Consider the following 142,724-nt stretch of genomic DNA (forward strand, 5'->3'; position numbering starts at 1 on the left):
GGTTTTAAAAGAAGCTAAGCCCCGATAAGGTACCTAGAGCGTTCCTTGGGAGAGGCAGTTGGCTACACGGAGAACTCCGTGCCAAGGTAACGTTATTCATGTAAGGGACCAGTGTGTAGCTAGAGTGTATATTTACTTAGTAGAAATCACAAGGAGGTAGGCTGCGTGTTCGCTGCAAACGGGGACCTGATGGCACAGGCCTTGCCTTCCCATTTTGAATACTCAATTCATGCTGCCTTGAAACTACCTAAATAACAGTTTTAGGACTGGTCTTTGTCACTGTAGGCAGGGCTCTGGGAAGGGCACGAGTGTTCTCTACATCAACAGGGTGCTTTCATAGCCTGGGTGGGAGCTCCTCCTGAGACGCTCTAGAGCTAAAAGGAAACTTGACGTGAGTCCTTTCCTCAAGGTAAAGCCTCGAATAGCCTGCCGAATCGGAAGATTGGAGCAGAGTGCTTGAAGCATTAGCTTTAGGTCTGTTTTCTTTTAAGGTTAGTAAGGTTTCAAGACACCGAGGACCTCGCGTGGGCACCCAATTCCCTGCAAGAACACCTAGTAGCAGCAGGCTGCACTAGGCTGCTAAGAAATATCCAGGCCTGAAAACATTTCCCAGTCACTCTGTGTATGCTGAGTGTAGGGCAACACACTGCACTCTTCCTTGGGAGATCTAGGTGTCCTCAGCACTCCAACAGCTCCAGGAAATCTGTTCTCTCACGTCCTACATGTCATGCAAATCTGCCTCATAGCCTTAGGCTGAGCGGCACTAAGGAACGAAAATTGCTTCGCATTCCTTGTACAGAGTCATATCTTACGACCCCATACTTACAGGAGAAAGTCGGCTTGCGTTCTGTCCTTAACCACAGCACAGATGTTCCTCTTACACTGCAGGGTTTTAGAAGAAGCTAAGCCCCGATAGCGTACTTAGAGCGTTCCTTGGAAGAGGCAGTTGGCTACACGGAGAACTCCGTGTCAAGGTAACGTTATTCAGGGAAGGGACCAGTGTGTAGCTACAGTGTATATTTACTTGGAGAAATCACCAGGAGGTAGGCTGCGTGTTCGCTGGAAACGGGGACCTGATGGCACAGGCCTTGCTTTCCCATTTTGAAAGCTCCATTCATGCTGCCTTGAAACTACCTAAAAAACAGTTTTAGGACGGGTCTCTAGTCGCTGTAGGCAGGGCTCTGGGAAGGGAACAAGTGTTCTCTACATCAACAGGGTGCTTTCATAGCCTGGGTGGGAGCTCCTCCTGAGACGCTCTAGAGCTAAAAGGAAACTTGACGTGAGTCCTTTCCTCAAGGTAAAGCCTCGAATAGCCTGCCGAAGCGGAAGCTTGGAGCAGAGTCCTTGAAGCATTAGCTTTAGGTGTGTTTTCTTTTAAGGTTGGTAAGCTTTCAGGACACCGAGGACCTCGCGTAGGCACCCTATTCCCTGCAAGAACACCTAGTACCGGCAGGCTGCACTAGGCTGCTAAGAAACATCCAGGCCCGGAAACCTTTCCCAGTCACTCTGTGTATGCTGAATGTAGGGCAACACACTGCACTCTTCCTTGGGAGAGCTGGATTTCCTCTGCACTCCAACATCTCCAGGAAATCTGTTCTCTCCCGTCCTACATGTCATGCAAATCTGCCTCATAGCCCTAGGCTGAGCGGCACTGAGAAACCAAAACTGCTTTGCATTCCTCATACAGAGTCATACCTTAAGACCCCATACTTACAGGAGAAAGTCGGCTTTCATTCCTGCCTTAACCACAGCACAGTTGTTCCTCTTACACTGCAGGGTTTTAAAAGAAGCTAAGCCCCGATAAGGTACCTAGAGCGTTCCTTGGGAGAGGCAGTTGGCTACACGGAGAACTCCGTGCCAAGGTAACGTTATTCATGTAAGGGACCAGTGTGTAGCTAGAGTGTATATTTACTTAGTAGAAATCACAAGGAGGTAGGCTGCGTGTTCGCTGCAAACGGGGACCTGATGGCACAGGCCTTGCCTTCCCATTTTGAATACTCAATTCATGCTGCCTTGAAACTACCTAAATAACAGTTTTAGGACTGGTCTTTGTCACTGTAGGCAGGGCTCTGGGAAGGGAACGAGTGTTCTCTACATCAACAGGGTGCTTTCATAGCCTGGGAAGGAGCTCCTCCTGAGACGCTCTAGAGTTAAAAGGAAACTTGACGTGAGTCCTTTCCTCAAGGTAAAGCCTCGAATAGCCTGCCGAAGCGGAAGCTTGGAGCAGAGTCCTTGAAGCATTAGCTTTAGGTCTGTTTTCTTTTAAGGTTGGTAAGCTTTCAGGACACCGAGGACCTCGCGTAGGCACCCTATTCCCTGCAAGAACACCTAGTACCGGCAGGCTGCACTAGGCTGCTAAGAAACATCCAGGCCCGGAAACCTTTCCCAGTCACTCTGTGTATGCTGAGTGTAGGGCAACACACTGCACTCTTCCTTGGGAGAGCTGGATTTCCTCTGCACTCCAACATCTCCAGGAAATCTGTTCTCTCACGTCCTACATGTCATGCAAATCTGCCTCATAGCCCTAGGCTGAGCGGCACTGAGAAACCAAAACTGCTTTGCATTCCTCGTACAGAGTCATACCTTAAGACCCCATACTTACAGGAGAAAGTCGGCTTTCGTTCCTGCCTTAACCACAGCACAGTTGTTCCTCTTACACTGCAGGGTTTTAAAAGAAGCTAAGCCCCGATAAGGTACCTAGAGCGTTCCTTGGGAGAGGCAGTTGGCTACACGGAGAACTCCGTGCCAAGGTAACGTTATTCATGTAAGGGACCAGTGTGTAGCTAGAGTGTATATTTACTTAGTAGAAATCACAAGGAGGTAGGCTGCGTGTTCGCTGCAAACGGGGACCTGATGGCACAGGCCTTGCCTTCCCATTTTGAATACTCAATTCATGCTGCCTTGAAACTACCTAAATAACAGTTTTAGGACTGGTCTTTGTCACTGTAGGCAGGGCTCTGGGAAGGGAACGAGTGTTCTCTACATCAACAGGGTGCTTCCATAGCCTGGGAGGGAGCTCCTCCTGAGACGCTCTAGAGTTAAAAGGAAACTTGACGTGAGTCCTTTCCTCAAGGTAAAGCCTCGAATAGCCTGCCGAAGCGGAAGCTTGGAGCAGAGTCCTTGAAGCATTAGCTTTAGGTCTGTTTTCTTTTAAGGTTAGTAAGCTTTCAAGACACCGAGGACCTCGCGTAGGCACCCTATTCCCTGCAAGAACACCTAGTACCGGCAGGCTGCACTAGGCTGCTAAGAAACATCCAGGCCCGGAAACCTTTCCCAGTCACTCTGTGTATGCTGAGTGTAGAGCAACACACTGCACTCTTCCTTGGGAGAGCTGGATTTCCTCTGCACTCCAACATCTCCAGGAAATCTGTTCTCTCCCGTCCTACATGTCATGCAAATCTGCCTCATAGCCCTAGGCTGAGCGGCACTGAGAAACCAAAACTGCTTTGCATTCCTCATACAGAGTCATACCTTAAGACCCCATACTTACAGGAGAAAGTCGGCTTTCATTCCTGCCTTAACCACAGCACAGTTGTTCCTCTTACACTGCAGGGTTTTAAAAGAAGCTAAGCCCCGATAAGGTACCTAGAGCGTTCCTTGGGAGAGGCAGTTGGCTACACGGAGAACTCCGTGCCAAGGTAACGTTATTCATGTAAGGGACCAGTGTGTAGCTAGAGTGTATATTTACTTAGTAGAAATCACAAGGAGGTAGGCTGCGTGTTCGCTGCAAACGGGGACCTGATGGCACAGGCCTTGCCTTCCCATTTTGAATACTCAATTCATGCTGCCTTGAAACTACCTAAATAACAGTTTTAGGACTGGTCTTTGTCACTGTAGGCAGGGCTCTGGGAAGGGCACGAGTGTTCTCTACATCAACAGGGTGCTTTCATAGCCTGGGTGGGAGCTCCTCCTGAGACGCTCTAGAGCTAAAAGGAAACTTGACGTGAGTCCTTTCCTCAAGGTAAAGCCTCGAATAGCCTGCCGAATCGGAAGATTGGAGCAGAGTGCTTGAAGCATTAGCTTTAGGTCTGTTTTCTTTTAAGGTTAGTAAGGTTTCAAGACACCGAGGACCTCGCGTGGGCACCCAATTCCCTGCAAGAACACCTAGTAGCAGCAGGCTGCACTAGGCTGCTAAGAAATATCCAGGCCTGAAAACATTTCCCAGTCACTCTGTGTATGCTGAGTGTAGGGCAACACACTGCACTCTTCCTTGGGAGATCTAGGTGTCCTCAGCACTCCAACAGCTCCAGGAAATCTGTTCTCTCACGTCCTACATGTCATGCAAATCTGCCTCATAGCCTTAGGCTGAGCGGCACTAAGGAACGAAAATTGCTTCGCATTCCTTGTACAGAGTCATATCTTACGACCCCATACTTACAGGAGAAAGTCGGCTTGCGTTCTGTCCTTAACCACAGCACAGATGTTCCTCTTACACTGCAGGGTTTTAGAAGAAGCTAAGCCCCGATAGCGTACTTAGAGCGTTCCTTGGAAGAGGCAGTTGGCTACACGGAGAACTCCGTGTCAAGGTAACGTTATTCAGGGAAGGGACCAGTGTGTAGCTACAGTGTATATTTACTTGGAGAAATCACCAGGAGGTAGGCTGCGTGTTCGCTGGAAACGGGGACCTGATGGCACAGGCCTTGCTTTCCCATTTTGAAAGCTCCATTCATGCTGCCTTGAAACTACCTAAAAAACAGTTTTAGGACGGGTCTCTAGTCGCTGTAGGCAGGGCTCTGGGAAGGGAACAAGTGTTCTCTACATCAACAGGGTGCTTTCATAGCCTGGGTGGGAGCTCCTCCTGAGACGCTCTAGAGCTAAAAGGAAACTTGACGTGAGTCCTTTCCTCAAGGTAAAGCCTCGAATAGCCTGCCGAAGCGGAAGCTTGGAGCAGAGTCCTTGAAGCATTAGCTTTAGGTGTGTTTTCTTTTAAGGTTGGTAAGCTTTCAGGACACCGAGGACCTCGCGTAGGCACCCTATTCCCTGCAAGAACACCTAGTACCGGCAGGCTGCACTAGGCTGCTAAGAAACATCCAGGCCCGGAAACCTTTCCCAGTCACTCTGTGTATGCTGAATGTAGGGCAACACACTGCACTCTTCCTTGGGAGAGCTGGATTTCCTCTGCACTCCAACATCTCCAGGAAATCTGTTCTCTCCCGTCCTACATGTCATGCAAATCTGCCTCATAGCCCTAGGCTGAGCGGCACTGAGAAACCAAAACTGCTTTGCATTCCTCATACAGAGTCATACCTTAAGACCCCATACTTACAGGAGAAAGTCGGCTTTCATTCCTGCCTTAACCACAGCACAGTTGTTCCTCTTACACTGCAGGGTTTTAAAAGAAGCTAAGCCCCGATAAGGTACCTAGAGCGTTCCTTGGGAGAGGCAGTTGGCTACACGGAGAACTCCGTGCCAAGGTAACGGTTATTCATGTAAGGGACCAGTGTGTAGCTAGAGTGTATATTTACTTAGTAGAAATCACAAGGAGGTAGGCTGCGTGTTCGCTGCAAACGGGGACCTGATGGCACAGGCCTTGCCTTCCCATTTTGAATACTCAATTCATGCTGCCTTGAAACTACCTAAATAACAGTTTTAGGACTGGTCTTTGTCACTGTAGGCAGGGCTCTGGGAAGGGAACGAGTGTTCTCTACATCAACAGGGTGCTTCCATAGCCTGGGAGGGAGCTCCTCCTGAGACGCTCTAGAGTTAAAAGGAAACTTGACGTGAGTCCTTTCCTCAAGGTAAAGCCTCGAATAGCCTGCCGAAGCGGAAGCTTGGAGCAGAGTCCTTGAAGCATTAGCTTTAGGTCTGTTTTCTTTTAAGGTTAGTAAGCTTTCAAGACACCGAGGACCTCGCGTAGGCACCCTATTCCCTGCAAGAACACCTAGTACCGGCAGGCTGCACTAGGCTGCTAAGAAACATCCAGGCCCGGAAACCTTTCCCAGTCACTCTGTGTATGCTGAGTGTAGAGCAACACACTGCACTCTTCCTTGGGAGAGCTGGATTTCCTCTGCACTCCAACATCTCCAGGAAATCTGTTCTCTCCCGTCCTACATGTCATGCAAATCTGCCTCATAGCCCTAGGCTGAGCGGCACTGAGAAACCAAAACTGCTTTGCATTCCTCATACAGAGTCATACCTTAAGACCCCATACTTACAGGAGAAAGTCGGCTTTCATTCCTGCCTTAACCACAGCACAGATGTTCCTCTTACACTGCAGGGTTTTAAAAGAAGCTAAGCCCCGATAAGGTACCTAGAGCGTTCCTTGGGAGAGGCAGTTGGCTACACGGAGAACTCCGTGCCAAGAAAACTTTATTCAGGGAAGGGACCAGTGTGTAGCTAGAGTGTATATATACTTAGTAGAAATCTCAAGGAGGTAGGCTGCGTGTTCGCCGGGAAAGGGGACCTAGTGGCCCAGGCCTTGCCTTCCCATTTTGAATGCTCCATTTATGCTGCTTTAGGACGGGTCTCTAGTCACTGTAGGCAGGGCATTGGGAAGTGCACGAGTGTTCTCTACATCAACAGGGTGCTTTCATAGCCTGGGAGGGAGCTCCTCCTGAGACGCTCTAGAGCTAAAAGGAAACTTGACGTGAGTCCTTTCCTCAAGGTAAAGCCTCGAATAGCCTGCCGAAGCGGAAGATTGGAGCAGAGTGCTTGAAGCATTAGCTTTAGGTCTGTTTTCTTTTAAGGTTAGTAAGGTTTCAAGACACCGAGGACCTCGCGTGGGCACCCAATTCCCTGCAAGAACACCTAGTAGCAGCAGGCTCCACTAGGCTGCTAAGAAATATCCAGGCCTGAAAACATTTCCCAGTCACTCTGTGTATGCTGAGTGTAGGGCAACACACTGCACTCTTCCTTGGGAGATCTAGGTGTCCTCAGCACTCCAACAGCTCCAGGAAATCTGTTCTCTCACGTCCTACATGTCATGCAAATCTGCCTCATAGCCTTAGGCTGAGCGGCACTAAGGAACGAAAATTGCTTCGCATTCCTTGTACAGAGTCATATCTTACGACCCCATACTTACAGGAGAAAGTCGGCTTGCGTTCTGTCCTTAACCACAGCACAGATGTTCCTCTTACACTGCAGGGTTTTAGAAGAAGCTAAGCCCCGATAGCGTACTTAGAGCGTTCCTTGGAAGAGGCAGTTGGCTACACGGAGAACTCCGTGTCAAGGTAACGTTATTCAGGGAAGGGACCAGTGTGTAGCTACAGTGTATATTTACTTGGAGAAATCACCAGGAGGTAGGCTGCGTGTTCGCTGGAAACGGGGACCTGATGGCACAGGCCTTGCTTTCCATTTTGAAAGCTCCATTCATGCTGCCTTGAAACTACCTAAAAAACAGTTTTAGGACGGGTCTCTAGTCGCTGTAGGCAGGGCTCTGGGAAGGGAACAAGTGTTCTCTACATCAACAGGGTGCTTTCATAGCCTGGGTGGGAGCTCCTCCTGAGACGCTCTAGAGCTAAAAGGAAACTTGACGTGAGTCCTTTCCTCAAGGTAAAGCCTCGAATAGCCTGCCGAAGCGGAAGCTTGGAGCAGAGTCCTTGAAGCATTAGCTTTAGGTCTGTTTTCTTTTAAGGTTGGTAAGCTTTCAGGACACCGAGGACCTCGCGTAGGCACCGTATTCCCTGCAAGAACACCTAGTTCCGGCAGGCTCCACAAGGCTGCTAAGAAACATCCAGGCCCGGAAACCTTTCCCAGTCACTCTGTGTATGCTGAGTGTAGAACAACACACTGCACTCTTCCTTGGGAGACCTACGTTTCCTCAGCACTCCAACATCTCCAGGAAATCTGTTCTCTCACGTCCTACATGTCATGCAATTCTGCCACATAGCCCTAGGCTGAGCGGCACTGAGAAACCAAAACTGCTTTGCATTCCTCGTACAGAGTCATACCTTAAGACCCCATACTTACAGGAGAAAGTCGGCTTTCATTCCTGCCTTAACCACAGCACAGTTGTTCCTCTTACACTGCAGGGTTTTAAAAGAAGCTAAGCCCCGATAAGGTACCTAGAGCGTTCCTTGGGAGAGGCAGTTGGCTACACGGAGAACTCCGTGCCAAGGTAACGTTATTCATGTAAGGGACCAGTGTGTAGCTAGAGTGTATATTTACTTAGTAGAAATCACAAGGAGGTAGGCTGCGTGTTCGCTGCAAACGGGGACCTGATGGCACAGGCCTTGCCTTCCCATTTTGAATACTCAATTCATGCTGCCTTGAAACTACCTAAATAACAGTTTTAGGACTGGTCTTTGTCACTGTAGGCAGGGCTCTGGGAAGGGCACGAGTGTTCTCTACATCAACAGGGTGCTTTCATAGCCTGGGTGGGAGCTCCTCCTGAGACGCTCTAGAGCTAAAAGGAAACTTGACGTGAGTCCTTTCCTCAAGGTAAAGCCTCGAATAGCCTGCCGAAGCGGAAGATTGGAGCAGAGTGCTTGAAGCATTAGCTTTAGGTCTGTTTTCTTTTAAGGTTAGTAAGGTTTCAAGACACCGAGGACCTCGCGTGGGCACCCAATTCCCTGCAAGAACACCTAGTAGCAGCAGGCTCCACTAGGCTGCTAAGAAATATCCAGGCCTGAAAACATTTCCCAGTCACTCTGTGTATGCTGAGTGTAGGGCAACACACTGCACTCTTCCTTGGGAGATCTAGGTGTCCTCAGCACTCCAACAGCTCCAGGAAATCTGTTCTCTCACGTCCTACATGTCATGCAAATCTGCCTCATAGCCTTAGGCTGAGCGGCACTAAGGAACGAAAATTGCTTCGCATTCCTTGTACAGAGTCATATCTTACGACCCCATACTTACAGGAGAAAGTCGGCTTGCGTTCTGTCCTTAACCACAGCACAGATGTTCCTCTTACACTGCAGGGTTTTAGAAGAAGCTAAGCCCCGATAGCGTACTTAGAGCGTTCCTTGGAAGAGGCAGTTGGTTACACGGAGAACTCCGTGTCAAGGTAACGTTATTCAGGGAAGGGACCAGTGTGTAGCTACAGTGTATATTTACTTGGAGAAATCACCAGGAGGTAGGCTGCGTGTTCGCTGGAAACGGGGACCTGATGGCACAGGCCTTGCTTTCCCATTTTGAAAGCTCCATTCATGCTGCCTTGAAACTACCTAAAAAACAGTTTTAGGACGGGTCTCTAGTCGCTGTAGGCAGGGCTCTGGGAAGGGAACAAGTGTTCTCTACATCAACAGGGTGCTTTCATAGCCTGGGTGGGAGCTCCTCCTGAGACGCTCTAGAGCTAAAAGGAAACTTGACGTGAGTCCTTTCCTCAAGGTAAAGCCTCGAATAGCCTGCCGAAGCGGAAGCTTGGAGCAGAGTCCTTGAAGCATTAGCTTTAGGTGTGTTTTCTTTTAAGGTTGGTAAGCTTTCAGGACACCGAGGACCTCGCGTAGGCACCCTATTCCCTGCAAGAACACCTAGTACCGGCAGGCTGCACTAGGCTGCTAAGAAACATCCAGGCCCGGAAACCTTTCCCAGTCACTCTGTGTATGCTGAATGTAGGGCAACACACTGCACTCTTCCTTGGGAGAGCTGGATTTCCTCTGCACTCCAACATCTCCAGGAAATCTCTTCTCTCCCGTCCTACATGTCATGCAAATCTGCCTCATAGCCCTAGGCTGAGGGGCACTGAGAAACCAAAACTGCTTTGCATTCCTCGTACAGAGTCATACCTTAAGACCCCATACTTACAGGAGAAAGTCGGCTTTCATTCCTGCCTTAACCACAGCACAGTTGTTCCTCTTACACTGCAGGGTTTTAAAAGAAGCTAAGCCCCGATAAGGTACCTAGAGCGTTCCTTGGGAGAGGCAGTTGGCTACACGGAGAACTCCGTGCCAAGGTAACGTTATTCATGTAAGGGACCAGTGTGTAGCTAGAGTGTATATTTACTTAGTAGAAATCACAAGGAGGTAGGCTGCGTGTTCGCTGCAAACGGGGACCTGATGGCACAGGCCTTGCCTTCCCATTTTGAATACTCAATTCATGCTGCCTTGAAACTACCTAAATAACAGTTTTAGGACTGGTCTTTGTCACTGTAGGCAGGGCTCTGGGAAGGGAACGAGTGTTCTCTACATCAACAGGGTGCTTCCATAGCCTGGGAGGGAGCTCCTCCTGAGACGCTCTAGAGTTAAAAGGAAACTTGACGTGAGTCCTTTCCTCAAGGTAAAGCCTCGAATAGCCTGCCGAAGCGGAAGCTTGGAGCAGAGTCCTTGAAGCATTAGCTTTAGGTCTGTTTTCTTTTAAGGTTAGTAAGCTTTCAAGACACCGAGGACCTCGCGTAGGCACCCTATTCCCTGCAAGAACACCTAGTACCGGCAGGCTGCACTAGGCTGCTAAGAAACATCCAGGCCCGGAAACCTTTCCCAGTCACTCTGTGTATGCTGAGTGTAGAGCAACACACTGCACTCTTCCTTGGGAGAGCTGGATTTCCTCTGCACTCCAACATCTCCAGGAAATCTGTTCTCTCCCGTCCTACATGTCATGCAAATCTGCCTCATAGCCCTAGGCTGAGCGGCACTGAGAAACCAAAACTGCTTTGCATTCCTCATACAGAGTCATACCTTAAGACCCCATACTTACAGGAGAAAGTCGGCTTTCATTCCTGCCTTAACCACAGCACAGTTGTTCCTCTTACACTGCAGGGTTTTAAAAGAAGCTAAGCCCCGATAAGGTACCTAGAGCGTTCCTTGGGAGAGGCAGTTGGCTACACGGAGAACTCCGTGCCAAGGTAACGTTATTCATGTAAGGGACCAGTGTGTAGCTAGAGTGTATATTTACTTAGTAGAAATCACAAGGAGGTAGGCTGCGTGTTCGCTGCAAACGGGGACCTGATGGCACAGGCCTTGCCTTCCCATTTTGAATACTCAATTCATGCTGCCTTGAAACTACCTAAATAACAGTTTTAGGACTGGTCTTTGTCACTGTAGGCAGGGCTCTGGGAAGGGCACGAGTGTTCTCTACATCAACAGGGTGCTTTCATAGCCTGGGTGGGAGCTCCTCCTGAGACGCTCTAGAGCTAAAAGGAAACTTGACGTGAGTCCTTTCCTCAAGGTAAAGCCTCGAATAGCCTGCCGAATCGGAAGATTGGAGCAGAGTGCTTGAAGCATTAGCTTTAGGTCTGTTTTCTTTTAAGGTTAGTAAGGTTTCAAGACACCGAGGACCTCGCGTGGGCACCCAATTCCCTGCAAGAACACCTAGTAGCAGCAGGCTGCACTAGGCTGCTAAGAAATATCCAGGCCTGAAAACATTTCCCAGTCACTCTGTGTATGCTGAGTGTAGGGCAACACACTGCACTCTTCCTTGGGAGATCTAGGTGTCCTCAGCACTCCAACAGCTCCAGGAAATCTGTTCTCTCACGTCCTACATGTCATGCAAATCTGCCTCATAGCCTTAGGCTGAGCGGCACTAAGGAACGAAAATTGCTTCGCATTCCTTGTACAGAGTCATATCTTACGACCCCATACTTACAGGAGAAAGTCGGCTTGCGTTCTGTCCTTAACCACAGCACAGATGTTCCTCTTACACTGCAGGGTTTTAGAAGAAGCTAAGCCCCGATAGCGTACTTAGAGCGTTCCTTGGAAGAGGCAGTTGGCTACACGGAGAACTCCGTGTCAAGGTAACGTTATTCAGGGAAGGGACCAGTGTGTAGCTACAGTGTATATTTACTTGGAGAAATCACCAGGAGGTAGGCTGCGTGTTCGCTGGAAACGGGGACCTGATGGCACAGGCCTTGCTTTCCCATTTTGAAAGCTCCATTCATGCTGCCTTGAAACTACCTAAAAAACAGTTTTAGGACGGGTCTCTAGTCGCTGTAGGCAGGGCTCTGGGAAGGGAACAAGTGTTCTCTACATCAACAGGGTGCTTTCATAGCCTGGGTGGGAGCTCCTCCTGAGACGCTCTAGAGCTAAAAGGAAACTTGACGTGAGTCCTTTCCTCAAGGTAAAGCCTCGAATAGCCTGCCGAAGCGGAAGCTTGGAGCAGAGTCCTTGAAGCATTAGCTTTAGGTGTGTTTTCTTTTAAGGTTGGTAAGCTTTCAGGACACCGAGGACCTCGCGTAGGCACCCTATTCCCTGCAAGAACACCTAGTACCGGCAGGCTGCACTAGGCTGCTAAGAAACATCCAGGCCCGGAAACCTTTCCCAGTCACTCTGTGTATGCTGAATGTAGGGCAACACACTGCACTCTTCCTTGGGAGAGCTGGATTTCCTCTGCACTCCAACATCTCCAGGAAATCTGTTCTCTCCCGTCCTACATGTCATGCAAATCTGCCTCATAGCCCTAGGCTGAGCGGCACTGAGAAACCAAAACTGCTTTGCATTCCTCATACAGAGTCATACCTTAAGACCCCATACTTACAGGAGAAAGTCGGCTTTCATTCCTGCCTTAACCACAGCACAGTTGTTCCTCTTACACTGCAGGGTTTTAAAAGAAGCTAAGCCCCGATAAGGTACCTAGAGCGTTCCTTGGGAGAGGCAGTTGGCTACACGGAGAACTCCGTGCCAAGGTAACGTTATTCATGTAAGGGACCAGTGTGTAGCTAGAGTGTATATTTACTTAGTAGAAATCACAAGGAGGTAGGCTGCGTGTTCGCTGCAAACGGGGACCTGATGGCACAGGCCTTGCCTTCCCATTTTGAATACTCAATTCATGCTGCCTTGAAACTACCTAAATAACAGTTTTAGGACTGGTCTTTGTCACTGTAGGCAGGGCTCTGGGAAGGGAACGAGTGTTCTCTACATCAACAGGGTGCTTTCATAGCCTGGGAAGGAGCTCCTCCTGAGACGCTCTAGAGTTAAAAGGAAACTTGACGTGAGTCCTTTCCTCAAGGTAAAGCCTCGAATAGCCTGCCGAAGCGGAAGCTTGGAGCAGAGTCCTTGAAGCATTAGCTTTAGGTCTGTTTTCTTTTAAGGTTGGTAAGCTTTCAGGACACCGAGGACCTCGCGTAGGCACCCTATTCCCTGCAAGAACACCTAGTACCGGCAGGCTGCACTAGGCTGCTAAGAAACATCCAGGCCCGGAAACCTTTCCCAGTCACTCTGTGTATGCTGAGTGTAGGGCAACACACTGCACTCTTCCTTGGGAGAGCTGGATTTCCTCTGCACTCCAACATCTCCAGGAAATCTGTTCTCTCACGTCCTACATGTCATGCAAATCTGCCTCATAGCCCTAGGCTGAGCGGCACTGAGAAACCAAAACTGCTTTGCATTCCTCGTACAGAGTCATACCTTAAGACCCCATACTTACAGGAGAAAGTCGGCTTTCGTTCCTGCCTTAACCACAGCACAGTTGTTCCTCTTACACTGCAGGGTTTTAAAAGAAGCTAAGCCCCGATAAGGTACCTAGAGCGTTCCTTGGGAGAGGCAGTTGGCTACACGGAGAACTCCGTGCCAAGGTAACGTTATTCATGTAAGGGACCAGTGTGTAGCTAGAGTGTATATTTACTTAGTAGAAATCACAAGGAGGTAGGCTGCGTGTTCGCTGCAAACGGGGACCTGATGGCACAGGCCTTGCCTTCCCATTTTGAATACTCAATTCATGCTGCCTTGAAACTACCTAAATAACAGTTTTAGGACTGGTCTTTGTCACTGTAGGCAGGGCTCTGGGAAGGGAACGAGTGTTCTCTACATCAACAGGGTGCTTCCATAGCCTGGGAGGGAGCTCCTCCTGAGACGCTCTAGAGTTAAAAGGAAACTTGACGTGAGTCCTTTCCTCAAGGTAAAGCCTCGAATAGCCTGCCGAAGCGGAAGCTTGGAGCAGAGTCCTTGAAGCATTAGCTTTAGGTCTGTTTTCTTTTAAGGTTAGTAAGCTTTCAAGACACCGAGGACCTCGCGTAGGCACCCTATTCCCTGCAAGAACACCTAGTACCGGCAGGCTGCACTAGGCTGCTAAGAAACATCCAGGCCCGGAAACCTTTCCCAGTCACTCTGTGTATGCTGAGTGTAGAGCAACACACTGCACTCTTCCTTGGGAGAGCTGGATTTCCTCTGCACTCCAACATCTCCAGGAAATCTGTTCTCTCCCGTCCTACATGTCATGCAAATCTGCCTCATAGCCCTAGGCTGAGCGGCACTGAGAAACCAAAACTGCTTTGCATTCCTCATACAGAGTCATACCTTAAGACCCCATACTTACAGGAGAAAGTCGGCTTTCATTCCTGCCTTAACCACAGCACAGTTGTTCCTCTTACACTGCAGGGTTTTAAAAGAAGCTAAGCCCCGATAAGGTACCTAGAGCGTTCCTTGGGAGAGGCAGTTGGCTACACGGAGAACTCCGTGCCAAGGTAACGTTATTCATGTAAGGGACCAGTGTGTAGCTAGAGTGTATATTTACTTAGTAGAAATCACAAGGAGGTAGGCTGCGTGTTCGCTGCAAACGGGGACCTGATGGCACAGGCCTTGCCTTCCCATTTTGAATACTCAATTCATGCTGCCTTGAAACTACCTAAATAACAGTTTTAGGACTGGTCTTTGTCACTGTAGGCAGGGCTCTGGGAAGGGCACGAGTGTTCTCTACATCAACAGGGTGCTTTCATAGCCTGGGTGGGAGCTCCTCCTGAGACGCTCTAGAGCTAAAAGGAAACTTGACGTGAGTCCTTTCCTCAAGGTAAAGCCTCGAATAGCCTGCCGAATCGGAAGATTGGAGCAGAGTGCTTGAAGCATTAGCTTTAGGTCTGTTTTCTTTTAAGGTTAGTAAGGTTTCAAGACACCGAGGACCTCGCGTGGGCACCCAATTCCCTGCAAGAACACCTAGTAGCAGCAGGCTGCACTAGGCTGCTAAGAAATATCCAGGCCTGAAAACATTTCCCAGTCACTCTGTGTATGCTGAGTGTAGGGCAACACACTGCACTCTTCCTTGGGAGATCTAGGTGTCCTCAGCACTCCAACAGCTCCAGGAAATCTGTTCTCTCACGTCCTACATGTCATGCAAATCTGCCTCATAGCCTTAGGCTGAGCGGCACTAAGGAACGAAAATTGCTTCGCATTCCTTGTACAGAGTCATATCTTACGACCCCATACTTACAGGAGAAAGTCGGCTTGCGTTCTGTCCTTAACCACAGCACAGATGTTCCTCTTACACTGCAGGGTTTTAGAAGAAGCTAAGCCCCGATAGCGTACTTAGAGCGTTCCTTGGAAGAGGCAGTTGGCTACACGGAGAACTCCGTGTCAAGGTAACGTTATTCAGGGAAGGGACCAGTGTGTAGCTACAGTGTATATTTACTTGGAGAAATCACCAGGAGGTAGGCTGCGTGTTCGCTGGAAACGGGGACCTGATGGCACAGGCCTTGCTTTCCCATTTTGAAAGCTCCATTCATGCTGCCTTGAAACTACCTAAAAAACAGTTTTAGGACGGGTCTCTAGTCGCTGTAGGCAGGGCTCTGGGAAGGGAACAAGTGTTCTCTACATCAACAGGGTGCTTTCATAGCCTGGGTGGGAGCTCCTCCTGAGACGCTCTAGAGCTAAAAGGAAACTTGACGTGAGTCCTTTCCTCAAGGTAAAGCCTCGAATAGCCTGCCGAAGCGGAAGCTTGGAGCAGAGTCCTTGAAGCATTAGCTTTAGGTGTGTTTTCTTTTAAGGTTGGTAAGCTTTCAGGACACCGAGGACCTCGCGTAGGCACCCTATTCCCTGCAAGAACACCTAGTACCGGCAGGCTGCACTAGGCTGCTAAGAAACATCCAGGCCCGGAAACCTTTCCCAGTCACTCTGTGTATGCTGAATGTAGGGCAACACACTGCACTCTTCCTTGGGAGAGCTGGATTTCCTCTGCACTCCAACATCTCCAGGAAATCTGTTCTCTCCCGTCCTACATGTCATGCAAATCTGCCTCATAGCCCTAGGCTGAGCGGCACTGAGAAACCAAAACTGCTTTGCATTCCTCATACAGAGTCATACCTTAAGACCCCATACTTACAGGAGAAAGTCGGCTTTCATTCCTGCCTTAACCACAGCACAGTTGTTCCTCTTACACTGCAGGGTTTTAAAAGAAGCTAAGCCCCGATAAGGTACCTAGAGCGTTCCTTGGGAGAGGCAGTTGGCTACACGGAGAACTCCGTGCCAAGGTAACGGTTATTCATGTAAGGGACCAGTGTGTAGCTAGAGTGTATATTTACTTAGTAGAAATCACAAGGAGGTAGGCTGCGTGTTCGCTGCAAACGGGGACCTGATGGCACAGGCCTTGCCTTCCCATTTTGAATACTCAATTCATGCTGCCTTGAAACTACCTAAATAACAGTTTTAGGACTGGTCTTTGTCACTGTAGGCAGGGCTCTGGGAAGGGAACGAGTGTTCTCTACATCAACAGGGTGCTTTCATAGCCTGGGAAGGAGCTCCTCCTGAGACGCTCTAGAGCTAAAAGGAAACTTGACGTGAGTCCTTTCCTCAAGGTAAAGCCTCGAATAGCCTGCCGAAGCGGAAGCTTGGAGCAGAGTCCTTGAAGCATTAGCTTTAGGTCTGTTTTCTTTTAAGGTTGGTAAGCTTTCAGGACACCGAGGACCTCGCGTAGGCACCCTATTCCCTGCAAGAACACCTAGTACCGGCAGGCTGCACTAGGCTGCTAAGAAACATCCAGGCCCGGAAACCTTTCCCAGTCACTCTGTGTATGCTGAGTGTAGGGCAACACACTGCACTCTTCCTTGGGAGAGCTGGATTTCCTCTGCACTCCAACATCTCCAGGAAATCTGTTCTCTCACGTCCTACATGTCATGCAAATCTGCCTCATAGCCCTAGGCTGAGCGGCACTGAGAAACCAAAACTGCTTTGCATTCCTCGTACAGAGTCATACCTTAAGACCCCATACTTACAGGAGAAAGTCGGCTTTCGTTCCTGCCTTAACTACAGCACAGTTGTTCCTCTTACACTGCAGGGTTTTAAAAGAAGCTAAGCCCCGATAAGGTACCTAGAGCGTTCCTTGGGAGAGGCAGTTGTCTACACGGAGAACTCCGTGCCAAGAAAACTTTATTCAGGGAAGGGACCAGTGTGTAGCTAGAGTGTATATTTACTTAGTAGAAATCACAAGGAGGTAGGCTGCGTGTTCGCTGCAAACGGGGACCTGATGGCACAGGCCTTGCCTTCCCATTTTGAATACTCAATTCATGCTGCCTTGAAACGACCTAAATAACAGTTTTAGGACTGGTCTCTTGTCACTGTAGGCAGGGCTTTGGGAAGGGCACGAGTGTTCTCTACATCAACAGGGTGCTTCCATAGCCTGGGAGGGAGCTCCTCCTGAGACGCTCTAGAGTTAAAAGGAAACTTGACGTGAGTCCTTTCCTCAAGGTAAAGCCTCGAATAGCCTGCCGAAGCGGAAGCTTGGAGCAGAGTCCTTGAAGCATTAGCTTTAGGTCTGTTTTCTTTTAAGGTTAGTAAGCTTTCAAGACACCGAGGACCTCGCGTAGGCACCCTATTCCCTGCAAGAACACCTAGTACCGGCAGGCTGCACTAGGCTGCTAAGAAACATCCAGGCCCGGAAACCTTTCCCAGTCACTCTGTGTATGCTGAGTGTAGGGCAACACACTGCACTCTTCCTTGGGAGAGCTGGATTTCCTCTGCACTCCAACATCTCCAGGAAATCTGTTCTCTCACGTCCTACATGTCATGCAAATCTGCCTCATAGCCCTAGGCTGAGCGGCACTGAGAAACCAAAACTGCTTTGCATTCCTCGTACAGAGTCATACCTTAAGACCCCATACTTACAGGAGAAAGTCGGCTTTCATTCCTGCCTTAACCACAGCACAGATGTTCCTCTTACACTGCAGGGTTTTAAAAGAAGCTAAGCCCCGATAAGGTACCTAGAGCGTTCCTTGGGAGAGGCAGTTGGCTACACGGAGAACTCCGTGCCAAGAAAACTTTATTCAGGGAAGGGACCAGTGTGTAGCTAGAGTGTATATATACTTAGTAGAAATCTCAAGGAGGTAGGCTGCGTGTTCGCCGGGAAAGGGGACCTAGTGGCCCAGGCCTTGCCTTCCCATTTTGAATGCTCCATTTATGCTGCTTTAGGACGGGACTCTAGTCACTGTAGGCAGGGCATTGGGAAGTGCACGAGTGTTCTCTACATCAACAGGGTGCTTTCATAGCCTGGGAGGGAGCTCCTCCTGAGACGCTCTAGAGCTAAAAGGAAACTTGACGTGAGTCCTTTCCTCAAGGTAAAGCCTCGAATAGCCTGCCGAAGCGGAAGATTGGAGCAGAGTGCTTGAAGCATTAGCTTTAGGTCTGTTTTCTTTTAAGGTTAGTAAGCTTTCAAGACACCGAGGACCTCGCGTGGGCACCCTATTCCCTGCAAGAACACCTAGTTCCGGCAGGCTCCACAAGGCTGCTAAGAAACATCCAGGCCCGGAAACCTTTCCCAGTCACTCTGTGTATGCTGAGTGTAGAACAACACACTGCACTCTTCCTTGGGAGACCTACGTTTCCTCAGCACTCCAACATCTCCAGGAAATCTGTTCTCTCACGTCCTACATGTCATGCAATTCTGCCACATAGCCCTAGGCTGAGCGGCACTGAGAAACCAAAACTGCTTTGCATTCCTCGTACAGAGTCATACCTTAAGACCCCATACTTACAGGAGAAAGTCGGCTTTCATTCCTGCCTTAACCACAGCACAGTTGTTCCTCTTACACTGCAGGGTTTTAAAAGAAGCTAAGCCCCGATAAGGTACCTAGAGCGTTCCTTGGGAGAGGCAGTTGGCTACACGGAGAACTCCGTGCCAAGGTAACGTTATTCATGTAAGGGACCAGTGTGTAGCTAGAGTGTATATTTACTTAGTAGAAATCACAAGGAGGTAGGCTGCGTGTTCGCTGCAAACGGGGACCTGATGGCACAGGCCTTGCCTTCCCATTTTGAATACTCAATTCATGCTGCCTTGAAACTACCTAAATAACAGTTTTAGGACTGGTCTTTGTCACTGTAGGCAGGGCTCTGGGAAGGGCACGAGTGTTCTCTACATCAACAGGGTGCTTTCATAGCCTGGGTGGGAGCTCCTCCTGAGACGCTCTAGAGCTAAAAGGAAACTTGACGTGAGTCCTTTCCTCAAGGTAAAGCCTCGAATAGCCTGCCGAAGCGGAAGATTGGAGCAGAGTGCTTGAAGCATTAGCTTTAGGTCTGTTTTCTTTTAAGGTTAGTAAGGTTTCAAGACACCGAGGACCTCGCGTGGGCACCCAATTCCCTGCAAGAACACCTAGTAGCAGCAGGCTCCACTAGGCTGCTAAGAAATATCCAGGCCTGAAAACATTTCCCAGTCACTCTGTGTATGCTGAGTGTAGGGCAACACACTGCACTCTTCCTTGGGAGATCTAGGTGTCCTCAGCACTCCAACAGCTCCAGGAAATCTGTTCTCTCACGTCCTACATGTCATGCAAATCTGCCTCATAGCCTTAGGCTGAGCGGCACTAAGGAACGAAAATTGCTTCGCATTCCTTGTACAGAGTCATATCTTACGACCCCATACTTACAGGAGAAAGTCGGCTTGCGTTCTGTCCTTAACCACAGCACAGATGTTCCTCTTACACTGCAGGGTTTTAGAAGAAGCTAAGCCCCGATAGCGTACTTAGAGCGTTCCTTGGAAGAGGCAGTTGGTTACACGGAGAACTCCGTGTCAAGGTAACGTTATTCAGGGAAGGGACCAGTGTGTAGCTACAGTGTATATTTACTTGGAGAAATCACCAGGAGGTAGGCTGCGTGTTCGCTGGAAACGGGGACCTGATGGCACAGGCCTTGCTTTCCCATTTTGAAAGCTCCATTCATGCTGCCTTGAAACTACCTAAAAAACAGTTTTAGGACGGGTCTCTAGTCGCTGTAGGCAGGGCTCTGGGAAGGGAACAAGTGTTCTCTACATCAACAGGGTGCTTTCATAGCCTGGGTGGGAGCTCCTCCTGAGACGCTCTAGAGCTAAAAGGAAACTTGACGTGAGTCCTTTCCTCAAGGTAAAGCCTCGAATAGCCTGCCGAAGCGGAAGCTTGGAGCAGAGTCCTTGAAGCATTAGCTTTAGGTGTGTTTTCTTTTAAGGTTGGTAAGCTTTCAGGACACCGAGGACCTCGCGTAGGCACCCTATTCCCTGCAAGAACACCTAGTACCGGCAGGCTGCACTAGGCTGCTAAGAAACATCCAGGCCCGGAAACCTTTCCCAGTCACTCTGTGTATGCTGAATGTAGGGCAACACACTGCACTCTTCCTTGGGAGAGCTGGATTTCCTCTGCACTCCAACATCTCCAGGAAATCTGTTCTCTCCCGTCCTACATGTCATGCAAATCTGCCTCATAGCCCTAGGCTGAGCGGCACTGAGAAACCAAAACTGCTTTGCATTCCTCATACAGAGTCATACCTTAAGACCCCATACTTACAGGAGAAAGTCGGCTTTCATTCCTGCCTTAACCACAGCACAGTTGTTCCTCTTACACTGCAGGGTTTTAAAAGAAGCTAAGCCCCGATAAGGTACCTAGAGCGTTCCTTGGGAGAGGCAGTTGGCTACACGGAGAACTCCGTGCCAAGGTAACGTTATTCATGTAAGGGACCAGTGTGTAGCTAGAGTGTATATTTACTTAGTAGAAATCACAAGGAGGTAGGCTGCGTGTTCGCTGCAAACGGGGACCTGATGGCACAGGCCTTGCCTTCCCATTTTGAATACTCAATTCATGCTGCCTTGAAACTACCTAAATAACAGTTTTAGGACTGGTCTTTGTCACTGTAGGCAGGGCTCTGGGAAGGGAACGAGTGTTCTCTACATCAACAGGGTGCTTCCATAGCCTGGGAGGGAGCTCCTCCTGAGACGCTCTAGAGTTAAAAGGAAACTTGACGTGAGTCCTTTCCTCAAGGTAAAGCCTCGAATAGCCTGCCGAAGCGGAAGCTTGGAGCAGAGTCCTTGAAGCATTAGCTTTAGGTCTGTTTTCTTTTAAGGTTAGTAAGCTTTCAAGACACCGAGGACCTCGCGTAGGCACCCTATTCCCTGCAAGAACACCTAGTACCGGCAGGCTGCACTAGGCTGCTAAGAAACATCCAGGCCCGGAAACCTTTCCCAGTCACTCTGTGTATGCTGAGTGTAGAGCAACACACTGCACTCTTCCTTGGGAGAGCTGGATTTCCTCTGCACTCCAACATCTCCAGGAAATCTGTTCTCTCACGTCCTACATGTCATGCAAATCTGCCTCATAGCCCTAGGCTGAGCGGCACTGAGAAACCAAAACTGCTTTGCATTCCTCGTACAGAGTCATACCTTAAGACCCCATACTTACAGGAGAAAGTCGGCTTTCATTCCTGCCTTAACCACAGCACAGATGTTCCTCTTACACTGCAGGGTTTTAAAAGAAGCTAAGCCCCGATAAGGTACCTAGAGCGTTCCTTGGGAGAGGCAGTTGGCTACACGGAGAACTCCGTGCCAAGAAAACTTTATTCAGGGAAGGGACCAGTGTGTAGCTAGAGTGTATATATACTTAGTAGAAATCTCAAGGAGGTAGGCTGCGTGTTCGCCGGGAAAGGGGACCTAGTGGCCCAGGCCTTGCCTTCCCATTTTAAATGCTCCATTTATGCTGCTTTAGGACGGGTCTCTAGTCACTGTAGGCAGGGCATTGGGAAGTGCACGAGTGTTCTCTACATCAACAGGGTGCTTTCATAGCCTGGGAGGGAGCTCCTCCTGAGACGCTCTAGAGCTAAAAGGAAACTTGACGTGAGTCCTTTCCTCAAGGTAAAGCCTCGAATAGCCTGCCGAAGCGGAAGATTGGAGCAGAGTGCTTGAAGCATTAGCTTTAGGTCTGTTTTCTTTTAAGGTTAGTAAGCTTTCAAGACACCGAGGACCTCGCGTGGGCACCCTATTCCCTGCAAGAACACCTAGTACCGGCAGGCTGCACTAGGCTGCTAAGAAACATCCAGGCCCGGAAACCTTTCCCAGTCACTCTGTGTATGCTGAATGTAGGGCAACACACTGCACTCTTCCTTGGGAGAGCTGGATTTCCTCTGCACTCCAACATCTCCAGGAAATCTGTTCTCTCCCGTCCTACATGTCATGCAAATCTGCCTCATAGCCCTAGGCTGAGCGGCACTGAGAAACCAAAACTGCTTTGCATTCCTCATACAGAGTCATACCTTAAGACCCCATACTTACAGGAGAAAGTCGGCTTTCATTCCTGCCTTAACCACAGCACAGTTGTTCCTCTTACACTGCAGGGTTTTAAAAGAAGCTAAGCCCCGATAAGGTACCTAGAGCGTTCCTTGGGAGAGGCAGTTGGCTACACGGAGAACTCCGTGCCAAGGTAACGTTATTCATGTAAGGGACCAGTGTGTAGCTAGAGTGTATATTTACTTAGTAGAAATCACAAGGAGGTAGGCTGCGTGTTCGCTGCAAACGGGGACCTGATGGCACAGGCCTTGCCTTCCCATTTTGAATACTCAATTCATGCTGCCTTGAAACTACCTAAATAACAGTTTTAGGACTGGTCTTTGTCACTGTAGGCAGGGCTCTGGGTAGGGAACGAGTGTTCTCTACATCAACAGGGTGCTTTCATAGCCTGGGAAGGAGCTCCTCCTGAGACGCTCTAGAGCTAAAAGGAAACTTGACGTGAGTCCTTTCCTCAAGGTAAAGCCTCGAATAGCCTGCCGAAGCGGAAGATTGGAGCAGAGTGCTTGAAGCATTAGCTTTAGGTCTGTTTTCTTTTAAGGTTAGTAAGCTTTCAAGACACCGAGGACCTCGCGTGGGCACCCTATTCCCTGCAAGAACACCTAGTTCCGGCAGGCTCCACAAGGCTGCTAAGAAACATCCATTCCCGGAAACCTTTCCCAGTCACTCTGTGTATGCTGAGTGTAGAGCAACACAGTGCACTCTTCCTTGGGAGACCTAGGTTTCCTCAGCACTCCAACTTCTCCTGGAAATCTGTTCTCTCACGTCCTACATATCATGCAAATCTGCCACATAGCCCTAGGCTGAGCGGCACTGAGAAACCAAAACTGCTTTGCATTCCTCGTACAGAGTCATACCTTAAGACCCCATACTTTCAGGAGAGAGTCGGCTTTCATTCCTGCCTTAACCACAGCACAGTTGTTCCTCTTACACTGCAGAGTTTTAAAAGAAGCTAAGCCCCGATAAGGTACCTAGAGCGTTCCTTGGGAGAGGCAGTTTTCTACACGGAGAACTCCGTGCCAAGAAAACTTTATTCAGGGCAGGGACCAGTGTGTAGCTAGAGTGTATATTTACTTAGTAGAAATCACAAGGAGGTAGGCTGCGTGTTCGCTGGAAACGGGGACCTGATGGCACAGGACTTGCCTTCCCATTTTGAATACTCAATTCATGCTGCCTTGAAACTACCTAAATAACAGTTTTAAGACTGGTCTCTTGTCACTGTAGGCAGGGCTTTGGGAAGGGCACGAGCGTTCTCTACATCAACAGGGTGCTTTCATAGCCTGGGAGGGAGCTCCTCCTGAGACGCTCTAGAGCTAAAAGGAAACTTGACGTGAGTCCTTTCTTCAAGGTAAAGCCGCGAATAGCCTGCCGAATCGGAAGATTGGAGCAGAGTGCTTGAAGCATTAGCTTTAGGTCTGTTTTCTTTTAAGGTTAGTAAGCTTTCAAGACACCGAGGACCTCGCGTGGGCACCCTATTCCCTGCAAGAACACCTAGTTCCGGCAGGCTCCACAAGGCTGCTAAGAAACATCCAGGCCCGGAAACCATTCCCAGTCACTCTGTGTATGCTGAGTGTAGAGCAACACACTGCACTCTTCCTTGGGAGACCTAGGTTTCCTCAGCACTCCAGTATCTCCAGGAAATCTGTTCTCTCACGTCCTACATGTCATGCAAATCTGCCACATAGCCCTAGGCTGAGCGGCACTGAGAAACCAAAACTGCTTTGCATTCCTCGTACAGAGTCATACCTTAAGACCCCATACTTACAGGAGAAAGTCGGCTTTCGTTCCTGCCTTAACTACAGCACAGTTGTTCCTCTTACACTGCAGGGTTTTAAAAGAAGCTAAGCCCCGATAAGGTACCTAGAGCGTTCCTTGGGAGAGGCAGTTGTCTACACGGAGAACTCCGTGCCAAGAAAACTTTATTCAGGGAAGGGACCAGTGTGTAGCTAGAGTGTATATTTACTTAGTAGAAATCACAAGGAGGTAGGCTGCGTGTTCGCTGGAAACGGGGACCTGATGGCACAGGCCTTGCCTTCCCATTTTGAATACTCAATTCATGCTGCCTTGAAACGACCTAAATAACAGTTTTAGGACTGGTCTCTTGTCACTGTAGGCAGGGCTTTGGGAAGGGCACGAGTGTTCTCTACATCAACAGGGTGCTTCCATAGCCTGGGAGGGAGCTCCTCCTGAGACGCTCTAGAGTTAAAAGGAAACTTGACGTGAGTCCTTTCCTCAAGGTAAAGCCTCGAATAGCCTGCCGAAGCGGAAGCTTGGAGCAGAGTCCTTGAAGCATTAGCTTTAGGTCTGTTTTCTTTTAAGGTTGGTAAGCTTTCAGGACACCGAGGACCTCGCGTAGGCACCCTATTCCCTGCAAGAACACCTAGTACCGGCAGGCTGCACTAGGCTGCTAAGAAACATCCAGGCCCGGAAACCTTTCCCAGTCACTCTGTGTATGCTGAGTGTAGGGCAACACACTGCACTCTTCCTTGGGAGAGCTGGATTTCCTCTGCACTCCAACATCTCCAGGAAATCTGTTCTCTCACGTCCTACATGTCATGCAAATCTGCCTCATAGCCCTAGGCTGAGCGGCACTGAGAAACCAAAACTGCTTTGCATTCCTCGTACAGAGTCATACCTTAAGACCCCATACTTACAGGAGAAAGTCGGCTTTCATTCCTGCCTTAACCACAGCACAGATGTTCCTCTTACACTGCAGGGTTTTAAAAGAAGCTAAGCCCCGATAAGGTACCTAGAGCGTTCCTTGGGAGAGGCAGTTGGCTACACGGAGAACTCCGTGCCAAGAAAACTTTATTCAGGGAAGGGACCAGTGTGTAGCTAGAGTGTATATATACTTAGTAGAAATCTCAAGGAGGTAGGCTGCGTGTTCGCCGGGAAAGGGGACCTAGTGGCCCAGGCCTTGCCTTCCCATTTTGAATGCTCCATTTATGCTGCTTTAGGACGGGTCTCTAGTCACTGTAGGCAGGGCATTGGGAAGTGCACGAGTGTTCTCTACATCAACAGGGTGCTTTCATAGCCTGGGAGGGAGCTCCTCCTGAGACGCTCTAGAGCTAAAAGGAAACTTGACGTGAGTCCTTTCCTCAAGGTAAAGCCTCGAATAGCCTGCCGAAGCGGAAGATTGGAGCAGAGTGCTTGAAGCATTAGCTTTAGGTCTGTTTTCTTTTAAGGTTAGTAAGCTTTCAAGACACCGAGGACCTCGCGTAGGCACCCTATTCCCTGCAAGAACACCTAGTACCGGCAGGCTGCACTAGGCTGCTAAGAAACATCCAGGCCCGGAAACCTTTCCCAGTCACTCTGTGTATGCTGAGTGTAGGGCAACACACTGCACTCTTCCTTGGGAGAGCTGGATTTCCTCTGCACTCCAACATCTCCAGGAAATCTGTTCTCTCACGTCCTACATGTCATGCAAATCTGCCTCATAGCCCTAGGCTGAGCGGCACTGAGAAACCAAAACTGCTTTGCATTCCTCGTACAGAGTCATACCTTAAGACCCCATACTTACAGGAGAAAGTCGGCTTTCATTCCTGCCTTAACCACAGCACAGATGTTCCTCTTACACTGCAGGGTTTTAAAAGAAGCTAAGCCCCGATAAGGTACCTAGAGCGTTCCTTGGGAGAGGCAGTTGGCTACACGGAGAACTCCGTGCCAAGAAAACTTTATTCAGGGAAGGGACCAGTGTGTAGCTAGAGTGTATATTTACTTAGTAGAAATCACAAGGAGGTAGGCTGCGTGTTCGCTGCAAACGGGGACCTGATGGCACAGGCCTTGCCTTCCCATTTTGAATACTCAATTCATGCTGCCTTGAAACGACCTAAATAACAGTTTTAGGACTGGTCTTTGTCACTGTAGGCAGGGCTCTGGGAAGGGCACGAGTGTTCTCTACATCAACAGGGTGCTTTCATAGCCTGGGTGGGAGCTCCTCCTGAGACGCTCTAGAGCTAAAAGGAAACTTGACGTGAGTCCTTTCCTCAAGGTAAAGCCTCGAATAGCCTGCCGAAGCGGAAGATTGGAGCAGAGTGCTTGAAGCATTAGCTTTAGGTCTGTTTTCTTTTAAGGTTAGTAAGGTTTCAAGACACCGAGGACCTCGCGTGGGCACCCAATTCCCTGCAAGAACACCTAGTAGCAGCAGGCTCCACTAGGCTGCTAAGAAATATCCAGGCCTGAAAACATTTCCCAGTCACTCTGTGTATGCTGAGTGTAGGGCAACACACTGCACTCTTCCTTGGGAGATCTAGGTGTCCTCAGCACTCCAACAGCTCCAGGAAATCTGTTCTCTCACGTCCTACATGTCATGCAAATCTGCCTCATAGCCTTAGGCTGAGCGGCACTAAGGAACGAAAATTGCTTCGCATTCCTTGTACAGAGTCATATCTTACGACCCCATACTTACAGGAGAAAGTCGGCTTGCGTTCTGTCCTTAACCACAGCACAGATGTTCCTCTTACACTGCAGGGTTTTAGAAGAAGCTAAGCCCCGATAGCGTACTTAGAGCGTTCCTTGGAAGAGGCAGTTGGCTACACGGAGAACTCCGTGTCAAGGTAACGTTATTCAGGGAAGGGACCAGTGTGTAGCTACAGTGTATATTTACTTGGAGAAATCACCAGGAGGTAGGCTGCGTGTTCGCTGGAAACGGGGACCTGATGGCACAGGCCTTGCTTTCCCATTTTGAAAGCTCCATTCATGCTGCCTTGAAACTACCTAAAAAACAGTTTTAGGACGGGTCTCTAGTCGCTGTAGGCAGGGCTCTGGGAAGGGAACAAGTGTTCTCTACATCAACAGGGTGCTTTCATAGCCTGGGTGGGAGCTCCTCCTGAGACGCTCTAGAGCTAAAAGGAAACTTGACGTGAGTCCTTTCCTCAAGGTAAAGCCTCGAATAGCCTGCCGAAGCGGAAGCTTGGAGCAGAGTCCTTGAAGCATTAGCTTTAGGTCTGTTTTCTTTTAAGGTTGGTAAGCTTTCAGGACACCGAGGACCTCGCGTAGGCACCCTATTCCCTGCAAGAACACCTAGTACCGGCAGGCTGCACTAGGCTGCTAAGAAACATCCAGGCCCGGAAACCTTTCCCAGTCACTCTGTGTATGCTGAAAGTAGGGCAACACACTGCACTCTTCCTTGGGAGAGCTGGATTTCCTCTGCACTCCAACATCTCCAGGAAATCTGTTCTCTCCCGTCCTACATGTCATGCAAATCTGCCTCATAGCCCTAGGCTGAGCGGCACTGAGAAACCAAAACTGCTTTGCATTCCTCATACAGAGTCATACCTTAAGACCCCATACTTACAGGAGAAAGTCGGCTTTCATTCCTGCCTTAACCACAGCACAGTTGTTCCTCTTACACTGCAGGGTTTTAAAAGAAGCTAAGCCCCGATAAGGTACCTAGAGCGTTCCTTGGGAGAGGCAGTTGGCTACACGGAGAACTCCGTGCCAAGGTAACGTTATTCATGTAAGGGACCAGTGTGTAGCTAGAGTGTATATTTACTTAGTAGAAATCACAAGGAGGTAGGCTGCGTGTTCGCTGCAAACGGGGACCTGATGGCACAGGCCTTGCCTTCCCATTTTGAATACTCAATTCATGCTGCCTTGAAACTACCTAAATAACAGTTTTAGGACTGGTCTTTGTCACTGTAGGCAGGGCTCTGGGAAGGGAACGAGTGTTCTCTACATCAACAGGGTGCTTTCATAGCCTGGGAAGGAGCTCCTCCTGAGACGCTCTAGAGCTAAAAGGAAACTTGACGTGAGTCCTTTCCTCAAGGTAAAGCCTCGAATAGCCTTCCGAAGCGGAAGCTTGGAGCAGAGTCCTTGAAGCATTAGCTTTAGGTCTGTTTTCTTTTAAGGTTGGTAAGCTTTCAGGACACCGAGGACCTCGCGTAGGCACCCTATTCCCTGCAAGAACACCTAGTACCGGCAGGCTGCACTAGGCTGCTAAGAAACATCCAGGCCCGGAAACCTTTCCCAGTCACTCTGTGTATGCTGAGTGTAGGGCAACACACTGCACTCTTCCTTGGGAGAGCTGGATTTCCTCTGCACTCCAACATCTCCAGGAAATCTGTTCTCTCACGTCCTACATGTCATGCAAATCTGCCTCATAGCCCTAGGCTGAGCGGCACTGAGAAACCAAAACTGCTTTGCATTCCTCGTACAGAGTCATACCTTAAGACCCCATACTTACAGGAGAAAGTCGGCTTTCGTTCCTGCCTTAACTACAGCACAGTTGTTCCTCTTACACTGCAGGGTTTTAAAAGAAGCTAAGCCCCGATAAGGTACCTAGAGCGTTCCTTGGGAGAGGCAGTTGTCTACACGGAGAACTCCGTGCCAAGAAAACTTTATTCAGGGAAGGGACCAGTGTGTAGCTAGAGTGTATATTTACTTAGTAGAAATCACAAGGAGGTAGGCTGCGTGTTCGCTGGAAACGGGGACCTGATGGCACAGGCCTTGCCTTCCCATTTTGAATACTCAATTCATGCTGCCTTGAAACGACCTAAATAACAGTTTTAGGACTGGTCTCTTGTCACTGTAGGCAGGGCTTTGGGAAGGGCACGAGTGTTCTCTACATCAACAGGGTGCTTCCATAGCCTGGGAGGGAGCTCCTCCTGAGACGCTCTAGAGTTAAAAGGAAACTTGACGTGAGTCCTTTCCTCAAGGTAAAGCCTCGAATAGCCTGCCGAAGCGGAAGCTTGGAGCAGAGTCCTTGAAGCATTAGCTTTAGGTCTGTTTTCTTTTAAGGTTAGTAAGCTTTCAAGACACCGAGGACCTCGCGTAGGCACCCTATTCCCTGCAAGAACACCTAGTACCGGCAGGCTGCACTAGGCTGCTAAGAAACATCCAGGCCCGGAAACCTTTCCCAGTCACTCTGTGTATGCTGAGTGTAGGGCAACACACTGCACTCTTCCTTGGGAGAGCTGGATTTCCTCTGCACTCCAACATCTCCAGGAAATCTGTTCTCTCACGTCCTACATGTCATGCAAATCTGCCTCATAGCCCTAGGCTGAGCGGCACTGAGAAACCAAAACTGCTTTGCATTCCTCGTACAGAGTCATACCTTAAGACCCCATACTTACAGGAGAAAGTCGGCTTTCATTCCTGCCTTAACCACAGCACAGTTGTTCCTCTTACACTGCAGGGTTTTAAAAGAAGCTAAGCCCCGATAAGGTACCTAGAGCGTTCCTTGGGAGAGGCAGTTGGCTACACGGAGAACTCCGTGCCAAGGTAACGTTATTCATGTAAGGGACCAGTGTGTAGCTAGAGTGTATATTTACTTAGTAGAAATCACAAGGAGGTAGGCTGCGTGTTCGCTGCAAACGGGGACCTGATGGCACAGGCCTTGCCTTCTCATTTTGAATACTCAATTCATGCTGCCTTGAAACTACCTAAATAACAGTTTTAGGACTGGTCTTTGTCACTGTAGGCAGGGCTCTGGGAAGGGCACGAGTGTTCTCTACATCAACAGGGTGCTTTCATAGCCTGGGTGGGAGCTCCTCCTGAGACGCTCTAGAGCTAAAAGGAAACTTGACGTGAGTCCTTTCCTCAAGGTAAAGCCTCGAATAGCCTGCCGAAGCGGAAGATTGGAGCAGAGTGCTTGAAGCATTAGCTTTAGGTCTGTTTTCTTTTAAGGTTAGTAAGGTTTCAAGACACCGAGGACCTCGCGTGGGCACCCAATTCCCTGCAAGAACACCTAGTAGCAGCAGGCTCCACTAGGCTGCTAAGAAATATCCAGGCCTGAAAACATTTCCCAGTCACTCTGTGTATGCTGAGTGTAGGGCAACACACTGCACTCTTCCTTGGGAGATCTAGGTGTCCTCAGCACTCCAACAGCTCCAGGAAATCTGTTCTCTCACGTCCTACATGTCATGCAAATCTGCCTCATAGCCTTAGGCTGAGCGGCACTAAGGAACGAAAATTGCTTCGCATTCCTTGTACAGAGTCATATCTTACGACCCCATACTTACAGGAGAAAGTCGGCTTGCGTTCTGTCCTTAACCACAGCACAGATGTTCCTCTTACACTGCAGGGTTTTAGAAGAAGCTAAGCCCCGATAGCGTACTTAGAGCGTTCCTTGGAAGAGGCAGTTGGTTACACGGAGAACTCCGTGTCAAGGTAACGTTATTCAGGGAAGGGACCAGTGTGTAGCTACAGTGTATATTTACTTGGAGAAATCACCAGGAGGTAGGCTGCGTGTTCGCTGGAAACGGGGACCTGATGGCACAGGCCTTGCTTTCCCATTTTGAAAGCTCCATTCATGCTGCCTTGAAACTACCTAAAAAACAGTTTTAGGACGGGTCTCTAGTCGCTGTAGGCAGGGCTCTGGGAAGGGAACAAGTGTTCTCTACATCAACAGGGTGCTTTCATAGCCTGGGTGGGAGCTCCTCCTGAGACGCTCTAGAGCTAAAAGGAAACTTGACGTGAGTCCTTTCCTCAAGGTAAAGCCTCGAATAGCCTGCCGAAGCGGAAGCTTGGAGCAGAGTCCTTGAAGCATTAGCTTTAGGTGTGTTTTCTTTTAAGGTTGGTAAGCTTTCAGGACACCGAGGACCTCGCGTAGGCACCCTATTCCCTGCAAGAACACCTAGTACCGGCAGGCTGCACTAGGCTGCTAAGAAACATCCAGGCCCGGAAACCTTTCCCAGTCACTCTGTGTATGCTGAATGTAGGGCAACACACTGCACTCTTCCTTGGGAGAGCTGGATTTCCTCTGCACTCCAACATCTCCAGGAAATCTGTTCTCTCCCGTCCTACATGTCATGCAAATCTGCCTCATAGCCCTAGGCTGAGCGGCACTGAGAAACCAAAACTGCTTTGCATTCCTCATACAGAGTCATACCTTAAGACCCCATACTTACAGGAGAAAGTCGGCTTTCATTCCTGCCTTAACCACAGCACAGTTGTTCCTCTTACACTGCAGGGTTTTAAAAGAAGCTAAGCCCCGATAAGGTACCTAGAGCGTTCCTTGGGAGAGGCAGTTGGCTACACGGAGAACTCCGTGCCAAGGTAACGTTATTCATGTAAGGGACCAGTGTGTAGCTAGAGTGTATATTTACTTAGTAGAAATCACAAGGAGGTAGGCTGCGTGTTCGCTGCAAACGGGGACCTGATGGCACAGGCCTTGCCTTCCCATTTTGAATACTCAATTCATGCTGCCTTGAAACTACCTAAATAACAGTTTTAGGACTGGTCTTTGTCACTGTAGGCAGGGCTCTGGGAAGGGAACGAGTGTTCTCTACATCAACAGGGTGCTTCCATAGCCTGGGAGGGAGCTCCTCCTGAGACGCTCTAGAGTTAAAAGGAAACTTGACGTGAGTCCTTTCCTCAAGGTAAAGCCTCGAATAGCCTGCCGAAGCGGAAGCTTGGAGCAGAGTCCTTGAAGCATTAGCTTTAGGTCTGTTTTCTTTTAAGGTTAGTAAGCTTTCAAGACACCGAGGACCTCGCGTAGGCACCCTATTCCCTGCAAGAACACCTAGTACCGGCAGGCTGCACTAGGCTGCTAAGAAACATCCAGGCCCGGAAACCTTTCCCAGTCACTCTGTGTATGCTGAGTGTAGAGCAACACACTGCACTCTTCCTTGGGAGAGCTGGATTTCCTCTGCACTCCAACATCTCCAGGAAATCTGTTCTCTCACGTCCTACATGTCATGCAAATCTGCCTCATAGCCCTAGGCTGAGCGGCACTGAGAAATCAAAACTGCTTTGCATTCCTCGTACAGAGTCATACCTTAAGACCCCATACTTACAGGAGAAAGTCGGCTTTCATTCCTGCCTTAACCACAGCACAGATGTTCCTCTTACACTGCAGGGTTTTAAAAGAAGCTAAGCCCCGATAAGGTACCTAGAGCGTTCCTTGGGAGAGGCAGTTGGCTACACGGAGAACTCCGTGCCAAGAAAACTATATTCAGGGAAGGGACCAGTGTGTAGCTAGAGTGTATATATACTTAGTAGAAATCTCAAGGAGGTAGGCTGCGTGTTCGCCGGGAAAGGGGACCTAGTGGCCCAGGCCTTGCCTTCCCATTTTGAATGCTCCATTTATGCTGCTTTAGGACGGGTCTCTAGTCACTGTAGGCAGGGCATTGGGAAGTGCACGAGTGTTCTCTACATCAACAGGGTGCTTTCATAGCCTGGGAGGGAGCTCCTCCTGAGACGCTCTAGAGCTAAAAGGAAACTTGACGTGAGTCCTTTCCTCAAGGTAAAGCCTCGAATAGCCTGCCGAAGCGGAAGATTGGAGCAGAGTGCTTGAAGCATTAGCTTTAGGTCTGTTTTCTTTTAAGGTTAGTAAGCTTTCAAGACACCGAGGACCTCGCGTGGGCACCCTATTCCCTGCAAGAACACCTAGTACCGGCAGGCTGCACTAGGCTGCTAAGAAACATCCAGGCCCGGAAACCTTTCCCAGTCACTCTGTGTATGCTGAATGTAGGGCAACACACTGCACTCTTCCTTGGGAGAGCTGGATTTCCTCTGCACTCCAACATCTCCAGGAAATCTGTTCTCTCCCGTCCTACATGTCATGCAAATCTGCCTCATAGCCCTAGGCTGAGCGGCACTGAGAAACCAAAACTGCTTTGCATTCCTCATACAGAGTCATACCTTAAGACCCCATACTTACAGGAGAAAGTCGGCTTTCATTCCTGCCTTAACCACAGCACAGTTGTTCCTCTTACACTGCAGGGTTTTAAAAGAAGCTAAGCCCCGATAAGGTACCTAGAGCGTTCCTTGGGAGAGGCAGTTGGCTACACGGAGAACTCCGTGCCAAGGTAACGTTATTCATGTAAGGGACCAGTGTGTAGCTAGAGTGTATATTTACTTAGTAGAAATCACAAGGAGGTAGGCTGCGTGTTCGCTGCAAACGGGGACCTGATGGCACAGGCCTTGCCTTCCCATTTTGAATACTCAATTCATGCTGCCTTGAAACTACCTAAATAACAGTTTTAGGACTGGTCTTTGTCACTGTAGGCAGGGCTCTGGGTAGGGAACGAGTGTTCTCTACATCAACAGGGTGCTTTCATAGCCTGGGAAGGAGCTCCTCCTGAGACGCTCTAGAGCTAAAAGGAAACTTGACGTGAGTCCTTTCCTCAAGGTAAAGCCTCGAATAGCCTGCCGAAGCGGAAGATTGGAGCAGAGTGCTTGAAGCATTAGCTTTAGGTCTGTTTTCTTTTAAGGTTAGTAAGCTTTCAAGACACCGAGGACCTCGCGTGGGCACCCTATTCCCTGCAAGAACACCTAGTTCCGGCAGGCTCCACAAGGCTGCTAAGAAACATCCATTCCCGGAAACCTTTCCCAGTCACTCTGTGTATGCTGAGTGTAGAGCAACACAGTGCACTCTTCCTTGGGAGACCTAGGTTTCCTCAGCACTCCAACTTCTCCTGGAAATCTGTTCTCTCACGTCCTACATATCATGCAAATCTGCCACATAGCCCTAGGCTGAGCGGCACTGAGAAACCAAAACTGCTTTGCATTCCTCGTACAGAGTCATACCTTAAGACCCCATACTTTCAGGAGAAAGTCGGCTTTCATTCCTGCCTTAACCACAGCACAGTTGTTCCTCTTACACTGCAGAGTTTTAAAAGAAGCTAAGCCCCGATAAGGTACCTAGAGCGTTCCTTGGGAGAGGCAGTTTTCTACACGGAGAACTCCGTGCCAAGAAAACTTTATTCAGGGCAGGGACCAGTGTGTAGCTAGAGTGTATATTTACTTAGTAGAAATCACAAGGAGGTAGGCTGCGTGTTCGCTGGAAACGGGGACCTGATGGCACAGCCTTGCCTTCCCATTTTGAATACTCAATTCATGCTGCCTTGAAACTACCTAAATAACAGTTTTAAGACTGGTCTCTTGTCACTGTAGGCAGGGCTTTGGGAAGGGCACGAGCGTTCTCTACATCAACAGGGTGCTTTCATAGCCTGGGAGGGAGCTCCTCCTGAGACGCTCTAGAGCTAAAAGGAAACTTGACGTGAGTCCTTTCTTCAAGGTAAAGCCGCGAATAGCCTGCCGAATCGGAAGATTGGAGCAGAGTGCTTGAAGCATTAGCTTTAGGTCTGTTTTCTTTTAAGGTTAGTAAGCTTTCAAGACACCGAGGACCTCGCGTGGGCACCCTATTCCCTGCAAGAACACCTAGTTCCGGCAGGCTCCACAAGGCTGCTAAGAAACATCCAGGCCCGGAAACCATTCCCAGTCACTCTGTGTATGCTGAGTGTAGAGCAACACACTGCACTCTTCCTTGGGAGACCTAGGTTTCCTCAGCACTCCAGTATCTCCAGGAAATCTGTTCTCTCACGTCCTACATGTCATGCAAATCTGCCACATAGCCCTAGGCTGAGCGGCACTGAGAAACCAAAACTGCTTTGCATTCCTCGTACAGAGTCATACCTTAAGACCCCATACTTACAGGAGAAAGTCGGCTTTCGTTCCTGCCTTAACTACAGCACAGTTGTTCCTCTTACACTGCAGGGTTTTAAAAGAAGCTAAGCCCCGATAAGGTACCTAGAGCGTTCCTTGGGAGAGGCAGTTGTCTACACGGAGAACTCCGTGCCAAGAAAACTTTATTCAGGGAAGGGACCAGTGTGTAGCTAGAGTGTATATTTACTTAGTAGAAATCACAAGGAGGTAGGCTGCGTGTTCGCTGGAAACGGGGACCTGATGGCACAGGCCTTGCCTTCCCATTTTGAATACTCAATTCATGCTGCCTTGAAACGACCTAAATAACAGTTTTAGGACTGGTCTCTTGTCACTGTAGGCAGGGCTTTGGGAAGGGCACGAGTGTTCTCTACATCAACAGGGTGCTTCCATAGCCTGGGAGGGAGCTCCTCCTGAGACGCTCTAGAGTTAAAAGGAAACTTGACGTGAGTCCTTTCCTCAAGGTAAAGCCTCGAATAGCCTGCCGAAGCGGAAGCTTGGAGCAGAGTCCTTGAAGCATTAGCTTTAGGTCTGTTTTCTTTTAAGGTTGGTAAGCTTTCAGGACACCGAGGACCTCGCGTAGGCACCCTATTCCCTGCAAGAACACCTAGTACCGGCAGGCTGCACTAGGCTGCTAAGAAACATCCAGGCCCGGAAACCTTTCCCAGTCACTCTGTGTATGCTGAGTGTAGGGCAACACACTGCACTCTTCCTTGGGAGAGCTGGATTTCCTCTGCACTCCAACATCTCCAGGAAATCTGTTCTCTCACGTCCTACATGTCATGCAAATCTGCCTCATAGCCCTAGGCTGAGCGGCACTGAGAAACCAAAACTGCTTTGCATTCCTCGTACAGAGTCATACCTTAAGACCCCATACTTACAGGAGAAAGTCGGCTTTCATTCCTGCCTTAACCACAGCACAGATGTTCCTCTTACACTGCAGGGTTTTAAAAGAAGCTAAGCCCCGATAAGGTACCTAGAGCGTTCCTTGGGAGAGGCAGTTGGCTACACGGAGAACTCCGTGCCAAGAAAACTTTATTCAGGGAAGGGACCAGTGTGTAGCTAGAGTGTATATTTACTTAGTAGAAATCACAAGGAGGTAGGCTGCGTGTTCGCTGCAAACGGGGACCTGATGGCACAGGCCTTGCCTTCCCATTTTGAATACTCAATTCATGCTGCCTTGAAACGACCTAAATAACAGTTTTAGGACTGGTCTTTGTCACTGTAGGCAGGGCTCTGGGAAGGGCACGAGTGTTCTCTACATCAACAGGGTGCTTTCATAGCCTGGGTGGGAGCTCCTCCTGAGACGCTCTAGAGCTAAAAGGAAACTTGACGTGAGTCCTTTCCTCAAGGTAAAGCCTCGAATAGCCTGCCGAAGCGGAAGATTGGAGCAGAGTGCTTGAAGCATTAGCTTTAGGTCTGTTTTCTTTTAAGGTTAGTAAGGTTTCAAGACACCGAGGACCTCGCGTGGGCACCCAATTCCCTGCAAGAACACCTAGTAGCAGCAGGCTCCACTAGGCTGCTAAGAAATATCCAGGCCTGAAAACATTTCCCAGTCACTCTGTGTATGCTGAGTGTAGGGCAACACACTGCACTCTTCCTTGGGAGATCTAGGTGTCCTCAGCACTCCAACAGCTCCAGGAAATCTGTTCTCTCACGTCCTACATGTCATGCAAATCTGCCTCATAGCCTTAGGCTGAGCGGCACTAAGGAACGAAAATTGCTTCGCATTCCTTGTACAGAGTCATATCTTACGACCCCATACTTACAGGAGAAAGTCGGCTTGCGTTCTGTCCTTAACCACAGCACAGATGTTCCTCTTACACTGCAGGGTTTTAGAAGAAGCTAAGCCCCGATAGCGTACTTAGAGCGTTCCTTGGAAGAGGCAGTTGGCTACACGGAGAACTCCGTGTCAAGGTAACGTTATTCAGGGAAGGGACCAGTGTGTAGCTACAGTGTATATTTACTTGGAGAAATCACCAGGAGGTAGGCTGCGTGTTCGCTGGAAACGGGGACCTGATGGCACAGGCCTTGCTTTCCCATTTTGAAAGCTCCATTCATGCTGCCTTGAAACTACCTAAAAAACAGTTTTAGGACGGGTCTCTAGTCGCTGTAGGCAGGGCTCTGGGAAGGGAACAAGTGTTCTCTACATCAACAGGGTGCTTTCATAGCCTGGGTGGGAGCTCCTCCTGAGACGCTCTAGAGCTAAAAGGAAACTTGACGTGAGTCCTTTCCTCAAGGTAAAGCCTCGAATAGCCTGCCGAAGCGGAAGCTTGGAGCAGAGTCCTTGAAGCATTAGCTTTAGGTGTGTTTTCTTTTAAGGTTGGTAAGCTTTCAGGACACCGAGGACCTCGCGTAGGCACCCTATTCCCTGCAAGAACACCTAGTACCGGCAGGCTGCACTAGGCTGCTAAGAAACATCCAGGCCCGGAAACCTTTCCCAGTCACTCTGTGTATGCTGAAAGTAGGGCAACACACTGCACTCTTCCTTGGGAGAGCTGGATTTCCTCTGCACTCCAACATCTCCAGGAAATCTGTTCTCTCCCGTCCTACATGTCATGCAAATCTGCCTCATAGCCCTAGGCTGAGCGGCACTGAGAAACCAAAACTGCTTTGCATTCCTCATACAGAGTCATACCTTAAGACCCCATACTTACAGGAGAAAGTCGGCTTTCATTCCTGCCTTAACCACAGCACAGTTGTTCCTCTTACACTGCAGGGTTTTAAAAGAAGCTAAGCCCCGATAAGGTACCTAGAGCGTTCCTTGGGAGAGGCAGTTGGCTACACGGAGAACTCCGTGCCAAGGTAACGTTATTCATGTAAGGGACCAGTGTGTAGCTAGAGTGTATATTTACTTAGTAGAAATCACAAGGAGGTAGGCTGCGTGTTCGCTGCAAACGGGGACCTGATGGCACAGGCCTTGCCTTCCCATTTTGAATACTCAATTCATGCTGCCTTGAAACTACCTAAATAACAGTTTTAGGACTGGTCTTTGTCACTGTAGGCAGGGCTCTGGGAAGGGAACGAGTGTTCTCTACATCAACAGGGTGCTTTCATAGCCTGGGAAGGAGCTCCTCCTGAGACGCTCTAGAGCTAAAAGGAAACTTGACGTGAGTCCTTTCCTCAAGGTAAAGCCTCGAATAGCCTTCCGAAGCGGAAGCTTGGAGCAGAGTCCTTGAAGCATTAGCTTTAGGTCTGTTTTCTTTTAAGGTTGGTAAGCTTTCAGGACACCGAGGACCTCGCGTAGGCACCCTATTCCCTGCAAGAACACCTAGTACCGGCAGGCTGCACTAGGCTGCTAAGAAACATCCAGGCCCGGAAACCTTTCCCAGTCACTCTGTGTATGCTGAGTGTAGGGCAACACACTGCACTCTTCCTTGGGAGAGCTGGATTTCCTCTGCACTCCAACATCTCCAGGAAATCTGTTCTCTCACGTCCTACATGTCATGCAAATCTGCCTCATAGCCCTAGGCTGAGCGGCACTGAGAAACCAAAACTGCTTTGCATTCCTCGTACAGAGTCATACCTTAAGACCCCATACTTACAGGAGAAAGTCGGCTTTCGTTCCTGCCTTAACTACAGCACAGTTGTTCCTCTTACACTGCAGGGTTTTAAAAGAAGCTAAGCCCCGATAAGGTACCTAGAGCGTTCCTTGGGAGAGGCAGTTGTCTACACGGAGAACTCCGTGCCAAGAAAACTTTATTCAGGGAAGGGACCAGTGTGTAGCTAGAGTGTATATTTACTTAGTAGAAATCACAAGGAGGTAGGCTGCGTGTTCGCTGGAAACGGGGACCTGATGGCACAGGCCTTGCCTTCCCATTTTGAATACTCAATTCATGCTGCCTTGAAACGACCTAAATAACAGTTTTAGGACTGGTCTCTTGTCACTGTAGGCAGGGCTTTGGGAAGGGCACGAGTGTTCTCTACATCAACAGGGTGCTTCCATAGCCTGGGAGGGAGCTCCTCCTGAGACGCTCTAGAGTTAAAAGGAAACTTGACGTGAGTCCTTTCCTCAAGGTAAAGCCTCGAATAGCCTGCCGAAGCGGAAGCTTGGAGCAGAGTCCTTGAAGCATTAGCTTTAGGTCTGTTTTCTTTTAAGGTTAGTAAGCTTTCAAGACACCGAGGACCTCGCGTAGGCACCCTATTCCCTGCAAGAACACCTAGTACCGGCAGGCTGCACTAGGCTGCTAAGAAACATCCAGGCCCGGAAACCTTTCCCAGTCACTCTGTGTATGCTGAGTGTAGGGCAACACACTGCACTCTTCCTTGGGAGAGCTGGATTTCCTCTGCACTCCAACATCTCCAGGAAATCTGTTCTCTCACGTCCTACATGTCATGCAAATCTGCCTCATAGCCCTAGGCTGAGCGGCACTGAGAAACCAAAACTGCTTTGCATTCCTCGTACAGAGTCATACCTTAAGACCCCATACTTACAGGAGAAAGTCGGCTTTCATTCCTGCCTTAACCACAGCACAGTTGTTCCTCTTACACTGCAGGGTTTTAAAAGAAGCTAAGCCCCGATAAGGTACCTAGAGCGTTCCTTGGGAGAGGCAGTTGGCTACACGGAGAACTCCGTGCCAAGGTAACGTTATTCATGTAAGGGACCAGTGTGTAGCTAGAGTGTATATTTACTTAGTAGAAATCACAAGGAGGTAGGCTGCGTGTTCGCTGCAAACGGGGACCTGATGGCACAGGCCTTGCCTTCTCATTTTGAATACTCAATTCATGCTGCCTTGAAACTACCTAAATAACAGTTTTAGGACTGGTCTTTGTCACTGTAGGCAGGGCTCTGGGAAGGGCACGAGTGTTCTCTACATCAACAGGGTGCTTTCATAGCCTGGGTGGGAGCTCCTCCTGAGACGCTCTAGAGCTAAAAGGAAACTTGACGTGAGTCCTTTCCTCAAGGTAAAGCCTCGAATAGCCTGCCGAAGCGGAAGATTGGAGCAGAGTGCTTGAAGCATTAGCTTTAGGTCTGTTTTCTTTTAAGGTTAGTAAGGTTTCAAGACACCGAGGACCTCGCGTGGGCACCCAATTCCCTGCAAGAACACCTAGTAGCAGCAGGCTCCACTAGGCTGCTAAGAAATATCCAGGCCTGAAAACATTTCCCAGTCACTCTGTGTATGCTGAGTGTAGGGCAACACACTGCACTCTTCCTTGGGAGATCTAGGTGTCCTCAGCACTCCAACAGCTCCAGGAAATCTGTTCTCTCACGTCCTACATGTCATGCAAATCTGCCTCATAGCCTTAGGCTGAGCGGCACTAAGGAACGAAAATTGCTTCGCATTCCTTGTACAGAGTCATATCTTACGACCCCATACTTACAGGAGAAAGTCGGCTTGCGTTCTGTCCTTAACCACAGCACAGATGTTCCTCTTACACTGCAGGGTTTTAGAAGAAGCTAAGCCCCGATAGCGTACTTAGAGCGTTCCTTGGAAGAGGCAGTTGGTTACACGGAGAACTCCGTGTCAAGGTAACGTTATTCAGGGAAGGGACCAGTGTGTAGCTAGAGTGTATATATACTTAGTAGAAATCTCAAGGAGGTAGGCTGCGTGTTCGCCGGGAAAGGGGACCTAGTGGCCCAGGCCTTGCCTTCCCATTTTGAATGCTCCATTTATGCTGCTTTAGGACGGGTCTCTAGTCACTGTAGGCAGGGCATTGGGAAGTGCACGAGTGTTCTCTACATCAACAGGGTGCTTTCATAGCCTGGGAGGGAGCTCCTCCTGAGACGCTCTAGAGCTAAAAGGAAACTTGACGTGAGTCCTTTCCTCAAGGTAAAGCCTCGAATAGCCTGCCGAAGCGGAAGATTGGAGCAGAGTGCTTGAAGCATTAGCTTTAGGTCTGTTTTCTTTTAAGGTTAGTAAGCTTTCAAGACACCGAGGACCTCGCGTGGGCACCCTATTCCCTGCAAGAACACCTAGTACCGGCAGGCTGCACTAGGCTGCTAAGAAACATCCAGGCCCGGAAACCTTTCCCAGTCACTCTGTGTATGCTGAATGTAGGGCAACACACTGCACTCTTCCTTGGGAGAGCTGGATTTCCTCTGCACTCCAACATCTCCAGGAAATCTGTTCTCTCCCGTCCTACATGTCATGCAAATCTGCCTCATAGCCCTAGGCTGAGCGGCACTGAGAAACCAAAACTGCTTTGCATTCCTCATACAGAGTCATACCTTAAGACCCCATACTTACAGGAGAAAGTCGGCTTTCATTCCTGCCTTAACCACAGCACAGTTGTTCCTCTTACACTGCAGGGTTTTAAAAGAAGCTAAGCCCCGATAAGGTACCTAGAGCGTTCCTTGGGAGAGGCAGTTGGCTACACGGAGAACTCCGTGCCAAGGTAACGTTATTCATGTAAGGGACCAGTGTGTAGCTAGAGTGTATATTTACTTAGTAGAAATCACAAGGAGGTAGGCTGCGTGTTCGCTGCAAACGGGGACCTGATGGCACAGGCCTTGCCTTCCCATTTTGAATACTCAATTCATGCTGCCTTGAAACTACCTAAATAACAGTTTTAGGACTGGTCTTTGTCACTGTAGGCAGGGCTCTGGGTAGGGAACGAGTGTTCTCTACATCAACAGGGTGCTTTCATAGCCTGGGAAGGAGCTCCTCCTGAGACGCTCTAGAGCTAAAAGGAAACTTGACGTGAGTCCTTTCCTCAAGGTAAAGCCTCGAATAGCCTGCCGAAGCGGAAGATTGGAGCAGAGTGCTTGAAGCATTAGCTTTAGGTCTGTTTTCTTTTAAGGTTAGTAAGCTTTCAAGACACCGAGGACCTCGCGTGGGCACCCTATTCCCTGCAAGAACACCTAGTTCCGGCAGGCTCCACAAGGCTGCTAAGAAACATCCATTCCCGGAAACCTTTCCCAGTCACTCTGTGTATGCTGAGTGTAGAGCAACACAGTGCACTCTTCCTTGGGAGACCTAGGTTTCCTCAGCACTCCAACTTCTCCTGGAAATCTGTTCTCTCACGTCCTACATATCATGCAAATCTGCCACATAGCCCTAGGCTGAGCGGCACTGAGAAACCAAAACTGCTTTGCATTCCTCGTACAGAGTCATACCTTAAGACCCCATACTTTCAGGAGAAAGTCGGCTTTCATTCCTGCCTTAACCACAGCACAGTTGTTCCTCTTACACTGCAGAGTTTTAAAAGAAGCTAAGCCCCGATAAGGTACCTAGAGCGTTCCTTGGGAGAGGCAGTTTTCTACACGGAGAACTCCGTGCCAAGAAAACTTTATTCAGGGCAGGGACCAGTGTGTAGCTAGAGTGTATATTTACTTAGTAGAAATCACAAGGAGGTAGGCTGCGTGTTCGCTGGAAACGGGGACCTGATGGCACAGGACTTGCCTTCCCATTTTGAATACTCAATTCATGCTGCCTTGAAACTACCTAAATAACAGTTTTAAGACTGGTCTCTTGTCACTGTAGGCAGGGCTTTGGGAAGGGCACGAGCGTTCTCTACATCAACAGGGTGCTTTCATAGCCTGGGAGGGAGCTCCTCCTGAGACGCTCTAGAGCTAAAAGGAAACTTGACGTGAGTCCTTTCTTCAAGGTAAAGCCGCGAATAGCCTGCCGAATCGGAAGATTGGAGCAGAGTGCTTGAAGCATTAGCTTTAGGTCTGTTTTCTTTTAAGGTTAGTAAGCTTTCAAGACACCGAGGACCTCGCGTGGGCACCCTATTCCCTGCAAGAACACCTAGTTCCGGCAGGCTCCACAAGGCTGCTAAGAAACATCCAGGCCCGGAAACCATTCCCAGTCACTCTGTGTATGCTGAGTGTAGAGCAACACACTGCACTCTTCCTTGGGAGACCTAGGTTTCCTCAGCACTCCAGTATCTCCAGGAAATCTGTTCTCTCACGTCCTACATGTCATGCAAATCTGCCACATAGCCCTAGGCTGAGCGGCACTGAGAAACCAAAACTGCTTTGCATTCCTCGTACAGAGTCATACCTTAAGACCCCATACTTACAGGAGAAAGTCGGCTTTCGTTCCTGCCTTAACTACAGCACAGTTGTTCCTCTTACACTGCAGGGTTTTAAAAGAAGCTAAGCCCCGATAAGGTACCTAGAGCGTTCCTTGGGAGAGGCAGTTGTCTACACGGAGAACTCCGTGCCAAGAAAACTTTATTCAGGGAAGGGACCAGTGTGTAGCTAGAGTGTATATTTACTTAGTAGAAATCACAAGGAGGTAGGCTGCGTGTTCGCTGGAAACGGGGACCTGATGGCACAGGCCTTGCCTTCCCATTTTGAATACTCAATTCATGCTGCCTTGAAACGACCTAAATAACAGTTTTAGGACTGGTCTCTTGTCACTGTAGGCAGGGCTTTGGGAAGGGCACGAGTGTTCTCTACATCAACAGGGTGCTTCCATAGCCTGGGAGGGAGCTCCTCCTGAGACGCTCTAGAGTTAAAAGGAAACTTGACGTGAGTCCTTTCCTCAAGGTAAAGCCTCGAATAGCCTGCCGAAGCGGAAGCTTGGAGCAGAGTCCTTGAAGCATTAGCTTTAGGTCTGTTTTCTTTTAAGGTTGGTAAGCTTTCAGGACACCGAGGACCTCGCGTAGGCACCCTATTCCCTGCAAGAACACCTAGTACCGGCAGGCTGCACTAGGCTGCTAAGAAACATCCAGGCCCGGAAACCTTTCCCAGTCACTCTGTGTATGCTGAGTGTAGGGCAACACACTGCACTCTTCCTTGGGAGAGCTGGATTTCCTCTGCACTCCAACATCTCCAGGAAATCTGTTCTCTCACGTCCTACATGTCATGCAAATCTGCCTCATAGCCCTAGGCTGAGCGGCACTGAGAAACCAAAACTGCTTTGCATTCCTCGTACAGAGTCATACCTTAAGACCCCATACTTACAGGAGAAAGTCGGCTTTCATTCCTGCCTTAACCACAGCACAGATGTTCCTCTTACACTGCAGGGTTTTAAAAGAAGCTAAGCCCCGATAAGGTACCTAGAGCGTTCCTTGGGAGAGGCAGTTGGCTACACGGAGAACTCCGTGCCAAGGTAACGTTATTCATGTAAGGGACCAGTGTGTAGCTAGAGTGTATATTTACTTAGTAGAAATCACAAGGAGGTAGGCTGCGTGTTCGCTGCAAACGGGGACCTGATGGCACAGGCCTTGCCTTCCCATTTTGAATACTCAATTCATGCTGCCTTGAAACGACCTAAATAACAGTTTTAGGACTGGTCTTTGTCACTGTAGGCAGGGCTCTGGGAAGGGCACGAGTGTTCTCTACATCAACAGGGTGCTTTCATAGCCTGGGTGGGAGCTCCTCCTGAGACGCTCTAGAGCTAAAAGGAAACTTGACGTGAGTCCTTTCCTCAAGGTAAAGCCTCGAATAGCCTGCCGAAGCGGAAGATTGGAGCAGAGTGCTTGAAGCATTAGCTTTAGGTCTGTTTTCTTTTAAGGTTAGTAAGGTTTCAAGACACCGAGGACCTCGCGTGGGCACCCAATTCCCTGCAAGAACACCTAGTAGCAGCAGGCTCCACTAGGCTGCTAAGAAATATCCAGGCCTGAAAACATTTCCCAGTCACTCTGTGTATGCTGAGTGTAGGGCAACACACTGCACTCTTCCTTGGGAGATCTAGGTGTCCTCAGCACTCCAACAGCTCCAGGAAATCTGTTCTCTCACGTCCTACATGTCATGCAAATCTGCCTCATAGCCTTAGGCTGAGCGGCACTAAGGAACGAAAATTGCTTCGCATTCCTTGTACAGAGTCATATCTTACGACCCCATACTTACAGGAGAAAGTCGGCTTGCGTTCTGTCCTTAACCACAGCACAGATGTTCCTCTTACACTGCAGGGTTTTAGAAGAAGCTAAGCCCCGATAGCGTACTTAGAGCGTTCCTTGGAAGAGGCAGTTGGCTACACGGAGAACTCCGTGTCAAGGTAACGTTATTCAGGGAAGGGACCAGTGTGTAGCTACAGTGTATATTTACTTGGAGAAATCACCAGGAGGTAGGCTGCGTGTTCGCTGGAAACGGGGACCTGATGGCACAGGCCTTGCTTTCCCATTTTGAAAGCTCCATTCATGCTGCCTTGAAACTACCTAAAAAACAGTTTTAGGACGGGTCTCTAGTCGCTGTAGGCAGGGCTCTGGGAAGGGAACAAGTGTTCTCTACATCAACAGGGTGCTTTCATAGCCTGGGTGGGAGCTCCTCCTGAGACGCTCTAGAGCTAAAAGGAAACTTGACGTGAGTCCTTTCCTCAAGGTAAAGCCTCGAATAGCCTGCCGAAGCGGAAGCTTGGAGCAGAGTCCTTGAAGCATTAGCTTTAGGTGTGTTTTCTTTTAAGGTTGGTAAGCTTTCAGGACACCGAGGACCTCGCGTAGGCACCCTATTCCCTGCAAGAACACCTAGTACCGGCAGGCTGCACTAGGCTGCTAAGAAACATCCAGGCCCGGAAACCTTTCCCAGTCACTCTGTGTATGCTGAAAGTAGGGCAACACACTGCACTCTTCCTTGGGAGAGCTGGATTTCCTCTGCACTCCAACATCTCCAGGAAATCTGTTCTCTCCCGTCCTACATGTCATGCAAATCTGCCTCATAGCCCTAGGCTGAGCGGCACTGAGAAACCAAAACTGCTTTGCATTCCTCATACAGAGTCATACCTTAAGACCCCATACTTACAGGAGAAAGTCGGCTTTCATTCCTGCCTTAACCACAGCACAGTTGTTCCTCTTACACTGCAGGGTTTTAAAAGAAGCTAAGCCCCGATAAGGTACCTAGAGCGTTCCTTGGGAGAGGCAGTTGGCTACACGGAGAACTCCGTGCCAAGGTAACGTTATTCATGTAAGGGACCAGTGTGTAGCTAGAGTGTATATTTACTTAGTAGAAATCACAAGGAGGTAGGCTGCGTGTTCGCTGCAAACGGGGACCTGATGGCACAGGCCTTGCCTTCCCATTTTGAATACTCAATTCATGCTGCCTTGAAACTACCTAAATAACAGTTTTAGGACTGGTCTTTGTCACTGTAGGCAGGGCTCTGGGAAGGGAACGAGTGTTCTCTACATCAACAGGGTGCTTTCATAGCCTGGGAAGGAGCTCCTCCTGAGACGCTCTAGAGCTAAAAGGAAACTTGACGTGAGTCCTTTCCTCAAGGTAAAGCCTCGAATAGCCTTCCGAAGCGGAAGCTTGGAGCAGAGTCCTTGAAGCATTAGCTTTAGGTCTGTTTTCTTTTAAGGTTGGTAAGCTTTCAGGACACCGAGGACCTCGCGTAGGCACCCTATTCCCTGCAAGAACACCTAGTACCGGCAGGCTGCACTAGGCTGCTAAGAAACATCCAGGCCCGGAAACCTTTCCCAGTCACTCTGTGTATGCTGAGTGTAGGGCAACACACTGCACTCTTCCTTGGGAGAGCTGGATTTCCTCTGCACTCCAACATCTCCAGGAAATCTGTTCTCTCACGTCCTACATGTCATGCAAATCTGCCTCATAGCCCTAGGCTGAGCGGCACTGAGAAACCAAAACTGCTTTGCATTCCTCGTACAGAGTCATACCTTAAGACCCCATACTTACAGGAGAAAGTCGGCTTTCGTTCCTGCCTTAACTACAGCACAGTTGTTCCTCTTACACTGCAGGGTTTTAAAAGAAGCTAAGCCCCGATAAGGTACCTAGAGCGTTCCTTGGGAGAGGCAGTTGTCTACACGGAGAACTCCGTGCCAAGAAAACTTTATTCAGGGAAGGGACCAGTGTGTAGCTAGAGTGTATATTTACTTAGTAGAAATCACAAGGAGGTAGGCTGCGTGTTCGCTGGAAACGGGGACCTGATGGCACAGGCCTTGCCTTCCCATTTTGAATACTCAATTCATGCTGCCTTGAAACGACCTAAATAACAGTTTTAGGACTGGTCTCTTGTCACTGTAGGCAGGGCTTTGGGAAGGGCACGAGTGTTCTCTACATCAACAGGGTGCTTCCATAGCCTGGGAGGGAGCTCCTCCTGAGACGCTCTAGAGTTAAAAGGAAACGACGTGAGTCCTTTCCTCAAGGTAAAGCCTCGAATAGCCTGCCGAAGCGGAAGCTTGGAGCAGAGTCCTTGAAGCATTAGCTTTAGGTCTGTTTTCTTTTAAGGTTAGTAAGCTTTCAAGACACCGAGGACCTCGCGTAGGCACCCTATTCCCTGCAAGAACACCTAGTACCGGCAGGCTGCACTAGGCTGCTAAGAAACATCCAGGCCCGGAAACCTTTCCCAGTCACTCTGTGTATGCTGAGTGTAGGGCAACACACTGCACTCTTCCTTGGGAGAGCTGGATTTCCTCTGCACTCCAACATCTCCAGGAAATCTGTTCTCTCACGTCCTACATGTCATGCAAATCTGCCTCATAGCCCTAGGCTGAGCGGCACTGAGAAACCAAAACTGCTTTGCATTCCTCGTACAGAGTCATACCTTAAGACCCCATACTTACAGGAGAAAGTCGGCTTTCATTCCTGCCTTAACCACAGCACAGATGTTCCTCTTACACTGCAGGGTTTTAAAAGAAGCTAAGCCCCGATAAGGTACCTAGAGCGTTCCTTGGGAGAGGCAGTTGGCTACACGGAGAACTCCGTGCCAAGAAAACTTTATTCAGGGAAGGGACCAGTGTGTAGCTAGAGTGTATATATACTTAGTAGAAATCTCAAGGAGGTAGGCTGCGTGTTCGCCGGGAAAGGGGACCTAGTGGCCCAGGCCTTGTCTTCCCATTTTGAATGCTCCATTTATGCTGCTTTAGGACGGGTCTCTAGTCACTGTAGGCAGGGCATTGGGAAGTGCACGAGTGTTCTCTACATCAACAGGGTGCTTTCATAGCCTGGGAGGGAGCTCCTCCTGAGACGCTCTAGAGCTAAAAGGAAACTTGACGTGAGTCCTTTCCTCAAGGTAAAGCCTCGAATAGCCTGCCGAAGCGGAAGATTGGAGCAGAGTGCTTGAAGCATTAGCTTTAGGTCTGTTTTCTTTTAAGGTTAGTAAGCTTTCAAGACACCGAGGACCTCGCGTGGGCACCCTATTCCCTGCAAGAACACCTAGTACCGGCAGGCTGCACTAGGCTGCTAAGAAACATCCAGGCCCGGAAACCTTTCCCAGTCACTCTGTGTATGCTGAGTGTAGAGCAACACACTGCACTCTTCCTTGGGAGACCTAGGTTTCCTCAGCACTCCAATATCTCCAGGAAATCTGTTCTCTCCCGTCCTACATGTCATGCAAATCTGCCACATAGCCCTAGGCTGAGCGGCACTGAGAAACCAAAACTGCTTTGCATTCCTCGTACAGAGTCATACCTTAAGACCCCATACTTACAGGAGAAAGTCGGCTTTCGTTCCTGCCTTAACTACAGCACAGTTGTTCCTCTTACACTGCAGGGTTTTAAAAGAAGCTAAGCCCCGATAAGGTACCTAGAGCGTTCCTTGGGAGAGGCAGTTGGCTACACGGAGAACTCCGTGCCAAGGTAACGTTATTCATGTAAGGGACCAGTGTGTAGCTAGAGTGTATATTTACTTAGTAGAAATCACAAGGAGGTAGGCTGCGTGTTCGCTGCAAACGGGGACCTGATGGCACAGGCCTTGCCTTCCCATTTTGAATACTCAATTCATGCTGCCTTGAAACTACCTAAATAACAGTTTTAGGACTGGTCTTTGTCACTGTAGGCAGGGCTCTGGGTAGGGAACGAGTGTTCTCTACATCAACAGGGTGCTTTCATAGCCTGGGAAGGAGCTCCTCCTGAGACGCTCTAGAGCTAAAAGGAAACTTGACGTGAGTCCTTTCCTCAAGGTAAAGCCTCGAATAGCCTGCCGAAGCGGAAGATTGGAGCAGAGTGCTTGAAGCATTAGCTTTAGGTCTGTTTTCTTTTAAGGTTAGTAAGCTTTCAAGACACCGAGGACCTCGCGTGGGCACCCTATTCCCTGCAAGAACACCTAGTTCCGGCAGGCTCCACAAGGCTGCTAAGAAACATCCATTCCCGGAAACCTTTCCCAGTCACTCTGTGTATGCTGAGTGTAGAGCAACACAGTGCACTCTTCCTTGGGAGACCTAGGTTTCCTCAGCACTCCAACTTCTCCTGGAAATCTGTTCTCTCACGTCCTACATATCATGCAAATCTGCCACATAGCCCTAGGCTGAGCGGCACTGAGAAACCAAAACTGCTTTGCATTCCTCGTACAGAGTCATACCTTAAGACCCCATACTTTCAGGAGAAAGTCGGCTTTCATTCCTGCCTTAACCACAGCACAGTTGTTCCTCTTACACTGCAGGGTTTTAAAAGAAGCTAAGCCCCGATAAGGTACCTAGAGCGTTCCTTGGGAGAGGCAGTTTTCTACACGGAGAACTCCGTGCCAAGAAAACTTTATTCAGGGCAGGGACCAGTGTGTAGCTAGAGTGTATATTTACTTAGTAGAAATCACAAGGAGGTAGGCTGCGTGTTCGCTGGAAACGGGGACCTGATGGCACAGGACTTGCCTTCCCATTTTGAATACTCAATTCATGCTGCCTTGAAACTACCTAAATAACAGTTTTAAGACTGGTCTCTTGTCACTGTAGGCAGGGCTTTGGGAAGGGCACGAGCGTTCTCTACATCAACAGGGTGCTTTCATAGCCTGGGAGGGAGCTCCTCCTGAGACGCTCTAGAGCTAAAAGGAAACTTGACGTGAGTCCTTTCTTCAAGGTAAAGCCGCGAATAGCCTGCCGAATCGGAAGATTGGAGCAGAGTGCTTGAAGCATTAGCTTTAGGTCTGTTTTCTTTTAAGGTTAGTAAGCTTTCAAGACACCGAGGACCTCGCGTGGGCACCCTATTCCCTGCAAGAACACCTAGTTCCGGCAGGCTCCACAAGGCTGCTAAGAAACATCCAGGCCCGGAAACCATTCCCAGTCACTCTGTGTATGCTGAGTGTAGAGCAACACACTGCACTCTTCCTTGGGAGACCTAGGTTTCCGCAGCACTCCAATATCTCCAGGAAATCTGTTCTCTCACGTCCTACATGTCATGCAAATCTGCCACATAGCCCTAGGCTGAGCGGCACTGAGAAACCAAAACTGCTTTGCATTCCTCGTACAGAATCATACCTTAAGACCCCATACTTACAGGAGAAAGTCGGCTTTCGTTCCTGCCTTAACTACAGCACAGTTGTTCCTCTTACACTGCAGGGTTTTAAAAGAAGCTAAGCCCCGATAAGGTACCTAGAGCGTTCCTTGGGAGAGGCAGTTGTCTACACGGAGAACTCCGTGCCAAGAAAACTTTATTCAGGGAAGGGACCAGTGTGTAGCTAGAGTGTATATTTACTTAGTAGAAATCACAAGGAGGTAGGCTGCGTGTTCGCTGCAAACGGGGACCTGATGGCACAGGCCTTGCCTTCCCATTTTGAATACTCAATTCATGCTGCCTTGAAACGACCTAAATAACAGTTTTAGGACTGGTCTCTTGTCACTGTAGGCAGGGCTTTGGGAAGGGCACGAGTGTTCTCTACATCAACAGGGTGCTTCCATAGCCTGGGAGGGAGCTCCTCCTGAGACGCTCTAGAGTTAAAAGGAAACTTGACGTGAGTCCTTTCCTCAAGGTAAAGCCTCGAATAGCCTGCCGAAGCGGAAGCTTGGAGCAGAGTCCTTGAAGCATTAGCTTTAGGTCTGTTTTCTTTTAAGGTTAGTAAGCTTTCAAGACACCGAGGACCTCGCGTAGGCACCCTATTCCCTGCAAGAACACCTAGTACCGGCAGGCTGCACTAGGCTGCTAAGAAACATCCAGGCCCGGAAACCTTTCCCAGTCACTCTGTGTATGCTGAGTGTAGGGCAACACACTGCACTCTTCCTTGGGAGAGCTGGATTTCCTCTGCACTCCAACATCTCCAGGAAATCTGTTCTCTCACGTCCTACATGTCATGCAAATCTGCCTCATAGCCCTAGGCTGAGCGGCACTGAGAAACCAAAACTGCTTTGCATTCCTCGTACAGAGTCATACCTTAAGACCCCATACTTACAGGAGAAAGTCGGCTTTCATTCCTGCCTTAACCACAGCACAGATGTTCCTCTTACACTGCAGGGTTTTAAAAGAAGCTAAGCCCCGATAAGGTACCTAGAGCGTTCCTTGGGAGAGGCAGTTGGCTACACGGAGAACTCCGTGCCAAGAAAACTTTATTCAGGGAAGGGACCAGTGTGTAGCTAGAGTGTATATTTACTTAGTAGAAATCACAAGGAGGTAGGCTGCGTGTTCGCTGCAAACGGGGACCTGATGGCACAGGCCTTGCCTTCCCATTTTGAATACTCAATTCATGCTGCCTTGAAACGACCTAAATAACAGTTTTAGGACTGGTCTTTGTCACTGTAGGCAGGGCTCTGGGAAGGGCACGAGTGTTCTCTACATCAACAGGGTGCTTTCATAGCCTGGGTGGGAGCTCCTCCTGAGACGCTCTAGAGCTAAAAGGAAACTTGACGTGAGTCCTTTCCTCAAGGTAAAGCCTCGAATAGCCTGCCGAAGCGGAAGATTGGAGCAGAGTGCTTGAAGCATTAGCTTTAGGTCTGTTTTCTTTTAAGGTTAGTAAGGTTTCAAGACACCGAGGACCTCGCGTGGGCACCCAATTCCCTGCAAGAACACCTAGTAGCAGCAGGCTCCACTAGGCTGCTAAGAAATATCCAGGCCTGAAAACATTTCCCAGTCACTCTGTGTATGCTGAGTGTAGGGCAACACACTGCACTCTTCCTTGGGAGATCTAGGTGTCCTCAGCACTCCAACAGCTCCAGGAAATCTGTTCTCTCACGTCCTACATGTCATGCAAATCTGCCTCATAGCCTTAGGCTGAGCGGCACTAAGGAACGAAAATTGCTTCGCATTCCTTGTACAGAGTCATATCTTACGACCCCATACTTACAGGAGAAAGTCGGCTTGCGTTCTGTCCTTAACCACAGCACAGATGTTCCTCTTACACTGCAGGGTTTTAGAAGAAGCTAAGCCCCGATAGCGTACTTAGAGCGTTCCTTGGAAGAGGCAGTTGGCTACACGGAGAACTCCGTGTCAAGGTAACGTTATTCAGGGAAGGGACCAGTGTGTAGCTACAGTGTATATTTACTTGGAGAAATCACCAGGAGGTAGGCTGCGTGTTCGCTGGAAACGGGGACCTGATGGCACAGGCCTTGCTTTCCCATTTTGAAAGCTCCATTCATGCTGCCTTGAAACTACCTAAAAAACAGTTTTAGGACGGGTCTCTAGTCGCTGTAGGCAGGGCTCTGGGAAGGGAACAAGTGTTCTCTACATCAACAGGGTGCTTTCATAGCCTGGGTGGGAGCTCCTCCTGAGACGCTCTAGAGCTAAAAGGAAACTTGACGTGAGTCCTTTCCTCAAGGTAAAGCCTCGAATAGCCTGCCGAAGCGGAAGCTTGGAGCAGAGTCCTTGAAGCATTAGCTTTAGGTCTGTTTTCTTTTAAGGTTGGTAAGCTTTCAGGACACCGAGGACCTCGCGTAGGCACCCTATTCCCTGCAAGAACACCTAGTACCGGCAGGCTGCACTAGGCTGCTAAGAAACATCCAGGCCCGGAAACCTTTCCCAGTCACTCTGTGTATGCTGAAAGTAGGGCAACACACTGCACTCTTCCTTGGGAGAGCTGGATTTCCTCTGCACTCCAACATCTCCAGGAAATCTGTTCTCTCCCGTCCTACATGTCATGCAAATCTGCCTCATAGCCCTAGGCTGAGCGGCACTGAGAAACCAAAACTGCTTTGCATTCCTCATACAGAGTCATACCTTAAGACCCCATACTTACAGGAGAAAGTCGGCTTTCATTCCTGCCTTAACCACAGCACAGTTGTTCCTCTTACACTGCAGGGTTTTAAAAGAAGCTAAGCCCCGATAAGGTACCTAGAGCGTTCCTTGGGAGAGGCAGTTGGCTACACGGAGAACTCCGTGCCAAGGTAACGTTATTCATGTAAGGGACCAGTGTGTAGCTAGAGTGTATATTTACTTAGTAGAAATCACAAGGAGGTAGGCTGCGTGTTCGCTGCAAACGGGGACCTGATGGCACAGGCCTTGCCTTCCCATTTTGAATACTCAATTCATGCTGCCTTGAAACTACCTAAATAACAGTTTTAGGACTGGTCTTTGTCACTGTAGGCAGGGCTCTGGGAAGGGAACGAGTGTTCTCTACATCAACAGGGTGCTTTCATAGCCTGGGAAGGAGCTCCTCCTGAGACGCTCTAGAGCTAAAAGGAAACTTGACGTGAGTCCTTTCCTCAAGGTAAAGCCTCGAATAGCCTTCCGAAGCGGAAGCTTGGAGCAGAGTCCTTGAAGCATTAGCTTTAGGTCTGTTTTCTTTTAAGGTTGGTAAGCTTTCAGGACACCGAGGACCTCGCGTAGGCACCCTATTCCCTGCAAGAACACCTAGTACCGGCAGGCTGCACTAGGCTGCTAAGAAACATCCAGGCCCGGAAACCTTTCCCAGTCACTCTGTGTATGCTGAGTGTAGGGCAACACACTGCACTCTTCCTTGGGAGAGCTGGATTTCCTCTGCACTCCAACATCTCCAGGAAATCTGTTCTCTCACGTCCTACATGTCATGCAAATCTGCCTCATAGCCCTAGGCTGAGCGGCACTGAGAAACCAAAACTGCTTTGCATTCCTCGTACAGAGTCATACCTTAAGACCCCATACTTACAGGAGAAAGTCGGCTTTCGTTCCTGCCTTAACTACAGCACAGTTGTTCCTCTTACACTGCAGGGTTTTAAAAGAAGCTAAGCCCCGATAAGGTACCTAGAGCGTTCCTTGGGAGAGGCAGTTGTCTACACGGAGAACTCCGTGCCAAGAAAACTTTATTCAGGGAAGGGACCAGTGTGTAGCTAGAGTGTATATTTACTTAGTAGAAATCACAAGGAGGTAGGCTGCGTGTTCGCTGCAAACGGAGACCTGATGGCACAGGCCTTGCCTTCCCATTTTGAATACTCAATTCATGCTGCCTTGAAACGACCTAAATAACAGTTTTAGGACTGGTCTCTTGTCACTGTAGGCAGGGCTTTGGGAAGGGCACGAGTGTTCTCTACATCAACAGGGTGCTTCCATAGCCTGGGAGGGAGCTCCTCCTGAGACGCTCTAGAGTTAAAAGGAAACTTGACGTGAGTCCTTTCCTCAAGGTAAAGCCTCGAATAGCCTGCCGAAGCGGAAGCTTGGAGCAGAGTCCTTGAAGCATTAGCTTTAGGTCTGTTTTCTTTTAAGGTTGGTAAGCTTTCAGGACACCGAGGACCTCGCGTAGGCACCCTATTCCCTGCAAGAACACCTAGTACCGGCAGGCTGCACTAGGCTGCTAAGAAACATCCAGGCCCGGAAACCTTTCCCAGTCACTCTGTGTATGCTGAAAGTAGGGCAACACACTGCACTCTTCCTTGGGAGAGCTGGATTTCCTCTGCACTCCAACATCTCCAGGAAATCTGTTCTCTCCCGTCCTACATGTCATGCAAATCTGCCTCATAGCCCTAGGCTGAGCGGCACTGAGAAACCAAAACTGCTTTGCATTCCTCATACAGAGTCATACCTTAAGACCCCATACTTACAGGAGAAAGTCGGCTTTCATTCCTGCCTTAACCACAGCACAGTTGTTCCTCTTACACTGCAGGGTTTTAAAAGAAGCTAAGCCCCGATAAGGTACCTAGAGCGTTCCTTGGGAGAGGCAGTTGGCTACACGGAGAACTCCGTGCCAAGGTAACGTTATTCATGTAAGGGACCAGTGTGTAGCTAGAGTGTATATTTACTTAGTAGAAATCACAAGGAGGTAGGCTGCGTGTTCGCTGCAAACGGGGACCTGATGGCACAGGCCTTGCCTTCCCATTTTGAATACTCAATTCATGCTGCCTTGAAACTACCTAAATAACAGTTTTAGGACTGGTCTTTGTCACTGTAGGCAGGGCTCTGGGAAGGGAACGAGTGTTCTCTACATCAACAGGGTGCTTTCATAGCCTGGGAAGGAGCTCCTCCTGAGACGCTCTAGAGCTAAAAGGAAACTTGACGTGAGTCCTTTCCTCAAGGTAAAGCCTCGAATAGCCTTCCGAAGCGGAAGCTTGGAGCAGAGTCCTTGAAGCATTAGCTTTAGGTCTGTTTTCTTTTAAGGTTGGTAAGCTTTCAGGACACCGAGGACCTCGCGTAGGCACCCTATTCCCTGCAAGAACACCTAGTACCGGCAGGCTGCACTAGGCTGCTAAGAAACATCCAGGCCCGGAAACCTTTCCCAGTCACTCTGTGTATGCTGAGTGTAGGGCAACACACTGCACTCTTCCTTGGGAGAGCTGGATTTCCTCTGCACTCCAACATCTCCAGGAAATCTGTTCTCTCACGTCCTACATGTCATGCAAATCTGCCTCATAGCCCTAGGCTGAGCGGCACTGAGAAACCAAAACTGCTTTGCATTCCTCGTACAGAGTCATACCTTAAGACCCCATACTTACAGGAGAAAGTCGGCTTTCGTTCCTGCCTTAACTACAGCACAGTTGTTCCTCTTACACTGCAGGGTTTTAAAAGAAGCTAAGCCCCGATAAGGTACCTAGAGCGTTCCTTGGGAGAGGCAGTTGTCTACACGGAGAACTCCGTGCCAAGAAAACTTTATTCAGGGAAGGGACCAGTGTGTAGCTAGAGTGTATATTTACTTAGTAGAAATCACAAGGAGGTAGGCTGCGTGTTCGCTGCAAACGGAGACCTGATGGCACAGGCCTTGCCTTCCCATTTTGAATACTCAATTCATGCTGCCTTGAAACGACCTAAATAACAGTTTTAGGACTGGTCTCTTGTCACTGTAGGCAGGGCTTTGGGAAGGGCACGAGTGTTCTCTACATCAACAGGGTGCTTCCATAGCCTGGGAGGGAGCTCCTCCTGAGACGCTCTAGAGTTAAAAGGAAACTTGACGTGAGTCCTTTCCTCAAGGTAAAGCCTCGAATAGCCTGCCGAAGCGGAAGCTTGGAGCAGAGTCCTTGAAGCATTAGCTTTAGGTCTGTTTTCTTTTAAGGTTGGTAAGCTTTCAGGACACCGAGGACCTCGCGTAGGCACCCTATTCCCTGCAAGAACACCTAGTACCGGCAGGCTGCACTAGGCTGCTAAGAAACATCCAGGCCCGGAAACCTTTCCCAGTCACTCTGTGTATGCTGAAAGTAGGGCAACACACTGCACTCTTCCTTGGGAGAGCTGGATTTCCTCTGCACTCCAACATCTCCAGGAAATCTGTTCTCTCCCGTCCTACATGTCATGCAAATCTGCCTCATAGCCCTAGGCTGAGCGGCACTGAGAAACCAAAACTGCTTTGCATTCCTCATACAGAGTCATACCTTAAGACCCCATACTTACAGGAGAAAGTCGGCTTTCATTCCTGCCTTAACCACAGCACAGTTGTTCCTCTTACACTGCAGGGTTTTAAAAGAAGCTAAGCCCCGATAAGGTACCTAGAGCGTTCCTTGGGAGAGGCAGTTGGCTACACGGAGAACTCCGTGCCAAGGTAACGTTATTCATGTAAGGGACCAGTGTGTAGCTAGAGTGTATATTTACTTAGTAGAAATCACAAGGAGGTAGGCTGCGTGTTCGCTGCAAACGGGGACCTGATGGCACAGGCCTTGCCTTCCCATTTTGAATACTCAATTCATGCTGCCTTGAAACTACCTAAATAACAGTTTTAGGACTGGTCTTTGTCACTGTAGGCAGGGCTCTGGGAAGGGAACGAGTGTTCTCTACATCAACAGGGTGCTTTCATAGCCTGGGAAGGAGCTCCTCCTGAGACGCTCTAGAGCTAAAAGGAAACTTGACGTGAGTCCTTTCCTCAAGGTAAAGCCTCGAATAGCCTGCCGAAGCGGAAGATTGGAGCAGAGTGCTTGAAGCATTAGCTTTAGGTCTGTTTTCTTTTAAGGTTAGTAAGCTTTCAAGACACCGAGGACCTCGCGTGGGCACCCTATTCCCTGCAAGAACACCTAGTACCGGCAGGCTGCACTAGGCTGCTAAGAAACATCCAGGCCCGGAAACCTTTCCCAGTCACTCTGTGTATGCTGAGTGTAGAGCAACACACTGCACTCTTCCTTGGGAGACCTAGGTTTCCTCAGCACTCCAATATCTCCAGGAAATCTGTTCTCTCACGTCCTACATGTCATGCAAATCTGCCACATAGCCCTAGGCTGAGCGGCACTGAGAAACCAAAACGGCTTTGCATTCCTCGTACAGAGTCATACCTTAAGACCCCATACTTACAGGAGAAAGTCGGCTTTCGTTCCTGCCTTAACTACAGCACAGTTGTTCCTCTTACACTGCAGGGTTTTAAAAGAAGCTAAGCCCCGATAAGGTACCTAGAGCGTTCCTTGGGAGAGGCAGTTGTCTACACGGAGAACTCCGTGCCAAGAAAACTTTATTCAGGGAAGGGACCAGTGTGTAGCTAGAGTGTATATTTACTTAGTAGAAATCACAAGGAGGTAGGCTGCGTGTTCGCTGGAAACGGGGACCTGATGGCACAGGCCTTGCCTTCCCATTTTGAATACTCAATTCATGCTGCCTTGAAACGACCTAAATAACAGTTTTAGGACTGGTCTCTTGTCACTGTAGGCAGGGCTTTGGGAAGGGCACGAGTGTTCTCTACATCAACAGGGTGCTTCCATAGCCTGGGAGGGAGCTCCTCCTGAGACGCTCTAGAGTTAAAAGGAAACTTGACGTGAGTCCTTTCCTCAAGGTAAAGCCTCGAATAGCCTGCCGAAGCGGAAGCTTGGAGCAGAGTCCTTGAAGCATTAGCTTTAGGTCTGTTTTCTTTTAAGGTTGGTAAGCTTTCAGGACACCGAGGACCTCGCGTAGGCACCCTATTCCCTGCAAGAACACCTAGTACCGGCAGGCTGCACTAGGCTGCTAAGAAACATCCAGGCCCGGAAACCTTTCCCAGTCACTCTGTGTATGCTGAGTGTAGGGCAACACACTGCACTCTTCCTTGGGAGAGCTGGATTTCCTCTGCACTCCAACATCTCCAGGAAATCTGTTCTCTCACGTCCTACATGTCATGCAAATCTGCCTCATAGCCCTAGGCTGAGCGGCACTGAGAAACCAAAACTGCTTTGCATTCCTCGTACAGAGTCATACCTTAAGACCCCATACTTACAGGAGAAAGTCGGCTTTCATTCCTGCCTTAACCACAGCACAGATGTTCCTCTTACACTGCAGGGTTTTAAAAGAAGCTAAGCCCCGATAAGGTACCTAGAGCGTTCCTTGGGAGAGGCAGTTGGCTACACGGAGAACTCCGTGCCAAGAAAACTTTATTCAGGGAAGGGACCAGTGTGTAGCTAGAGTGTATATATACTTAGTAGAAATCTCAAGGAGGTAGGCTGCGTGTTCGCCGGGAAAGGGGACCTAGTGGCCCAGGCCTTGCCTTCCCATTTTGAATGCTCCATTTATGCTGCTTTAGGACGGGTCTCTAGTCACTGTAGGCAGGGCATTGGGAAGTGCACGAGTGTTCTCTACATCAACAGGGTGCTTTCATAGCCTGGGAGGGAGCTCCTCCTGAGACGCTCTAGAGCTAAAAGGAAACTTGACGTGAGTCCTTTCCTCAAGGTAAAGCCTCGAATAGCCTGCCGAAGCGGAAGATTGGAGCAGAGTGCTTGAAGCATTAGCTTTAGGTCTGTTTTCTTTTAAGGTTAGTAAGCTTTCAAGACACCGAGGACCTCGCGTGGGCACCCTATTCCCTGCAAGAACACCTAGTTCCGGCAGGCTCCACAAGGCTGCTAAGAAACATCCAGGCCCGGAAACCTTTCCCAGTCACTCTGTGTATGCTGAGTGTAGAACAACACACTGCACTCTTCCTTGGGAGACCTACGTTTCCTCAGCACTCCAACATCTCCAGGAAATCTGTTCTCTCACGTCCTACATGTCATGCAATTCTGCCACATAGCCCTAGGCTGAGCGGCACTGAGAAACCAAAACTGCTTTGCATTCCTCGTACAGAGTCATACCTTAAGACCCCATACTTACAGGAGAAAGTCGGCTTTCATTCCTGCCTTAACCACAGCACAGTTGTTCCTCTTACACTGCAGGGTTTTAAAAGAAGCTAAGCCCCGATAAGGTACCTAGAGCGTTCCTTGGGAGAGGCAGTTGGCTACACGGAGAACTCCGTGCCAAGGTAACGTTATTCATGTAAGGGACCAGTGTGTAGCTAGAGTGTATATTTACTTAGTAGAAATCACAAGGAGGTAGGCTGCGTGTTCGCTGCAAACGGGGACCTGATGGCACAGGCCTTGCCTTCTCATTTTGAATACTCAATTCATGCTGCCTTGAAACTACCTAAATAACAGTTTTAGGACTGGTCTTTGTCACTGTAGGCAGGGCTCTGGGAAGGGCACGAGTGTTCTCTACATCAACAGGGTGCTTTCATAGCCTGGGTGGGAGCTCCTCCTGAGACGCTCTAGAGCTAAAAGGAAACTTGACGTGAGTCCTTTCCTCAAGGTAAAGCCTCGAATAGCCTGCCGAAGCGGAAGATTGGAGCAGAGTGCTTGAAGCATTAGCTTTAGGTCTGTTTTCTTTTAAGGTTAGTAAGGTTTCAAGACACCGAGGACCTCGCGTGGGCACCCAATTCCCTGCAAGAACACCTAGTAGCAGCAGGCTCCACTAGGCTGCTAAGAAATATCCAGGCCTGAAAACATTTCCCAGTCACTCTGTGTATGCTGAGTGTAGGGCAACACACTGCACTCTTCCTTGGGAGATCTAGGTGTCCTCAGCACTCCAACAGCTCCAGGAAATCTGTTCTCTCACGTCCTACATGTCATGCAAATCTGCCTCATAGCCTTAGGCTGAGCGGCACTAAGGAACGAAAATTGCTTCGCATTCCTTGTACAGAGTCATATCTTACGACCCCATACTTACAGGAGAAAGTCGGCTTGCGTTCTTTCCTTAACCACAGCACAGATGTTCCTCTTACACTGCAGGGTTTTAGAAGAAGCTAAGCCCCGATAGCGTACTTAGAGCGTTCCTTGGAAGAGGCAGTTGGCTACACGGAGAACTCCGTGTCAAGGTAACGTTATTCAGGGAAGGGACCAGTGTGTAGCTACAGTGTATATTTACTTGGAGAAATCACCAGGAGGTAGGCTGCGTGTTCGCTGGAAACGGGGACCTGATGGCACAGGCCTTGCTTTCCCATTTTGAAAGCTCCATTCATGCTGCCTTGAAACTACCTAAAAAACAGTTTTAGGACGGGTCTCTAGTCGCTGTAGGCAGGGCTCTGGGAAGGGAACAAGTGTTCTCTACATCAACAGGGTGCTTTCATAGCCTGGGTGGGAGCTCCTCCTGAGACGCTCTAGAGCTAAAAGGAAACTTGACGTGAGTCCTTTCCTCAAGGTAAAGCCTCGAATAGCCTGCCGAAGCGGAAGCTTGGAGCAGAGTCCTTGAAGCATTAGCTTTAGGTCTGTTTTCTTTTAAGGTTGGTAAGCTTTCAGGACACCGAGGACCTCGCGTAGGCACCCTATTCCCTGCAAGAACACCTAGTACCGGCAGGCTGCACTAGGCTGCTAAGAAACATCCAGGCCCGGAAACCTTTCCCAGTCACTCTGTGTATGCTGAAAGTAGGGCAACACACTGCACTCTTCCTTGGGAGAGCTGGATTTCCTCTGCACTCCAACATCTCCAGGAAATCTGTTCTCTCCCGTCCTACATGTCATGCAAATCTGCCTCATAGCCCTAGGCTGAGCGGCACTGAGAAACCAAAACTGCTTTGCATTCCTCATACAGAGTCATACCTTAAGACCCCATACTTACAGGAGAAAGTCGGCTTTCATTCCTGCCTTAACCACAGCACAGTTGTTCCTCTTACACTGCAGGGTTTTAAAAGAAGCTAAGCCCCGATAAGGTACCTAGAGCGTTCCTTGGGAGAGGCAGTTGGCTACACGGAGAACTCCGTGCCAAGGTAACGTTATTCATGTAAGGGACCAGTGTGTAGCTAGAGTGTATATTTACTTAGTAGAAATCACAAGGAGGTAGGCTGCGTGTTCGCTGCAAACGGGGACCTGATGGCACAGGGCTTGCCTTCCCATTTTGAATACTCAATTCATGCTGCCTTGAAACTACCTAAATAACAGTTTTGGGACTGGTCTTTGTCACTGTAGGCAGGGCTCTGGGAAGGGAACGAGTGTTCTCTACATCAACAGGGTGCTTTCATAGCCTGGGAAGGAGCTCCTCCTGAGACGCTCTAGAGCTAAAAGGAAACTTGACGTGAGTCCTTTCCTCAAGGTAAAGCCTCGAATAGCCTTCCGAAGCGGAAGCTTGGAGCAGAGTCCTTGAAGCATTAGCTTTAGGTCTGTTTTCTTTTAAGGTTGGTAAGCTTTCAGGACACCGAGGACCTCGCGTAGGCACCCTATTCCCTGCAAGAACACCTAGTACCGGCAGGCTGCACTAGGCTGCTAAGAAACATCCAGGCCCGGAAACCTTTCCCAGTCACTCTGTGTATGCTGAGTGTAGGGCAACACACTGCACTCTTCCTTGGGAGAGCTGGATTTCCTCTGCACTCCAACATCTCCAGGAAATCTGTTCTCTCACGTCCTACATGTCATGCAAATCTGCCTCATAGCCCTAGGCTGAGCGGCACTGAGAAACCAAAACTGCTTTGCATTCCTCGTACAGAGTCATACCTTAAGACCCCATACTTACAGGAGAAAGTCGGCTTTCGTTCCTGCCTTAACTACAGCACAGTTGTTCCTCTTACACTGCAGGGTTTTAAAAGAAGCTAAGCCCCGATAAGGTACCTAGAGCGTTCCTTGGGAGAGGCAGTTGTCTACACGGAGAACTCCGTGCCAAGAAAACTTTATTCAGGGAAGGGACCAGTGTGTAGCTAGAGTGTATATTTACTTAGTAGAAATCACAAGGAGGTAGGCTGCGTGTTCGCTGCAAACGGGGACCTGATGGCACAGGCCTTGCCTTCCCATTTTGAATACTCAATTCATGCTGCCTTGAAACGACCTAAATAACAGTTTTAGGACTGGTCTCTTGTCACTGTAGGCAGGGCTTTGGGAAGGGCACGAGTGTTCTCTACATCAACAGGGTGCTTCCATAGCCTGGGAGGGAGCTCCTCCTGAGACGCTCTAGAGTTAAAAGGAAACTTGACGTGAGTCCTTTCCTCAAGGTAAAGCCTCGAATAGCCTGCCGAAGCGGAAGCTTGGAGCAGAGTCCTTGAAGCATTAGCTTTAGGTCTGTTTTCTTTTAAGGTTAGTAAGCTTTCAAGACACCGAGGACCTCGCGTAGGCACCCTATTCCCTGCAAGAACACCTAGTACCGGCAGGCTGCACTAGGCTGCTAAGAAACATCCAGGCCCGGAAACCTTTCCCAGTCACTCTGTGTATGCTGAGTGTAGGGCAACACACTGCACTCTTCCTTGGGAGAGCTGGATTTCCTCTGCACTCCAACATCTCCAGGAAATCTGTTCTCTCACGTCCTACATGTCATGCAAATCTGCCTCATAGCCCTAGGCTGAGCGGCACTGAGAAACCAAAACTGCTTTGCATTCCTCGTACAGAGTCATACCTTAAGACCCCATACTTACAGGAGAAAGTCGGATTTCATTCCTGCCTTAACCACAGCACAGATGTTCCTCTTACACTGCAGGGTTTTAAAAGAAGCTAAGCCCCGATAAGGTACCTAGAGCGTTCCTTGGGAGAGGCAGTTGGCTACACGGAGAACTCCGTGCCAAGAAAACTTTATTCAGGGAAGGGACCAGTGTGTAGCTAGAGTGTATATTTACTTAGTAGAAATCACAAGGAGGTAGGCTGCGTGTTCGCTGCAAACGGGGACCTGATGGCACAGGCCTTGCCTTCCCATTTTGAATACTCAATTCATGCTGCCTTGAAACGACCTAAATAACAGTTTTAGGACTGGTCTTTGTCACTGTAGGCAGGGCTCTGGGAAGGGCACGAGTGTTCTCTACATCAACAGGGTGCTTTCATAGCCTGGGTGGGAGCTCCTCCTGAGACGCTCTAGAGCTAAAAGGAAACTTGACGTGAGTCCTTTCCTCAAGGTAAAGCCTCGAATAGCCTGCCGAAGCGGAAGATTGGAGCAGAGTGCTTGAAGCATTAGCTTTAGGTCTGTTTTCTTTTAAGGTTAGTAAGGTTTCAAGACACCGAGGACCTCGCGTGGGCACCCAATTCCCTGCAAGAACACCTAGTAGCAGCAGGCTCCACTAGGCTGCTAAGAAATATCCAGGCCTGAAAACATTTCCCAGTCACTCTGTGTATGCTGAGTGTAGGGCAACACACTGCACTCTTCCTTGGGAGATCTAGGTGTCCTCAGCACTCCAACAGCTCCAGGAAATCTGTTCTCTCACGTCCTACATGTCATGCAAATCTGCCTCATAGCCTTAGGCTGAGCGGCACTAAGGAACGAAAATTGCTTCGCATTCCTTGTACAGAGTCATATCTTACGACCCCATACTTACAGGAGAAAGTCGGCTTGCGTTCTGTCCTTAACCACAGCACAGATGTTCCTCTTACACTGCAGGGTTTTAGAAGAAGCTAAGCCCCGATAGCGTACTTAGAGCGTTCCTTGGAAGAGGCAGTTGGCTACACGGAGAACTCCGTGTCAAGGTAACGTTATTCAGGGAAGGGACCAGTGTGTAGCTACAGTGTATATTTACTTGGAGAAATCACCAGGAGGTAGGCTGCGTGTTCGCTGGAAACGGGGACCTGATGGCACAGGCCTTGCTTTCCCATTTTGAAAGCTCCATTCATGCTGCCTTGAAACTACCTAAAAAACAGTTTTAGGACGGGTCTCTAGTCGCTGTAGGCAGGGCTCTGGGAAGGGAACAAGTGTTCTCTACATCAACAGGGTGCTTTCATAGCCTGGGTGGGAGCTCCTCCTGAGACGCTCTAGAGCTAAAAGGAAACTTGACGTGAGTCCTTTCCTCAAGGTAAAGCCTCGAATAGCCTGCCGAAGCGGAAGCTTGGAGCAGAGTCCTTGAAGCATTAGCTTTAGGTCTGTTTTCTTTTAAGGTTGGTAAGCTTTCAGGACACCGAGGACCTCGCGTAGGCACCCTATTCCCTGCAAGAACACCTAGTACCGGCAGGCTGCACTAGGCTGCTAAGAAACATCCAGGCCCGGAAACCTTTCCCAGTCACTCTGTGTATGCTGAAAGTAGGGCAACACACTGCACTCTTCCTTGGGAGAGCTGGATTTCCTCTGCACTCCAACATCTCCAGGAAATCTGTTCTCTCCCGTCCTACATGTCATGCAAATCTGCCTCATAGCCCTAGGCTGAGCGGCACTGAGAAACCAAAACTGCTTTGCATTCCTCATACAGAGTCATACCTTAAGACCCCATACTTACAGGAGAAAGTCGGCTTTCATTCCTGCCTTAACCACAGCACAGTTGTTCCTCTTACACTGCAGGGTTTTAAAAGAAGCTAAGCCCCGATAAGGTACCTAGAGCGTTCCTTGGGAGAGGCAGTTGGCTACACGGAGAACTCCGTGCCAAGGTAACGTTATTCATGTAAGGGACCAGTGTGTAGCTAGAGTGTATATTTACTTAGTAGAAATCACAAGGAGGTAGGCTGCGTGTTCGCTGCAAACGGGGACCTGATGGCACAGGCCTTGCCTTCCCATTTTGAATACTCAATTCATGCTGCCTTGAAACTACCTAAATAACAGTTTTAGGACTGGTCTTTGTCACTGTAGGCAGGGCTCTGGGAAGGGAACGAGTGTTCTCTACATCAACAGGGTGCTTTCATAGCCTGGGAAGGAGCTCCTCCTGAGACGCTCTAGAGCTAAAAGGAAACTTGACGTGAGTCCTTTCCTCAAGGTAAAGCCTCGAATAGCCTTCCGAAGCGGAAGCTTGGAGCAGAGTCCTTGAAGCATTAGCTTTAGGTCTGTTTTCTTTTAAGGTTGGTAAGCTTTCAGGACACCGAGGACCTCGCGTAGGCACCCTATTCCCTGCAAGAACACCTAGTACCGGCAGGCTGCACTAGGCTGCTAAGAAACATCCAGGCCCGGAAACCTTTCCCAGTCACTCTGTGTATGCTGAGTGTAGGGCAACACACTGCACTCTTCCTTGGGAGAGCTGGATTTCCTCTGCACTCCAACATCTCCAGGAAATCTGTTCTCTCACGTCCTACATGTCATGCAAATCTGCCTCATAGCCCTAGGCTGAGCGGCACTGAGAAACCAAAACTGCTTTGCATTCCTCGTACAGAGTCATACCTTAAGACCCCATACTTACAGGAGAAAGTCGGCTTTCGTTCCTGCCTTAACTACAGCACAGTTGTTCCTCTTACACTGCAGGGTTTTAAAAGAAGCTAAGCCCCGATAAGGTACCTAGAGCGTTCCTTGGGAGAGGCAGTTGTCTACACGGAGAACTCCGTGCCAAGAAAACTTTATTCAGGGAAGGGACCAGTGTGTAGCTAGAGTGTATATTTACTTAGTAGAAATCACAAGGAGGTAGGCTGCGTGTTCGCTGGAAACGGGGACCTGATGGCACAGGCCTTGCCTTCCCATTTTGAATACTCAATTCATGCTGCCTTGAAACGACCTAAATAACAGTTTTAGGACTGGTCTCTTGTCACTGTAGGCAGGGCTTTGGGAAGGGCACGAGTGTTCTCTACATCAACAGGGTGCTTCCATAGCCTGGGAGGGAGCTCCTCCTGAGACGCTCTAGAGTTAAAAGGAAACTTGACGTGAGTCCTTTCCTCAAGGTAAAGCCTCGAATAGCCTGCCGAAGCGGAAGCTTGGAGCAGAGTCCTTGAAGCATTAGCTTTAGGTCTGTTTTCTTTTAAGGTTAGTAAGCTTTCAAGACACCGAGGACCTCGCGTAGGCACCCTATTCCCTGCAAGAACACCTAGTACCGGCAGGCTGCACTAGGCTGCTAAGAAACATCCAGGCCCGGAAACCTTTCCCAGTCACTCTGTGTATGCTGAGTGTAGGGCAACACACTGCACTCTTCCTTGGGAGAGCTGGATTTCCTCTGCACTCCAACATCTCCAGGAAATCTGTTCTCTCACGTCCTACATGTCATGCAAATCTGCCTCATAGCCCTAGGCTGAGCGGCACTGAGAAACCAAAACTGCTTTGCATTCCTCGTACAGAGTCATACCTTAAGACCCCATACTTACAGGAGAAAGTCGGCTTTCATTCCTGCCTTAACCACAGCACAGATGTTCCTCTTACACTGCAGGGTTTTAAAAGAAGCTAAGCCCCGATAAGGTACCTAGAGCGTTCCTTGGGAGAGGCAGTTGGCTACACGGAGAACTCCGTGCCAAGAAAACTTTATTCGGGGAAGGGACCAGTGTGTAGCTAGAGTGTATATATACTTAGTAGAAATCTCAAGGAGGTAGGCTGCGTGTTCGCCGGGAAAGGGGACCTAGTGGCCCAGGCCTTGTCTTCCCATTTTGAATGCTCCATTTATGCTGCTTTAGGACGGGTCTCTAGTCACTGTAGGCAGGGCATTGGGAAGTGCACGAGTGTTCTCTACATCAACAGGGTGCTTTCATAGCCTGGGAGGGAGCTCCTCCTGAGACGCTCTAGAGCTAAAAGGAAACTTGACGTGAGTCCTTTCCTCAAGGTAAAGCCTCGAATAGCCTGCCGAAGCGGAAGATTGGAGCAGAGTGCTTGAAGCATTAGCTTTAGGTCTGTTTTCTTTTAAGGTTAGTAAGCTTTCAAGACACCGAGGACCTCGCGTGGGCACCCTATTCCCTGCAAGAACACCTAGTACCGGCAGGCTGCACTAGGCTGCTAAGAAACATCCAGGCCCGGAAACCTTTCCCAGTCACTCTGTGTATGCTGAGTGTAGAGCAACACACTGCACTCTTCCTTGGGAGACCTAGGTTTCCTCAGCACTCCAATATCTCCAGGAAATCTGTTCTCTCACGTCCTACATGTCATGCAAATCTGCCACATAGCCCTAGGCTGAGCGGCACTGAGAAACCAAAACTGCTTTGCATTCCTCGTACAGAGTCATACCTTAAGACCCCATACTTACAGGAGAAAGTCGGCTTTCGTTCCTGCCTTAACTACAGCACAGTTGTTCCTCTTACACTGCAGGGTTTTAAAAGAAGCTAAGCCCCGATAAGGTACCTAGAGCGTTCCTTGGGAGAGGCAGTTGGCTACACGGAGAACTCCGTGCCAAGGTAACGTTATTCATGTAAGGGACCAGTGTGTAGCTAGAGTGTATATTTACTTAGTAGAAATCACAAGGAGGTAGGCTGCGTGTTCGCTGCAAACGGGGACCTGATGGCACAGGCCTTGCCTTCCCATTTTGAATACTCAATTCATGCTGCCTTGAAACTACCTAAATAACAGTTTTAGGACTGGTCTTTGTCACTGTAGGCAGGGCTCTGGGTAGGGAACGAGTGTTCTCTACATCAACAGGGTGCTTTCATAGCCTGGGAAGGAGCTCCTCCTGAGACGCTCTAGAGCTAAAAGGAAACTTGACGTGAGTCCTTTCCTCAAGGTAAAGCCTCGAATAGCCTGCCGAAGCGGAAGATTGGAGCAGAGTGCTTGAAGCATTAGCTTTAGGTCTGTTTTCTTTTAAGGTTAGTAAGCTTTCAAGACACCGAGGACCTCGCGTGGGCACCCTATTCCCTGCAAGAACACCTAGTTCCGGCAGGCTCCACAAGGCTGCTAAGAAACATCCATTCCCGGAAACCTTTCCCAGTCACTCTGTGTATGCTGAGTGTAGAGCAACACAGTGCACTCTTCCTTGGGAGACCTAGGTTTCCTCAGCACTCCAACTTCTCCTGGAAATCTGTTCTCTCACGTCCTACATATCATGCAAATCTGCCACATAGCCCTAGGCTGAGCGGCACTGAGAAACCAAAACTGCTTTGCATTCCTCGTACAGAGTCATACCTTAAGACCCCATACTTTCAGGAGAAAGTCGGCTTTCATTCCTGCCTTAACCACAGCACAGTTGTTCCTCTTACACTGCAGGGTTTTAAAAGAAGCTAAGCCCCGATAAGGTACCTAGAGCGTTCCTTGGGAGAGGCAGTTTTCTACACGGAGAACTCCGTGCCAAGAAAACTTTATTCAGGGCAGGGACCAGTGTGTAGCTAGAGTGTATATTTACTTAGTAGAAATCACAAGGAGGTAGGCTGCGTGTTCGCTGGAAACGGGGACCTGATGGCACAGGACTTGCCTTCCCATTTTGAATACTCAATTCATGCTGCCTTGAAACTACCTAAATAACAGTTTTAAGACTGGTCTCTTGTCACTGTAGTCAGGGCTTTGGGAAGGGCACGAGCGTTCTCTACATCAACAGGGTGCTTTCATAGCCTGGGAGGGAGCTCCTCCTGAGACGCTCTAGAGCTAAAAGGAAACTTGACGTGAGTCCTTTCTTCAAGGTAAAGCCGCGAATAGCCTGCCGAATCGGAAGATTGGAGCAGAGTGCTTGAAGCATTAGCTTTAGGTCTGTTTTCTTTTAAGGTTAGTAAGCTTTCAAGACACCGAGGACCTCGCGTGGGCACCCTATTCCCTGCAAGAACACCTAGTTCCGGCAGGCTCCACAAGGCTGCTAAGAAACATCCAGGCCCGGAAACCATTCCCAGTCACTCTGTGTATGCTGAGTGTAGAGCAACACACTGCACTCTTCCTTGGGAGACCTAGGTTTCCGCAGCACTCCAATATCTCCAGGAAATCTGTTCTCTCACGTCCTACATGTCATGCAAATCTGCCACATAGCCCTAGGCTGAGCGGCACTGAGAAACCAAAACTGCTTTGCATTCCTCGTACAGAGTCATACCTTAAGACCCCATACTTACAGGAGAAAGTCGGCTTTCGTTCCTGCCTTAACTACAGCACAGTTGTTCCTCTTACACTGCAGGGTTTTAAAAGAAGCTAAGCCCCGATAAGGTACCTAGAGCGTTCCTTGGGAGAGGCAGTTGTCTACACGGAGAACTCCGTGCCAAGAAAACTTTATTCAGGGAAGGGACCAGTGTGTAGCTAGAGTGTATATTTACTTAGTAGAAATCACAAGGAGGTAGGCTGCGTGTTCGCTGCAAACGGGGACCTGATGGCACAGGCCTTGCCTTCCCATTTTGAATACTCAATTCATGCTGCCTTGAAACGACCTAAATAACAGTTTTAGGACTGGTCTCTTGTCACTGTAGGCAGGGCTTTGGGAAGGGCACGAGTGTTCTCTACATCAACAGGGTGCTTCCATAGCCTGGGAGGGAGCTCCTCCTGAGACGCTCTAGAGTTAAAAGGAAACTTGACGTGAGTCCTTTCCTCAAGGTAAAGCCTCGAATAGCCTGCCGAAGCGGAAGCTTGGAGCAGAGTCCTTGAAGCATTAGCTTTAGGTCTGTTTTCTTTTAAGGTTAGTAAGCTTTCAAGACACCGAGGACCTCGCGTAGGCACCCTATTCCCTGCAAGAACACCTAGTACCGGCAGGCTGCACTAGGCTGCTAAGAAACATCCAGGCCCGGAAACCTTTCCCAGTCACTCTGTGTATGCTGAGTGTAGGGCAACACACTGCACTCTTCCTTGGGAGAGCTGGATTTCCTCTGCACTCCAACATCTCCAGGAAATCTGTTCTCTCACGTCCTACATGTCATGCAAATCTGCCTCATAGCCCTAGGCTGAGCGGCACTGAGAAACCAAAACTGCTTTGCATTCCTCGTACAGAGTCATACCTTAAGACCCCATACTTACAGGAGAAAGTCGGCTTTCATTCCTGCCTTAACCACAGCACAGATGTTCCTCTTACACTGCAGGGTTTTAAAAGAAGCTAAGCCCCGATAAGGTACCTAGAGCGTTCCTTGGGAGAGGCAGTTGGCTACACGGAGAACTCCGTGCCAAGAAAACTTTATTCAGGGAAGGGACCAGTGTGTAGCTAGAGTGTATATTTACTTAGTAGAAATCACAAGGAGGTAGGCTGCGTGTTCGCTGCAAACGGGGACCTGATGGCACAGGCCTTGCCTTCCCATTTTGAATACTCAATTCATGCTGCCTTGAAACGACCTAAATAACAGTTTTAGGACTGGTCTTTGTCACTGTAGGCAGGGCTCTGGGAAGGGCACGAGTGTTCTCTACATCAACAGGGTGCTTTCATAGCCTGGGTGGGAGCTCCTCCTGAGACGCTCTAGAGCTAAAAGGAAACTTGACGTGAGTCCTTTCCTCAAGGTAAAGCCTCGAATAGCCTGCCGAAGCGGAAGATTGGAGCAGAGTGCTTGAAGCATTAGCTTTAGGTCTGTTTTCTTTTAAGGTTAGTAAGGTTTCAAGACACCGAGGACCTCGCGTGGGCACCCAATTCCCTGCAAGAACACCTAGTAGCAGCAGGCTCCACTAGGCTGCTAAGAAATATCCAGGCCTGAAAACATTTCCCAGTCACTCTGTGTATGCTGAGTGTAGGGCAACACACTGCACTCTTCCTTGGGAGATCTAGGTGTCCTCAGCACTCCAACAGCTCCAGGAAATCTGTTCTCTCACGTCCTACATGTCATGCAAATCTGCCTCATAGCCTTAGGCTGAGCGGCACTAAGGAACGAAAATTGCTTCGCATTCCTTGTACAGAGTCATATCTTACGACCCCATACTTACAGGAGAAAGTCGGCTTGCGTTCTGTCCTTAACCACAGCACAGATGTTCCTCTTACACTGCAGGGTTTTAGAAGAAGCTAAGCCCCGATAGCGTACTTAGAGCGTTCCTTGGAAGAGGCAGTTGGCTACACGGAGAACTCCGTGTCAAGGTAACGTTATTCAGGGAAGGGACCAGTGTGTAGCTACAGTGTATATTTACTTGGAGAAATCACCAGGAGGTAGGCTGCGTGTTCGCTGGAAACGGGGACCTGATGGCACAGGCCTTGCTTTCCCATTTTGAAAGCTCCATTCATGCTGCCTTGAAACTACCTAAAAAACAGTTTTAGGACGGGTCTCTAGTCGCTGTAGGCAGGGCTCTGGGAAGGGAACAAGTGTTCTCTACATCAACAGGGTGCTTTCATAGCCTGGGTGGGAGCTCCTCCTGAGACGCTCTAGAGCTAAAAGGAAACTTGACGTGAGTCCTTTCCTCAAGGTAAAGCCTCGAATAGCCTGCCGAAGCGGAAGCTTGGAGCAGAGTCCTTGAAGCATTAGCTTTAGGTCTGTTTTCTTTTAAGGTTGGTAAGCTTTCAGGACACCGAGGACCTCGCGTAGGCACCCTATTCCCTGCAAGAACACCTAGTACCGGCAGGCTGCACTAGGCTGCTAAGAAACATCCAGGCCCGGAAACCTTTCCCAGTCACTCTGTGTATGCTGAAAGTAGGGCAACACACTGCACTCTTCCTTGGGAGAGCTGGATTTCCTCTGCACTCCAACATCTCCAGGAAATCTGTTCTCTCCCGTCCTACATGTCATGCAAATCTGCCTCATAGCCCTAGGCTGAGCGGCACTGAGAAACCAAAACTGCTTTGCATTCCTCATACAGAGTCATACCTTAAGACCCCATACTTACAGGAGAAAGTCGGCTTTCATTCCTGCCTTAACCACAGCACAGTTGTTCCTCTTACACTGCAGGGTTTTAAAAGAAGCTAAGCCCCGATAAGGTACCTAGAGCGTTCCTTGGGAGAGGCAGTTGGCTACACGGAGAACTCCGTGCCAAGGTAACGTTATTCATGTAAGGGACCAGTGTGTAGCTAGAGTGTATATTTACTTAGTAGAAATCACAAGGAGGTAGGCTGCGTGTTCGCTGCAAACGGGGACCTGATGGCACAGGCCTTGCCTTCCCATTTTGAATACTCAATTCATGCTGCCTTGAAACTACCTAAATAACAGTTTTAGGACTGGTCTTTGTCACTGTAGGCAGGGCTCTGGGAAGGAACGAGTGTTCTCTACATCAACAGGGTGCTTTCATAGCCTGGGAAGGAGCTCCTCCTGAGACGCTCTAGAGCTAAAAGGAAACTTGACGTGAGTCCTTTCCTCAAGGTAAAGCCTCGAATAGCCTTCCGAAGCGGAAGCTTGGAGCAGAGTCCTTGAAGCATTAGCTTTAGGTCTGTTTTCTTTTAAGGTTGGTAAGCTTTCAGGACACCGAGGACCTCGCGTAGGCACCCTATTCCCTGCAAGAACACCTAGTACCGGCAGGCTGCACTAGGCTGCTAAGAAACATCCAGGCCCGGAAACCTTTCCCAGTCACTCTGTGTATGCTGAGTGTAGGGCAACACACTGCACTCTTCCTTGGGAGAGCTGGATTTCCTCTGCACTCCAACATCTCCAGGAAATCTGTTCTCTCACGTCCTACATGTCATGCAAATCTGCCTCATAGCCCTAGGCTGAGCGGCACTGAGAAACCAAAACTGCTTTGCATTCCTCGTACAGAGTCATACCTTAAGACCCCATACTTACAGGAGAAAGTCGGCTTTCGTTCCTGCCTTAACTACAGCACAGTTGTTCCTCTTACACTGCAGGGTTTTAAAAGAAGCTAAGCCCCGATAAGGTACCTAGAGCGTTCCTTGGGAGAGGCAGTTGTCTACACGGAGAACTCCGTGCCAAGAAAACTTTATTCAGGGAAGGGACCAGTGTGTAGCTAGAGTGTATATTTACTTAGTAGAAATCACAAGGAGGTAGGCTGCGTGTTCGCTGCAAACGGAGACCTGATGGCACAGGCCTTGCCTTCCCATTTTGAATACTCAATTCATGCTGCCTTGAAACGACCTAAATAACAGTTTTAGGACTGGTCTCTTGTCACTGTAGGCAGGGCTTTGGGAAGGGCACGAGTGTTCTCTACATCAACAGGGTGCTTCCATAGCCTGGGAGGGAGCTCCTCCTGAGACGCTCTAGAGTTAAAAGGAAACTTGACGTGAGTCCTTTCCTCAAGGTAAAGCCTCGAATAGCCTGCCGAAGCGGAAGCTTGGAGCAGAGTCCTTGAAGCATTAGCTTTAGGTCTGTTTTCTTTTAAGGTTGGTAAGCTTTCAGGACACCGAGGACCTCGCGTAGGCACCCTATTCCCTGCAAGAACACCTAGTACCGGCAGGCTGCACTAGGCTGCTAAGAAACATCCAGGCCCGGAAACCTTTCCCAGTCACTCTGTGTATGCTGAAAGTAGGGCAACACACTGCACTCTTCCTTGGGAGAGCTGGATTTCCTCTGCACTCCAACATCTCCAGGAAATCTGTTCTCTCCCGTCCTACATGTCATGCAAATCTGCCTCATAGCCCTAGGCTGAGCGGCACTGAGAAACCAAAACTGCTTTGCATTCCTCATACAGAGTCATACCTTAAGACCCCATACTTACAGGAGAAAGTCGGCTTTCATTCCTGCCTTAACCACAGCACAGTTGTTCCTCTTACACTGCAGGGTTTTAAAAGAAGCTAAGCCCCGATAAGGTACCTAGAGCGTTCCTTGGGAGAGGCAGTTGGCTACACGGAGAACTCCGTGCCAAGGTAACGTTATTCATGTAAGGGACCAGTGTGTAGCTAGAGTGTATATTTACTTAGTAGAAATCACAAGGAGGTAGGCTGCGTGTTCGCTGCAAACGGGGACCTGATGGCACAGGCCTTGCCTTCCCATTTTGAATACTCAATTCATGCTGCCTTGAAACTACCTAAATAACAGTTTTAGGACTGGTCTTTGTCACTGTAGGCAGGGCTCTGGGAAGGGAACGAGTGTTCTCTACATCAACAGGGTGCTTTCATAGCCTGGGAAGGAGCTCCTCCTGAGACGCTCTAGAGCTAAAAGGAAACTTGACGTGAGTCCTTTCCTCAAGGTAAAGCCTCGAATAGCCTTCCGAAGCGGAAGCTTGGAGCAGAGTCCTTGAAGCATTAGCTTTAGGTCTGTTTTCTTTTAAGGTTGGTAAGCTTTCAGGACACCGAGGACCTCGCGTAGGCACCCTATTCCCTGCAAGAACACCTAGTACCGGCAGGCTGCACTAGGCTGCTAAGAAACATCCAGGCCCGGAAACCTTTCCCAGTCACTCTGTGTATGCTGAGTGTAGGGCAACACACTGCACTCTTCCTTGGGAGAGCTGGATTTCCTCTGCACTCCAACATATCCAGGAAATCTGTTCTCTCACGTCCTACATGTCATGCAAATCTGCCTCATAGCCCTAGGCTGAGCGGCACTGAGAAACCAAAACTGCTTTGCATTCCTCGTACAGAGTCATACCTTAAGACCCCATACTTACAGGAGAAAGTCGGCTTTCGTTCCTGCCTTAACTACAGCACAGTTGTTCCTCTTACACTGCAGGGTTTTAAAAGAAGCTAAGCCCCGATAAGGTACCTAGAGCGTTCCTTGGGAGAGGCAGTTGTCTACACGGAGAACTCCGTGCCAAGAAAACTTTATTCAGGGAAGGGACCAGTGTGTAGCTAGAGTGTATATTTACTTAGTAGAAATCACAAGGAGGTAGGCTGCGTGTTCGCTGCAAACGGGGACCTGATGGCACAGGCCTTGCCTTCCCATTTTGAATACTCAATTCATGCTGCCTTGAAACGACCTAAATAACAGTTTTAGGACTGGTCTCTTGTCACTGTAGGCAGGGCTTTGGGAAGGGCACGAGTGTTCTCTACATCAACAGGGTGCTTCCATAGCCTGGGAGGGAGCTCCTCCTGAGACGCTCTAGAGTTAAAAGGAAACTTGACGTGAGTCCTTTCCTCAAGGTAAAGCCTCGAATAGCCTGCCGAAGCGGAAGCTTGGAGCAGAGTCCTTGAAGCATTAGCTTTAGGACTGTTTTCTTTTAAGGTTAGTAAGCTTTCAAGACACCGAGGACCTCGCGTAGGCACCCTATTCCCTGCAAGAACACCTAGTACCGGCAGGCTGCACTAGGCTGCTAAGAAACATCCAGGCCCGGAAACCTTTCCCAGTCACTCTGTGTATGCTGAGTGTAGGGCAACACACTGCACTCTTCCTTGGGAGAGCTGGATTTCCTCTGCACTCCAACATCTCCAGGAAATCTGTTCTCTCACGTCCTACATGTCATGCAAATCTGCCTCATAGCCCTAGGCTGAGCGGCACTGAGAAACCAAAACTGCTTTGCATTCCTCGTACAGAGTCATACCTTAAGACCCCATACTTACAGGAGAAAGTCGGCTTTCATTCCTGCCTTAACCACAGCACAGATGTTCCATTAACACTGCAGGGTTTTAAAAGAAGCTAAGCCCCGATAAGGTACCTAGAGCGTTCCTTGGGAGAGGCAGTTGGCTACACGGAGAACTCCGTGCCAAGAAAACTTTATTCAGGGAAGGGACCAGTGTGTAGCTAGAGTGTATATATACTTAGTAGAAATCTCAAGGAGGTAGGCTGCGTGTTCGCCGGGAAAGGGGACCTAGTGGCCCAGGCCTTGTCTTCCCATTTTGAATGCTCCATTTATGCTGCTTTAGGACGGGTCTCTAGTCACTGTAGGCAGGGCATTGGGAAGTGCACGAGTGTTCTCTACATCAACAGGGTGCTTTCAAGGCCTGGGAGGGAGCTCCTCCTGAGACGCTCTAGAGCTAAAAGGAAACTTGACGTGAGTCCTTTCCTCAAGGTAAAGCCTCGAATAGCCTGCCGAAGCGGAAGATTGGAGCAGAGTGCTTGAAGCATTAGCTTTAGGTCTGTTTTCTTTTAAGGTTAGTAAGCTTTCAAGACACCGAGGACCTCGCGTGGGCACCCTATTCCCTGCAAGAACACCTAGTACCGGCAGGCTGCACTAGGCTGCTAAGAAACATCCAGGCCCGGAAACCTTTCCCAGTCACTCTGTGTATGCTGAGTGTAGAGCAACACACTGCACTCTTCCTTGGGAGACCTAGGTTTCCTCAGCACTCCAATATCTCCAGGAAATCTGTTCTCTCACGTCCTACATGTCATGCAAATCTGCCACATAGCCCTAGGCTGAGCGGCACTGAGAAACCAAAACGGCTTTGCATTCCTCGTACAGAGTCATACCTTAAGACCCCATACTTACAGGAGAAAGTCGGCTTTCGTTCCTGCCTTAACTACAGCACAGTTGTTCCTCTTACACTGCAGGGTTTTAAAAGAAGCTAAGCCCCGATAAGGTACCTAGAGCGTTCCTTGGGAGAGGCAGTTGTCTACACGGAGAACTCCGTGCCAAGAAAACTTTATTCAGGGAAGGGACCAGTGTGTAGCTAGAGTGTATATTTACTTAGTAGAAATCACAAGGAGGTAGGCTGCGTGTTCGCTGGAAACGGGGACCTGATGGCACAGGCCTTGCCTTCCCATTTTGAATACTCAATTCATGCTGCCTTGAAACGACCTAAATAACAGTTTTAGGACTGGTCTCTTGTCACTGTAGGCAGGGCTTTGGGAAGGGCACGAGTGTTCTCTACATCAACAGGGTGCTTCCATAGCCTGGGAGGGAGCTCCTCCTGAGACGCTCTAGAGTTAAAAGGAAACTTGACGTGAGTCCTTTCCTCAAGGTAAAGCCTCGAATAGCCTGCCGAAGCGGAAGCTTGGAGCAGAGTCCTTGAAGCATTAGCTTTAGGTCTGTTTTCTTTTAAGGTTGGTAAGCTTTCAGGACACCGAGGACCTCGCGTAGGCACCCTATTCCCTGCAAGAACACCTAGTACCGGCAGGCTGCACTAGGCTGCTAAGAAACATCCAGGCCCGGAAACCTTTCCCAGTCACTCTGTGTATGCTGAGTGTAGGGCAACACACTGCACTCTTCCTTGGGAGAGCTGGATTTCCTCTGCACTCCAACATCTCCAGGAAATCTGTTCTCTCACGTCCTACATGTCATGCAAATCTGCCTCATAGCCCTAGGCTGAGCGGCACTGAGAAACCAAAACTGCTTTGCATTCCTCGTACAGAGTCATACCTTAAGACCCCATACTTACAGGAGAAAGTCGGCTTTCATTCCTGCCTTAACCACAGCACAGATGTTCCTCTTACACTGCAGGGTTTTAAAAGAAGCTAAGCCCCGATAAGGTACCTAGAGCGTTCCTTGGGAGAGGCAGTTGGCTACACGGAGAACTCCGTGCCAAGAAAACTTTATTCAGGGAAGGGACCAGTGTGTAGCTAGAGTGTATATATACTTAGTAGAAATCTCAAGGAGGTAGGCTGCGTGTTCGCCGGGAAAGGGGACCTAGTGGCCCAGGCCTTGCCTTCCCATTTTGAATGCTCCATTTATGCTGCTTTAGGACGGGTCTCTAGTCACTGTAGGCAGGGCATTGGGAAGTGCACGAGTGTTCTCTACATCAACAGGGTGCTTTCATAGCCTGGGAGGGAGCTCCTCCTGAGACGCTCTAGAGCTAAAAGGAAACTTGACGTGAGTCCTTTCCTCAAGGTAAAGCCTCGAATAGCCTGCCGAAGCGGAAGATTGGAGCAGAGTGCTTGAAGCATTAGCTTTAGGTCTGTTTTCTTTTAAGGTTAGTAAGCTTTCAAGACACCGAGGACCTCGCGTGGGCACCCTATTCCCTGCAAGAACACCTAGTTCCGGCAGGCTCCACAAGGCTGCTAAGAAACATCCAGGCCCGGAAACCTTTCCCAGTCACTCTGTGTATGCTGAGTGTAGAACAACACACTGCACTCTTCCTTGGGAGACCTACGTTTCCTCAGCACTCCAACATCTCCAGGAAATCTGTTCTCTCACGTCCTACATGTCATGCAATTCTGCCACATAGCCCTAGGCTGAGCGGCACTGAGAAACCAAAACTGCTTTGCATTCCTCGTACAGAGTCATACCTTAAGACCCCATACTTACAGGAGAAAGTCGGCTTTCATTCCTGCCTTAACCACAGCACAGTTGTTCCTCTTACACTGCAGGGTTTTAAAAGAAGCTAAGCCCCGATAAGGTACCTAGAGCGTTCCTTGGGAGAGGCAGTTGGCTACACGGAGAACTCCGTGCCAAGGTAACGTTATTCATGTAAGGGACCAGTGTGTAGCTAGAGTGTATATTTACTTAGTAGAAATCACAAGGAGGTAGGCTGCGTGTTCGCTGCAAACGGGGACCTGATGGCACAGGCCTTGCCTTCTCATTTTGAATACTCAATTCATGCTGCCTTGAAACTACCTAAATAACAGTTTTAGGACTGGTCTTTGTCACTGTAGGCAGGGCTCTGGGAAGGGCACGAGTGTTCTCTACATCAACAGGGTGCTTTCATAGCCTGGGTGGGAGCTCCTCCTGAGACGCTCTAGAGCTAAAAGGAAACTTGACGTGAGTCCTTTCCTCAAGGTAAAGCCTCGAATAGCCTGCCGAAGCGGAAGATTGGAGCAGAGTGCTTGAAGCATTAGCTTTAGGTCTGTTTTCTTTTAAGGTTAGTAAGGTTTCAAGACACCGAGGACCTCGCGTGGGCACCCAATTCCCTGCAAGAACACCTAGTAGCAGCAGGCTCCACTAGGCTGCTAAGAAATATCCAGGCCTGAAAACATTTCCCAGTCACTCTGTGTATGCTGAGTGTAGGGCAACACACTGCACTCTTCCTTGGGAGATCTAGGTGTCCTCAGCACTCCAACAGCTCCAGGAAATCTGTTCTCTCACGTCCTACATGTCATGCAAATCTGCCTCATAGCCTTAGGCTGAGCGGCACTAAGGAACGAAAATTGCTTCGCATTCCTTGTACAGAGTCATATCTTACGACCCCATACTTACAGGAGAAAGTCGGCTTGCGTTCTTTCCTTAACCACAGCACAGATGTTCCTCTTACACTGCAGGGTTTTAGAAGAAGCTAAGCCCCGATAGCGTACTTAGAGCGTTCCTTGGAAGAGGCAGTTGGCTACACGGAGAACTCCGTGTCAAGGTAACGTTATTCAGGGAAGGGACCAGTGTGTAGCTACAGTGTATATTTACTTGGAGAAATCACCAGGAGGTAGGCTGCGTGTTCGCTGCAAACGGAGACCTGATGGCACAGGCCTTGCCTTCCCATTTTGAATACTCAATTCATGCTGCCTTGAAACGACCTAAAAAACAGTTTTAGGACGGGTCTCTAGTCGCTGTAGGCAGGGCTCTGGGAAGGGAACAAGTGTTCTCTACATCAACAGGGTGCTTTCATAGCCTGGGTGGGAGCTCCTCCTGAGACGCTCTAGAGCTAAAAGGAAACTTGACGTGAGTCCTTTCCTCAAGGTAAAGCCTCGAATAGCCTGCCGAAGCGGAAGCTTGGAGCAGAGTCCTTGAAGCATTAGCTTTAGGTCTGTTTTCTTTTAAGGTTGGTAAGCTTTCAGGACACCGAGGACCTCGCGTAGGCACCCTATTCCCTGCAAGAACACCTAGTACCGGCAGGCTGCACTAGGCTGCTAAGAAACATCCAGGCCCGGAAACCTTTCCCAGTCACTCTGTGTATGCTGAAAGTAGGGCAACACACTGCACTCTTCCTTGGGAGAGCTGGATTTCCTCTGCACTCCAACATCTCCAGGAAATCTGTTCTCTCCCGTCCTACATGTCATGCAAATCTGCCTCATAGCCCTAGGCTGAGCGGCACTGAGAAACCAAAACTGCTTTGCATTCCTCATACAGAGTCATACCTTAACACCCCATACTTACAGGAGAAAGTCGGCTTTCATTCCTGCCTTAACCACAGCACAGTTGTTCCTCTTACACTGCAGGGTTTTAAAAGAAGCTAAGCCCCGATAAGGTACCTAGAGCGTTCCTTGGGAGAGGCAGTTGGCTACACGGAGAACTCCGTGCCAAGGTAACGTTATTCATGTAAGGGACCAGTGTGTAGCTAGAGTGTATATTTACTTAGTAGAAATCACAAGGAGGTAGGCTGCGTGTTCGCTGCAAACGGGGACCTGATGGCACAGGGCTTGCCTTCCCATTTTGAATACTCAATTCATGCTGCCTTGAAACTACCTAAATAACAGTTTTGGGACTGGTCTTTGTCACTGTAGGCAGGGCTCTGGGAAGGGAACGAGTGTTCTCTACATCAACAGGGTGCTTTCATAGCCTGGGAAGGAGCTCCTCCTGAGACGCTCTAGAGCTAAAAGGAAACTTGACGTGAGTCCTTTCCTCAAGGTAAAGCCTCGAATAGCCTTCCGAAGCGGAAGCTTGGAGCAGAGTCCTTGAAGCATTAGCTTTAGGTCTGTTTTCTTTTAAGGTTGGTAAGCTTTCAGGACACCGAGGACCTCGCGTAGGCACCCTATTCCCTGCAAGAACACCTAGTACCGGCAGGCTGCACTAGGCTGCTAAGAAACATCCAGGCCCGGAAACCTTTCCCAGTCACTCTGTGTATGCTGAGTGTAGGGCAACACACTGCACTCTTCCTTGGGAGAGCTGGATTTCCTCTGCACTCCAACATCTCCAGGAAATCTGTTCTCTCACGTCCTACATGTCATGCAAATCTGCCTCATAGCCCTAGGCTGAGCGGCACTGAGAAACCAAAACTGCTTTGCATTCCTCGTACAGAGTCATACCTTAAGACCCCATACTTACAGGAGAAAGTCGGCTTTCGTTCCTGCCTTAACTACAGCACAGTTGTTCCTCTTACACTGCAGGGTTTTAAAAGAAGCTAAGCCCCGATAAGGTACCTAGAGCGTTCCTTGGGAGAGGCAGTTGTCTACACGGAGAACTCCGTGCCAAGAAAACTTTATTCAGGGAAGGGACCAGTGTGTAGCTAGAGTGTATATTTACTTAGTAGAAATCACAAGGAGGTAGGCTGCGTGTTCGCTGCAAACGGGGACCTGATGGCACAGGCCTTGCCTTCCCATTTTGAATACTCAATTCATGCTGCCTTGAAACGACCTAAATAACAGTTTTAGGACTGGTCTCTTGTCACTGTAGGCAGGGCTTTGGGAAGGGCACGAGTGTTCTCTACATCAACAGGGTGCTTCCATAGCCTGGGAGGGAACTCCTCCTGAGACGCTCTAGAGTTAAAAGGAAACTTGACGTGAGTCCTTTCCTCAAGGTAAAGCCTCGAATAGCCTGCCGAAGCGGAAGCTTGGAGCAGAGTCCTTGAAGCATTAGCTTTAGGTCTGTTTTCTTTTAAGGTTAGTAAGCTTTCAAGACACCGAGGACCTCGCGTAGGCACCCTATTCCCTGCAAGAACACCTAGTACCGGCAGGCTGCACTAGGCTGCTAAGAAACATCCAGGCCCGGAAACCTTTCCCAGTCACTCTGTGTATGCTGAGTGTAGGGCAACACACTGCACTCTTCCTTGGGAGAGCTGGATTTCCTCTGCACTCCAACATCTCCAGGAAATCTGTTCTCTCACGTCCTACATGTCATGCAAATCTGCCTCATAGCCCTAGGCTGAGCGGCACTGAGAAACCAAAACTGCTTTGCATTCCTCGTACAGAGTCATACCTTAAGACCCCATACTTACAGGAGAAAGTCGGATTTCATTCCTGCCTTAACCACAGCACAGATGTTCCTCTTACACTGCAGGGTTTTAAAAGAAGCTAAGCCCCGATAAGGTACCTAGAGCGTTCCTTGGGAGAGGCAGTTGGCTACACGGAGAACTCCGTGCCAAGAAAACTTTATTCAGGGAAGGGACCAGTGTGTAGCTAGAGTGTATATATACTTAGTAGAAATCTCAAGGAGGTAGGCTGCGTGTTCGCCGGGAAAGGGGACCTAGTGGCCCAGGCCTTGTCTTCCCATTTTGAATGCTCCATTTATGCTGCTTTAGGACGGGTCTCTAGTCACTGTAGGCAGGGCATTGGGAAGTGCACGAGTGTTCTCTACATCAACAGGGTGCTTTCATAGCCTGGGAGGGAGCTCCTCCTGAGACGCTCTAGAGCTAAAAGGAAACTTGACGTGAGTCCTTTCCTCAAGGTAAAGCCTCGAATAGCCTGCCGAAGCGGAAGATTGGAGCAGAGTGCTTGAAGCATTAGCTTTAGGTCTGTTTTCTTTTAAGGTTAGTAAGCTTTCAAGACACCGAGGACCTCGCGTGGGCACCCTATTCCCTACAAGAACACCTAGTACCGGCAGGCTGCACTAGGCTGCTAAGAAACATACAGGCCCGGAAACCTTTCCCAGTCACTCTGTGTATGCTGAGTGTAGAGCAACACACTGCACTCTTCCTTGGGAGACCTAGGTTTCCTCAGCACTCCAATATCTCCAGGAAATCTGTTCTCTCACGTCCTACATGTCATGCAAATCTGCCACATAGCCCTAGGCTGAGCGGCACTGAGAAACCAAAACGGCTTTGCATTCCTCGTACAGAGTCATACCTTAAGACCCCATACTTACAGGAGAAAGTCGGCTTTCGTTCCTGCCTTAACTACAGCACAGTTGTTCCTCTTACACTGCAGGGTTTTAAAAGAAGCTAAGCCCCGATAAGGTACCTAGAGCGTTCCTTGGGAGAGGCAGTTGTCTACACGGAGAACTCCGTGCCAAGAAAACTTTATTCAGGGAAGGGACCAGTGTGTAGCTAGAGTGTATATTTACTTAGTAGAAATCACAAGGAGGTAGGCTGCGTGTTCGCTGGAAACGGGGACCTGATGGCACAGGCCTTGCCTTCCCATTTTGAATACTCAATTCATGCTGCCTTGAAACGACCTAAATAACAGTTTTAGGACTGGTCTCTTGTCACTGTAGGCAGGGCTTTGGGAAGGGCACGAGTGTTCTCTACATCAACAGGGTGCTTCCATAGCCTGGGAGGGAGCTCCTCCTGAGACGCTCTAGAGTTAAAAGGAAACTTGACGTGAGTCCTTTCCTCAAGGTAAAGCCTCGAATAGCCTTCCGAAGCGGAAGCTTGGAGCAGAGTCCTTGAAGCATTAGCTTTAGGTCTGTTTTCTTTTAAGGTTAGTAAGCTTTCAAGACACCGAGGACCTCGCGTAGGCACCCTATTCCCTGCAAGAACACCTAGTACCGGCAGGCTGCACTAGGCTGCTAAGAAACATCCAGGCCCGGAAACCTTTCCCAGTCACTCTGTGTATGCTGAGTGTAGGGCAACACACTGCACTCTTCCTTGGGAGAGCTGGATTTCCTCTGCACTCCAACATCTCCAGGAAATCTGTTCTCTCACGTCCTACATGTCATGCAAATCTGCCTCATAGCCCTAGGCTGAGCGGCACTGAGAAACCAAAACTGCTTTGCATTCCTCGTACAGAGTCATACCTTAAGACCCCATACTTACAGGAGAAAGTCGGCTTTCATTCCTGCCTTAACCACAGCACAGATGTTCCTCTTACACTGCAGGGTTTTAAAAGAAGCTAAGCCCCGATAAGGTACCTAGAGCGTTCCTTGGGAGAGGCAGTTGGCTACACGGAGAACTCCGTGCCAAGAAAACTTTATTCAGGGAAGGGACCAGTGTGTAGCTAGAGTGTATATTTACTTAGTAGAAATCACAAGGAGGTAGGCTGCGTGTTCGCTGCAAACGGGGACCTGATGGCACAGGCCTTGCCTTCCTATTTTGAATACTCAATTCATGCTGCCTTGAAACGACCTAAATAACAGTTTTAGGACTGGTCTTTGTCACTGTAGGCAGGGCTCTGGGAAGGGCACGAGTGTTCTCTACATCAACAGGGTGCTTTCATAGCCTGGGTGGGAGCTCCTCCTGAGACGCTCTAGAGCTAAAAGGAAACTTGACGTGAGTCCTTTCCTCAAGGTAAAGCCTCGAATAGCCTGCCGAAGCGGAAGATTGGAGCAGAGTGCTTGAAGCATTAGCTTTAGGTCTGTTTTCTTTTAAGGTTAGTAAGGTTTCAAGACACCGAGGACCTCGCGTGGGCACCCAATTCCCTGCAAGAACACCTAGTAGCAGCAGGCTCCACTAGGCTGCTAAGAAATATCCAGGCCTGAAAACATTTCCCAGTCACTCTGTGTATGCTGAGTGTAGGGCAACACACTGCACTCTTCCTTGGGAGATCTAGGTGTCCTCAGCACTCCAACAGCTCCAGGAAATCTGTTCTCTCACGTCCTACATGTCATGCAAATCTGCCTCATAGCCTTAGGCTGAGCGGCACTAAGGAACGAAAATTGCTTCGCATTCCTTGTACAGAGTCATATCTTACGACCCCATACTTACAGGAGAAAGTCGGCTTGCGTTCTGTCCTTAACCACAGCACAGATGTTCCTCTTACACTGCAGGGTTTTAGAAGAAGCTAAGCCCCGATAGCGTACTTAGAGCGTTCCTTGGAAGAGGCAGTTGGTTACACGGAGAACTCCGTGTCAAGGTAACGTTATTCAGGGAAGGGACCAGTGTGTAGCTACAGTGTATATTTACTTGGAGAAATCACCAGGAGGTAGGCTGCGTGTTCGCTGGAAACGGGGACCTGATGGCACAGGCCTTGCTTTCCCATTTTGAAAGCTCCATTCATGCTGCCTTGAAACTACCTAAAAAACAGTTTTAGGACGGGTCTCTAGTCGCTGTAGGCAGGGCTCTGGGAAGGGAACAAGTGTTCTCTACATCAACAGGGTGCTTTCATAGCCTGGGTGGGAGCTCCTCCTGAGACGCTCTAGAGCTAAAAGGAAACTTGTCGTGAGTCCTTTCCTCAAGGTAAAGCCTCGAATAGCCTGCCGAAGCGGAAGCTTGGAGCAGAGTCCTTGAAGCATTAGCTTTAGGTGTGTTTTCTTTTAAGGTTGGTAAGCTTTCAGGACACCGAGGACCTCGCGTAGGCACCCTATTCCCTGCAAGAACACCTAGTACCGGCAGGCTGCACTAGGCTGCTAAGAAACATCCAGGCCCGGAAACCTTTCCCAGTCACTCTGTGTATGCTGAATGTAGGGCAACACACTGCACTCTTCCTTGGGAGAGCTGGATTTCCTCTGCACTCCAACATCTCCAGGAAATCTGTTCTCTCCCGTCCTACATGTCATGCAAATCTGCCTCATAGCCCTAGGCTGAGCGGCACTGAGAAACCAAAACTGCTTTGCATTCCTCATACAGAGTCATACCTTAAGACCCCATACTTACAGGAGAAAGTCGGCTTTCATTCCTGCCTTAACCACAGCACAGTTGTTCCTCTTACACTGCAGGGTTTTAAAAGAAGCTAAGCCCCGATAAGGTACCTAGAGCGTTCCTTGGGAGAGGCAGTTGGCTACACGGAGAACTCCGTGCCAAGGTAACGTTATTCATGTAAGGGACCAGTGTGTAGCTAGAGTGTATATTTACTTAGTAGAAATCACAAGGAGGTAGGCTGCGTGTTCGCTGCAAACGGGGACCTGATGGCACAGGCCTTGCCTTCCCATTTTGAATACTCAATTCATGCTGCCTTGAAACTACCTAAATAACAGTTTTAGGACTGGTCTTTGTCACTGTAGGCAGGGCTCTGGGAAGGGAACGAGTGTTCTCTACATCAACAGGGTGCTTCCATAGCCTGGGAGGGAGCTCCTCCTGAGACGCTCTAGAGTTAAAAGGAAACTTGACGTGAGTCCTTTCCTCAAGGTAAAGCCTCGAATAGCCTGCCGAAGCGGAAGCTTGGAGCAGAGTCCTTGAAGCATTAGCTTTAGGTCTGTTTTCTTTTAAGGTTAGTAAGCTTTCAAGACACCGAGGACCTCGCGTAGGCACCCTATTCCCTGCAAGAACACCTAGTACCGGCAGGCTGCACTAGGCTGCTAAGAAACATCCAGGCCCGGAAACCTTTCCCAGTCACTCTGTGTATGCTGAGTGTAGAGCAACACACTGCACTCTTCCTTGGGAGAGCTGGATTTCCTCTGCACTCCAACATCTCCAGGAAATCTGTTCTCTCACGTCCTACATGTCATGCAAATCTGCCTCATAGCCCTAGGCTGAGCGGCACTGAGAAACCAAAACTGCTTTGCATTCCTCGTACAGAGTCATACCTTAAGACCCCATACTTACAGGAGAAAGTCGGCTTTCATTCCTGCCTTAACCACAGCACAGATGTTCCTCTTACACTGCAGGGTTTTAAAAGAAGCTAAGCCCCGATAAGGTACCTAGAGCGTTCCTTGGGAGAGGCAGTTGGCTACACGGAGAACTCCGTGCCAAGAAAACTTTATTCAGGGAAGGGACCAGTGTGTAGCTAGAGTGTATATATACTTAGTAGAAATCTCAAGGAGGTAGGCTGCGTGTTCGCCGGGAAAGGGGACCTAGTGGCCCAGGCCTTGCCTTCCCATTTTGAATGCTCCATTTATGCTGCTTTAGGACGGGTCTCTAGTCACTGTAGGCAGGGCATTGGGAAGTGCACGAGTGTTCTCTACATCAACAGGGTGCTTTCATAGCCTGGGAGGGAGCTCCTCCTGAGACGCTCTAGAGCTAAAAGGAAACTTGACGTGAGTCCTTTCCTCAAGGTAAAGCCTCGAATAGCCTGCCGAAGCGGAAGATTGGAGCAGAGTGCTTGAAGCATTAGCTTTAGGTCTGTTTTCTTTTAAGGTTAGTAAGCTTTCAAGACACCGAGGACCTCGCGTGGGCACCCTATTCCCTGCAAGAACACCTAGTACCGGCAGGCTGCACTAGGCTGCTAAGAAACATCCAGGCCCGGAAACCTTTCCCAGTCACTCTGTGTATGCTGAATGTAGGGCAACACACTGCACTCTTCCTTGGGAGAGCTGGATTTCCTCTGCACTCCAATATCTCCAGGAAATCTGTTCTCTCCCGTCCTACATGTCATGCAAATCTGCCTCATAGCCCTAGGCTGAGCGGCACTGAGAAATCAAAACTGCTTTGCATTCCTCATACAGAGTCATACCTTAAGACCCCATACTTACAGGAGAAAGTCGGCTTTCATTCCTGCCTTAACCACAGCACAGTTGTTCCTCTTACACTGCAGGGTTTTAAAAGAAGCTAAGCCCCGATAAGGTACCTAGAGCGTTCCTTGGGAGAGGCAGTTGGCTACACGGAGAACTCCGTGCCAAGGTAACGTTATTCATGTAAGGGACCAGTGTGTAGCTAGAGTGTATATTTACTTAGTAGAAATCACAAGGAGGTAGGCTGCGTGTTCGCTGCAAACGGGGACCTGATGGCACAGGCCTTGCCTTCCCATTTTGAATACTCAATTCATGCTGCCTTGAAACTACCTAAATAACAGTTTTAGGACTGGTCTTTGTCACTGTAGGCAGGGCTCTGGGTAGGGAACGAGTGTTCTCTACATCAACAGGGTGCTTTCATAGCCTGGGAAGGAGCTCCTCCTGAGACGCTCTAGAGCTAAAAGGAAACTTGACGTGAGTCCTTTCCTCAAGGTAAAGCCTCGAATAGCCTGCCGAAGCGGAAGATTGGAGCAGAGTGCTTGAAGCATTAGCTTTAGGTCTGTTTTCTTTTAAGGTTAGTAAGCTTTCAAGACACCGAGGACCTCGCGTGGGCACCCTATTCCCTGCAAGAACCCCTAGTTCCGGCAGGCTCCACAAGGCTGCTAAGAAACATCCATTCCCGGAAACCTTTCCCAGTCACTCTGTGTATGCTGAGTGTAGAGCAACACAGTGCACTCTTCCTTGGGAGACCTAGGTTTCCTCAGCACTCCAACTTCTCCTGGAAATCTGTTCTCTCACGTCCTACATATCATGCAAATCTGCCACATAGCCCTAGGCTGAGCGGCACTGAGAAACCAAAACTGCTTTGCATTCCTCGTACAGAGTCATACCTTAAGACCCCATACTTTCAGGAGAAAGTCGGCTTTCATTCCTGCCTTAACCACAGCACAGTTGTTCCTCTTACACTGCAGGGTTTTAAAAGAAGCTAAGCCCCGATAAGGTACCTAGAGCGTTCCTTGGGAGAGGCAGTTTTCTACACGGAGAACTCCGTGCCAAGAAAACTTTATTCAGGGCAGGGACCAGTGTGTAGCTAGAGTGTATATTTACTTAGTAGAAATCACAAGGAGGTAGGCTGCGTGTTCGCTGGAAACGGGGACCTGATGGCACAGGACTTGCCTTCCCATTTTGAATACTCAATTCATGCTGCCTTGAAACTACCTAAATAACAGTTTTAAGACTGGTCTCTTGTCACTGTAGGCAGGGCTTTGGGAAGGGCACGAGCGTTCTCTACATCAACAGGGTGCTTTCATAGCCTGGGAGGGAGCTCCTCCTGAGACGCTCTAGAGCTAAAAGGAAACTTGACGTGAGTCCTTTCTTCAAGGTAAAGCCGCGAATAGCCTGCCGGATCGGAAGATTGGAGCAGAGTGCTTGAAGCATTAGCTTTAGGTCTGTTTTCTTTTAAGGTTAGTAAGCTTTCAAGACACCGAGGACCTCGCGTGGGCACCCTATTCCCTGCAAGAACACCTAGTTCCGGCAGGCTCCACAAGGCTGCTAAGAAACATCCAGGCCCGGAAACCATTCCCAGTCACTCTGTGTATGCTGAGTGTAGAGCAACACACAGCACTCTTCCTTGGGAGACCTAGGTTTCCTCAGCACTCCAATATCTCCAGGAAATCTGTTCTCTCACGTCCTACATGTCATGCAAATCTGCCACATAGCCCTAGGCTGAGCGGCACTGAGAAACCAAAACTGCTTTGCATTCCTCGTACAGAGTCATACCTTAAGACCCCATACTTACAGGAGAAAGTCGGCTTTCGTTCCTGCCTTAACTACAGCACAGTTGTTCCTCTTACACTGCAGGGTTTTAAAAGAAGCTAAGCCCCGATAAGGTACCTAGAGCGTTCCTTGGGAGAGGCAGTTGTCTACACGGAGAACTCCGTGCCAAGAAAACTTTATTCAGGGAAGGGACCAGTGTGTAGCTAGAGTGTATATTTACTTAGTAGAAATCACAAGGAGGTAGGCTGCGTGTTCGCTGGAAACGGGGACCTGATGGCACAGGCCTTGCCTTCCCATTTTGAATACTCAATTCATGCTGCCTTGAAACGACCTAAATAACAGTTTTAGGACTGGTCTCTTGTCACTGTAGGCAGGGCTTTGGGAAGGGCACGAGTGTTCTCTACATCAACAGGGTGCTTCCATAGCCTGGGAGGGAGCTCCTCCTGAGACGCTCTAGAGTTAAAAGGAAACTTGACGTGAGTCCTTTCCTCAAGGTAAAGCCTCGAATAGCCTGCCGAAGCGGAAGCTTGGAGCAGAGTCCTTGAAGCATTAGCTTTAGGTCTGTTTTCTTTTAAGGTTAGTAAGCTTTCAAGACACCGAGGACCTCGCGTAGGCACCCTATTCCCTGCAAGAACACCTAGTACCGGCAGGCTGCACTAGGCTGCTAAGAAACATCCAGGCCCGGAAACCTTTCCCAGTCACTCTGTGTATGCTGAGTGTAGGGCAACACACTGCACTCTTCCTTGGGAGAGCTGGATTTCCTCTGCACTCCAACATCTCCAGGAAATCTGTTCTCTCACGTCCTACATGTCATGCAAATCTGCCTCATAGCCCTAGGCTGAGCGGCACTGAGAAACCAAAACTGCTTTGCATTCCTCGTACAGAGTCATACCTTAAGACCCCATACTTACAGGAGAAAGTCGGCTTTCATTCCTGCCTTAACCACAGCACAGATGTTCCTCTTACACTGCAGGGTTTTAAAAGAAGCTAAGCCCCGATAAGGTACCTAGAGCGTTCCTTGGGAGAGGCAGTTGGCTACACGGAGAACTCCGTGCCAAGAAAACTTTATTCAGGGAAGGGACCAGTGTGTAGCTAGAGTGTATATATACTTAGTAGAAATCTCAAGGAGGTAGGCTGCGTGTTCGCCGGGAAAGGGGACCTAGTGGCCCAGGCCTTGCCTTCCCATTTTGAATGCTCCATTTATGCTGCTTTAGGACGGGTCTCTAGTCACTGTAGGCAGGGCATTGGGAAGTGCACGAGTGTTCTCTACATCAACAGGGTGCTTTCATAGCCTGGGAGGGAGCTCCTCCTGAGACGCTCTAGAGCTAAAAGGAAACTTGACGTGAGTCCTTTCCTCAAGGTAAAGCCTCGAATAGCCTGCCGAAGCGGAAGATTGGAGCAGAGTGCTTGAAGCATTAGCTTTAGGTCTGTTTTCTTTTAAGGTTAGTAAGCTTTCAAGACACCGAGGACCTCGCGTGGGCACCCTATTCCCTGCAAGAACACCTAGTTCCGGCAGGCTCCACAAGGCTGCTAAGAAACATCCAGGCCCGGAAACCTTTCCCAGTCACTCTGTGTATGCTGAGTGTAGAACAACACACTGCACTCTTCCTTGGGAGACCTACGTTTCCTCAGCACTCCAACATCTCCAGGAAATCTGTTCTCTCACGTCCTACATGTCATGCAATTCTGCCACATAGCCCTAGGCTGAGCGGCACTGAGAAACCAAAACTGCTTTGCATTCCTCGTACAGAGTCATACCTTAAGACCCCATACTTACAGGAGAAAGTCGGCTTTCATTCCTGCCTTAACCACAGCACAGTTGTTCCTCTTACACTGCAGGGTTTTAAAAGAAGCTAAGCCCCGATAAGGTACCTAGAGCGTTCCTTGGGAGAGGCAGTTGGCTACACGGAGAACTCCGTGCCAAGGTAACGTTATTCATGTAAGGGACCAGTGTGTAGCTAGAGTGTATATTTACTTAGTAGAAATCACAAGGAGGTAGGCTGCGTGTTCGCTGCAAACGGGGACCTGATGGCACAGGCCTTGCCTTCCCATTTTGAATACTCAATTCATGCTGCCTTGAAACTACCTAAATAACAGTTTTAGGACTGGTCTTTGTCACTGTAGGCAGGGCTCTGGGAAGGGCACGAGTGTTCTCTACATCAACAGGGTGCTTTCATAGCCTGGGTGGGAGCTCCTCCTGAGACGCTCTAGAGCTAAAAGGAAACTTGACGTGAGTCCTTTCCTCAAGGTAAAGCCTCGAATAGCCTGCCGAAGCGGAAGATTGGAGCAGAGTGCTTGAAGCATTAGCTTTAGGTCTGTTTTCTTTTAAGGTTAGTAAGCTTTCAAGACACCGAGGACCTCGCGTGGGCACCCAATTCCCTGCAAGAACACCTAGTAGCAGCAGGCTCCACTAGGCTGCTAAGAAATATCCAGGCCTGAAAACATTTCCCAGTCACTCTGTGTATGCTGAGTGTAGGGCAACACACTGCACTCTTCCTTGGGAGATCTAGGTGTCCTCAGCACTCCAACAGCTCCAGGAAATCTGTTCTCTCACGTCCTACATGTCATGCAAATCTGCCTCATAGCCTTAGGCTGAGCGGCACTAAGGAACGAAAATTGCTTCGCATTCCTTGTACAGAGTCATATCTTACGACCCCATACTTACAGGAGAAAGTCGGCTTGCGTTCTGTCCTTAACCACAGCACAGATGTTCCTCTTACACTGCAGGGTTTTAGAAGAAGCTAAGCCCCGATAGCGTACTTAGAGCGTTCCTTGGAAGAGGCAGTTGGCTACACGGAGAACTCCGTGTCAAGGTAACGTTATTCAGGGAAGGGACCAGTGTGTAGCTACAGTGTATATTTACTTGGAGAAATCACCAGGAGGTAGGCTGCGTGTTCGCTGGAAACGGGGACCTGATGGCACAGGCCTTGCTTTCCCATTTTGAAAGCTCCATTCATGCTGCCTTGAAACTACCTAAAAAACAGTTTTAGGACGGGTCTCTAGTCGCTGTAGGCAGGGCTCTGGGAAGGGAACAAGTGTTCTCTACATCAACAGGGTGCTTTCATAGCCTGGGTGGGAGCTCCTCCTGAGACGCTCTAGAGCTAAAAGGAAACTTGACGTGAGTCCTTTCCTCAAGGTAAAGCCTCGAATAGCCTGCCGAAGCGGAAGCTTGGAGCAGAGTCCTTGAAGCATTAGCTTTAGGTCTGTTTTCTTTTAAGGTTGGTAAGCTTTCAGGACACCGAGGACCTCGCGTAGGCACCCTATTCCCTGCAAGAACACCTAGTACCGGCAGGCTGCACTAGGCTGCTAAGAAACATCCAGGCCCGGAAACCTTTCCCAGTCACTCTGTGTATGCTGAGTGTAGGGCAACACACTGCACTCTTCCTTGGGAGAGCTGGATTTCCTCTGCACTCCAACATCTCCAGGAAATCTGTTCTCTCCCGTCCTACATGTCATGCAAATCTGCCTCATAGCCCTAGGCTGAGCGGCACTGAGAAACCAAAACTGCTTTGCATTCCTCATACAGAGTCATACCTTAAGACCCCATACTTACAGGAGAAAGTCGGCTTTCATTCCTGCCTTAACCACAGCACAGTTGTTCCTCTTACACTGCAGGGTTTTAAAAGAAGCTAAGCCCCGATAAGGTACCTAGAGCGTTCCTTGGGAGAGGCAGTTGGCTACACGGAGAACTCCGTGCCAAGGTAACGTTATTCATGTAAGGGACCAGTGTGTAGCTAGAGTGTATATTTACTTAGTAGAAATCACAAGGAGGTAGGCTGCGTGTTCGCTGCAAACGGGGACCTGATGGCACAGGCCTTGCCTTCCCATTTTGAATACTCAATTCATGCTGCCTTGAAACTACCTAAATAACAGTTTTAGGACTGGTCTTTGTCACTGTAGGCAGGGCTCTGGGAAGGGAACGAGTGTTCTCTACATCAACAGGGTGCTTTCATAGCCTGGGAAGGAGCTCCTCCTGAGACGCTCTAGAGCTAAAAGGAAACTTGACGTGAGTCCTTTCCTCAAGGTAAAGCCTCGAATAGCCTTCCGAAGCGGAAGCTTGGAGCAGAGTCCTTGAAGCATTAGCTTTAGGTCTGTTTTCTTTTAAGGTTGGTAAGCTTTCAGGACACCGAGGACCTCGCGTAGGCACCCTATTCCCTGCAAGAACACCTAGTACCGGCAGGCTGCACTAGGCTGCTAAGAAACATCCAGGCCCGGAAACCTTTCCCAGTCACTCTGTGTATGCTGAGTGTAGGGCAACACACTGCACTCTTCCTTGGGAGAGCTGGATTTCCTCTGCACTCCAACATCTCCAGGAAATCTGTTCTCTCACGTCCTACATGTCATGCAAATCTGCCTCATAGCCCTAGGCTGAGCGGCACTGAGAAACCAAAACTGCTTTGCATTCCTCGTACAGAGTCATACCTTAAGACCCCATACTTACAGGAGAAAGTCGGCTTTCGTTCCTGCCTTAACTACAGCACAGTTGTTCCTCTTACACTGCAGGGTTTTAAAAGAAGCTAAGCCCCGATAAGGTACCTAGAGCGTTCCTTGGGAGAGGCAGTTGTCTACACGGAGAACTCCGTGCCAAGAAAACTTTATTCAGGGAAGGGACCAGTGTGTAGCTAGAGTGTATATTTACTTAGTAGAAATCACAAGGAGGTAGGCTGCGTGTTCGCTGGAAACGGGGACCTGATGGCACAGGCCTTGCCTTCCCATTTTGAATACTCAATTCATGCTGCCTTGAAACGACCTAAATAACAGTTTTAGGACTGGTCTCTTGTCACTGTAGGCAGGGCTTTGGGAAGGGCACGAGTGTTCTCTACATCAACAGGGTGCTTCCATAGCCTGGGAGGGAGCTCCTCCTGAGACGCTCTAGAGTTAAAAGGAAACTTGACGTGAGTCCTTTCCTCAAGGTAAAGCCTCGAATAGCCTGCCGAAGCGGAAGCTTGGAGCAGAGTCCTTGAAGCATTAGCTTTAGGTCTGTTTTCTTTTAAGGTTAGTAAGCTTTCAAGACACCGAGGACCTCGCGTAGGCACCCTATTCCCTGCAAGAACACCTAGTACCGGCAGGCTGCACTAGGCTGCTAAGAAACATCCAGGCCCGGAAACCTTTCCCAGTCACTCTGTGTATGCTGAGTGTAGGGCAACACACTGCACTCTTCCTTGGGAGAGCTGGATTTCCTCTGCACTCCAACATCTCCAGGAAATCTGTTCTCTCACGTCCTACATGTCATGCAAATCTGCCTCATAGCCCTAGGCTGAGCGGCACTGAGAAACCAAAACTGTTTTGCATTCCACGTACAGGGTCATACCTTAAGACCCCATACTTACAGGAGAAAGTCGGCTTTCATTCCTGCCTTAACCACAGCACAGATGTTCCTCTTACACTGCAGGGTTTTAAAAGAAGCTAAGCCCCGATAAGGTACCTAGAGCGTTCCTTGGGAGAGGCAGTTGGCTACACGGAGAACTCCGTGCCAAGAAAACTTTATTCAGGGAAGGGACCAGTGTGTAGCTAGAGTGTATATATACTTAGTAGAAATCTCAAGGAGGTAGGCTGCGTGTTCGCCGGGAAAGGGGACCTAGTGGCCCAGGCCTTGTCTTCCCATTTTGAATGCTCCATTTATGCTGCTTTAGGACGGGTCTCTAGTCACTGTAGGCAGGGCATTGGGAAGTGCACGAGTGTTCTCTACATCAACAGGGTGCTTTCATAGCCTGGGAGGGAGCTCCTCCTGAGACGCTCTAGAGCTAAAAGGAAACTTGACGTGAGTCCTTTCCTCAAGGTAAAGCCTCGAATAGCCTGCCGAAGCGGAAGATTGGAGCAGAGTGCTTGAAGCATTAGCTTTAGGTCTGTTTTCTCTTAAGGTTAGTAAGCTTTCAAGACACCGAGGACCTCGCGTGGGCACCCTATTCCCTGCAAGAACACCTAGTACCGGCAGGCTGCACTAGGCTGCTAAGAAACATCCAGGCCCGGAAACCTTTCCCAGTCACTCTGTGTATGCTGAATGTAGGGCAACACACTGCACTCTTCCTTGGGAGAGCTGGATTTCCTCTGCACTCCAACATCTCCAGGAAATCTGTTCTCTCCCGTCCTACATGTCATGCAAATCTGCCTCATAGCCCTAGGCTGAGCGGCACTGAGAAACCAAAACTGCTTTGCATTCCTCATACAGAGTCATACCTTAAGACCCCATACTTACAGGAGAAAGTCGGCTTTCATTCCTGCCTTAACCACAGCACAGTTGTTCCTCTTACACTGCAGGGTTTTAAAAGAAGCTAAGCCCCGATAAGGTACCTAGAGCGTTCCTTGGGAGAGGCAGTTGGCTACACGGAGAACTCCGTGCCAAGGTAACGTTATTCATGTAAGGGACCAGTGTGTAGCTAGAGTGTATATTTACTTAGTAGAAATCACAAGGAGGTAGGCTGCGTGTTCGCTGCAAACGGGGACCTGATGGCACAGGCCTTGCCTTCCCATTTTGAATACTCAATTCATGCTGCCTTGAAACTACCTAAATAACAGTTTTAGGACTGGTCTTTGTCACTGTAGGCAGGGCTCTGGGAAGGGAACGAGTGTTCTCTACATCAACAGGGTGCTTTCATAGCCTGGGAAGGAGCTCCTCCTGAGACGCTCTAGAGCTAAAAGGAAACTTGACGTGAGTCCTTTCCTCAAGGTAAAGCCTCGAATAGCCTGCCGAAGCGGAAGATTGGAGCAGAGTGCTTGAAGCATTAGCTTTAGGTCTGTTTTCTTTTAAGGTTAGTAAGCTTTCAAGACACCGAGGACCTCGCGTGGGCACCCTATTCCCTGCAAGAACACCTAGTTCCGGCAGGCTCCACAAGGCTGCTAAGAAACATCCATTCCCGGAAACCTTTTTCAGTCACTCTGTGTATGCTGAGTGTAGAGCAACACAGTGCACTCTTCCTTGGGAGACCTAGGTTTCCTCAGCACTCCAACTTCTCCTGGAAATCTGTTCTCTCACGTCCTACATATCATGCAAATCTGCCACATAGCCCTAGGCTGAGCGGCACTGAGAAACCAAAACTGCTTTGCATTCCTCGTACAGAGTCATACCTTAAGACCCCATACTTTCAGGAGAAAGTCGGCTTTCATTCCTGCCTTAACCACAGCACAGTTGTTCCTCTTACACTGCAGGGTTTTAAAAGAAGCTAAGCCCCGATAAGGTACCTAGAGCGTTCCTTGGGAGAGGCAGTTGGCTACACGGAGAACTCCGTGCCAAGGTAACGTTATTCATGTAAGGGACCAGTGTGTAGCTAGAGTGTATATTTACTTAGTAGAAATCACAAGGAGGTAGGCTGCGTGTTCGCTGCAAACGGGGACCTGATGGCACAGGCCTTGCCTTCCCATTTTGAATACTCAATTCATGCTGCCTTGAAACTACCTAAATAACAGTTTTAGGACTGGTCTTTGTCACTGTAGGCAGGGCTCTGGGAAGGGAACGAGTGTTCTCTACATCAACAGGGTGCTTTCATAGCCTGGGAAGGAGATCCTCCTGAGACGCTCTAGAGCTAAAAGGAAACTTGACGTGAGTCCTTTCCTCAAGGTAAAGCCTCGAATAGCCTGCCGAAGCGGAAGATTGGAGCAGAGTGCTTGAAGCATTAGCTTTAGGTCTGTTTTCTTTTAAGGTTAGTAAGCTTTCAAGACACCGAGGACCTCGCGTGGGCACCCAATTCCCTGCAAGAACACCTAGTAGCAGCAGGCTCCACTAGGCTGCTAAGAAATATCCAGGCCTGAAAACATTTCCCAGTCACTCTGTGTATGCTGAGTGTAGGGCAACACACTGCACTCTTCCTTGGGAGATCTAGGTGTCCTCAGCACTCCAACAGCTCCAGGAAATCTGTTCTCTCACGTCCTACATGTCATGCAAATCTGCCTCATAGCCTTAGGCTGAGCGGCACTAAGGAACGAAAATTGCTTCGCATTCCTTGTACAGAGTCATATCTTACGACCCCATACTTACAGGAGAAAGTCGGCTTGCGTTCTGTCCTTAACCACAGCACAGATGTTCCTCTTACACTGCAGGGTTTTAGAAGAAGCTAAGCCCCGATAGCGTACTTAGAGCGTTCCTTGGAAGAGGCAGTTGGCTACACGGAGAACTCCGTGTCAAGGTAACGTTATTCAGGGAAGGGACCAGTGTGTAGCTACAGTGTATATTTACTTGGAGAAATCACCAGGAGGTAGGCTGCGTGTTCGCTGGAAACGGGGACCTGATGGCACAGGCCTTGCTTTCCCATTTTGAAAGCTCCATTCATGCTGCCTTGAAACTACCTAAAAAACAGTTTTAGGACGGGTCTCTAGTCGCTGTAGGCAGGGCTCTGGGAAGGGAACAAGTGTTCTCTACATCAACAGGGTGCTTTCATAGCCTGGGTGGGAGCTCCTCCTGAGACGCTCTAGAGCTAAAAGGAAACTTGACGTGAGTCCTTTCCTCAAGGTAAAGCCTCGAATAGCCTGCCGAAGCGGAAGCTTGGAGCAGAGTCCTTGAAGCATTAGCTTTAGGTGTGTTTTCTTTTAAGGTTGGTAAGCTTTCAGGACACCGAGGACCTCGCGTAGGCACCCTATTCCCTGCAAGAACACCTAGTACCGGCAGGCTGCACTAGGCTGCTAAGAAACATCCAGGCCCGGAAACCTTTCCCAGTCACTCTGTGTATGCTGAGTGTAGGGCAACACACTGCACTCTTCCTTGGGAGAGCTGGATTTCCTCTGCACTCCAACATCTCCAGGAAATCTGTTCTCTCCCGTCCTACATGTCATGCAAATCTGCCTCATAGCCCTAGGCTGAGCGGCACTGAGAAACCAAAACTGCTTTGCATTCCTCATACAGAGTCATACCTTAAGACCCCATACTTACAGGAGAAAGTCGGCTTTCATTCCTGCCTTAACCACAGCACAGTTGTTCCTCTTACACTGCAGGGTTTTAAAAGAAGCTAAGCCCCGATAAGGTACCTAGAGCGTTCCTTGGGAGAGGCAGTTGGCTACACGGAGAACTCCGTGCCAAGGTAACGTTATTCATGTAAGGGACCAGTGTGTAGCTAGAGTGTATATTTACTTAGTAGAAATCACAAGGAGGTAGGCTGCGTGTTCGCTGCAAACGGGGACCTGATGGCACAGGCCTTGCCTTCCCATTTTGAATACTCAATTCATGCTGCCTTGAAACTACCTAAATAACAGTTTTAGGACTGGTCTTTGTCACTGTAGGCAGGGCTCTGGGAAGGGAACGAGTGTTCTCTACATCAACAGGGTGCTTTCATAGCCTGGGAAGGAGCTCCTCCTGAGACGCTCTAGAGCTAAAAGGAAACTTGACGTGAGTCCTTTCCTCAAGGTAAAGCCTCGAATAGCCTTCCGAAGCGGAAGCTTGGAGCAGAGTCCTTGAAGCATTAGCTTTAGGTCTGTTTTCTTTTAAGGTTGGTAAGCTTTCAGGACACCGAGGACCTCGCGTAGGCACCCTATTCCCTGCAAGAACACCTAGTACCGGCAGGCTGCACTAGGCTGCTAAGAAACATCCAGGCCCGGAAACCTTTCCCAGTCACTCTGTGTATGCTGAGTGTAGGGCAACACACTGCACTCTTCCTTGGGAGAGCTGGATTTCCTCTGCACTCCAACATCTCCAGGAAATCTGTTCTCTCACGTCCTACATGTCATGCAAATCTGCCTCATAGCCCTAGGCTGAGCGGCACTGAGAAACCAAAACTGCTTTGCATTCCTCGTACAGAGTCATACCTTAAGACCCCATACTTACAGGAGAAAGTCGGCTTTCGTTCCTGCCTTAACTACAGCACAGTTGTTCCTCTTACACTGCAGGGTTTTAAAAGAAGCTAAGCCCCGATAAGGTACCTAGAGCGTTCCTTGGGAGAGGCAGTTGTCTACACGGAGAACTCCGTGCCAAGAAAACTTTATTCAGGGAAGGGACCAGTGTGTAGCTAGAGTGTATATTTACTTAGTAGAAATCACAAGGAGGTAGGCTGCGTGTTCGCTGCAAACGGGGACCTGATGGCACAGGCCTTGCCTTCCCATTTTGAATACTCAATTCATCCTGCCTTGAAACGACCTAAATAACAGTTTTAGGACTGGTCTCTTGTCACTGTAGGCAGGGCTTTGGGAAGGGCACGAGTGTTCTCTACATCAACAGGGTGCTTCCATAGCCTGGGAGGGAGCTCCTCCTGAGACGCTCTAGAGTTAAAAGGAAACTTGACGTGAGTCCTTTCCTCAAGGTAAAGCCTCGAATAGCCTGCCGAAGCGGAAGCTTGGAGCAGAGTCCTTGAAGCATTAGCTTTAGGTCTGTTTTCTTTTAAGGTTAGTAAGCTTTCAAGACACCGAGGACCTCGCGTAGGCACCCTATTCCCTGCAAGAACACCTAGTACCGGCAGGCTGCACTAGGCTGCTAAGAAACATCCAGGCCCGGAAACCTTTCCCAGTCACTCTGTGTATGCTGAGTGTAGGGCAACACACTGCACTCTTCCTTGGGAGAGCTGGATTTCCTCTGCACTCCAACATCTCCAGGAAATCTGTTCTCTCACGTCCTACATGTCATGCAAATCTGCCTCATAGCCCTATGCTGAGCGGCACTGAGAAACCAAAACTGTTTTGCATTCCACGTACAGAGTCATACCTTAAGACCCCATACTTACAGGAGAAAGTCGGCTTTCATTCCTGCCTTAACCACAGCACAGATGTTCCTCTTACACTGCAGGGTTTTAAAAGAAGCTAAGCCCCGATAAGGTACCTAGAGCGTTCCTTGGGAGAGGCAGTTGGCTACACGGAGAACTCCGTGCCAAGAAAACTTTATTCAGGGAAGGGACCAGTGTGTAGCTAGAGTGTATATATACTTAGTAGAAATCTCAAGGAGGTAGGCTGCGTGTTCGCCGGGAAAGGGGACCTAGTGGCCCAGGCCTTGTCTTCCCATTTTGAATGCTCCATTTATGCTGCTTTAGGACGGGTCTCTAGTCACTGTAGGCAGGGCATTGGGAAGTGCACGAGTGTTCTCTACATCAACAGGGTGCTTTCATAGCCTGGGAGGGAGCTCCTCCTGAGACGCTCTAGAGCTAAAAGGAAACTTGACGTGAGTCCTTTCCTCAAGGTAAAGCCTCGAATAGCCTGCCGAAGCGGAAGATTGGAGCAGAGTGCTTGAAGCATTAGCTTTAGGTCTGTTTTCTTTTAAGGTTAGTAAGCTTTCAAGACACCGAGGACCTCGCGTGGGCACCCTATTCCCTGCAAGAACACCTAGTACCGGCAGGCTGCACTAGGCTGCTAAGAAACATCCAGGCCCGGAAACCTTTCCCAGTCACTCTGTGTATGCTGAATGTAGGGCAACACACTGCACTCTTCCTTGGGAGAGCTGGATTTCCTCTGCACTCCAACATCTCCAGGAAATCTGTTCTCTCCCGTCCTACATGTCATGCAAATCTGCCTCATAGCCCTAGGCTGAGCGGCACTGAGAAACCAAAACTGCTTTGCATTCCTCATACAGAGTCATACCTTAAGACCCCATACTTACAGGAGAAAGTCGGCTTTCATTCCTGCCTTAACCACAGCACAGTTGTTCCTCTTACACTGCAGGGTTTTAAAAGAAGCTAAGCCCCGATAAGGTACCTAGAGCGTTCCTTGGGAGAGGCAGTTGGCTACACGGAGAACTCCGTGCCAAGGTAACGTTATTCATGTAAGGGACCAGTGTGTAGCTAGAGTGTATATTTACTTAGTAGAAATCACAAGGAGGTAGGCTGCGTGTTCGCTGCAAACGGGGACCTGATGGCACAGGCCTTGCCTTCCCATTTTGAATACTCAATTCATGCTGCCTTGAAACTACCTAAATAACAGTTTTAGGACTGGTCTTTGTCACTGTAGGCAGGGCTCTGGGAAGGGAACGAGTGTTCTCTACATCAACAGGGTGCTTTCATAGCCTGGGAAGGAGCTCCTCCTGAGACGCTCTAGAGCTAAAAGGAAACTTGACGTGAGTCCTTTCCTCAAGGTAAAGCCTCGAATAGCCTGCCGAAGCGGAAGATTGGAGCAGAGTCCTTGAAGCATTAGCTTTAGGTCTGTTTTCTTTTAAGGTTAGTAAGCTTTCAAGACACCGAGGACCTCGCGTGGGCACCCTATTCCCTGCAAGAACACCTAGTTCCGGCAGGCTCCACAAGGCTGCTAAGAAACATCCATTCCCGGAAACCTTTCCCAGTCACTCTGTGTATGCTGAGTGTAGAGCAACACAGTGCACTCTTCCTTGGGAGACCTAGGTTTCCTCAGCACTCCAACTTCTCCTGGAAATCTGTTCTCTCACGTCCTACATATCATGCAAATCTGCCACATAGCCCTAGGCTGAGCGGCACTGAGAAACCAAAACTGCTTTGCATTCCTCGTACAGAGTCATACCTTAAGACCCCATACTTAAAGGAGAAAGTCGGCTTTCGTTCCTGCCTTAACTACAGCACAGTTGTTCCTCTTACACTGCAGGGTTTTAAAAGAAGCTAAGCCCCGATAAGGTACCTAGAGCGTTCCTTGGGAGAGGCAGTTGTCTACACGGAGAACTCCGTGCCAAGAAAACTTTATTCAGGGAAGGGACCAGTGTGTAGCTAGAGTGTATATTTACTTAGTAGAAATCACAAGGAGGTAGGCTGCGTGTTCGCTGGAAACGGGGACCTGATGGCACAGGCCTTGCCTTCCCATTTTGAATACTCAATTCATGCTGCCTTGAAACGACCTAAATAACAGTTTTAGGACTGGTCTCTTGTCACTGTAGGCAGGGCTTTGGGAAGGGCACGAGTGTTCTCTACATCAACAGGGTGCTTCCATAGCCTGGGAGGGAGCTCCTCCTGAGACGCTCTAGAGTTTAAAGGAAACTTGACGTGAGTCCTTTCCTCAAGGTAAAGCCTCGAATAGCCTGCCGAAGCGGAAGCTTGGAGCAGAGTCCTTGAAGCATTAGCTTTAGGTCTGTTTTCTTTTAAGGTTGGTAAGCTTTCAGGACACCGAAGACCTCGCGTAGGCACCCTATTCCCTGCAAGAACACCTAGTACCGGCAGGCTGCAGTAGGCTGCTAAGAAACATCCAGGCCCGGAAACCTTTCCCAGTCACTCTGTGTATGCTGAGTGTAGGGCAACACACTGCACTCTTCCTTGGGAGAGCTGGATTTCCTCTGCACTCCAACATCTCCAGGAAATCTGTTCTCTCACGTCCTACATGTCATGCAAATCTGCCTCATAGCCCTAGGCTGAGCGGCACTGAGAAACCAAAACTGCTTTGCATTCCTCGTACAGAGTCATACCTTAAGACCCCATACTTACAGGAGAAAGTCGGCTTTCATTCCTGCCTTAACCACAGCACAGATGTTCCTCTTACACTGCAGGGTTTTAAAAGAAGCTAAGCCCCGATAAGGTACCTAGAGCGTTCCTTGGGAGAGGCAGTTGGCTACACGGAGAACTCCGTGCCAAGAAAACTTTATTCAGGGAAGGGACCAGTGTGTATCTAGAGTGTATATATACTTAGTAGAAATCTCAAGGAGGTAGGCTGCGTGTTCGCCGGGAAAGGGGACCTAGTGGCCCAGGCCTTGCCTTCCCATTTTGAATGCTCCATTTATGCTGCTTTAGGACGGGTCTCTAGTCACTGTAGGCAGGGCATTGGGAAGTGCACGAGTGTTCTCTACATCAACAGGGTGCTTTCATAGCCTGGGAAGGAGCTCCTCCTGAGACGCTCTAGAGCTAAAAGGAAACTTGACGTGAGTCCTTTCCTCAAGGTAAAGCCTCGAATAGCCTGCCGAAGCGGAAGATTGGAGCAGAGTGCTTGAAGCATTAGCTTTAGGTCTGTTTTCTTTTAAGGTTAGTAAGCTTTCAAGACACCGAGGACCTCGCGTGGGCACCCTATTCCCTGCAAGAACACCTAGTTCCGGCAGGCTCCACAAGGCTGCTAAGAAACATCCAGGCCCGGAAACCTTTCCCAGTCACTCTGTGTATGCTGAGTGTAGAACAACACACTGCACTCTTCCTTGGGAGACCTACGTTTCCTCAGCACTCCAACATCTCCAGGAAATCTGTTCTCTCACGTCCTACATGTCATGCAATTCTGCCACATAGCCCTAGGCTGAGCGGCACTGAGAAACCAAAACTGCTTTGCATTCCTCGTACAGAGTCATACCTTAAGACCCCATACTTACAGGAGAAAGTCGGCTTTCATTCCTGCCTTAACCACAGCACAGTTGTTCCTCTTACACTGCAGGGTTTTAAAAGAAGCTAAGCCCCGATAAGGTACCTAGAGCGTTCCTTGGGAGAGGCAGTTGGCTACACGGAGAACTCCGTGCCAAGGTAACGTTATTCATGTAAGGGACCAGTGTGTAGCTAGAGTGTATATTTACTTAGTAGAAATCACAAGGAGGTAGGCTGCGTGTTCGCTGCAAACGGGGACCTGATGGCACAGGCCTTGCCTTCCCATTTTGAATACTCAATTCATGCTGCCTTGAAACTACCTAAATAACAGTTTTAGGACTGGTCTTTGTCACTGTAGGCAGGGCTCTGGGAAGGGCACGAGTGTTCTCTACATCAACAGGGTGCTTTCATAGCCTGGGTGGGAGCTCCTCCTGAGACGCTCTAGAGCTAAAAGGAAACTTGACGTGAGTCCTTTCCTCAAGGTAAAGCCTCGAATAGCCTGCCGAAGCGGAAGATTGGAGCAGAGTGCTTGAAGCATTAGCTTTAGGTCTGTTTTCTTTTAAGGTTAGTAAGCTTTCAAGACACCGAGGACCTCGCGTGGGCACCCAATTCCCTGCAAGAACACCTAGTAGCAGCAGGCTCCACTAGGCTGCTAAGAAATATCCAGGCCTGAAAACATTTCCCAGTCACTCTGTGTATGCTGAGTGTAGGGCAACACACTGCACTCTTCCTTGGGAGATCTAGGTGTCCTCAGCACTCCAACAGCTCCAGGAAATCTGTTCTCTCACGTCCTACATGTCATGCAAATCTGCCTCATAGCCTTAGGCTGAGCGGCACTAAGGAACGAAAATTGCTTCGCATTCCTTGTACAGAGTCATATCTTACGACCCCATACTTACAGGAGAAAGTCGGCTTGCGTTCTGTCCTTAACCACAGCACAGATGTTCCTCTTACACTGCAGGGTTTTAGAAGAAGCTAAGCCCCGATAGCGTACTTAGAGCGTTCCTTGGAAGAGGCAGTTGGCTACACGGAGAACTCCGTGTCAAGGTAACGTTATTCAGGGAAGGGACCAGTGTGTAGCTACAGTGTATATTTACTTGGAGAAATCACCAGGAGGTAGGCTGCGTGTTCGCTGGAAACGGGGACCTGATGGCACAGGCCTTGCTTTCCCATTTTGAAAGCTCCATTCATGCTGCCTTGAAACTACCTAAAAAACAGTTTTAGGACGGGTCTCTAGTCGCTGTAGGCAGGGCTCTGGGAAGGGAACAAGTGTTCTCTACATCAACAGGGTGCTTTCATAGCCTGGGTGGGAGCTCCTCCTGAGACGCTCTAGAGCTAAAAGGAAACTTGACGTGAGTCCTTTCCTCAAGGTAAAGCCTCGAATAGCCTGCCGAAGCGGAAGCTTGGAGCAGAGTCCTTGAAGCATTAGCTTTAGGTCTGTTTTCTTTTAAGGTTGGTAAGCTTTCAGGACACCGAGGACCTCGCGTAGGCACCCTATTCCCTGCAAGAACACCTAGTACCGGCAGGCTGCACTAGGCTGCTAAGAAACATCCAGGCCCGGAAACCTTTCCCAGTCACTCTGTGTATGCTGAAAGTAGGGCAACACACTGCACTCTTCCTTGGGAGAGCTGGATTTCCTCTGCACTCCAACATCTCCAGGAAATCTGTTCTCTCCCGTCCTACATGTCATGCAAATCTGCCTCATAGCCCTAGGCTGAGCGGCACTGAGAAACCAAAACTGCTTTGCATTCCTCATACAGAGTCATACCTTAAGACCCCATACTTACAGGAGAAAGTCGGCTTTCATTCCTGCCTTAACCACAGCACAGTTGTTCCTCTTACACTGCAGGGTTTTAAAAGAAGCTAAGCCCCGATAAGGTACCTAGAGCGTTCCTTGGGAGAGGCAGTTGGCTACACGGAGAACTCCGTGCCAAGGTAACCTTATTCATGTAAGGGACCAGTGTGTAGCTAGAGTGTATATTTACTTAGTAGAAATCACAAGGAGGTAGGCTGCGTGTTCGCTGCAAACGGGGACCTGATGGCACAGGCCTTGCCTTCCCATTTTGAATACTCAATTCATGCTGCCTTGAAACTACCTAAATAACAGTTTTAGGACTGGTCTTTGTCACTGTAGGCAGGGCTCTGGGAAGGGAACGAGTGTTCTCTACATCAACAGGGTGCTTTCATAGCCTGGGAAGGAGCTCCTCCTGAGACGCTCTAGAGCTAAAAGGAAACTTGACGTGAGTCCTTTCCTCAAGGTAAAGCCTCGAATAGCCTTCCGAAGCGGAAGCTTGGAGCAGAGTCCTTGAAGCATTAGCTTTAGGTCTGTTTTCTTTTAAGGTTGGTAAGCTTTCAGGACACCGAGGACCTCGCGTAGGCACCCTATTCCCTGCAAGAACACCTAGTACCGGCAGGCTGCACTAGGCTGCTAAGAAACATCCAGGCCCGGAAACCTTTCCCAGTCACTCTGTGTATGCTGAGTGTAGGGCAACACACTGCACTCTTCCTTGGGAGAGCTGGATTTCCTCTGCACTCCAACATCTCCAGGAAATCTGTTCTCTCACGTCCTACATGTCATGCAAATCTGCCTCATAGCCCTAGGCTGAGCGGCACTGAGAAACCAAAACTGCTTTGCATTCCTCGTACAGAGTCATACCTTAAGACCCCATACTTACAGGAGAAAGTCGGCTTTCGTTCCTGCCTTAACTACAGCACAGTTGTTCCTCTTACACTGCAGGGTTTTAAAAGAAGCTAAGCCCCGATAAGGTACCTAGAGCGTTCCTTGGGAGAGGCAGTTGTCTACACGGAGAACTCCGTGCCAAGAAAACTTTATTCAGGGAAGGGACCAGTGTGTAGCTAGAGTGTATATTTACTTAGTAGAAATCACAAGGAGGTAGGCTGCGTGTTCGCTGGAAACGGGGACCTGATGGCACAGGCCTTGCCTTCCCATTTTGAATACTCAATTCATGCTGCCTTGAAACGACCTAAATAACAGTTTTAGGACTGGTCTCTTGTCACTGTAGGCAGGGCTTTGGGAAGGGCACGAGTGTTCTCTACATCAACAGGGTGCTTCCATAGCCTGGGAGGGAGCTCCTCCTGAGACGCTCTAGAGTTAAAAGGAAACTTGACGTGAGTCCTTTCCTCAAGGTAAAGCCTCGAATAGCCTGCCGAAGCGGAAGCTTGGAGCAGAGTCCTTGAAGCATTAGCTTTAGGTCTGTTTTCTTTTAAGGTTAGTAAGCTTTCAAGACACCGAGGACCTCGCGTAGGCACCCTATTCCCTGCAAGAACACCTAGTACCGGCAGGCTGCACTAGGCTGCTAAGAAACATCCAGGCCCGGAAACCTTTCCCAGTCACTCTGTGTATGCTGAGTGTAGGGCAACACACTGCACTCTTCCTTGGGAGAGCTGGATTTCCTCTGCACTCCAACATCTCCAGGAAATCTGTTCTCTCACGTCCTACATGTCATGCAAATCTGCCTCATAGCCCTAGGCTGAGCGGCACTGAGAAACCAAAACTGTTTTGCATTCCACGTACAGAGTCATACCTTAAGACCCCATACTTACAGGAGAAAGTCGGCTTTCATTCCTGCCTTAACCACAGCACAGATGTTCCTCTTACACTGCAGGGTTTTAAAAGAAGCTAAGCCCCGATAAGGTACCTAGAGCGTTCCTTGGGAGAGGCAGTTGGCTACACGGAGAACTCCGTGCCAAGAAAACTTTATTCAGGGAAGGGACCAGTGTGTAGCTAGAGTGTATATATACTTAGTAGAAATCTCAAGGAGGTAGGCTGCGTGTTCGCCGGGAAAGGGGATCTAGTGGCCCAGGCCTTGTCTTCCCATTTTGAATGCTCCATTTATGCTGCTTTAGGACGGGTCTCTAGTCACTGTAGGCAGGGCATTGGGAAGTGCACGAGTGTTCTCTACATCAACAGGGTGCTTTCATAGCCTGGGAGGGAGCTCCTCCTGAGACGCTCTAGAGCTAAAAGGAAACTTGACGTGAGTCCTTTCCTCAAGGTAAAGCCTCGAATAGCCTGCCGAAGCGGAAGATTGGAGCAGAGTGCTTGAAGCATTAGCTTTAGGTCTGTTTTCTTTTAAGGTTAGTAAGCTTTCAAGACACCGAGGACCTCGCGTGGGCACCCTATTCCCTGCAAGAACACCTAGTACCGGCAGGCTGCACTAGGCTGCTAAGAAACATCCAGGCCCGGAAACCTTTCCCAGTCACTCTGTGTATGCTGAATGTAGGGCAACACACTGCACTCTTCCTTGGGAGAGCTGGATTTCCTCTGCACTCCAACATCTCCAGGAAATCTGTTCTCTCCCGTCCTACATGTCATGCAAATCTGCCTCATAGCCCTAGGCTGAGCGGCACTGAGAAACCAAAACTGCTTTGCATTCCTCATACAGAGTCATACCTTAAGACCCCATACTTACAGGAGAAAGTCGGCTTTCATTCCTGCCTTAACCACAGCACAGTTGTTCCTCTTACACTGCAGGGTTTTAAAAGAAGCTAAGCCCCGATAAGGTACCTAGAGCGTTCCTTGGGAGAGGCAGTTGGCTACACGGAGAACTCCGTGCCAAGGTAACGTTATTCATGTAAGGGACCAGTGTGTAGCTAGAGTGTATATTTACTTAGTAGAAATCACAAGGAGGTAGGCTGCGTGTTCGCTGCAAACGGGGACCTGATGGCACAGGCCTTGCCTTCCCATTTTGAATACTCAATTCATGCTGCCTTGAAACTACCTAAATAACAGTTTTAGGACTGGTCTTTGTCACTGTAGGCAGGGCTCTGGGAAGGGAACGAGTGTTCTCTACATCAACAGGGTGCTTTCATAGCCTGGGAAGGAGCTCCTCCTGAGACGCTCTAGAGCTAAAAGGAAACTTGACGTGAGTCCTTTCCTCAAGGTAAAGCCTCGAATAGCCTGCCGAAGCGGAAGATTGGAGCAGAGTGCTTGAAGCATTAGCTTTAGGTCTGTTTTCTTTTAAGGTTAGTAAGCTTTCAAGACACCGAGGACCTCGCGTGGGCACCCTATTCCCTGCAAGAACACCTAGTACCGGCAGGCTGCACTAGGCTGCTAAGAAACATCCAGGCCCGGAAACCTTTCCCAGTCACTCTGTGTATGCTGAGTGTAGAGCAACACAGTGCACTCTTCCTTGGGAGACCTAGGTTTCCTCAGCACTCCAACTTCTCCTGGAAATCTGTTCTCTCACGTCCTACATATCATGCAAATCTGCCACATAGCCCTAGGCTGAGCGGCACTGAGAAACCAAAACTGCTTTGCATTCCTCGTACAGAGTCATACCTTAAGACCCCATACTTTCAGGAGAAAGTCGGCTTTCATTCCTGCCTTAACCACAGCACAGTTGTTCCTCTTACACTGCAGGGTTTTAAAAGAAGCTAAGCCCCGATAAGGTACCTAGAGCGTTCCTTGGGAGAGGCAGTTGGCTACACGGAGAACTCCGTGCCAAGGTAACGTTATTCATGTAAGGGACCAGTGTGTAGCTAGAGTGTATATTTACTTAGTAGAAATCACAAGGAGGTAGGCTGCGTGTTCGCTGCAAACGGGGACCTGATGGCACAGGCCTTGCCTTCCCATTTTGAATACTCAATTCATGCTGCCTTGAAACTACCTAAATAACAGTTTTAGGACTGGTCTTTGTCACTGTAGGCAGGGCTCTGGGAAGGGAACGAGTGTTCTCTACATCAACAGGGTGCTTTCATAGCCTGGGAAGGAGATCCTCCTGAGACGCTCTAGAGCTAAAAGGAAACTTGACGTGAGTCCTTTCCTCAAGGTAAAGCCTCGAATAGCCTGCCGAAGCGGAAGATTGGAGCAGAGTGCTTGAAGCATTAGCTTTAGGTCTGTTTTCTTTTAAGGTTAGTAAGCTTTCAAGACACCGAGGACCTCGCATGGGCACCCAATTCCCTGCAAGAACACCTAGTAGCAGCAGGCTCCACTAGGCTGCTAAGAAATATCCAGGCCTGAAAACATTTCCCAGTCACTCTGTGTATGCTGAGTGTAGGGCAACACACTGCACTCTTCCTTGGGAGATCTAGGTGTCCTCAGCACTCCAACAGCTCCAGGAAATCTGTTCTCTCACGTCCTACATGTCATGCAAATCTGCCTCATAGCCTTAGGCTGAGCGGCACTAAGGAACGAAAATTGCTTCGCATTCCTTGTACAGAGTCATATCTTACGACCCCATACTTACAGGAGAAAGTCGGCTTGCGTTCTGTCCTTAACCACAGCACAGATGTTCCTCTTACACTGCAGGGTTTTAGAAGAAGCTAAGCCCCGATAGCGTACTTAGAGCGTTCCTTGGAAGAGGCAGTTGGCTACACGGAGAACTCCGTGTCAAGGTAACGTTATTCAGGGAAGGGACCAGTGTGTAGCTACAGTGTATATTTACTTGGAGAAATCACCAGGAGGTAGGCTGCGTGTTCGCTGGAAACGGGGACCTGATGGCACAGGCCTTGCTTTCCCATTTTGAAAGCTCCATTCATGCTGCCTTGAAACTACCTAAAAAACAGTTTTAGGACGGGTCTCTAGTCGCTGTAGGCAGGGCTCTGGGAAGGGAACAAGTGTTCTCTACATCAACAGGGTGCTTTCATAGCCTGGGTGGGAGCTCCTCCTGAGACGCTCTAGAGCTAAAAGGAAACTTGACGTGAGTCCTTTCCTCAAGGTAAAGCCTCGAATAGCCTGCCGAAGCGGAAGCTTGGAGCAGAGTCCTTGAAGCATTAGCTTTAGGTGTGTTTTCTTTTAAGGTTGGTAAGCTTTCAGGACACCGAGGACCTCGCGTAGGCACCCTATTCCCTGCAAGAACACCTAGTACCGGCAGGCTGCACTAGGCTGCTAAGAAACATCCAGGCCCGGAAACCTTTCCCAGTCACTCTGTGTATGCTGAAAGTAGGGCAACACACTGCACTCTTCCTTGGGAGAGCTGGATTTCCTCTGCACTCCAACATCTCCAGGAAATCTGTTCTCTCCCGTCCTACATGTCATGCAAATCTGCCTCATAGCCCTAGGCTGAGCGGCACTGAGAAACCAAAACTGCTTTGCATTCCTCATACAGAGTCATACCTTAAGACCCCATACTTACAGGAGAAAGTCGGCTTTCATTCCTGCCTTAACCACAGCACAGTTGTTCCTCTTACACTGCAGGGTTTTAAAAGAAGCTAAGCCCCGATAAGGTACCTAGAGCGTTCCTTGGGAGAGGCAGTTGGCTACACGGAGAACTCCGTGCCAAGGTAACGTTATTCATGTAAGGGACCAGTGTGTAGCTAGAGTGTATATTTACTTAGTAGAAATCACAAGGAGGTAGGCTGCGTGTTCGCTGCAAACGGGGACCTGATGGCACAGGCCTTGCCTTCCCATTTTGAATACTCAATTCATGCTGCCTTGAAACTACCTAAATAACAGTTTTAGGACTGGTCTTTGTCACTGTAGGCAGGGCTCTGGGAAGGGAACGAGTGTTCTCTACATCAACAGGGTGCTTTCATAGCCTGGGAAGGAGCTCCTCCTGAGACGCTCTAGAGCTAAAAGGAAACTTGACGTGAGTCCTTTCCTCAAGGTAAAGCCTCGAATAGCCTTCCGAAGCGGAAGCTTGGAGCAGAGTCCTTGAAGCATTAGCTTTAGGTCTGTTTTCTTTTAAGGTTGGTAAGCTTTCAGGACACCGAGGACCTCGCGTAGGCACCCTATTCCCTGCAAGAACACCTAGTACCGGCAGGCTGCACTAGGCTGCTAAGAAACATCCAGGCCCGGAAACCTTTCCCAGTCACTCTGTGTATGCTGAGTGTAGGGCAACACACTGCACTCTTCCTTGGGAGAGCTGGATTTCCTCTGCACTCCAACATCTCCAGGAAATCTGTTCTCTCACGTCCTACATGTCATGCAAATCTGCCTCATAGCCCTAGGCTGAGCGGCACTGAGAAACCAAAACTGCTTTGCATTCCTCGTACAGAGTCATACCTTAAGACCCCATACTTACAGGAGAAAGTCGGCTTTCGTTCCTGCCTTAACTACAGCACAGTTGTTCCTCTTACACTGCAGGGTTTTAAAAGAAGCTAAGCCCCGATAAGGTACCTAGAGCGTTCCTTGGGAGAGGCAGTTGTCTACACGGAGAACTCCGTGCCAAGAAAACTTTATTCAGGGAAGGGACCAGTGTGTAGCTAGAGTGTATATTTACTTAGTAGAAATCACAAGGAGGTAGGCTGCGTGTTCGCTGGAAACGGGGACCTGATGGCACAGGCCTTGCCTTCCCATTTTGAATACTCAATTCATCCTGCCTTGAAACGACCTAAATAACAGTTTTAGGACTGGTCTCTTGTCACTGTAGGCAGGGCTTTGGGAAGGGCACGAGTGTTCTCTACATCAACAGGGTGCTTCCATAGCCTGGGAGGGAGCTCCTCCTGAGACGCTCTAGAGTTAAAAGGAAACTTGACGTGAGTCCTTTCCTCAAGGTAAAGCCTCGAATAGCCTGCCGAAGCGGAAGCTTGGAGCAGAGTCCTTGAAGCATTAGCTTTAGGTCTGTTTTCTTTTAAGGTTAGTAAGCTTTCAAGACACCGAGGACCTCGCGTAGGCACCCTATTCCCTGCAAGAACACCTAGTACCGGCAGGCTGCACTAGGCTGCTAAGAAACATCCAGGCCCGGAAACCTTTCCCAGTCACTCTGTGTATGCTGAGTGTAGGGCAACACACTGCACTCTTCCTTGGGAGAGCTGGATTTCCTCTGCACTCCAACATCTCCAGGAAATCTGTTCTCTCACGTCCTACATGTCATGCAAATCTGCCTCATAGCCCTAGGCTGAGCGGCACTGAGAAACCAAAACTGTTTTGCATTCCACGTACAGAGTCATACCTTAAGACCCCATACTTACAGGAGAAAGTCGGCTTTCATTCCTGCCTTAACCACAGCACAGATGTTCCTCTTACACTGCAGGGTTTTAAAAGAAGCTAAGCCCCGATAAGGTACCTAGAGCGTTCCTTGGGAGAGGCAGTTGGCTACACGGAGAACTCCGAGCCAAGAAAACTTTATTCAGGGAAGGGACCAGTGTGTAGCTAGAGTGTATATATACTTAGTAGAAATCTCAAGGAGGTAGGCTGCGTGTTCGCCGGGAAAGGGGACCTAGTGGCCCAGGCCTTGTCTTCCCATTTTGAATGCTCCATTTATGCTGCTTTAGGACGGGTCTCTAGTCACTGTAGGCAGGGCATTGGGAAGTGCACGAGTGTTCTCTACATCAACAGGGTGCTTTCATAGCCTGGGAGGGAGCTCCTCCTGAGACGCTCTAGAGCTAAAAGGAAACTTGACGTGAGTCCTTTCCTCAAGGTAAAGCCTCGAATAGCCTGCCGAAGCGGAAGATTGGAGCAGAGTGCTTGAAGCATTAGCTTTAGGTCTGTTTTCTTTTAAGGTTAGTAAGCTTTCAAGACACCGAGGACCTCGCGTGGGCACCCTATTCCCTGCAAGAACACCTAGTACCGGCAGGCTGCACTAGGCTGCTAAGAAACATCCAGGCCCGGAAACCTTTCCCAGTCACTCTGTGTATGCTGAGTGTAGGGCAACACACTGCACTCTTCCTTGGGAGAGCTGGATTTCCTCTGCACTCCAACATCTCCAGGAAATCTGTTCTCTCCCGTCCTACATGTCATGCAAATCTGCCTCATAGCCCTAGGCTGAGCGGCACTGAGAAACCAAAACTGCTTTGCATTCCTCATACAGAGTCATACCTTAAGACCCCATACTTACAGGAGAAAGTCGGCTTTCATTCCTGCCTTAACCACAGCACAGTTGTTCCTCTTACACTGCAGGGTTTTAAAAGAAGCTAAGCCCCGATAAGGTACCTAGAGCGTTCCTTGGGAGAGGCAGTTGGCTACACGGAGAACTCCGTGCCAAGGTAACGTTATTCATGTAAGGGACCAGTGTGTAGCTAGAGTGTATATTTACTTAGTAGAAATCACAAGGAGGTAGGCTGCGTGTTCGCTGCAAACGGGGACCTGATGGCACAGGCCTTGCCTTCCCATTTTGAATACTCAATTCATGCTGCCTTGAAACTACCTAAATAACAGTTTTAGGACTGGTCTTTGTCACTGTAGGCAGGGCTCTGGGAAGGGAACGAGTGTTCTCTACATCAACAGGGTGCTTTCATAGCCTGGGAAGGAGCTCCTCCTGAGACGCTCTAGAGCTAAAAGGAAACTTGACGTGAGTCCTTTCCTCAAGGTAAAGCCTCGAATAGCCTGCCGAAGCGGAAGATTGGAGCAGAGTCCTTGAAGCATTAGCTTTAGGTCTGTTTTCTTTTAAGGTTAGTAAGCTTTCAAGACACCGAGGACCTCGCGTGGGCACCCTATTCCCTGCAAGAACACCTAGTTCCGGCAGGCTCCACAAGGCTGCTAAGAAACATCCATTCCCGGAAACCTTTCCCAGTCACTCTGTGTATGCTGAGTGTAGAGCAACACAGTGCACTCTTCCTTGGGAGACCTAGGTTTCCTCAGCACTCCAACTTCTCCTGGAAATCTGTTCTCTCACGTCCTACATATCATGCAAATCTGCCACATAGCCCTAGGCTGAGTGGCACTGAGAAACCAAAACTGCTTTGCATTCCTCGTACAGAGTCATACCTTAAGACCCCATACTTAAAGGAGAAAGTCGGCTTTCGTTCCTGCCTTAACTACAGCATAGTTGTTCCTCTTACACTGCAGGGTTTTAAAAGAAGCTAAGCCCCGATAAGGTACCTAGAGCGTTCCTTGGGAGAGGCAGTTGTCTACACGGAGAACTCCGTGCCAAGAAAACTTTATTCAGGGAAGGGACCAGTGTGTAGCTAGAGTGTATATTTACTTAGTAGAAATCACAAGGAGGTAGGCTGCGTGTTCGCTGGAAACGGGGACCTGATGGCACAGGCCTTGCCTTCCCATTTTGAATACTCAATTCATGCTGCCTTGAAACGACCTAAATAACAGTTTTAGGACTGGTCTCTTGTCACTGTAGGCAGGGCTTTGGGAAGGGCACGAGTGTTCTCTACATCAACAGGGTGCTTCCATAGCCTGGGAGGGAGCTCCTCCTGAGACGCTCTAGAGTTAAAAGGAAACTTGACGTGAGTCCTTTCCTCAAGGTAAAGCCTCGAATAGCCTGCCGAAGCGGAAGCTTGGAGCAGAGTCCTTGAAGCATTAGCTTTAGGTCTGTTTTCTTTTAAGGTTGGTAAGCTTTCAGGACACCGAGGACCTCGCGTAGGCACCCTATTCCCTGCAAGAACACCTAGTACCGGCAGGCTGCACTAGGCTGCTAAGAAACATCCAGGCCCGGAAACCTTTCCCAGTCACTCTGTGTATGCTGAGTGTAGGGCAACACACTGCACTCTTCCTTGGGAGAGCTGGATTTCCTCTGCACTCCAACATCTCCAGGAAATCTGTTCTCTCACGTCCTACATGTCATGCAAATCTGCCTCATAGCCCTAGGCTGAGCGGCACTGAGAAACCAAAACTGCTTTGCATTCCTCGTACAGAGTCATACCTTAAGACCCCATACTTACAGGAGAAAGTCGGCTTTCATTCCTGCCTTAACCACAGCACAGATGTTCCTCTTACACTGCAGGGTTTTAAAAGAAGCTAAGCCCCGATAAGGTACCTAGAGCGTTCCTTGGGAGAGGCAGTTGGCTACACGGAGAACTCCGTGCCAAGAAAACTTTATTCAGGGAAGGGACCAGTGTGTAGCTAGAGTGTATATATACTTAGTAGAAATCTCAAGGAGGTAGGCTGCGTGTTCGCCGGGAAAGGGGACCTAGTGGCCCAGGCCTTGCCTTCCCATTTTGAATGCTCCATTTATGCTGCTTTAGGACGGGTCTCTAGTCACTGTAGGCAGGGCATTGGGAAGTGCACGAGTGTTCTCTACATCAACAGGGTGCTTTCATAGCCTGGGAGGGAGCTCCTCCTGAGACGCTCTAGAGCTAAAAGGAAACTTGACGTGAGTCCTTTCCTCAAGGTAAAGCCTCGAATAGCCTGCCGAAGCGGAAGATTGGAGCAGAGTGCTTGAAGCATTAGCTTTAGGTCTGTTTTCTTTTAAGGTTAGTAAGCTTTCAAGACACCGAGGACCTCGCGTGGGCACCCTATTCCCTGCAAGAACACCTAGTTCCGGCAGGCTCCACAAGGCTGCTAAGAAACATCCAGGCCCGGAAACCTTTCCCAGTCACTCTGTGTATGCTGAGTGTAGAACAACACACTGCACTCTTCCTTGGGAGACCTACGTTTCCTCAGCACTCCAACATCTCCAGGAAATCTGTTCTCTCACGTCCTACATGTCATGCAATTCTGCCACATAGCCCTAGGCTGAGCGGCACTGAGAAACCAAAACTGCTTTGCATTCCTCGTACAGAGTCATACCTTAAGACCCCATACTTACAGGAGAAAGTCGGCTTTCATTCCTGCCTTAACCACAGCACAGTTGTTCCTCTTACACTGCAGGGTTTTAAAAGAAGCTAAGCCCCGATAAGGTACCTAGAGCGTTCCTTGGGAGAGGCAGTTGGCTACACGGAGAACTCCGTGCCAAGGTAACGTTATTCATGTAAGGGACCAGTGTGTAGCTAGAGTGTATATTTACTTAGTAGAAATCACAAGGAGGTAGGCTGCGTGTTCGCTGCAAACGGGGACCTGATGGCACAGGCCTTGCCTTCCCATTTTGAATACTCAATTCATGCTGCCTTGAAACTACCTAAATAACAGTTTTAGGACTGGTCTTTGTCACTGTAGGCAGGGCTCTGGGAAGGGCACGAGTGTTCTCTACATCAACAGGGTGCTTTCATAGCCTGGGTGGGAGCTCCTCCTGAGACGCTCTAGAGCTAAAAGGAAACTTGACGTGAGTCCTTTCCTCAAGGTAAAGCCTCGAATAGCCTGCCGAAGCGGAAGATTGGAGCAGAGTGCTTGAAGCATTAGCTTTAGGTCTGTTTTCTTTTAAGGTTAGTAAGCTTTCAAGACACCGAGGACCTCGCGTGGGCACCCAATTCCCTGCAAGAACACCTAGTAGCAGCAGGCTCCACTAGGCTGCTAAGAAATATCCAGGCCTGAAAACATTTCCCAGTCACTCTGTGTATGCTGAGTGTAGGGCAACACACTGCACTCTTCCTTGGGAGATCTAGGTGTCCTCAGCACTCCAACAGCTCCAGGAAATCTGTTCTCTCACGTCCTACATGTCATGCAAATCTGCCTCATAGCCTTAGGCTGAGCGGCACTAAGGAACGAAAATTGCTTCGCATTCCTTGTACAGAGTCATATCTTACGACCCCATACTTACAGGAGAAAGTCGGCTTGCGTTCTGTCCTTAACCACAGCACAGATGTTCCTCTTACACTGCAGGGTTTTAGAAGAAGCTAAGCCCCGATAGCGTACTTAGAGCGTTCCTTGGAAGAGGCAGTTGGCTACACGGAGAACTCCGTGTCAAGGTAACGTTATTCAGGGAAGGGACCAGTGTGTAGCTACAGTGTATATTTACTTGGAGAAATCACCAGGAGGTAGGCTGCGTGTTCGCTGGAAACGGGGACCTGATGGCACAGGCCTTGCTTTCCCATTTTGAAAGCTCCATTCATGCTGCCTTGAAACTACCTAAAAAACAGTTTTAGGACGGGTCTCTAGTCGCTGTAGGCAGGGCTCTGGGAAGGGAACAAGTGTTCTCTACATCAACAGGGTGCTTTCATAGCCTGGGTGGGAGCTCCTCCTGAGACGCTCTAGAGCTAAAAGGAAACTTGACGTGAGTCCTTTCCTCAAGGTAAAGCCTCGAATAGCCTGCCGAAGCGGAAGCTTGGAGCAGAGTCCTTGAAGCATTAGCTTTAGGTGTGTTTTCTTTTAAGGTTGGTAAGCTTTCAGGACACCGAGGACCTCGCGTAGGCACCCTATTCCCTGCAAGAACACCTAGTACCGGCAGGCTGCACTAGGCTGCTAAGAAACATCCAGGCCCGGAAACCTTTCCCAGTCACTCTGTGTATGCTGAAAGTAGGGCAACACACTGCACTCTTCCTTGGGAGAGCTGGATTTCCTCTGCACTCCAACATCTCCAGGAAATCTGTTCTCTCCCGTCCTACATGTCATGCAAATCTGCCTCATAGCCCTAGGCTGAGCGGCACTGAGAAACCAAAACTGCTTTGCATTCCTCATACAGAGTCATACCTTAAGACCCCATACTTACAGGAGAAAGTCGGCTTTCATTCCTGCCTTAACCACAGCACAGTTGTTCCTCTTACACTGCAGGGTTTTAAAAGAAGCTAAGCCCCGATAAGGTACCTAGAGCGTTCCTTGGGAGAGGCAGTTGGCTACACGGAGAACTCCGTGCCAAGGTAACGTTATTCATGTAAGGGACCAGTGTGTAGCTAGAGTGTATATTTACTTAGTAGAAATCACAAGGAGGTAGGCTGCGTGTTCACTGCAAACGGGGACCTGATGGCACAGGCCTTGCCTTCCCATTTTGAATACTCAATTCATGCTGCCTTGAAACTACCTAAATAACAGTTTTAGGACTGGTCTTTGTCACTGTAGGCAGGGCTCTGGGAAGGGAACGAGTGTTCTCTACATCAACAGGGTGCTTTCATAGCCTGGGAAGGAGCTCCTCCTGAGACGCTCTAGAGCTAAAAGGAAACTTGACGTGAGTCCTTTCCTCAAGGTAAAGCCTCGAATAGCCTTCCGAAGCGGAAGCTTGGAGCAGAGTCCTTGAAGCATTAGCTTTAGGTCTGTTTTCTTTTAAGGTTGGTAAGCTTTCAGGACACCGAGGACCTCGCGTAGGCACCCTATTCCCTGCAAGAACACCTAGTACCGGGAGGCTGCACTAGGCTGCTAAGAAACATCCAGGCCCGGAAACCTTTCCCAGTCACTCTGTGTATGCTGAGTGTAGGGCAACACACTGCACTCTTCCTTGGGAGAGCTGGATTTCCTCTGCACTCCAACATCTCCAGGAAATCTGTTCTCTCACGTCCTACATGTCATGCAAATCTGCCTCATAGCCCTAGGCTGAGCGGCACTGAGAAACCAAAACTGCTTTGCATTCCTCGTACAGAGTCATACCTTAAGACCCCATACTTACAGGAGAAAGTCGGCTTTCGTTCCTGCCTTAACTACAGCACAGTTGTTCCTCTTACACTGCAGGGTTTTAAAAGAAGCTAAGCCCCGATAAGGTACCTAGAGCGTTCCTTGGGAGAGGCAGTTGTCTACACGGAGAACTCCGTGCCAAGAAAACTTTATTCAGGGAAGGGACCAGTGTGTAGCTAGAGTGTATATTTACTTAGTAGAAATCACAAGGAGGTAGGCTGCGTGTTCGCTGGAAACGGGGACCTGATGGCACAGGCCTTGCCTTCCCATTTTGAATACTCAATTCATGCTGCCTTGAAACGACCTAAATAACAGTTTTAGGACTGGTCTCTTGTCACTGTAGGCAGGGCTTTGGGAAGGGCACGAGTGTTCTCTACATCAACAGGGTGCTTCCATAGCCTGGGAGGGAGCTCCTCCTGAGACGCTCTAGAGTTAAAAGGAAACTTGACGTGAGTCCTTTCCTCAAGGTAAAGCCTCGAATAGCCTGCCGAAGCGGAAGCTTGGAGCAGAGTCCTTGAAGCATTAGCTTTAGGTCTGTTTTCTTTTAAGGTTAGTAAGCTTTCAAGACACCGAGGACCTCGCGTAGGCACCCTATTCCCTGCAAGAACACCTAGTACCGGCAGGCTGCACTAGGCTGCTAAGAAACATCCAGGCCCGGAAACCTTTCCCAGTCACTCTGTGTATGCTGAGTGTAGGGCAACACACTGCACTCTTCCTTGGGAGAGCTGGATTTCCTCTGCACTCCAACATCTCCAGGAAATCTGTTCTCTCACGTCCTACATGTCATGCAAATCTGCCTCATAGCCCTAGGCTGAGCGGCACTGAGAAACCAAAACTGTTTTGCATTCCACGTACAGAGTCATACCTTAAGACCCCATACTTACAGGAGAAAGTCGGCTTTCATTCCTGCCTTAACCACAGCACAGATGTTCCTCTTACACTGCAGGGTTTTAAAAGAAGCTAAGCCCCGATAAGGTACCTAGAGCGTTCCTTGGGAGAGGCAGTTGGCTACACGGAGAACTCCGTGCCAAGAAAACTTTATTCAGGGAAGGGACCAGTGTGTAGCTAGAGTGTATATATACTTAGTAGAAATCTCAAGGAGGTAGGCTGCGTGTTCGCCGGGAAAGGGGACCTAGTGGCCCAGGCCTTGTCTTCCCATTTTGAATGCTCCATTTATGCTGCTTTAGGACGGGTCTCTAGTCACTGTAGGCAGGGCATTGGGAAGTGCACGAGTGTTCTCTACATCAACAGGGTGCTTTCATAGCCTGGGAGGGAGCTCCTCCTGAGACGCTCTAGAGCTAAAAGGAAACTTGACGTGAGTCCTTTCCTCAAGGTAAAGCCTCGAATAGCCTGCCGAAGCGGAAGATTGGAGCAGAGTGCTTGAAGCATTAGCTTTAGGTCTGTTTTCTTTTAAGGTTAGTAAGCTTTCAAGACACCGAGGACCTCGCGTGGGCACCCTATTCCCTGCAAGAACACCTAGTACCGGCAGGCTGCACTAGGCTGCTAAGAAACATCCAGGCCCGGAAACCTTTCCCAGTCACTCTGTGTATGCTGAATGTAGGGCAACACACTGCACTCTTCCTTGGGAGAGCTGGATTTCCTCTGCACTCCAACATCTCCAGGAAATCTGTTCTCTCCCGTCCTACATGTCATGCAAATCTGCCTCATAGCCCTAGGCTGAGCGGCACTGAGAAACCAAAACTGCTTTGCATTCCTCATACAGAGTCATACCTTAAGACCCCATACTTAAAGGAGAAAGTCGGCTTTCGTTCCTGCCTTAACTACAGCATAGTTGTTCCTCTTACACTGCAGGGTTTTAAAAGAAGCTAAGCCCCGATAAGGTACCTAGAGCGTTCCTTGGGAGAGGCAGTTGTCTACACGGAGAACTCCGTGCCAAGAAAACTTTATTCAGGGAAGGGACCAGTGTGTAGCTAGAGTGTATATTTACTTAGTAGAAATCACAAGGAGGTAGGCTGCGTGTTCGCTGGAAACGGGGACCTGATGGCACAGGCCTTGCCTTCCCATTTTGAATACTCAATTCATGCTGCCTTGAAACGACCTAAATAACAGTTTTAGGACTGGTCTCTTGTCACTGTAGGCAGGGCTTTGGGAAGGGCACGAGTGTTCTCTACATCAACAGGGTGCTTCCATAGCCTGGGAGGGAGCTCCTCCTGAGACGCTCTAGAGTTAAAAGGAAACTTGACGTGAGTCCTTTCCTCAAGGTAAAGCCTCGAATAGCCTGCCGAAGCGGAAGCTTGGAGCAGAGTCCTTGAAGCATTAGCTTTAGGTCTGTTTTCTTTTAAGGTTGGTAAGCTTTCAGGACACCGAGGACCTCGCGTAGGCACCCTATTCCCTGCAAGAACACCTAGTACCGGCAGGCTGCACTAGGCTGCTAAGAAACATCCAGGCCCGGAAACCTTTCCCAGTCACTCTGTGTATGCTGAGTGTAGGGCAACACACTGCACTCTTCCTTGGGAGAGCTGGATTTCCTCTGCACTCCAACATCTCCAGGAAATCTGTTCTCTCACGTCCTACATGTCATGCAAATCTGCCTCATAGCCCTAGGCTGAGCGGCACTGAGAAACCAAAACTGCTTTGCATTCCTCGTACAGAGTCATACCTTAAGACCCCATACTTACAGGAGAAAGTCGGCTTTCATTCCTGCCTTAACCACAGCACAGATGTTCCTCTTACACTGCAGGGTTTTAAAAGAAGCTAAGCCCCGATAAGGTACCTAGAGCGTTCCTTGGGAGAGGCAGTTGGCTACACGGAGAACTCCGTGCCAAGAAAACTTTATTCAGGGAAGGGACCAGTGTGTAGCTAGAGTGTATATATACTTAGTAGAAATCTCAAGGAGGTAGGCTGCGTGTTCGCCGGGAAAGGGGACCTAGTGGCCCAGGCCTTGCCTTCCCATTTTGAATGCTCCATTTATGCTGCTTTAGGACGGGTCTCTAGTCACTGTAGGCAGGGCATTGGGAAGTGCACGAGTGTTCTCTACATCAACAGGGTGCTTTCATAGCCTGGGAGGGAGCTCCTCCTGAGACGCTCTAGAGCTAAAAGGAAACTTGACGTGAGTCCTTTCCTCAAGGTAAAGCCTCGAATAGCCTGCCGAAGCGGAAGATTGGAGCAGAGTGCTTGAAGCATTAGCTTTAGGTCTGTTTTCTTTTAAGGTTAGTAAGCTTTCAAGACACCGAGGACCTCGCGTGGGCACCCTATTCCCTGCAAGAACACCTAGTTCCGGCAGGCTCCACAAGGCTGCTAAGAAACATCCAGGCCCGGAAACCTTTCCCAGTCACTCTGTGTATGCTGAGTGTAGAACAACACACTGCACTCTTCCTTGGGAGACCTACGTTTCCTCAGCACTCCAACATCTCCAGGAAATCTGTTCTCTCACGTCCTACATGTCATGCAATTCTGCCACATAGCCCTAGGCTGAGCGGCACTGAGAAACCAAAACTGCTTTGCATTCCTCGTACAGAGTCATACCTTAAGACCCCATACTTACAGGAGAAAGTCGGCTTTCATTCCTGCCTTAACCACAGCACAGTTGTTCCTCTTACACTGCAGGGTTTTAAAAGAAGCTAAGCCCCGATAAGGTACCTAGAGCGTTCCTTGGGAGAGGCAGTTGGCTACACGGAGAACTCCGTGCCAAGGTAACGTTATTCATGTAAGGGACCAGTGTGTAGCTAGAGTGTATATTTACTTAGTAGAAATCACAAGGAGGTAGGCTGCGTGTTCGCTGCAAACGGGGACCTGATGGCACAGGCCTTGCCTTCCCATTTTGAATACTCAATTCATGCTGCCTTGAAACTACCTAAATAACAGTTTTAGGACTGGTCTTTGTCACTGTAGGCAGGGCTCTGGGAAGGGCACGAGTGTTCTCTACATCAACAGGGTGCTTTCATAGCCTGGGTGGGAGCTCCTCCTGAGACGCTCTAGAGCTAAAAGGAAACTTGACGTGAGTCCTTTCCTCAAGGTAAAGCCTCGAATAGCCTGCCGAAGCGGAAGATTGGAGCAGAGTGCTTGAAGCATTAGCTTTAGGTCTGTTTTCTTTTAAGGTTAGTAAGCTTTCAAGACACCGAGGACCTCGCGTGGGCACCCAATTCCCTGCAAGAACACCTAGTAGCAGCAGGCTCCACTAGGCTGCTAAGAAATATCCAGGCCTGAAAACATTTCCCAGTCACTCTGTGTATGCTGAGTGTAGGGCAACACACTGCACTCTTCCTTGGGAGATCTAGGTGTCCTCAGCACTCCAACAGCTCCAGGAAATCTGTTCTCTCACGTCCTACATGTCATGCAAATCTGCCTCATAGCCTTAGGCTGAGCGGCACTAAGGAACGAAAATTGCTTCGCATTCCTTGTACAGAGTCATATCTTACGACCCCATACTTACAGGAGAAAGTCGGCTTGCGTTCTGTCCTTAACCACAGCACAGATGTTCCTCTTACACTGCAGGGTTTTAGAAGAAGCTAAGCCCCGATAGCGTACTTAGAGCGTTCCTTGGAAGAGGCAGTTGGCTACACGGAGAACTCCGTGTCAAGGTAACGTTATTCAGGGAAGGGACCAGTGTGTAGCTACAGTGTATATTTACTTGGAGAAATCACCAGGAGGTAGGCTGCGTGTTCGCTGGAAACGGGGACCTGATGGCACAGGCCTTGCTTTCCCATTTTGAAAGCTCCATTCATGCTGCCTTGAAACTACCTAAAAAACAGTTTTAGGACGGGTCTCTAGTCGCTGTAGGCAGGGCTCTGGGAAGGGAACAAGTGTTCTCTACATCAACAGGGTGCTTTCATAGCCTGGGTGGGAGCTCCTCCTGAGACGCTCTAGAGCTAAAAGGAAACTTGACGTGAGTCCTTTCCTCAAGGTAAAGCCTCGAATAGCCTGCCGAAGCGGAAGCTTGGAGCAGAGTCCTTGAAGCATTAGCTTTAGGTGTGTTTTCTTTTAAGGTTGGTAAGCTTTCAGGACACCGAGGACCTCGCGTAGGCACCCTATTCCCTGCAAGAACACCTAGTACCGGCAGGCTGCACTAGGCTGCTAAGAAACATCCAGGCCCGGAAACCTTTCCCAGTCACTCTGTGTATGCTGAAAGTAGGGCAACACACTGCACTCTTCCTTGGGAGAGCTGGATTTCCTCTGCACTCCAACATCTCCAGGAAATCTGTTCTCTCCCGTCCTACATGTCATGCAAATCTGCCTCATAGCCCTAGGCTGAGCGGCACTGAGAAACCAAAACTGCTTTGCATTCCTCATACAGAGTCATACCTTAAGACCCCATACTTACAGGAGAAAGTCGGCTTTCATTCCTGCCTTAACCACAGCACAGTTGTTCCTCTTACACTGCAGGGTTTTAAAAGAAGCTAAGCCCCGATAAGGTACCTAGAGCGTTCCTTGGGAGAGGCAGTTGGCTACACGGAGAACTCCGTGCCAAGGTAACGTTATTCATGTAAGGGACCAGTGTGTAGCTAGAGTGTATATTTACTTAGTAGAAATCACAAGGAGGTAGGCTGCGTGTTCACTGCAAACGGGGACCTGATGGCACAGGCCTTGCCTTCCCATTTTGAATACTCAATTCATGCTGCCTTGAAACTACCTAAATAACAGTTTTAGGACTGGTCTTTGTCACTGTAGGCAGGGCTCTGGGAAGGGAACGAGTGTTCTCTACATCAACAGGGTGCTTTCATAGCCTGGGAAGGAGCTCCTCCTGAGACGCTCTAGAGCTAAAAGGAAACTTGACGTGAGTCCTTTCCTCAAGGTAAAGCCTCGAATAGCCTTCCGAAGCGGAAGCTTGGAGCAGAGTCCTTGAAGCATTAGCTTTAGGTCTGTTTTCTTTTAAGGTTGGTAAGCTTTCAGGACACCGAGGACCTCGCGTAGGCACCCTATTCCCTGCAAGAACACCTAGTACCGGGAGGCTGCACTAGGCTGCTAAGAAACATCCAGGCCCGGAAACCTTTCCCAGTCACTCTGTGTATGCTGAGTGTAGGGCAACACACTGCACTCTTCCTTGGGAGAGCTGGATTTCCTCTGCACTCCAACATCTCCAGGAAATCTGTTCTCTCACGTCCTACATGTCATGCAAATCTGCCTCATAGCCCTAGGCTGAGCGGCACTGAGAAACCAAAACTGCTTTGCATTCCTCGTACAGAGTCATACCTTAAGACCCCATACTTACAGGAGAAAGTCGGCTTTCGTTCCTGCCTTAACTACAGCACAGTTGTTCCTCTTACACTGCAGGGTTTTAAAAGAAGCTAAGCCCCGATAAGGTACCTAGAGCGTTCCTTGGGAGAGGCAGTTGTCTACACGGAGAACTCCGTGCCAAGAAAACTTTATTCAGGGAAGGGACCAGTGTGTAGCTAGAGTGTATATTTACTTAGTAGAAATCACAAGGAGGTAGGCTGCGTGTTCGCTGGAAACGGGGACCTGATGGCACAGGCCTTGCCTTCCCATTTTGAATACTCAATTCATGCTGCCTTGAAACGACCTAAATAACAGTTTTAGGACTGGTCTCTTGTCACTGTAGGCAGGGCTTTGGGAAGGGCACGAGTGTTCTCTACATCAACAGGGTGCTTCCATAGCCTGGGAGGGAGCTCCTCCTGAGACGCTCTAGAGTTAAAAGGAAACTTGACGTGAGTCCTTTCCTCAAGGTAAAGCCTCGAATAGCCTGCCGAAGCGGAAGCTTGGAGCAGAGTCCTTGAAGCATTAGCTTTAGGTCTGTTTTCTTTTAAGGTTAGTAAGCTTTCAAGACACCGAGGACCTCGCGTAGGCACCCTATTCCCTGCAAGAACACCTAGTACCGGCAGGCTGCACTAGGCTGCTAAGAAACATCCAGGCCCGGAAACCTTTCCCAGTCACTCTGTGTATGCTGAGTGTAGGGCAACACACTGCACTCTTCCTTGGGAGAGCTGGATTTCCTCTGCACTCCAACATCTCCAGGAAATCTGTTCTCTCACGTCCTACATGTCATGCAAATCTGCCTCATAGCCCTAGGCTGAGCGGCACTGAGAAACCAAAACTGTTTTGCATTCCACGTACAGAGTCATACCTTAAGACCCCATACTTACAGGAGAAAGTCGGCTTTCATTCCTGCCTTAACCACAGCACAGATGTTCCTCTTACACTGCAGGGTTTTAAAAGAAGCTAAGCCCCGATAAGGTACCTAGAGCGTTCCTTGGGAGAGGCAGTTGGCTACACGGAGAACTCCGTGCCAAGAAAACTTTATTCAGGGAAGGGACCAGTGTGTAGCTAGAGTGTATATATACTTAGTAGAAATCTCAAGGAGGTAGGCTGCGTGTTCGCCGGGAAAGGGGACCTAGTGGCCCAGGCCTTGTCTTCCCATTTTGAATGCTCCATTTATGCTGCTTTAGGACGGGTCTCTAGTCACTGTAGGCAGGGCATTGGGAAGTGCACGAGTGTTCTCTACATCAACAGGGTGCTTTCATAGCCTGGGAGGGAGCTCCTCCTGAGACGCTCTAGAGCTAAAAGGAAACTTGACGTGAGTCCTTTCCTCAAGGTAAAGCCTCGAATAGCCTGCCGAAGCGGAAGATTGGAGCAGAGTGCTTGAAGCATTAGCTTTAGGTCTGTTTTCTTTTAAGGTTAGTAAGCTTTCAAGACACCGAGGACCTCGCGTGGGCACCCTATTCCCTGCAAGAACACCTAGTACCGGCAGGCTGCACTAGGCTGCTAAGAAACATCCAGGCCCGGAAACCTTTCCCAGTCACTCTGTGTATGCTGAATGTAGGGCAACACACTGCACTCTTCCTTGGGAGAGCTGGATTTCCTCTGCACTCCAACATCTCCAGGAAATCTGTTCTCTCCCGTCCTACATGTCATGCAAATCTGCCTCATAGCCCTAGGCTGAGCGGCACTGAGAAACCAAAACTGCTTTGCATTCCTCATACAGAGTCATACCTTAAGACCCCATACTTACAGGAGAAAGTCGGCTTTCATTCCTGCCTTAACCACAGCACAGTTGTTCCTCTTACACTGCAGGGTTTTAAAAGAAGCTAAGCCCCGATAAGGTACCTAGAGCGTTCCTTGGGAGAGGCAGTTGGCTACACGGAGAACTCCGTGCCAAGGTAACGTTATTCATGTAAGGGACCAGTGTGTAGCTAGAGTGTATATTTACTTAGTAGAAATCACAAGGAGGTAGGCTGCGTGTTCGCTGCAAACGGGGACCTGATGGCACAGGCCTTGCCTTCCCATTTTGAATACTCAATTCATGCTGCCTTGAAACTACCTAAATAACAGTTTTAGGACTGGTCTTTGTCACTGTAGGCAGGGCTCTGGGAAGGGAACGAGTGTTCTCTACATCAACAGGGTGCTTTCATAGCCTGGGAAGGAGCTCCTCCTGAGACGCTCTAGAGCTAAAAGGAAACTTGACGTGAGTCCTTTCCTCAAGGTAAAGCCTCGAATAGCCTGCCGAAGCGGAAGATTGGAGCAGAGTGCTTGAAGCATTAGCTTTAGGTCTGTTTTCTTTTAAGGTTAGTAAGCTTTCAAGACACCGAGGACCTCGCGTGGGCACCCTATTCCCTGCAAGAACACCTAGTTCCGGCAGGCTCCACAAGGCTGCTAAGAAACATCCATTCCCGGAAACCTTTCCCAGTCACTCTGTGTATGCTGAGTGTAGAGCAACACAGTGCACTCTTCCTTGGGAGACCTAGGTTTCCTCAGCACTCCAACTTCTCCTGGAAATCTGTTCTCTCACGTCCTACATATCATGCAAATCTGCCACATAGCCCTAGGCTGAGCGGCACTGAGAAACCAAAACTGCTTTGCATTCCTCGTACAGAGTCATACCTTAAGACCCCATACTTTCAGGAGAAAGTCGGCTTTCATTCCTGCCTTAACCACAGCACAGTTGTTCCTCTTACACTGCAGGGTTTTAAAAGAAGCTAAGCCCCGATAAGGTACCTAGAGCGTTCCTTGGGAGAGGCAGTTGGCTACACGGAGAACTCCGTGCCAAGGTAACGTTATTCATGTAAGGGACCAGTGTGTAGCTAGAGTGTATATTTACTTAGTAGAAATCACAAGGAGGTAGGCTGCGTGTTCGCTGCAAACGGGGACCTGATGGCACAGGCCTTGCCTTCCCATTTTGAATACTCAATTCATGCTGCCTTGAAACTACCTAAATAACAGTTTTAGGACTGGTCTTTGTCACTGTAGGCAGGGCTCTGGGAAGGGAACGAGTGTTCTCTACATCAACAGGGTGCTTTCATAGCCTGGGAAGGAGATCCTCCTGAGACGCTCTAGAGCTAAAAGGAAACTTGACGTGAGTCCTTTCCTCAAGGTAAAGCCTCGAATAGCCTGCCGAAGCGGAAGATTGGAGCAGAGTGCTTGAAGCATTAGCTTTAGGTCTGTTTTCTTTTAAGGTTAGTAAGCTTTCAAGACACCGAGGACCTCGCGTGGGCACCCAATTCCCTGCAAGAACACCTAGTAGCAGCAGGCTCCACTAGGCTGCTAAGAAATATCCAGGCCTGAAAACATTTCCCAGTCACTCTGTGTATGCTGAGTGTAGGGCAACACACTGCACTCTTCCTTGGGAGATCTAGGTGTCCTCAGCACTCCAACAGCTCCAGGAAATCTGTTCTCTCACGTCCTACATGTCATGCAAATCTGCCTCATAGCCTTAGGCTGAGCGGCACTAAGGAACGAAAATTGCTTCGCATTCCTTGTACAGAGTCATATCTTACGACCCCATACTTACAGGAGAAAGTCGGCTTGCGTTCTGTCCTTAACCACAGCACAGATGTTCCTCTTACACTGCAGGGTTTTAGAAGAAGCTAAGCCCCGATAGCGTACTTAGAGCGTTCCTTGGAAGAGGCAGTTGGCTACACGGAGAACTCCGTGTCAAGGTAACGTTATTCAGGGAAGGGACCAGTGTGTAGCTACAGTGTATATTTACTTGGAGAAATCACCAGGAGGTAGGCTGCGTGTTCGCTGGAAACGGGGACCTGATGGCACAGGCCTTGCTTTCCCATTTTGAAAGCTCCATTCATGCTGCCTTGAAACTACCTAAAAAACAGTTTTAGGACGGGTCTCTAGTCGCTGTAGGCAGGGCTCTGGGAAGGGAACAAGTGTTCTCTACATCAACAGGGTGCTTTCATAGCCTGGGTGGGAGCTCCTCCTGAGACGCTCTAGAGCTAAAAGGAAACTTGACGTGAGTCCTTTCCTCAAGGTAAAGCCTCGAATAGCCTGCCGAAGCGGAAGCTTGGAGCAGAGTCCTTGAAGCATTAGCTTTAGGTGTGTTTTCTTTTAAGGTTGGTAAGCTTTCAGGACACCGAGGACCTCGCGTAGGCACCCTATTCCCTGCAAGAACACCTAGTACCGGCAGGCTGCACTAGGCTGCTAAGAAACATCCAGGCCCGGAAACCTTTCCCAGTCACTCTGTGTATGCTGAAAGTAGGGCAACACACTGCACTCTTCCTTGGGAGAGCTGGATTTCCTCTGCACTCCAACATCTCCAGGAAATCTGTTCTCTCCCGTCCTACATGTCATGCAAATCTGCCTCATAGCCCTAGGCTGAGCGGCACTGAGAAACCAAAACTGCTTTGCATTCCTCATACAGAGTCATACCTTAAGACCCCATACTTACAGGAGAAAGTCGGCTTTCATTCCTGCCTTAACCACAGCACAGTTGTTCCTCTTACACTGCAGGGTTTTAAAAGAAGCTAAGCCCCGATAAGGTACCTAGAGCGTTCCTTGGGAGAGGCAGTTGGCTACACGGAGAACTCCGTGCCAAGGTAACGTTATTCATGTAAGGGACCAGTGTGTAGCTAGAGTGTATATTTACTTAGTAGAAATCACAAGGAGGTAGGCTGCGTGTTCGCTGCAAACGGGGACCTGATGGCACAGGCCTTGCCTTCCCATTTTGAATACTCAATTCATGCTGCCTTGAAACTACCTAAATAACAGTTTTAGGACTGGTCTTTGTCACTGTAGGCAGGGCTCTGGGAAGGGAACGAGTGTTCTCTACATCAACAGGGTGCTTTCATAGCCTGGGAAGGAGCTCCTCCTGAGACGCTCTAGAGCTAAAAGGAAACTTGACGTGAGTCCTTTCCTCAAGGTAAAGCCTCGAATAGCCTTCCGAAGCGGAAGCTTGGAGCAGAGTCCTTGAAGCATTAGCTTTAGGTCTGTTTTCTTTTAAGGTTGGTAATCTTTCAGGACACCGAGGACCTCGCGTAGGCACCCTATTCCCTGCAAGAACACCTAGTACCGGCAGGCTGCACTAGGCTGCTAAGAAACATCCAGGCCCGGAAACCTTTCCCAGTCACTCTGTGTATGCTGAGTGTAGGGCAACACACTGCACTCTTCCTTGGGAGAGCTGGATTTCCTCTGCACTCCAACATCTCCAGGAAATCTGTTCTCTCACGTCCTACATGTCATGCAAATCTGCCTCATAGCCCTAGGCTGAGCGGCACTGAGAAACCAAAACTGCTTTGCATTCCTCGTACAGAGTCATACCTTAAGACCCCATACTTACAGGAGAAAGTCGGCTTTCGTTCCTGCCTTAACTACAGCACAGTTGTTCCTCTTACACTGCAGGGTTTTAAAAGAAGCTAAGCCCCGATAAGGTACCTAGAGCGTTCCTTGGGAGAGGCAGTTGTCTACACGGAGAACTCCGTGCCAAGAAAACTTTATTCAGGGAAGGGACCAGTGTGTAGCTAGAGTGTATATTTACTTAGTAGAAATCACAAGGAGGTAGGCTGCGTGTTCGCTGGAAACGGGGACCTGATGGCACAGGCCTTGCCTTCCCATTTTGAATACTCAATTCATCCTGCCTTGAAACGACCTAAATAACAGTTTTAGGACTGGTCTCTTGTCACTGTAGGCAGGGCTTTGGGAAGGGCACGAGTGTTCTCTACATCAACAGGGTGCTTCCATAGCCTGGGAGGGAGCTCCTCCTGAGACGCTCTAGAGTTAAAAGGAAACTTGACGTGAGTCCTTTCCTCAAGGTAAAGCCTCGAATAGCCTGCCGAAGCGGAAGCTTGGAGCAGAGTCCTTGAAGCATTAGCTTTAGGTCTGTTTTCTTTTAAGGTTAGTAAGCTTTCAAGACACCGAGGACCTCGCGTAGGCACCCTATTCCCTGCAAGAACACCTAGTACCGGCAGGCTGCACTAGGCTGCTAAGAAACATCCAGGCCCGGAAACCTTTCCCAGTCACTCTGTGTATGCTGAGTGTAGGGCAACACACTGCACTCTTCCTTGGGAGAGCTGGATTTCCTCTGCACTCCAACATCTCCAGGAAATCTGTTCTCTCACGTCCTACATGTCATGCAAATCTGCCTCATAGCCCTAGGCTGAGCGGCACTGAGAAACCAAAACTGTTTTGCATTCCACGTACAGAGTCATACCTTAAGACCCCATACTTACAGGAGAAAGTCGGCTTTCATTCCTGCCTTAACCACAGCACAGATGTTCCTCTTACACTGCAGGGTTTTAAAAGAAGCTAAGCCCCGATAAGGTACCTAGAGCGTTCCTTGGGAGAGGCAGTTGGCTACACGGAGAACTCCGTGCCAAGAAAACTTTATTCAGGGAAGGGACCAGTGTGTAGCTAGAGTGTATATATACTTAGTAGAAATCTCAAGGAGGTAGGCTGCGTGTTCGCCGGGAAAGGGGACCTAGTGGCCCAGGCCTTGTCTTCCCATTTTGAATGCTCCATTTATGCTGCTTTAGGACGGGTCTCTAGTCACTGTAGGCAGGGCATTGGGAAGTGCACGAGTGTTCTCTACATCAACAGGGTGCTTTCATAGCCTGGGAGGGAGCTCCTCCTGAGACGCTCTAGAGCTAAAAGGAAACTTGACGTGAGTCCTTTCCTCAAGGTAAAGCCTCGAATAGCCTGCCGAAGCGGAAGATTGGAGCAGAGTGCTTGAAGCATTAGCTTTAGGTCTGTTTTCTTTTAAGGTTAGTAAGCTTTCAAGACACTGAGGACCTCGCGTGGGCACCCTATTCCCTGCAAGAACACCTAGTACCGGCAGGCTGCACTAGGCTGCTAAGAAACATCCAGGCCCGGAAACCTTTCCCAGTCACTCTGTGTATGCTGAATGTAGGGCAACACACTGCACTCTTCCTTGGGAGAGCTGGATTTCCTCTGCACTCCAACATCTCCAGGAAATCTGTTCTCTCCCGTCCTACATGTCATGCAAATCTGCCTCATAGCCCTAGGCTGAGCGGCACTGAGAAACCAAAACTGCTTTGCATTCCTCATACAGAGTCATACCTTAAGACCCCATACTTACAGGAGAAAGTCGGCTTTCATTCCTGCCTTAACCACAGCACAGTTGTTCCTCTTACACTGCAGGGTTTTAAAAGAAGCTAAGCCCCGATAAGGTACCTAGAGCGTTCCTTGGGAGAGGCAGTTGGCTACACGGAGAACTCCGTGCCAAGGTAACGTTATTCATGTAAGGGACCAGTGTGTAGCTAGAGTGTATATTTACTTAGTAGAAATCACAAGGAGGTAGGCTGCGTGTTCGCTGCAAACGGGGACCTGATGGCACAGGCCTTGCCTTCCCATTTTGAATACTCAATTCATGCTGCCTTGAAACTACCTAAATAACAGTTTTAGGACTGGTCTTTGTCACTGTAGGCAGGGCTCTGGGAAGGGAACGAGTGTTCTCTACATCAACAGGGTGCTTTCATAGCCTGGGAAGGAGCTCCTCCTGAGACGCTCTAGAGCTAAAAGGAAACTTGACGTGAGTCCTTTCCTCAAGGTAAAGCCTCGAATAGCCTGCCGAAGCGGAAGATTGGAGCAGAGTCCTTGAAGCATTAGCTTTAGGTCTGTTTTCTTTTAAGGTTAGTAAGCTTTCAAGACACCGAGGACCTCGCGTGGGCACCCTATTCCCTGCAAGAACACCTAGTTCCGGCAGGCTCCACAAGGCTGCTAAGAAACATCCATTCCCGGAAACCTTTCCCAGTCACTCTGTGTATGCTGAGTGTAGAGCAACACAGTGCACTCTTCCTTGGGAGACCTAGGTTTCCTCAGCACTCCAACTTCTCCTGGAAATCTGTTCTCTCACGTCCTACATATCATGCAAATCTGCCACATAGCCCTAGGCTGAGCGGCACTGAGAAACCAAAACTGCTTTGCATTCCTCGTACAGAGTCATACCTTAAGACCCCATACTTAAAGGAGAAAGTCGGCTTTCGTTCCTGCCTTAACTACAGCACAGTTGTTCCTCTTACACTGCAGGGTTTTAAAAGAAGCTAAGCCCCGATAAGGTACCTAGAGCGTTCCTTGGGAGAGGCAGTTGTCTACACGGAGAACTCCGTGCCAAGAAAACTTTATTCAGGGAAGGGACCAGTGTGTAGCTAGAGTGTATATTTACTTAGTAGAAATCACAAGGAGGTAGGCTGCGTGTTCGCTGGAAACGGGGACCTGATGGCACAGGCCTTGCCTTCCCATTTTGAATACTCAATTCATGCTGCCTTGAAACGACCTAAATAACAGTTTTAGGACTGGTCTCTTGTCACTGTAGGCAGGGCTTTGGGAAGGGCACGAGTGTTCTCTACATCAACAGGGTGCTTCCATAGCCTGGGAGGGAGCTCCTCCTGAGACGCTCTAGAGTTAAAAGGAAACTTGACGTGAGTCCTTTCCTCAAGGTAAAGCCTCGAATAGCCTGCCGAAGCGGAAGCTTGGAGCAGAGTCCTTGAAGCATTAGCTTTAGGTCTGTTTTCTTTTAAGGTTAGTAAGCTTTCAAGACACCAAGGACCTCGCGTAGGCACCCTATTCCCTGCAAGAACACCTAGTACCGGCAGGCTGCACTAGGCTGCTAAGAAACATCCAGGCCCGGAAACCTTTCCCAGTCACTCTGTGTATGCTGAGTGTAGGGCAACACACTGCACTCTTCCTTGGGAGAGCTGGATTTCCTCTGCACTCCAACATCTCCAGGAAATCTGTTCTCTCACGTCCTACATGTCATGCAAATCTGCCTCATAGCCCTAGGCTGAGCGGCACTGAGAAACCAAAACTGCTTTGCATTCCTCGTACAGAGTCATACCTTAAGACCCCATACTTACAGGAGAAAGTCGGCTTTCATTCCTGCCTTAACCACAGCACAGATGTTCCTCTTACACTGCAGGGTTTTAAAAGAAGCTAAGCCCCGATAAGGTACCTAGAGCGTTCCTTGGGAGAGGCAGTTGGCTACACGGAGAACTCCGTGCCAAGAAAACTTTATTCAGGGAAGGGACCAGTGTGTAGCTAGAGTGTATATTTACTTAGTAGAAATCACAAGGAGGTAGGCTGCGTGTTCGCTGCAAACGGGGACCTGATGGCACAGGCCTTGCCTTCCCATTTTGAATATTCAATTCATGCTGCCTTGAAACGACCTAAATAACAGTTTTAGGACTGGTCTTTGTCACTGTAGGCAGGGCTCTGGGAAGGGCACGAGTGTTCTCTACATCAACAGGGTGCTTTCATAGCCTGGGTGGGAGCTCCTCCTGAGACGCTCTAGAGCTAAAAGGAAACTTGACGTGAGTCCTTTCCTCAAGGTAAAGCCTCGAATAGCCTGCCGAAGCGGAAGATTGGAGCAGAGTGCTTGAAGCATTAGCTTTAGGTCTGTTTTCTTTTAAGGTTAGTAAGGTTTCAAGACACCGAGGACCTCGCGTGGGCACCCAATTCCCTGCAAGAACACCTAGTAGCAGCAGGCTCCACTAGGCTGCTAAGAAATATCCAGGCCTGAAAACATTTCCCAGTCACTCTGTGTATGCTGAGTGTAGGGCAACACACTGCACTCTTCCTTGGGAGATCTAGGTGTCCTCAGCACTCCAACAGCTCCAGGAAATCTGTTCTCTCACGTCCTACATGTCATGCAAATCTGCCTCATAGCCTTAGGCTGAGCGGCACTAAGGAACGAAAATTGCTTCGCATTCCTTGTACAGAGTCATATCTTACGACCCCATACTTACAGGAGAAAGTCGGCTTGCGTTCTGTCCTTAACCACAGCACAGATGTTCCTCTTACACTGCAGGGTTTTAGAAGAAGCTAAGCCCCGATAGCGTACTTAGAGCGTTCCTTGGAAGAGGCAGTTGGTTACACGGAGAACTCCGTGTCAAGGTAACGTTATTCAGGGAAGGGACCAGTGTGTAGCTACAGTGTATATTTACTTGGAGAAATCACCAGGAGGTAGGCTGCGTGTTCGCTGGAAACGGGGACCTGATGGCACAGGCCTTGCTTTCCCATTTTGAAAGCTCCATTCATGCTGCCTTGAAACTACCTAAAAAACAGTTTTAGGACGGGTCTCTAGTCGCTGTAGGCAGGGCTCTGGGAAGGGAACAAGTGTTCTCTACATCAACAGGGTGCTTTCATAGCCTGGGTGGGAGCTCCTCCTGAGACGCTCTAGAGCTAAAAGGAAACTTGACGTGAGTCCTTTCCTCAAGGTAAAGCCTCGAATAGCCTGCCGAAGCGGAAGCTTGGAGCAGAGTCCTTGAAGCATTAGCTTTAGGTGTGTTTTCTTTTAAGGTTGGTAAGCTTTCAGGACACCGAGGACCTCGCGTAGGCACCCTATTCCCTGCAAGAACACCTAGTACCGGCAGGCTGCACTAGGCTGCTAAGAAACATCCAGGCCCGGAAACCTTTCCCAGTCACTCTGTGTATGCTGAATGTAGGGCAACACACTGCACTCTTCCTTGGGAGAGCTGGATTTCCTCTGCACTCCAACATCTCCAGGAAATCTGTTCTCTCCCGTCCTACATGTCATGCAAATCTGCCTCATAGCCCTAGGCTGAGCGGCACTGAGAAACCAAAACTGCTTTGCATTCCTCATACAGAGTCATACCTTAAGACCCCATACTTACAGGAGAAAGTCGGCTTTCATTCCTGCCTTAACCACAGCACAGTTGTTCCTCTTACACTGCAGGGTTTTAAAAGAAGCTAAGCCCCGATAAGGTACCTAGAGCGTTCCTTGGGAGAGGCAGTTGGCTACACGGAGAACTCCGTGCCAAGGTAACGTTATTCATGTAAGGGACCAGTGTGTAGCTAGAGTGTATATTTACTTAGTAGAAATCACAAGGAGGTAGGCTGCGTGTTCGCTGCAAACGGGGACCTGATGGCACAGGCCTTGCCTTCCCATTTTGAATACTCAATTCATGCTGCCTTGAAACTACCTAAATAACAGTTTTAGGACTGGTCTTTGTCACTGTAGGCAGGGCTCTGGGAAGGGAACGAGTGTTCTCTACATCAACAGGGTGCTTCCATAGCCTGGGAGGGAGCTCCTCCTGAGACGCTCTAGAGTTAAAAGGAAACTTGACGTGAGTCCTTTCCTCAAGGTAAAGCCTCGAATAGCCTGCCGAAGCGGAAGCTTGGAGCAGAGTCCTTGAAGCATTAGCTTTAGGTCTGTTTTCTTTTAAGGTTAGTAAGCTTTCAAGACACCGAGGACCTCGCGTAGGCACCCTATTCCCTGCAAGAACACCTAGTACCGGCAGGCTGCACTAGGCTGCTAAGAAACATCCAGGCCCGGAAACCTTTCCCAGTCACTCTGTGTATGCTGAGTGTAGAGCAACACACTGCACTCTTCCTTGGGAGAGCTGGATTTCCTCTGCACTCCAACATCTCCAGGAAATCTGTTCTCTCACGTCCTACATGTCATGCAAATCTGCCTCATAGCCCTAGGCTGAGCGGCACTGAGAAACCAAAACTGCTTTGCATTCCTCGTACAGAGTCATACCTTAAGACCCCATACTTACAGGAGAAAGTCGGCTTTCATTCCTGCCTTAACCACAGCACAGATGTTCCTCTTACACTGCAGGGTTTTAAAAGAAGCTAAGCCCCGATAAGGTACCTAGAGCGTTCCTTGGGAGAGGCAGTTGGCTACACGGAGAACTCCGTGCCAAGAAAACTTTATTCAGGGAAGGGACCAGTGTGTAGCTAGAGTGTATATATACTTAGTAGAAATCTCAAGGAGGTAGGCTGCGTGTTCGCCGGGAAAGGGGACCTAGTGGCCCAGGCCTTGCCTTCCCATTTTGAATGCTCTATTTATGCTGCTTTAGGACGGGTCTCTAGTCACTGTAGGCAGGGCATTGGGAAGTGCACGAGTGTTCTCTACATCAACAGGGTGCTTTCATAGCCTGGGAGGGAGCTCCTCCTGAGACGCTCTAGAGCTAAAAGGAAACTTGACGTGAGTCCTTTCCTCAAGGTAAAGCCTCGAATAGCCTGCCGAAGCGGAAGATTGGAGCAGAGTGCTTGAAGCATTAGCTTTAGGTCTGTTTTCTTTTAAGGTTAGTAAGCTTTCAAGACACCGAGGACCTCGCGTGGGCACCCTATTCCCTGCAAGAACACCTAGTTCCGGCAGGCTCCACAAGGCTGCTAAGAAACATCCATTCCCGGAAACCTTTCCCAGTCACTCTGTGTATGCTGAGTGTAGAGCAACACAGTGCACTCTTCCTTGGGAGACCTAGGTTTCCTCAGCACTCCAACTTCTCCTGGAAATCTGTTCTCTCACGTCCTACATATCATGCAAATCTGCCACATAGCCCTAGGCTGAGCGGCACTGAGAAACCAAAACTGCTTTGCATTCCTCGTACAGAGTCATACCTTAAGACCCCATACTTTCAGGAGAAAGTCGGCTTTCATTCCTGCCTTAACCACAGCACAGTTGTTCCTCTTACACTGCAGGGTTTTAAAAGAAGCTAAGCCCCGATAAGGTACCTAGAGCGTTCCTTGGGAGAGGCAGTTGGCTACACGGAGAACTCCGTGCCAAGGTAACGTTATTCATGTAAGGGACCAGTGTGTAGCTAGAGTGTATATTTACTTAGTAGAAATCACAAGGAGGTAGGCTGCGTGTTCGCTGCAAACGGGGACCTGATGGCACAGGCCTTGCCTTCCCATTTTGAATACTCAATTCATGCTGCCTTGAAACTACCTAAATAACAGTTTTAGGACTGGTCTTTGTCACTGTAGGCAGGGCTCTGGGAAGGGAACGAGTGTTCTCTACATCAACAGGGTGCTTTCATAGCCTGGGAAGGAGCTCCTCCTGAGACGCTCTAGAGCTAAAAGGAAACTTGACGTGAGTCCTTTCCTCAAGGTAAAGCCTCGAATAGCCTGCCGAAGCGGAAGATTGGAGCAGAGTGCTTGAAGCATTAGCTTTAGGTCTGTTTTCTTTTAAGGTTAGTAAGCTTTCAAGACACCGAGGACCTCGCGTGGGCACCCAATTCCCTGCAAGAACACCTAGTAGCAGCAGGCTCCACTAGGCTGCTAAGAAATATCCAGGCCTGAAAACATTTCCCAGTCACTCTGTGTATGCTGAGTGTAGGGCAACACACTGCACTCTTCCTTGGGAGATCTAGGTGTCCTCAGCACTCCAACAGCTCCAGGAAATCTGTTCTCTCACGTCCTACATGTCATGCAAATCTGCCTCATAGCCTTAGGCTGAGCGGCACTAAGGAACGAAAATTGCTTCGCATTCCTTGTACAGAGTCATATCTTACGACCCCATACTTACAGGAGAAAGTCGGCTTGCGTTCTGTCCTTAACCACAGCACAGATGTTCCTCTTACACTGCAGGGTTTTAGAAGAAGCTAAGCCCCGATAGCGTACTTAGAGCGTTCCTTGGAAGAGGCAGTTGGCTACACGGAGAACTCCGTGTCAAGGTAACGTTATTCAGGGCAGGGACCAGTGTGTAGCTACAGTGTATATTTACTTAGTAGAAATCACAAGGAGGTAGGCTGCGTGTTCGCTGGAAACGGGGACCTGATGGCACAGGCCTTGCCTTCCCATTTTGAATACTCAATTCATGCTGCCTTGAAACTACCTAAATAACAGTTTTAGGACTGGTCTCTTGTCACTGTAGGCAGGGCTTTGGGAAGGGCACGAGTGTTCTCTACATCAAGAGGGTGCTTTCATAGCCTGGGAGGGAGCTCCTCCTGAGACGCTCTAGAGCTAAAAGGAAACTTGACGTGAGTCCTTTCCTCAAGGTAAAGCCTCGAATAGCCTGCCGAAGCGGAAGCTTGGAGCAGAGTCCTTGAAGCATTAGCTTTAGGTCTGTTTTCTTTTAAGGTTAGTAAGCTTTCAAGACACCGAGGACCTCGCGTAGGCACCCTATTCCCTGCAAGAACACCTAGTACCGGCAGGCTGCACTAGGCTGCTAAGAAACATCCAGGCCCGGAAACCTTTCCCAGTCACTCTGTGTATGCTGAGTGTAGAGCAACACACTGCACTCTTCCTTGGGAGAGCTGGATTTCCTCTGCACTCCAACATCTCCAGGAAATCTGTTCTCTCACGTCCTACATGTCATGCAAATCTGCCTCATAGCCCTAGGCTGAGCGGCACTGAGAAACCAAAACTGCTTTGCATTCCTCGTACAGAGTCATACCTTAAGACCCCATACTTACAGGAGAAAGTCGGCTTTCATTCCTGCCTTAACCACAGCACAGATGTTCCTCTTACACTGCAGGGTTTTAAAAGAAGCTAAGCCCCGATAAGGTACCTAGAGCGTTCCTTGGGAGAGGCAGTTGGCTACACGGAGAACTCCGTGCCAAGAAAACTTTATTCAGGGAAGGGACCAGTGTGTAGCTAGAGTGTATATATACTTAGTAGAAATCTCAAGGAGGTAGGCTGCGTGTTCGCCGGGAAAGGGGACCTAGTGGCCCAGGCCTTGCCTTCCCATTTTGAATGCTCCATTTATGCTGCTTTAGGACGGGTCTCTAGTCACTGTAGGCAGGGCATTGGGAAGTGCACGAGTGTTCTCTACATCAACAGGGTGCTTTCATAGCCTGGGAGGGAGCTCCTCCTGAGACGCTCTAGAGCTAAAAGGAAACTTGACGTGAGTCCTTTCCTCAAGGTAAAGCCTCGAATAGCCTGCCGAAGCGGAAGATTGGAGCAGAGTGCTTGAAGCATTAGCTTTAGGTCTGTTTTCTTTTAAGGTTAGTAAGCTTTCAAGACACCGAGGACCTCGCGTGGGCACCCTATTCCCTGCAAGAACACCTAGTTCCGGCAGGCTCCACAAGGCTGCTAAGAAACATCCATTCCCGGAAACCTTTCCCAGTCACTCTGTGTATGCTGAGTGTAGAGCAACACAGTGCACTCTTCCTTGGGAGACCTAGGTTTCCTCAGCACTCCAACTTCTCCTGGAAATCTGTTCTCTCACGTCCTACATATCATGCAAATCTGCCACATAGCCCTAGGCTGAGCGGCACTGAGAAACCAAAACTGCTTTGCATTCCTCGTACAGAGTCATACCTTAAGACCCCATACTTTCAGGAGAAAGTCGGCTTTCATTCCTGCCTTAACCACAGCACAGTTGTTCCTCTTACACTGCAGGGTTTTAAAAGAAGCTAAGCCCCGATAAGGTACCTAGAGCGTTCCTTGGGAGAGGCAGTTGGCTACACGGAGAACTCCGTGCCAAGGTAACGTTATTCATGTAAGGGACCAGTGTGTAGCTAGAGTGTATATTAACTTAGTAGAAATCACAAGGAGGTAGGCTGCGTGTTCGCTGCAAACGGGGACCTGATGGCACAGGCCTTGCCTTCCCATTTTGAATACTCAATTCATGCTGCCTTGAAACTACCTAAATAACAGTTTTAGGACTGGTCTTTGTCACTGTAGGCAGGGCTCTGGGAAGGGAACGAGTGTTCTCTACATCAACAGGGTGCTTTCATAGCCTGGGAAGGAGCTCCTCCTGAGACGCTCTAGAGCTAAAAGGAAACTTGACGTGAGTCCTTTCCTCAAGGTAAAGCCTCGAATAGCCTGCCGAAGCGGAAGATTGGAGCAGAGTGCTTGAAGCATTAGCTTTAGGTCTGTTTTCTTTTAAGGTTAGTAAGCTTTCAAGACACCGAGGACCTCGCGTGGGCACCCAATTCCCTGCAAGAACACCTAGTAGCAGCAGGCTCCACTAGGCTGCTAAGAAATATCCAGGCCTGAAAACATTTCCCAGTCACTCTGTGTATGCTGAGTGTAGGGCAACACACTGCACTCTTCCTTGGGAGATCTAGGTGTCCTCAGCACTCCAACAGCTCCAGGAAATCTGTTCTCTCACGTCCTACATGTCATGCAAATCTGCCTCATAGCCTTAGGCTGAGCGGCACTAAGGAACGAAAATTGCTTCGCATTCCTTGTACAGAGTCATATCTTACGACCCCATACTTACAGGAGAAAGTCGGCTTGCGTTCTGTCCTTAACCACAGCACAGATGTTCCTCTTACACTGCAGGGTTTTAGAAGAAGCTAAGCCCCGATAGCGTACTTAGAGCGTTCCTTGGAAGAGGCAGTTGGCTACACGGAGAACTCCGTGTCAAGGTAACGTTATTCAGGGCAGGGACCAGTGTGTAGCTACAGTGTATATTTACTTAGTAGAAATCACAAGGAGGTAGGCTGCGTGTTCGCTGGAAACGGGGACCTGATGGCACAGGCCTTGCCTTCCCATTTTGAATACTCAATTCATGCTGCCTTGAAACTACCTAAATAACAGTTTTAGGACTGGTCTCTTGTCACTGTAGGCAGGGCTTTGGGAAGGGCACGAGTGTTCTCTACATCAAGAGGGTGCTTTCATAGCCTGGGAGGGAGCTCCTCCTGAGACGCTCTAGAGCTAAAAGGAAACTTGACGTGAGTCCTTTCCTCAAGGTAAAGCCTCGAATAGCCTGCCGAAGCGGAAGCTTGGAGCAGAGTCCTTGAAGCATTAGCTTTAGGTCTGTTTTCTTTTAAGGTTAGTAAGGTTTCAAGACACCGAGGACCTCGCGTGGGCACCCAATTCCCTGCAAGAACACCTAGTAGCAGCAGGCTCCACTAGGCTGCTAAGAAACATCCATTCCCGGAAACCTTTCCCAGTCACTCTGTGTATGCTGAGTGTAGAGCAACACACTGCACTCTTCCTTGGGAGACCTAGATTTCCTCAGCACTCCAACATCTCCAGGAAATCTGTTCTCTCACGTCCTGCATGACATGCAAATCTGCCACATAGCCCTAGGCTGAGCGGCACTGAGAAACCAAAACTGCTTTGCATTTCTCGTACAGAGTCATACCTTAAGACCCCATACTTACACGAGAAAGTCGGCTTGCGTTCCTGCCTTAACCACAGCACACTTCTTCCTCTTACACTGCAGGGTTTTAGAAGAAGCTAAGCCCCGATAGCGTACCTAGAGCGTTCCTTGGAAGAGGCCGTTGTCTACATGATGAACTCCGTGCCAAGAAAACGTTATTCAGGGCAGGGACCAGTGTGTAGCTAGAGTGTATATTTACTTAGTAGAAATCACAAGGAGGTAGGCTGCGTGTTCGCTGGAAACGGGGACCTGATGGCACAGGCCTTGCCTTCCCATTTTGAATACTCCATTCATGCTGCCTTGAAACTACCTAAATAACAGTTTTAGGACTGGTCTCTTGTCACTGTAGGCAGGGCTTTGGGAAGGGCACGAGTGTTCTCTACATCAACAGGGTGCTTTCATAGCCTGGGAGGGAGCTCCTCCTGAGACGCTCTAGAGCTAAAAGGAAACTTGACGTGAGTCCTTTCCTCAAGGTAAAGCCTCGAATAGCCTGCCGAAGCGGAAGCTTGGAGCAGAGTCCTTGAAGCATTAGCTTTAGGTCTGTTTACTTTTAAGGTTAGTAAGGTTTCAAGACACCGAGGACCTCGCGTGGGCACCCAATTCCCTGCAAGAACACCTAGTAGCAGCAGGCTCCACTAGGCTGCTAAGAAATATCCAGGCCTGGAAACATTTCCCAGTCACTCTGTGTATGCTGAGTGTAGGGCAACACACTGCACTCTTCCTTGGGAGATCTAGGTTTCCTCAGCACTCCAACAGCTCCAGGAAATCTGTTCTCTCACGTCCTACATGTCATGCAAATCTGCCTCATAGCCTTAGGCTGAGCGGCACTAAGGAGGGAAAATTGCTTCGCATTCCTTGTACAGAGTCATACCTTAAGACCCCATACTTACAGGAGAAAGTCGGCTTGCGTTCTGTCCTTAACCACAGCACAGATGTTCCTCTTACACTGCAGGGTTTTAGAAGAAGCTAAGCCCCGATAGCGTACTTAGAGCGTTCCTTGGAAGAGGCAGTTGGCTACACGGAGAACTCCGTGTCAAGGTAACGTTATTCAGGGAAGGGACCAGTGTGTAGCTACAGTGTATATTTACTTGGAGAAATCACCAGGAGGTAGGCTGCGTGTTCGCTGGAAACGGGGACCTGATGGCACAGGCCTTGCTTTCCCATTTTGAAAGCTCCATTCATGCTGCCTTGAAACTACCTAAAAAACAGTTTTAGGACGGGTCTCTAGTCGCTGTAGGCAGGGCTCTGGGAAGGGAACAAGTGTTCTCTACATCAACAGGGTGCTTTCATAGCCTGGGAGGGAGCTCCTCCTGAGACGCTCTAGAGCTAAAAGGAAACTTGACGTGAGTCCTTTCCTCAAGGTAAAGCCTCGAATAGCCTGCCGAAGCGGAAGCTTGGAGCAGAGTCCTTGAAGCATTAGCTTTAGGTGTGTTTTCTTTTAAGGTTGGTAAGCTTTCAGGACACCGAGGACCTCGCGTAGGCACCCTATTCCCTGCAAGAACACCTAGTACCGGCAGGCTGCACTAGGCTGCTAAGAAACATCCAGGCCCGGAAATCTTTCCCAGTCACTCTGTGTATGCTGAGTGTAGGGCAACACACTGCACTCTTCCTTGGGAGACCTCGGTTTCCTCAGCACTCCAACATCTCCAGGAAATCTGTTCTCTCACGTCCTGCATGTCATGCAAATCTGCCACATAGCCCTAGGCTGAGCGGCACTGAGAAACCAAAACTGCTTTGCATTCCTCGTACAGAGTCATACCTTAAGACCCCATACTTACAGGAGAAAGTCGGCTTTCATTCCTGCCTTAACCACAGCACAGTTGTTCCTCTTACACTGCAGGGTTTTAAAAGAAGCTAAGCCCAGATAGCGTACCTAGAGCGTTCCTTGGGAGAGGCAGTTGGCTACACGGAGAACTCCGTGCCAAGGTAACGTTATTCATGTAAGGGACCAATGTGTAGCTAGAGTGTATATTTACTTAGTAGAAATCACAAGGAGGTAGGCTGCGTGTTCGCTGGAAACGGGGACCTGATGGCACAGGCCTTGCCTTCCCATTTTGAATGCTCCATTCATGCTGCCTTGAAACTACCTAAATAACAGTCTTAGGACTGGTCTCTTGTCACTGTAGGCAGGGCTTTGGGAAGGGCTCGAGTGTTCTCTACATCAAGAGGGTGCTTTCATAGCCTGGGAGGGAGCTCCTCCTGAGACGCTCTAGAGCTAAAAGGAAACTTGACGTGAGTCCTTTCCTCAAGGTAAAGCCTCCAATAGCCTGCCGAAGCGGAAGCTTGGAGCAGAGTCCTTGAAGCATTAGCTTTAGGTCTGTTTTCTTTTAAGGTTAGTAAGGTTTCAAGACACCGAGGACCTCGCGTGGGCACCCAATTCCCTGCAAGAACACCTAGTAGCAGCAGGCTCCACTAGGCTGCTAAGAAATATCCAGGCCTGGAAACATTTCCCAGTCACTCTGTGTATGCTGAGTGTAGGGCAACACACTGCACTCTTCCTTGGGAGATCTAGGTTTCCTCAGCACTCCAACAGCTCCAGGAAATCTGTTCTCTCACGTCCTACATGTCATGCAAATCTGCCTCATAGCCTTAGGCTGAGCGGCACTAAGGAGGGAAAATTGCTTCGCATTCCTTGTACAGAGTCATACCTTAAGACCCCATACTTACAGGAGAAAGTCGGCTTGCGTTCCTGCCTTAACCACAGCACACTTCTTCCTCTTACACTGCAGGGTTTTAGAAGAAGCTAAGCCCCGATAGCGTACCTAGAGCGTTCCTTGGAAGAGGCAGTTGTCTACACGAAGAACTCCGTGCCAAGAAAACGTTATTCAGGGCAGGGACCAGTGTGTAGCTAGAGTGTATATTTACTTAGTAGAAATCACAAGGAGGTAGGCTGCGTGTTCGCTGGAAACGGGGACCTGATGGCACAGGCCTTGCCTTCCCATTTTGAATACTCAATTCATGCTGCCTTGAAACTACCTAAATAACAGTTTTAGGACTGGTCTCTTGTCACTCTAGGCAG

The sequence above is a fragment of the Balaenoptera ricei genome, chromosome 13 (genome assembly GCF_028023285.1).
Source record: "Balaenoptera ricei isolate mBalRic1 chromosome 13, mBalRic1.hap2, whole genome shotgun sequence".
Lineage (NCBI taxonomy): Eukaryota > Metazoa > Chordata > Mammalia > Artiodactyla > Balaenopteridae > Balaenoptera > Balaenoptera ricei.